The sequence below is a fragment of the Manis javanica genome, chromosome 9, assembly GCF_040802235.1.
Source record: "Manis javanica isolate MJ-LG chromosome 9, MJ_LKY, whole genome shotgun sequence".
NCBI lineage: Eukaryota > Metazoa > Chordata > Mammalia > Pholidota > Manidae > Manis > Manis javanica.
The window spans coordinates 25,489,976-25,634,154 of NC_133164.1; the positions used below are offsets into that span (position 1 = coordinate 25,489,976).

Below are 144,179 nucleotides of genomic sequence, written 5' to 3' on the forward strand. Positions count from 1 at the left end.
CAAAATAAAGTACTTGCTCTTCCAGCTCATGTCTGGTCTCCTCCTGGAGTGCCTCTGACTCTCAGACCAGCGCCATCAGTGTGGCTCCAGGATGAGGGACATCAACCTCACACTCAGGTCACCAGCAGGACTCATATTGAGGCTTGGCAGTGGCAGGAGACCTGCGTGGGTGCCAGCTCTCCTCGTAGGTACAAATTTGTCCATCCCTCACCAACCTCACGTCTTTCCTTCCCAGTGCTCCGCCCTGCTCACTTCAGGGCCAGCCTCCACTGTAGAAAAACAGGCTTATAGGAAGAGTTAACCAGCTCTTACAAATGTGTAAGGAAAATCCCTATGATAAACCTCCTACTCATTATCACTTCCAGTGGCTCTCTTTATCTAATCAACTTGACTAATAAAATATGCATATCTGCTCTACTCAGGAGCATAATATCTTCAACAACCTATTTGATGTAACTCATTACAGTTTGGAGTGGTAAAGGAGAAAGTTCTTCATTTGTTGTTTTGGGTGGATGTGTTGAAGCCTCTAACCTTTTCAAGAATTTTACTTTTAGAACAGTTTCATATTTAAAGATGAAAATAATATAAAATTATTGGAAATTTAAGATTATAAATAGACCATTCTGAAAGCCACATTCATGCAGAAATTAATTCAGTCATAAGAGAACAATGTTCTTAGGACATGGATGAGTTTTGTAATCCAAACCATTGAAATGATTTCCCGATATTGACATCGTGAAGAATTTATTCTTCTAACACTTGGGAAAATAAGAGAACTCATTAAAGTCATTTCAAGACATGGAAAACATCTTGTAGTGAAGACATGTCCTGTAGGTAAATGAAACCAGGAACTGAGCTAATAAAATTATTTATGAATATGAATTCCTTTCCCCTAATATATTTCCTCATACAAGCTATTAATTAAGTTTATATCACATACTTAGTTCCCTTCTGCAATGCCCTACCCCACAGAAGGAGCAATGTGCTGGTGTGAATTCACAGAAGGACATGCTCATAATTGCTAGACTACTTACAAGTTTCAAAGACAGAGCTGAAAGTTTGACATACGTTCTGTAATCCTCTAGTTTTGTTTCTGTCCCAAAATTACTTATGTGTATTGAAGCAATGGGGCACCTAATGTCTGAGTCACTCAGTGCTAATTAGCAGTTCAACTATATGTAAGTCATGGCTGCTGATGCTACAGAAGATAGAAGAATGATAAGACCCAGCCTCTGTCTGAAATTCAGTAAAATGTGTAAGAAGAATGTTGGCCTGTGCCAAGGCCTCAAAGGAGAGACCTTACTCTACAGAAGAAAGCAGGAGGGGTGGAGGGTATTACCTGTTTGCTCCTGTAAAAGAACTAAAGGAACAGGAAAGAAATGGATGTTAAAGTGAAGTCCACAGGATGGAGAAAGCTTGCCATGCTGAGAAAATAATACCTATGTGTGCATTTTTATGTAAGTCCCTCAACTGAAGTCAATATGCAATCTTCAATAGAGTTTGTATTTATGGGAAATGTTACATACAAGTGGATTCTACTAGAGAAAATATACAAAGATATTTATTTCCCATTGGATCACAAAGACTCTATGCAAGTCTGTTCCAAATAAGCCTAATTTTTTTTAATGGCTAAGAGGATTATTTCTATATAATGTCTGGATTAAAAATTTAGATTAACGGTGGACTAGCACAAGTATCCCAGTGATCACAATATGAGACAGATTACAAAGGATAATGACCTTCCTAAAAGAATGGGATTATTTTGGTAGAGGGATAAAAAAAACTTCATGAGAGGTGGTTATTCTTGAAAGGTGAGTGAGATTTCAAAACGAAAACAGAACTGCAAGTATTGGCAACACAAGGAGAAAGACACTGAAGTGAGAAAACTCAGTCTTTTAAAGAAACAAATGAAAGTATCTAAAGTATAGTATATATGGATAGGGAAGTAAAAAGAGATAAAAGCTGGGACATAGATCATGGCTTTTATAGATTAGAGAGACCTGTATGCCTAACTAAATAGTTTTTTTGAATCTTATTTTATTGTAATAAGGATCTTAAGGTGTCATCCCAAGAGAACATTAGAGAGAACTGTTGATTTGGAAGGGTTATCTGACAATAGTGGGTGGGTTGAACCAAATAGCATAAAGACAAGAATTATAGAGGCCATTCAGAGACAATATGACAGAGCATAAGTAGTGAGGACCTACAAATTCACTGTAATTATGAGATACATCTATTTTATTATAAAAGGGGCAGAGGGAGAAGAAAGAACAAAGTTTTAGTACATGTTCAGATAATTTTCATATAAGTAAGGTCATATTTGGAGAAGAATGTAAGGATTTTGAGGTTGCAGTTCAAGGAAAGAAGGAAAGGTTCATGAATCTTCTATGGTAGCATTTTTTATCACCTTCATACTTACAGTAACTATCCTGCCCATTCTGCTTCTTCCACATTATACCCACTGAAAATGCCCAACTATTCTATCACAAATATGCCTCTTTGGCTACATTTGATTAGCCAAGGATTAGGCACCAGACTCAAGTGTAACCAATCAGAGTGTTCACCTAGAACTTCTGGAATTATGCTGTAAAAGGCAATGTCTCTATAGTAATCTGGATTTTATAATGGAAAGTTGAATGTTATGTACTTTTTGTCCTTTTCTTGTGCTTCCCATGTTACCTATGAAATGCAACATGGTAGAGAAAATAGTGCCCACACAGGAAAAAAAAAGAAAAAGGGTTGCAGAAAAGATAACAAACACAAGATGGAGAGAGATGGAGTTTAATCTCCTGGTTCCAGTTGTTACTGAGGACCAGCCCTATTCCCTTTCTTTGATTCTATGAGACCTCCCAGAAAGATTTTAGTAAATTATCCCCATTGTTTAAGCTAGTTCAAGTTGGGTTTTCTGACACTTGCAATAAAAATGTTGTAATTAATTAAAATCGTTTCTGTGAAACATTATTAGTAATATTGCTAACTAGAAAGATATCAAAGCATTACCAGGCACCATTATGGGGTCCAAATGAAACTGGAGACAATAAATGATACTAGTACTAGTCCACTTGGTGCTTGAGGTTCTGCAGAAGTGTTCTGTAGCCCAGAGATAGAAGAGAAGGTAGGCAATTAAACTGATTAAAAATTGTGGTTTTAACTGTAAGAAAATTCACTAACATGAAGGTTAGTGATATTGACAAATGTGGGTTGCAGCTCAGGGTAGAGTCTCTGGAAGGGAATGATATAATCCATTAGTGACAATCCACCCTGACTAAAAAGATATTTTTGTACATATTGTAAAATAAAACTTACAGTAACTGAAAATACCAGAATTTTATAGTTTACATTTCTCTGCTTCATGTTCTATAAGATTTTTAGAGTGGGAAACAATCACTGTTGATGTTCCTTAATGTAAAAATCCCCTCACTCTTACCACTTATTTGCTGTCCTTATTTCCAGCTGCCTATCCCTGCATTTTGTTGCCTTTGTATTTTATGTGGCTACCAAAGCCACTGTGGACTAAGAATTATCACACCCACACCCCCAGGAGGCCTCTCTTGGGGTATCTCTCAACCATTGACAGAAGCGAATCTGGTATATAAATAATCCAGGTTGCTCTCCCCACCTGGTGGTAATTCTGAAATGTACCTGGATTTTCTCAGTGAGAGCAAAATCTGGTTATGCCCAGTAATAACCTACCTGCTAATGAGTTTGCTATTGCCTGCCTTTCCCTCCCTATTTCACTTTCCCACTCTGTACTGACTTTTCCTGAAATTATCTCAAATAAGTAACTTCAACTTGAATACTCCTTTCAGGATTTACCTCTGGGACTATGCAGACTACTAGAGAGATCTGAGGTAGAGTCAGGAGAATAGTGTTGAATTATTATCATTCTGGGACCTCTTTCCTGAGCGTTCAAGATTTAGAGAGTTTTATTCTCTGAGCTAAGAGAAGTGTCAGTACTTTAACTTTAGGTAATACAAAGATGTGTAAGATCTTATGGATATAACTAAGGAGTATGCCAAATTGAACAGGATGTGAGAGAAGAAGCTAGAAGTTAATATTTCATTAAGAAAGAATTTTTAAATCTTTAAATCCAGGCCCCTCATCACTGAAGTGAGATGACCTATGATAATGATAGGCTATTGTGTCATACTGAGGCTGAAACATTGCTTAAGAGCTATAAACGGTACACTATCATAACTTTGCATTACATTAATTTATAACAATTTAGGAAATAACTGAGAAAATTTACTAATGTAAGTTGCAGCAATACCTTCCACACTGAATGGTTTCACAGTTAGAACTTAATTTTATACTCCTAATATCCAATGTAGGTGTTCCAAGACCAGGCTGGCAAGAGAGCCTCTCCTATGCAGTCAGCCAGAAACTCAAGCTTCTAAGTGTCTAAGGTCACCCCAGGGATCTTCTCTAATCCAGCCAGTGGGAAATAAAAAATGGCAGAAGAAGTGAATCATGGGACAATCTTATGGGGCTGACCTGGAGGAGGAGCTCATTTCTCATTCCACTGGCTACAATTCAGTCACATGATTGTATTTAACTACAAGGGGCAGGGCTGGCTGGGAACTATTCCCACTTGGAAACTGAGCAGTTTTTTCTCAGTTATACCTCCCCACTTGGAAGAAAGAATACCCATTTTTGTGAAATAAACAGCCATCTCTTCCACAACAAATATTTCTTTTCCTTAGGCAAATTGAACATGCTCAATAAATTAATAATGTAAAGAAATTACAATTGACTTAAATAAATCAAACTTTTCAAGAGTTGGAGAAAGGCAGATGTATGAATATACCAGCAATTCATATACTTATTAAAATAACTCACTTATTAAAATCTATCTCCTTAATACTTTTGCCAAAATCTTATTTGAGTTCAAGTCTGAAATGGAGAGCACTAATATGTCAGTCACTCAAAAAATACCCATATTTGAAACATTTCATTTATTCACATTAATCTTCTCTTCTGCCACCTGAGTAAAACTCAGACACCCTCTGTACAAAGAAATGTGAGAAATTCTTACCTCATCTTTGCCACTTATTTATATTCTTCCAGGGAAATAGTAAGACCATTCCACAGCTTCCTTTTTTTTTATCTAAATAAAACTGTACCTCTTTTCTCCACCCCAAGGAGATAAATGCAAGGAGGCAGGAATTATAGAAAATTTAAAGATTAAAATTTAGAGTTGGGTAAGTACAGGGTCACACTGCCAGGAGCTGGAGCAAATGCTTTCCAAAATCAAGATTCGTTGTGATTCAGTTCACTGCTCTTTCCAGTGTAACAAGCTAGCCTGTTCATTATTTATTTAGCAATAATCACTTGCACTAACATATCTTCATTACAAATATCCACATGTGGTCAGTTAACAGAGAAACTCAATACAAAATATATGATATTTTCACTTATTTAAACAAAACCCAACATTTGTACTTTGAACTAAATGAGAAAATATACTAAGTTTATTTTATAAAGTGGGATTACACTGCATCCCTGGTAACACTAGACTACTATGTAGTATTGATTTTAAGGAATGAGAACAGCTACAGCACTCCATTCCTAGCTGATACTATGATGCTCATTAATGGAACTGTTGACTAGTAGCAGTAGAGGTAGTGGTGGTTTTGTGATCACTACCTTGACTGAATTTTAATGAACCACGTGCCAGTTCTTTAGACAGTAACACAAATCAACTTGACTAGACTCTGGGGTCTTAACTGCAATGCTCCGTGAGCTTCACCAAAGGTACATCACTTCTTCCTACTCAGTAAATATTGCCTTAAAAGCAAAGAACCAATTTAAAGAAAATGAGCACAGAGTAAGTAGTGTAAAGATATTGGACAGAAGATAATAAAAGAAAATTAGACACTTTCATATCAAAATCCTATTAGATTTTTTAACATTACAAGTCTTGGAAGTGGATAGCATTTTCCCTGTTAGTGAGACAATTAAGACTTAAAGAAGTTGGATACTATATCCAGCAATATAATACAGTAAGGAAGAGGCGGAGCCAAGACTCACACCCAGGCCTTTATGTCATTCCTTCTGCTATGCAACCAAACCTTTTAGAATACACAGTTTTCTCCTTGAACATTTTTGTTTTGTTCCTTAATACATAAATTTACCAGGACTTCAACTCTCACAATACATTAAATATGATTTTTCATTTCCTTCTAAAACAAATTAACCAATAAAGTATAATGTTACCTTCCTAGCAAATAATGAAGATGTCAAAATCCAAGTCTGTGTCTCTGGAGGGAAGAATTTTATTAATATGATTCTTTAAAAGGGAGGGGGGAGGAGGCATGTACAACCCTGGAGCTTCATTTCTCCTGCTGGGATATATGATAAAAATCACCATTCTGTTTTCAAAGAAAAGAATAAAAATATGAAAAATGAAACTTTGAGCAGGAAAGCAATGCAATGATCACAAAAATAGTAAGAGGATCAGAGTTATGTAACTGAACCTACGAGTGATTATATGCACTGTACTTCAAAAAAAGTTGCATTCAAAATGTAATTTGGGGTGGATTATAAGGAAACCATACATTCCCATAGGGTGAAAGCTGAGGAAAGAGTAGAGATATAGTATGGATTGACCAGTAGCAACAAGAAATATAACATTTGGGATGAGAGAAGAGATGGAGGGGAATCTGTAACCATGAGAAGAATTTTCAGAAAATGCACAACCCCAAATGACAGAACACTAGCAAAATAAAAACCTTCTTTAACTGATTGAGGAGGGAGCTTAAAAGCTGAGAATAAACACAATCATTTCAAGGAAACTTGCAAGAGAATTAGTGAAAACCTAACTAGATTCAATTTATATAAGAATGATAAAAAAAATCTCAGTACAGGATATAATGACATCAAAAAAAGTGAATGAGATAGAAGAGGTAGTTTTAGAAACTTTTAGTTTTATTCTGACATTCTAATTTGAAACTTGACATTTAAGAAAAACACCTATGTAAGAATATTGTTAGAAAGGAATAAACTGTAAAATGCAAACACATTTTTATCTTCTCTACTTTATCACTGTTGAATGTGATAAGCAAATATAGAGCCAGTAATGGACTCACATTATGACAGAAGCACAAATCATATACCAGGAATGATGCTCTAAAAGACAACATTTTTAAGGCTGCATCTAACATTTTCTGTCAATGAACAAACATAAAACTTGTAAAAATGTATCCCTGGTAATACTTGCATTGTCATTGTTCCAGACAATTAGACAACAGAAATGTCATTTGATCCAGGCCTAAGTTCTTGAGAGAACCAGAAACATAATGGGCTCCAAAATACCTTAAACTCCTGGCATCACAAACACTTCCTGCCTAATTCTGCTGGACAACAGAGACAAAGTAACCCCTGTAATTACATCCCAGCCTGATCTATGCTTGCAGTCATGTAATTAATACTTCCTCTGTAAGGCAATGGAATAATTTAAAGAGCAGGTATTTTTCAACCATGGTCTGAAAAATCTCTAAGAGGAGAATACATGTGCATATTGCTATGTGCAGACACTTCTGGGATTCCATTAGTTAAGAAAAATTCTAACTAGATTCTCAGAGCTTTCATTGTACCAAGAGGTGAAAATGATACTTCCTTCCTGCTAACGGCTATAGTTGTGGGTAGAAGATAGAGTGACTGGAGCCTATGTTTATTCCATGAGGGTTTATGAAAATGGTAAACATAATCTCAGTTCCTGGCTACCTGAGCCACCCTAGTATGGTGCCAGCCACATTTGCAGAGCCTCAGCCAGGAAATCGGTGCAGAAATCTGTCTCCAGGGGTTAGGCTAACTTACACTGTAGAAATAAAACACTGCACTCCAGCAAATCTATACTGAGTTCCCAAATAAAGTATCTCATGTCCATTTGGAGAGAGGTATTCACAGTCTCCAGTGTAGACCCTACAAAACTCAGGGGCAAATAAAATTGTTTTGTAGCACAAAAGTAGAGGACAGAGTAAGAGTGAGAATGTAAATTAACACCATGGATTTTACGAAGAAGCTCAAAAACAAAATTTTACCAATTTGAAACACTTTGATATTATTTTCTTCTCAAGAAGTTGCTTACATGCCCAGTAAACAGTCCATATTTTCAAAGTCCCTCTCTATCCCTAACTAAATCCAAACCAAACTTCCCTCTTGCGTTTTTTTTCAACTGTTTCTATTTAATATTTGGAATACACAAAGAGTGGTGTTAGGGCACACACAGGGCCAACTGAAATGACTGTCCGCTCCCTCCTCCTGGAAGGCTCTCTGCTTCTTACCCGTCCAAATGCTAATTAAACAACCTTATTCTTGACAACATGACATCCCCAAAAAGAGGCCTTCCCTGATTATTCTTCTACTTCCCTGCCACATACCCTGTTTATATCCTACACAAGACCTCACCATCTCCGAACATTTTGTTTTTCATTTGTCTGCATTTGAAATACAAAGGATGAGATAAAATTTTGAAAATGAACAAATAACTTGCTCAGGGACTACCATAACTGTCTTAACTGGCTTGGGCGTCTGAAAAAATATACCACAGACAAGGGTGACTTAAACAACAGAAATTTTTTTTCTCACAGTTCTTGATACTGAGAAGTTCAAGGCCAAGGTGCACACTTATTTTGTTTCTGACGAGAACTCCATTTTTGGCTTGCCTCTATCTGGTGTGTCCTCACAGGCAGAGAGAGAAAGAGATCTCTCTCTCCCCTTTCCTATAAAACCACGAATTCCATCATGAGGCTCTGCCTCTAACCCTCTAACTCCTCTAATCCTGATTTCCTGCCAAAGGCCCCGTCTCCCAGTACTTCACACTGCGGGTTAGGGCACCAACATAGGAATTTTGAGGGGATTCAAACATTCAGTTCAGAAAAATAGTATTCCAGCTTTGGGTGACCTCAACACAGTAGAAACAACAGCAAAAACAACTTGCTTGACTACTTGGCTGGATTACCTTATAACTCTCATCGAGGCGGTCTGATCTGTCCTAACAGAAGAATATAGTTCTCAATGACTAGTAACTAATATTCACTTCCACAGCAACTTGACTTATGCATATTTACTCTGATGGCCTGATTGGTTTCCTTTTATATTCATAAACTCAATTGATTGGCTCATAAATTATAAAGCTCTGAATTCTAATCTAAGAATTATGCCAAGAAAAACATGAAATTTTTAAGATAATACATTCCTCTGCATGAATATTTAAAGGCAATAAGCCAGATTTACATTCTGTGGAACACAAATAAAAATCTGAACAAAAGAACAAAATGATTGATATGATACATCAGACCACACCACCTTTTTGGCATGAGGACTCTGAGCGCACATATAAATACACCCTTGTTCTGCAGACAAGCTCTCAGAAGAGGAAGTCCCTCTCCATTGGAGATCATTTCATTTTTCCATTAGAAACAAGTAAATGGGGATCTTTAATATACTTTTGCCTTAGGAATTCTGAAACTTAATACATGTTCCAATTTTCAGAAACTGGAAATACAAAATAGGCCAATGGCTCAAGTCCAAGTAGACCCAGTTTTTCAGAGTCAAGAACTAAAACATAGAAATGGTAAAACTTTCACTAATATTACCAAGAGTAAGAGATATTTGAATTGAAAATTTTATTCATTAAACTTATCATTTTTTACTTCCATTAATTATCAGTCTCATCTCACAGACTGAATTCACTTTAAAATTATCAAAAATAGTTTTTTTAAATGTGTTAGATTGACTAGTGACTGTGGCCACATGCATATTATAAAAATGTTTATTGCAATCAGCTTCATGTGGGCATGTTACACAGATTGATAAACACAGGAATCGATGGCTACATCATTCATTCATTTGATATTTTCTTGGTGTACACAAGCTATGGACAAAGCAGTGTAGTACAAACTATGTTCAAATACTATTTAGAAAACAAATAACCACAGGCTGAAGTGGGACTGTTTAGCTAGGGATTATTTTGAGGACTCAAAAATTAAGTTCTTTGCCCTAAGTCAAAGACAGTCCTCTCAAGTGAACAAGCAAATGATCGTCAGTTAGAAAAAGAAACGTGAACGTTTTATCCACATCATGGCAAAAGCAGCAGTATGCAGTCCATTTGTGCAGAGAGAAGAAAGCGGTTAACACAGGCTGTCCTGTACACCTTCAGTAGCCTCTTCAACCAGCCCAGTGCAAAAGGGACTCAGATGGAAGGGCAGGGTGGTGAGATTCTCTACTGTGCATCTCATTCTGCATCTCCCATTTGGATAGGACAAAGCATAGGACTACCACATGAAGTATACTTATGCAGTCTCACTGCATTCAATATTCTCTCTTCTCTGCATTTCCATAGCATTATTCTTTTGTTTACTTTGCCTTCCTAGTTCTCAGATCAATCTTTTTCCATCCCCTCTATAGTGCATTTTTCAGTTCCCTCTTTGTATACTGAGTGAGGTTCCCCTCTCTAAGAATCCCACCATCTAATCCTCAATCTCCCCTTTGAGTTCCAGATCCAAATATCAAACTCCTTGCTGGACAGCTCCTTTGGATGTCCAATGGGGGCCAAAAATTAAATGTAACGTAAGCAAGGTCATCACCGGCACCTGCTAGCTCCTCTCTTTCCCCTGCTTTGCCAATAATACCACCAACCACTCAGAAACACTAACCTGAAATCTGAGAGAGCCTGAACCTCTTCCTTTCCTTCCTCCTCCAGAGAGGTCAGATTGACTATAGCTCCTCCTCCATCCCCCAGCAGTCTTGGTTTCAACTCTCATTATTATTTTTCATTTATTTGTTGAAAGAATATTTGTCATCATTTATTTGTCAGATATTATGCTCACTGAATAATTAAAACAACCTCAAAAAAGTATCTATACTGTGAGGGCAAGCAAACATGGAATCATACGATAACCTCACTTTTAAGTGTTATTTCTTTCTCAAACTCTTCCTACCCTTCCGTTTTATCCTTTACATTGTCACACTTTTCTCATCAAGACCCTCTCTATTATATTGAAAACCTCCCTGTCATTTTTTATCCTCTATAAACCAGCAACTGATTTCTGAAGGGGTCTTTAAATGAATGTAAATGAAATGAATTTAAATTTCCAAAAATGAGTTCAAATTTTTCTAAGAAAACTAAGGGACAGATGTATTGCAGTCCCTTTAAGATGTAAGCTCTGGAAACAAAACAGCAGGAATGTCAAAGCTCCGTGTGAACCAAGGTCAGAAAGTGGGGAGAATGGATGGTGTCATCACCTGGAAGCCTTGAGCATAGGTCAGAAGAGCAAGAGCCCAGTGAGAGCAGAAGGGACAAGCAAGCAGCAGGGCAGAGCTCCGGGGGCAGTGAGAGGCTCATAGATGTAGCATTTGATAAGGAAATAAGCAAGGAAACTAGGACATGATTATGGGGGACTGGAGTGATGTCATCAGTGCTCAGCAGCTGCTAACAGGTGTTCCTTTGGAAGGCTGGCAGTCTGCCCAGTATGCATATTCCTCACTATCTCCTCAGCCTATTGGCAAGAGGCAGAGCTCTGCCCCGATCTGTGCTCCTTACAAGGTATTCCTCACAGCCGTTATCCTAAAAAATGCCTCGAACTGTAGAATTGTAAACAGGGGTTGCTGAGCTACCAAAAAGGTTGTGTTTCCCAGTTTTCTGGATGGTGGCTGGAGCCAAAAGAATGGGATGATCTCCAAATGGTAGACACAGACCCTTTGCATTCTAAACATCCTTAGCCCTTTACAGTAAGTATCCATACCTTTTATATGTCAGTCAGTATTATAGTGACATACTTTGTTTTCCTCTTCCATTAAATATATGTTGCAGTATGTCAGGGACGATGTCTTCATACCAACACAGAACGGGAAACAATACTTTTTAGCTTTTTACAATGAAGGCTAAAAAAAGATGTTAAAGCTCATTTTACAGGCAGTAGTGAACTGGATTTATGTAGGGAAATGGGCAAAATTCATCTTTTACAACTTTGTGATTCTATTAAGATAACCGAAATCACTGAGATTATTTAGGTCTGTATGAGGTAAGCAAACCTCATATGCAAACATATTTTATCAACTGCCTTTCTAACTCATTAAAGCAAGTGTAAGTCTCAAAGCCTTAAAAACTTCTGAGTACCACTTTATAGATTCAAAAGTGTTAGTTTTGCTATTTGCTTTCTTTAAAAGCTAATCATAATTGATTTAATTAATTTTATGGGGATCTCTGCATTTGGACAAAGACAGTATTTGCAAGTCTGCCTTTCTCTGAATGGACATCTCTCTAAATGAGACCTATAAAATAAGATATAATTTATATTTAGTAGAAATATTGTGATGGTAATGATAGATACTCAGTGAGATCACACTTTCAAGGGGCTGTTTGATTGAAAAGATACTGAAATATCTTGCATAACAACCATGTTATAAGCAAAGCAGAGAAACAAGAATTCAAATAATTCAAATGCCATCACCACTAGCTATCTCTCTTCTCTCTTCCAACTTGTGGGTCACTTTAATCTCTCTCTTCTCCCTCCCTTTCATTATTCTCTCATTCACTCTCTCTCTCTCATTCTTTCTACTGTCCCTCTCCTGTGCCCCACTCCCTACCCCCACAGAGAACCCATCTTTATTCTTCTAGCCAATGAGACACGACGTTGTCCATTTGTACATGCTGATCTCTTTGTATTAAAACTTTAACCTGAATAAATGCATACAGTAACAAGAAAATACTAGAAAAGGAATGCTCTAGCCAACTCTGGCCATGTATCCATAACTAGACCAGTCAATCTGAGGCCAAAAGAATGGGTAATATAATTTTTCCAATTTGAAACTGACTATTGTGTAATAAAATGGCATATTTAGAACAATAAAGTGGAGTAAGGCATACTTTCCAGCAGAAAAGTTAGGTCCAAACAAAAGTTAGACAAACAGAAGTATATTTTCAGGAAGAAAATGTTTATCCAATATCTGTCCAATTTAATGTTTTTTAAAAAGCATATTTTTTAAGGAATTAAATGTGACACCAACATAGTCAGATAATTATATAAATTGATATTCAGTAGCTTGAGCATAAATTTCAACAGTCTCTTGCATAAATAAAGTCCAGGCTGCTTAACAGATCTTCTGCCCTGCTTTATTTCCATTGTTATTTATTTAATGTTCCCAGTGAGGTAATAAAATATTAAGCAGTGATATTTAGCTTCTTGTGTGAAGTAATTTTTTTGTCTAAATGTTTTTAATAAGTAGTAGTTTTCTTTAAGGTAAATGAGATATTTACACCATTAAATTTAAACTGACCTTTATTAGTTAGAATGATCTTTTTCCACTTACTGTTGAGAGCAGTGATTCAAAGAAGTGGTAATATAGCAGTTATGTGTTTAATATGATTATGGCCTCATTTAAGAACAATGTTAAAGTACAGTCATATTAAAATCTCATCTAAATTCTGCAGAATTTGTGCTAAACACTTCATAAGAATTTTAAATAAAATGATAATGTACTGAAATAAGGTTTTTAAAATCCATATGGAGAACATTACACTTCCTTGTCATATTAACATGGACTTTAGTATGATCCCAAAACATTCAAAAATTGAATAAATGATTACCATAAAAACAAGGGTTCTTTTTTAAAAATCAAATACTGAATTAATATTTCCATCTGTGGGTCTATAAAGCTCACACTCAAAAATTACAGGGCTTTTCATCTTTTTTCTTAATTATCCTGGACAAGGGAGAGGAAGCTGTTTGGTTTGATCACATGAGCTCATACATGGGCTTTTTGAAAAGAAATTATGAAGCCCTTTGAGGCTCTAGCAGAATATTTCATTCTACCCCAGTCTCCATCCCAAACTAGTCTACCTAAGAAGAGAAAAGGAGACTCAGAATTGCCCGTCTAGATCTGTGCATCACTGTCTTTCAAACAGAGCCCAGTTCAAGGGCTCAACACAGTGATGATACCCGACACAGCGCACTGGATGAAGGCCCCCGTGCAAGCTGCCCATCCCACCCTCTGTTAACAGCTGAACAGACCTGTGAACACTGGCAAACAAAGGGCTTTTTCCAAAAACTAAGCGATAGGGTCAATGAGTTTAAACCTCGCCATCTTCTTTATGAAACTCAGTAAGGAATAGGAAGTAGGAGGAAATGAACAGAATGTGCGAAGGGAAACATCACCATCGTCAAAGCTGTTAGTGGGTGTTACTGAAACACCTGAGATAGAGACAGAAAAGAAGGAAAATAAAAAATTAATAATAATTGAACACCATCCCCTGCAAAAAGGGAGGACAGATGAACTGTGGGGAAGAAAAGGAACAAAAACAGAACAGTTCATTCAAGGGAGATATACCAAGAAAAGAGGAGGCAGAATGCAGATTAAGGAGAATGGAGATTACTGCTATGCCAGGACAGGTCATGCCTCTCCAGGTCACGTGTGCCATGACGATACAGCAGGAGTGAATGGTGTATAAGCTTGTCGTTGGTTGGGTACAAAAAGTACTGGCTTTTTCAAATAAATTATTGTCCATCTTTAGTTGGGATATTTTAACATTTCTCTTTTCTTAAAAAAAAAATCTGCTTTCACTTTAGCTTTTAGTATCCAATGAACCCACTTTAGCTAGATCAACTTATGAAGTTTAATCCATTATCTTGTCAGTTATAGTTTCCGTCACTGTAATGCACAGACACAGAGGACTAGGGAATAAAAAGAAAGACTAAAATGAGTTAAGTTTAAAATGTGAGCATGAATTATCATTTTCTTTTTTCAAGAAAAACTTGATGAATAACTCATTGTCAAAACAATGCATTGAGACATGAGGAAAACTGTCAAATTAAAAGCAAATTAGTATAATAAATGGAGAAAAATAGACTATGATGTGAATAATACTGGGGAGAATAAAAGGCAATGAGGATAAGTTTCAGTACAGCATCCATTTAATTTTAACAGCAGAAAGAAAAACAGATCACAAAATGTATATAAGAATGAGATTCCTTTTAAGGCTTCCATAATAGCTCCCCTGAGAAATAGTTTTAAATTCTTACATATGATGAAAACGGGTGTAGGCCAGCCTCTAGGAAGCAACAGCCACATTCACAAAGGTAAATTATTATTACTAGGCAATTAAATCTTGCTGTTGTCACAAAAGACTATTTTCTAAATCAATTTGTGCAAATCTATTTGCCATATATGACTGTGGATCTGAACATAAGAAAGTATTTTTCATTGGCAAATTATCTTAAGAGTGAGGTAAAGTGTTCATTAGTTTTCAATTTTAAATATTTCTTCCTGTTGATATATTTTCTAGCCTCTGTGGCCTAGAATAATAATAAGGGAATGGAAAGAAATAGGATACCTTATTTTTTAGTTGTTTTATTATTTAATAAATATGTTCTTGAGATTTATAAATTGTTATTGTTAAAAACTAATAGAAATAATTTAATTTAATGGTGGTTCTCCACTTAACTGTAGGTCTCTGGATGTGCATGATAGTGAATATCTGCAAAGACATTTGGTGGGGAGTCTGGACTGAGATAGTCGTGAAAATTTCTGGATAAGCACAATTATCTAAATTAAATTAAGCCTTAAAAATACTAATTTCATTCAAAATGTCAGCTTGAAGAACATCAAATTCATACAGTTAATAGAAAATACACTTTAAATGAGTAATCATATAGCCGTTTACAAAAATAAGAAAAGACACCCTCTATAGATCAGAAATCATGTCAAATCCGTAAGTGATGGAATGATGACAGTGTTAGGAAGGAAAGGACTTGGCTCGGGGTCGCAGGGAAGTCAGATACAGTGAGACGAGAGACCAAAGTCAAGAAAGCAAAGTAAGGTTTAATACACTCTGCACAGAGTCACAGAGCGAGCCTGCCTAAGATAGGACAGGCAGGCATGGGTGCTTGTTCTGAGGCTTCTTCTATGTGGTTTTGGCAGGGTAGAGAGGTCCTTGATTGACAGCTGTCAGCTCTCTAGGCTTGTTCTGAATGGTGAAATGGAGACAGGGGTTGTGCTGTGCCTGTACCTCTGATGTTTCTTATCTGGGGGGACCCTGGACATTTCCTGAGTCACTCTTGGAACCTGTGGCTTCATCTTATTAACTCTCGAAGTCATTTCTGGCTTCTGGCTCCATTTGATCAACTCCCTGAGTCATCTCTGGGGGGCCCTTTCTCCTTTTCATACCTCTCTTTTATGTCTTTCTGCCTAACAATAGGAATAAAAGGCAAAGAGAAAATACACACAGAAAATACAAGGTAAAAGACCCCACTAAAGACTAGGTGCTCCACCATGGTCCTCCAAGCCAGGGAGCAAGGGGGCCGAGCATGGAAGGACATTCCAGGGACAACAGAGTTCTACCTTTGGGCAACTGCCTCCTTTCCAGGGAACAAGGATAGAAGATAAGTGCGGCAGCTTGTGTTAAAGAGGTAGCCGAGCCCTAGGTGTCTGTCAACCCCTGAGGACAATAGGAAATACCCATAGTAAGAAGGCTAGCCTCTAGAAAACAAGTATGTCTCCTTAAATTTAATGGAAGACACAGTAGGTAGCAGAAACTCACCACCCATTCACCAAGCAGGCTGTGCAAATGGATGCAGCAGACAATCGAACAATTAATCTTAGACGCTAACATATACAAGCATGAGTCATTTCAACAAAGAATTAGGAAAAGCACAAGTCAACCAACTCAAAGAGACACAAACTCAACCGACAAAATAGTTTACATCTGAGGAAACAGTTGATAAAACAATCAGAACAAGATTTAAAATAAGTATATTCCTAGGACAATAATGGAAATGATCTTATAAAACAAGAATAGACTGTTATAAATCTAAAATGAAAGAAGAATCAAGCAACCTCACATCCCAAAGGGAACAAATCTAAGAGCTGACTCCAAATCAACGAATGATTTATTTCTTAAAAATTACCTGTTAGTTCTACTCCGTAAAGTTCCTAAGTTTTCATGAGCTTAGAGTCTTCCTCACTGCTTTGTTCTCTTTTAATTCACCAGCCTCCCTCCCCAAAACAGAATAGAACCAAAATAGCAGACCACAGAGTTACCAACCATCACCCCCAATAATGTCATAATCTTATATCCTGGGGGTAGTACCCTCTTCTTTATTGCCAGCATACAAATGCTTAATAATTCAACTTTACATAGTTTGCATGATTGAGTGAGTCACTCAATTTGTAAAAGTCCAAAATCATATACACATAATACTACATCTTGATTGCCCATCATAGGCTGAATTTCATTTCACTTTTGTAGATGAGAGACTTACAAAATCCCTCCCAATAACTATTTCCTGAGAAAACCAGCCTTGCATATCCATGATTTAAGTGCTTAGCCAAATCATTTTCTCTAATGAAGATGAACTGCTGGAGGCCATACAATCCAGCTCAGCAATTTCACCTTTCAGAGGAGTCAACATTCTGAGTGTATTTGTGACGTTAAGGAAGGAAACACAGGCTATCCATCAGGCTTTCAGATCCTGTTTTAATCAGAACACATTCAGGAAACAGTCGAAATAGCCAGAACTTTCAATGCCCCTGTTCAAGAAGGTTTTTTCTAACTGATTTGCAGCCCACAGAGGAAGAACGAATACTGGCTATGCTTTCTGTTTAATTTGGTATAAGTTCATAAAACAAATTGCCCAGATAATTGGACATGTCTTCAGTTCTACACTGCATTTTCCGTAGATGTAAACCAGATTTATAACTTAGAACTGAAGCAATAAATGAGCATAGCTTGTAATAGACTTGTGCCAAGTCTTATGTCAAAATGAAATAAAAAATGAGACTGACCATTTTGGGTAATCAAATCTGTCAGCTCAGTTAACTCCTTCTAAAGTATTGATGGAAAATTCTGAGGCCTGCAAAAAAAAAAAAAAGTTTAATTATTTGCGCTAGTACAAATATACCCAAGCAAGAAATCGCTATTTTAAGTAGCTTCCCTAAAAATAAACTTATCATCCTAAATCCTGTAAATGATTTTTTCTGTTATTTCTTTTTTTCTTTTGGAGGATTTAAAACCCACTCACACATGGAAACTGCTATCTTGAGGTTAAATTCCCATTTTCCTTTGAGGAGTCTTTCCACTCCTCCCTAAATCAGAGTTGGCAACTATGTTTTTCTAGACTGGACTGTCTCGTCAGCATTTGTCTAGTCTCTGGTCCAAAATGGGGAGAAGAAAAAGAGAGATCAACAATATTATGTTGGGGAATATAAGGTAATTTTTAGGCACATCCTTTAGTATTGTGATGACTAAATAAATCCAGTAACTATAAGGCAACGCTCAAACCAAAAGTTGTCCTCTCATTGAATTCTTCCTCTTCATAGTCAAGAAAGGGGAAGAACATTAAATGGCAATAAAATGAGGAAAGCAGAATTTCCATCTGCAAAGACTTTCCTAAATTTATATACTTCTTCAGGCTATTTGCCAAAGACAAAGTTCCAGAGAAAGTAGATTTAAATAATATCTGAATCCCGGAATGGGGAAGGTAGATGTACAGATTCTGGAGATCAGTTGGGGTAACACATTTCCAGGGTTTTACAAAAGGACTAATTTAGAGGACTAAGCTATTTTTTTCCAAAAGTCTCTGCTGGTGTTTGTATTTCAGTAAATTATTGTACTCTATATTGTTAAAGTATCCAATTTGCACAAAACAAATTCAATATCTTCCCTCTGCTTCTCCTCATCTCCTTATCTGAGTAATAGAAACATCAGTCACCCTTTGGCCAAACTAAACCATGTAATCACTCTTGGTTCCTTTTTCTCTGAACCTAATTAATGATGAAGACCTGATAGCTTTAACTATTCAATATTTCTCAAAGCCATTCCTCTCTTATTATGATTCCTACTCACTTTTCTCTCTGCCTAAATGCTCAATCCTTTCCAGTTCTCCCTTCGAGGTGCTTCCCGATCTTTCCAAAGACAAAGTCAATCATTCCCACCTTTCTCTTAAAAATCTTTAGGTGACTCCTCAATACCTATACTAAAGCACAAATTCCTTGACCCTTCAAACACCTTTCTTGTATTTCATCTCCTAACACTTCCTGAAAATCTACAGTGATTGTGGCATGGTTTCCAAAAACTATCCATGCCCTTTCATGATCTCTGCTGTTGCACATTTTCTCCCACCTGTCATAGTTCCTCCACGGATTTATTGTTAAGAACTTAGTCACACTTAGATTGAAATCAAGCATGAGTCCTGAACCCTTCCCTAACCCTCCCCCACACACTTAACATCCCGTCCCTGGACCAACTTACCACCAGGCAGTTCTGCTGTTTTGTCTTTGCCTTGCCAACTGTCTGAGCTCCTGAAGAATAAAGGCCATGTGTTTTTCCTTTCCAATGTCCTGACACAAAACTGACAATAAACACTAAGTAATTGCTCTTAAAGTGAATTAATAAAACAATGGATGAAGGATAGATAACTGACCTATGTAGTGAAATCTGATTCAACTGTGGTCAACATTATGCAGTTTTTACCTTCTTAGATTAAATGGAATTGAAAAATTGCACCAATTTCGGCAAATTACTAAAGTTTATTATGTATCTCTCAAAGTTCATAAATCAACATATGAAAATAGTCCTACTGATTTTTAAATTAACATCTTTTTTCCCCTTATAGTTGGTTCTGCATTGCACTTTCTTTAGATTTTTTGTGTAATGCTTTTATTTTCTAATTTTAATTTGTTGCTTTGCTTTCTGTCTTGTCTTTAAAGTACAGAGTTGGATGTAACTAGAAATATTGCTTTCATTTTCTTTATAACTTACCTAATGGAATTGCATGCTATTAAGCACTTAATTAATATGTTTCTATGCTAATTTAAGAGTGCAAGTTTTGAATTAAAGCCAAGAGAAAAGAAAAAGGAATGGTTCTCAGTTTTGTTCTGACTTAATTTCGGAGCATCTCACCACTCTTCTCTCTCTTCCTACCAGTCTTTCTGTTGTGTTTAATTTTCTGTGCCATGCAGTAGAAATAACAAGGTGTTTTTTTCTTTAGGGAGGGACAAGTGGCAGTAAAACATATAAACTGTTTTGGGGAAAAATTCAAGTAAAATTTTTTTAAGAAATTAATGGAATCCTAGGTGCTCATTTAGGAGGAAGGCTATTTGGAAAAAATGTATGTTTTTTCTAACCTCAAATTTTGTTTTTGTGTTCATTTTTTTAACTGAGGCTTTATTCAGGCACATATCCCATTAATTGAAAAAGGGAGGTTAGCCCTCAAGGGAACTCTGTTTCCTTCTGCAGTTTCCTTTGCCATAGTGAGGTCTCCTATAAAAACCATTCACTGACGTGAATGATTTGAGCTCAGATAGAAATGATTCAAACCTCAGCATTGCATCTTATAAGAATGGAGGCAGTTCTTCAGTCCTAATCTACACGTTGTTCATTCTTTTCTCCTGGCATATTGGTTTGAAACCATACTGACATCACTAGACACAGGTATTTTCATCTTCTTTGCCTTGGTTTTCACATTTACTATTAGGTCTACTCCTTGGGCTCAACACTCGGCTTTTCTTTGAAGTTACTGAATATTTAATCAAGTTTTTGAAAATGAGGAGCAGTCATGTTTCAAAAGAGTTTTAGTCTAATTTACATTTTGTGTTAGTGCTTCAGTTATAGGATGAGCAACACACATCAACTGCTTCTCACAACTAGAGCGCTGTTTTCATCCGAATTCACATTAGACCTCTGAATCCACTTTTACAGATGGCAAGATTGATTTCTGCACTCTTTCACCTCACATATGTAGGTGGTTACAAAGTTGATGAGGATAATCAAGTCATACTGGAAAGAATGTTTTGGACTATGGATATGCAGCTGCAATGAGGAGATATTTAGGCACTTCCAGCATTATAAAAGCAAGAATGATTAATAAGAAGTATGGAATTGATCCACTGAGAATACTATAATCCCCTCATGGTTATTAAGAAATGTGTGAGGCACATAAAAATAGACATAGATTGCTTGTTACTAAAGAGATTCATGACTGAAATTTTATCACCTTTAGAAACTTATGTTGTTGGAGTTTTTTGCATTTTACAAAACATACAGAAGTTGTGACTTCCATGCTTAGAGCAGTGTTTCTAATAAATAATGCTGTATGTTAAGAGGTTGTATCCAAAAATTATATGTTCCAAATGCTCTAGATTATACAGCAGAACCAACACATGCTTACCTCTGTTTCCTCATGACATGCTTCTAAAATAACTAAGTGGATTTTAAAGCATTAAATGACAAATACAAATGTCATATAAGAAAAGGTAATAGCAACACAATTTTGAAAGCTAGGACACAAATAGACAATTAGTAACTGCCTTAGCCTAAGGAAAGGTGAATTCCAAGACTCCACAGAAAACATCAAGAAGCAGAGGCAAAATGATTCATACTGCAAAATTCAGAAATCCTCCAGCACCAGACAACCATGAACCTGAAGATAAAGGTGGGGATACAGGAGGACTGTTGAATGTCCGCAAGTAGAGAACCAGGTCCCTAACTCCATCCCAGATGGCCAGGTGACTTCCTCTTCCCCTCAAGAAGGCTGCGGTTTGCTTTTTGTCCAAGTGGAGCCACAGGGGTGCTGGAGTAGACATCACAGGGCCCAGCTCAGCCTTTAAGATTTCAGTGGGCTGCACGCTGAATCCTGGAATCACTCTGATCTCTCCCCTTCCCCAAGTCTAAGAAACTAGAAGGCAGTATTAGACCTTCCTGGTGGGAGGTTGGATAATTCTTCTCAGAGGACTCAAACCAGACTGAGAAAAGACCTGAAAATTATTAACTGATTTTCAGGAGTTCTCTGACCAAAGAGCAGGGCCAGATCACCCACCATGGAGGTGAACTAGGTGACAAGCCCATAAATAGCTACTCAGATGTTTAGTGACTCATTCTTACATATTCATGAGCAGCCAAAGATTCCTAGATACTTGAGGAAAGCCTCTATCGTGACAGACAGAGACCAAACAAATAGAAATAACAAATTTGAAGAAAACAGAGTGATGGAAGCAGAAGAAAACTTCAAATGTGTGTTTATGTGTGTGTAACATGTAGCTTCCCAGAGATAGAAAGGTTTACTTCCATGAAAAAAAAGGTCATGATGTTACAAAAATAAATACCCAGACAAATAAAGGAAAACTTCTGGAAATTAGAAATAGGATAGCAGCATTAAGAGAAAATTAACTAGAAAATGTTTAATTTTAACTTAAGGAAACTGCTAAGAAAATACAATAAAATATCTACATGTAGAAAATTTAACAGGAAGAAGAAAATTAGAACACCAATCTAAGAGGTTCATTATCTGAATAATAGGAAAATCAGCAAGAGAAGAAATTACAGTAAGAAGATTGTTTAGCAAAATGTTCTAAAACTGAATTTCAGAGGGAAAAGTCCATGGAATGCCTAACACAATGAAAAGAAAAAAAACAAAAAAGGCCCACAACAATATATATCACGTTAACATTTAGAATATGGACAAAACTTCCAGAGAGAACAAAATCAGAATGGCCTCAAACTTGTCAGCAACACTAAACATATAAGCAAGGAAAAAAGAACACCATAACTTTAAAATGATGAATATTATTGGTATCCTACATTTTTATAGCAGCACAACTGGGATGAAGTATGAAAGTGGAATAAAGACATTCCTACTTACAAGGTACCACAAACTTGATCCCCCATTAGCTCCTTCTCAGGAAATTAATGGAAGACATGTCACCAAAATAAGGATGTAAACCAAGGAAAAGAAAGACATGAATTTACACATAAGGTATTCAATGGGGGTGAAAAACAATGAGATTTCTAGGTGAAAGGCAATCCTAAAACAACAATAGCTAATCAAAGGGCAGAGAGAGCAGTAAGTCCAGAGGAAGCCAGGAGGAGAAAAATCCTCCTAGAAAGATAACTCTAAAAAAATTATTAGAAATGCAAGTATGTTTAAAATATTAGGAAGACATCTATACTTTGTACTGTTTGGGAATGAATTAGTGATAAGTATATAGAAAATAAAACAACTAAAACCGGACATCAATTTTCAACTCAAAGGCAAAACCAAAAAAAAAGAGTATCCAAGGATGGAAATATAAATATAACTTATACAGACTAGCTGTGAAAAATACACATTCACAATAATGTGAAACCTGATTATTGATAAAAACCAAAATAAACATGCTGAAAAAAATGGGAGAAAAAGTGAAGGAGCTTGGGAATGTAAAATGATTAGATATTCATCTTTCACTGTAGTGAGTACATAATGTCAAAAACTGGAAAAGTATAGCTATATTTAAAACTACTTTTTCAGAATTATATAGGTGAATACCAAAAAAATGAAGAAAAGATTTGAAATTGGTTGGGAGAGGTAGAAAAAAGGAGAGGGGAATAGACACTGTATTCATTAAAGGCCTTGTAGAAATACTGCAATGTAAATTTTGTCAAAATTATACACTTGCTTATTTTGCTTCCTTACTTGTTACCATATTTATTGATTTATTGGTTTTGGGGTTTGTTTTATTGCAGTATTGCTGATATACAATCTTATATTGGTTTCAACTATACAGCACAGTGGTTCAATAGTTACCCATATTATTAAATCCTCATCCCCACTAGTGAACTTACTATCTGTCAACAGAGGCAGATGTTACAGAATCGTCAGCTGTATTCTCCAGGCTGTACTGCCATCCCCTTATATTATGACAGAGGACGTTTTGTGCCTTTTCATCCCCCTTGCTCTCCCCACCCACCCACCACAACCCCTCCCCAACAGTAAACACCAGTCACTTCTCAGTGTCTAGTTACCATATCTATTTTTAAAGTATTTTAAGAAATAATTTTATTGGACTTCAAGCATTAACTTTTTTTTAAGAAATGGTATGCCATATTGGAACAGCATGGAACAAGTTCTGAGCTTAGAGAAAGAAACTCCAACTTAAAATTAACCAGGTCTATGGCTGTTGAACATTAAGGTGGATAAAGTAATGCAATGGTAGTAACTGAAACCAGAATCTATACTAATGGTTTAATCAGAGAGAATATTCTGGTACCAGGAAAAATTTGGGGAAATTCAATTATAAGATACAAGTATTAAAAAAAGAAAATTATAAGGTGTGGGGCAAATAAATAAATCAGCATTAATTATATCACATGTGTTGAGTACCTTTGCACATATCATTTTATGAAACACTCTCAGAAACTGCTATCTTCAGGTTTTAAATAAAAGAGTTTTCACTTATCCTATCACCTGTCTTTAATATTAAAGGAAGTTCCTTTTTTTTTCTTCCTCAAAGCTAAGTTTTACTCTTGTATATGAACTTAATCCAATGGTTGTATCCTCTTTCTGTATAATTTTTCTCTCCAAGTTTTGGCTCCTAATTCATGGGCAATAAACATGCTCAGAATGACTCTCCCATTTTATAGATTAAGTAATCAAGATAATCAGACCCGATCTCATCGTCTCCATTGATACCTACTGCAAAAATTATACAAGCTTGCCCCTTGACAGTCAAGCCTTCAAAAGAAAGATCTGAAACTGCTGACTCCACTCTCACATTTACTTCTTCAAGTTTTTAAAAATTAAAATAAATTTTTCTCCTCCCATGGCCCTGTAAGTGTTCCAGCAAATGTCACTATTTCCTAGTGGGTTGTTTTCAGTCCCTATTTCATTTGACCCATGCGCACTCCTTGGCATTGCTAACCCATCTGCTACTCTCTTAGTTTCCACCTACCTCTCTCAGTATGCCTCAGTCTCTTCTAATTGCCCATTTCTTAAAGCTTAGAGTCCTGCAACTTTGTCTTTGATCTTCTCCTCTTTTCTCTAGACATTCTCTGACATTCTCATCCACAACTTTAATTAAACAAATACCCAGATGCCTACTGTACCTCCTTGATTGGAGCTCTTGAAATGATGAGAATTGTGCACAGAATTTTCTTTGTCCTTTTGGCTTCCCATTTTTTCCTGAAAACCACCATGATTCATGTAGAGAGAGAGGACCAAACCTGCGAATAGTCTTAGACTACACCTTCCGCCTTAGCCTCACACCAGTCACCTACACTTGGATGTTGCTAATCCTCCTCCTTTTATATGCTGCATCCCTTTGTTCCATCCATTGCTGTCTTTTTTCAAAACCTCATTTCACAAGCGCTTTCACAAACAGTGGTTAATATGCCCCCCAGTATCATTTTTCAGGTTTCTTGAATGTCTAACTCATAATTTATCTTCTACACTGCTATCAGGGGTTATCTAATCTAAAATACAAATCTTATCATTTTACTCTATGGCTTGAAACCTTTTACTAGCTTCCCATTACCTATAGAATAAAGTCCAAACCTATTATCAGCACATGGCCTTCAATAATCAGGCCAGTAGCTACTTACCCCACCTTATCTCTTGTTGTACTACTTTTCATGCTACACTTCAGCCATAATCCACTTGTTCCAGCTCCCAGGTTGCACGTTTGCACTTCCATTCAGATTGCATCATCATTCTTGAGTTGCATTCCCCTTGCCTTCCCTATCTCCACACCCAACTAGCAGCATCTGCAATTAAGATGCTTCTTCAAAATCAATTTGTCTATGAAGCCTTCTTGGACTCTCCCAACTAAATTTAATCACTACTTCATAGCACTTCCACCTCTCTCTCTCTGCATAACTGTACTTTGAGCAAAGAAAATTTTTGCATTTCTATGTTGGGCTGTGACCTCCTTTAGTATAGAATCTGTGTCCTATTTTTTTTTATAACACCAGTGTTTCAGTGAGTTCCTAGAGGATAGTAGGTGCTTGCCCTTGAAAAGTCACAAAGCCGTAAGTGTCCTCTACATAACCATTGCACTGGGCAGAGCAGCTCTAGACAGTTTTTTGCATGAAGTCACTATGCTTTGAGTTATATGACAGTGAAACTCCTACCATAATTGAATGGACTAATGGATAAGCCACCCCTAGATTAGACATAAAGGAAGCTGTCTCCCTATGTAGAATTCTGGAGAACACCAAGTAGGAAAGTTGTTCCATATCAGATATGCGATAGAGTGGTTCCCCTTTATCCATGGGGAATATGTTCCAAGGCCCCTCCTGGATACCTGACACCACGAATAATAGCAAACTCCATATATACTATGTTTTTTCCTATACATACATACCTATGATAAACTTACATTTGTAAGTTAATCATAGTAAAAGATTAATAACTATAGCTAATAATAAAATAGAACTATAACAATATACTGTAATAAAGTTCTATAAACATGGTTTCTCTCAGAAAATATTTTATTATGCTGTACTCACCCTTCTTCTTGTGATGAGATGAAGTGAGGTGAATGACGCAGGCACTGTGATGTAGTGTCAGGCTGCAACTGATCTTCTGAGGATTCATCAGAAAGCAGATCATCAACTTCTGACCGAGGTTAATCATGAGTAACTGGAACCTCAGAAAGTGAAACCACCGATATGGGAGGACTCCTGTATATATAATTCAATTATCTCTGAATGTTAAACATAAGACAACAGCACCAACAGCAGATATAGTTACGGTAGTAGCCATGGAAGCATTAGAGAACACTAAATCATGAGCATTGCTGCCGTGCCTAGAATAGGAAGGGCCTTCTGAGGAATGATGAAATGATGGTACAGTGCTGGGTGGTAATAATGTCATTGATACTGAAAGGGCTGCTGTGTACTCTACACTGGACAGGGTGAATGATGTTCCAGTCCTTCATGGGACCTGGCTGTGCTGCAGTTGAGATGGCAATATATGGCGTATTTTGAAAATATTCCATGATCACAATGGCTGTACAAATTTCACAGACTAGACTTTATAATAGATTATAAAATTCAAACTTTACGCCATTTAAACTACTTCATTATCAGAGCATTTCATAATTTGAATCTTAGAAGTACAGAATCTATCTGATGATAAAAAAATACATCAAAGTTTTAATTCACGTATTTCTGCATTAGCTCTAGCTTCTTTGAGGACTTCTATATCAGGCCATTTACTGCTCATCGTCAGACTGATTTTAAACTTAAGGGTTGGGCTTCCAATTTTAATTCCCCAATGTCTAGTTTATATTCTTTCACATATACAACCTTAGGACATCTATTCTTTCTCTATCTCCATAAATTTGTAGTCAAAGCTTATGATGTGATACTTCCAACAAACTTAAACACTAGAGAGAGACAACATGAGCAATGGAATAACACCCACAAAAATTCTGGAGCAATGATTGGTGTCTAGAGACAGCTGATACATGATGGAAGAAGAACTGACGGAAATATATTAGATAGAAGACAGCCTTAAGGTACTCTGTACATAGAGAAATAATCCACTGTAATGGGAAAAATGGACACCGAGTGAGGCAGCCACTTTCACAGTGTTGAGTCTGAGTTGTTGATACGAAGAACCCTGGAGTCAAATAATAGTAAAGATTCAGAAGAGCTTTGAGAGCATCTGGTTAACATTTCTCTGTTTCACCCATTTCAATGCCGGGCCTCTGAGATTTTGATTTACAAAGTGTCAAATAGCTTCCTCAAAGAAATAGATTGGAATAGACGTTAGAAGTAAATGGAGTAATGTGTGAATTATCTACACACAGAGTTGCTAAATTCCTAAGTAAACACTGGGTAGCCTGGCTTATAAAGGGGTCATATAGACAGGAGGGTGGAGACTTCATATGTCTTCCCCAAAGTAGGCACAGAAGATTTACCAGAAAGATCGAAAAGTTGAAGATGTGATTCTAGAAACAAACTTGAGGGGGAAATAGTGTAGAAATTGAGTAAAGAAAACATAGAGCTGTGCTGTCCGGTATGGTAGCTGCTGGACATTTGTGGCTATTGAACACTGGAAAGATGACTAGTCTGAGTTGAAATATATGTAAAATCTGTATGTAGCAGATTTTGAAGACTCAGTATAAATATAGATATATAGATATATATATACATATAATGTCTCATAATATATGCATTGATTACATATTGAAATGATCGCCTTTGGATATTAGGTTAAAAAATGTATCACAGGTTTAGTTTTGCCTTTTTTTTTTAATGTGCCTACTGTAAAAATTAAAAATGACATAGGTGGCTCATATTTGTGGTTCACATTATATTCCTATTGGACAGTGTTGGTGTAAAGGATATGTGGGCAAGGGTACACAACACATAAAGTGAATATACTGTGGGCTGAGCGTTTTTTCATTTAAATTGTTCTACCTTAGATTCACAGAAGTTAGGGATAACTTCCATAGCTATTAATCTTATATTTGTTAATTCCAGGAAACTTCATGTTTTCTTTTCTTAAACAAATCCTAAAAAGTAGGGTAAAATGTTAGGAATTTTTTTTTCTAATGTTGTAACACCCATTCCAAGCATATAATACTAGTCTGAGACAGGGAAACAAAATTTAAGACCTTCTAAGTAATAAATATTGTACTATCGGTTGTTCCAGTATAGAAAATATGTTCAAGAAAAACCTGTCTTAAAAGCTGAATTATTTGAGTCATAAGGAGAAAACTAGTATTTTTACTCCACTCTGCTAATTTACACTGAGAAAACAAGTGGACAGGCTATGTTCCACCCTTCCTGGATGTTTTTACTTGGTATGTTCTCTGCCTTTCACTAATGTATCTTATTTCTTCCATTATCTGTAAAAGAAGCAAGTGTTCTTTCACCTTGAAAACTAAAATACCTCTTCCCGATATAATCAGATGCTTTCCAACCCCTTTTAAAGGAAAGGAAATTGCTTCTCTGGCTGCCAGCCATCATGAAGCTGAGAACATGTCTCTTGGTAAAGGCAAGGTAGTGTAATGAATAACTTTCTTTTGAAAGGAGGAGAGACAATCCCTACAGTAATTCAGTACAAGCTGCTGCTATTTAGACACTAATGGAAGAAATAAAAATAGATAAATAAAGACACAACTTCCCATGTGTAGCTGTCAGAGGTGATAGTAAGATAGGAAGTCATTTCTGACCAATCAAAACGTTGGATTTAGTTACTTAAAGGAACAGAACCAAAAATCATTTTGGTCTTTGGATCTTTTCTTTTATATATGATTAGTCCATCTATTAGAGGGAAGGAAGAAAAAAGAGAGAGAGGAAAGGAGGAAGGATGAGAAGGGAAAGAGGGAGGAGTACAAATAGTAAAATTTTCAATGATATCCACATCTGCTTTGAAATATTAGACTTTACTCAGATGTTAGCTTTTATTTTGTCCTCATGATAAAAGACAATATGTATAGTGTATTAATGTCACATTTCACTGCAGCTGTCATTTAATATTTGCTTCCTCAATCTGTGGGGGTTTTCTTAGTTACTGAAAATATGTAGTTATGCTGGAGTCACACTGACACTCCTCATTTTGCTTTATTGGATATTATTTATTTTACTGTAAAATAGAAGTCCAAGATATACAATTTACAACAAATAAACTGCCTTAAATTTGGCATGATTAAATTTATATTATCTTCTTTCCTTCACTGCTTTATACATACCTATTTTTATTCTCTATTTTATTAGTGGTTCTAGCTGGGGCTGATCACAGGATTATGGGGGTAAGGGGCTCAAGAGACCTTAATTAATAACATGAAGACCTCATATGGTCCATTGACTTACACAAGGTCATGCATTAAAATACCAAATTATAACAAAGCTGCTTTTCTAGAACACAGTCACTGAATTTTGTCAACTTAATATTGAGAAATTTTCTCCAGACATATGAAGTGAAATAAATTTAGTCAGTTATAGCCATTGTGCAATCAATACATTGTTCTGTGGACAGACACCAAAAAATGCACTGGGCATGGTTCCTGCCCTGAAAGGCAACATGTAATACTAAGAGAAAGAAAATATAGTAATTGATTGCTGTATAGCAATGCATTCCAAAACTTCCTGACTAAAAACACCAGCCACTCTACTCTCAACACTCTGAGAGTCATGAATTTGAGCAAGATTCATATTTTTCCTCCCACGAGGCAATGCAAAATGTCTTTGGAAGTGAATTGACATGTAACTGAGAATCAATATGTGATCTGTTACTCTACATTCTGAGTGTTAACTCATTTGGAAATAATTTAGTTATATTAACTAATTTAAACCTCACAGCAACTTTGTGAGGTCCTGTGGCAGAGGACTAAATGACCTAATTAGCCATTCTCATCTGCCCCAATCTTGAAGCCAGGCATGTGGTTGATCACCCAAAGAACGTATCTTTCAACATACCTTAAAATTAAGGTGATCTCTGTGCTGGCTAAAGATGTATGTGCAATTCCTGGGTATTTCCTATAAAACAATTGCCATAAAATCCCTTCATCCTTTTCTCCTTTTTGCAAGATGAAGATGGTGTGGGGTAAATTGCAGAATTTCCAGAATCTCCTGCCTTAGTTCATCTACCTATCAATATGTGTTTACCCCTGCAGAGCCTCCTATAGATCTAGGACAGGAGCTGGAGAGGGAACAGACATTCTTTCCTCCCCTCTGCTCCTGGTACATAATTGGTCTGGTGTCTGCCAGTCACCAAGGACCTGCCAATGGAGTTCCTCCTGGAAGGGGCAGGTGAGAAGTAGAGAGTGCACTGTGAGGGCAAAGCATGAGCTGCAGCCAGAGGAAACAGATGGGGCCGGGCCTAGCTAGCGAATTTGAACAAGCTGTGAGCAATAAAAATGGTTTCTCCCTATTGCTTTTCTTTGACTTATTTCAGTTTTCTGGGTTCATTGGAGATTCACCCTGGGCTGGGAACACCCTTCCCCCTCGAGCAACATATGGTAAAAATTGTAATAGCCACCTTGGACCCACATGTTGTAGCTAAGTGTAAGGATTATAGTACCACTTTCCAACTCAAATGCTCCTCTACATTTGCACTATTAGGTGAGGTAGAAATAAACTCCTATATTTTTTCATCCACTGTAGTTAGACTATTTGTTATTATAGTAGATTACTCACAGGTACTGTAATTATTACCATTTAAAATATGTAGATTGGAGATATTAAGGAACTTAACTGAAGCAACAACTATTAAGTTGTAAAGGCTGATGTCAAACCAAATGTGAGTCAGACCGCATGGTACAGACCACCATGCAGTGCTACCACAGAAGCTAGAGTTTGTAAAAATCATTATACTTCTAACAGCATGATTCCAAGGAACTCCTGAAAGATTTTCCACATGTTTTCCAAAGGAAATTGTCATTTATAAAAGGAGAGGGAGGGAGGTTAATTAATTAAATCTGAATGAAGCAACTGTCCCATTGCATTAAAAAGTCAAATTTGTGTTTTCTTCTAAAGGGAAAAATTGAAGATCTTGAAACATCTGATTAAACCATGGTGTCTTGAGTGAGTCTCACAGAATTGGTGGCTACAATGACTATGGGTACCAACACCAAATGGTGTCGTGGACATTGGTACACATCACTACTAGCTCAACAAGAAGATGAAGGGGCAGTCTAGGAAGAAGGGGTGGCACATGCAAAGCCAATAATTAAATGAAAAACAACACAAGTAACAAGAAAATCCCCATGCTATTTAAAGGAAATAATGTTGACCTCCTACTGCCAAAGCATAGAATTATTGGTGTTACACACAGGAAGGATCATAATATCTGTTTAAAGCAGGAAACATTTGGCTTCACAAATCACAGGAAAAAGAAAGTGGTAGGATGTAATATTTTCAGGATATATAAATATTCCAGAAATGTGAGAGCAGTGGTGCTGCATGGCCAGGCCTCACAAGAACTGTACCAGGAAAGCCATCAGAAACCAGTCTCCCTGTCTCGCCCTCGACATCACATTTTTATGCATTTCTGCTTTTTTATGCTAGACTACTTTATTTGTCTGCCTCTTTTCCAGGGGTCCTTTCCTACCTCGGCCCCTCTACACAATAACAACTCTTCATACATTATTGTGAGGCACGTCCCTAAGGTTAACTGCCTTAGGCAGGTCTGTTTCCCAATTCTAAATTCCTAAGAGATGGATCTGATTGGCTCTCTTCACATTTTTTTGAGGCAGGCTATGCAAGTCGTAAGTTTCTGCCCTACTGAAACATGGAATTGCTGCCTTGGGGTAGATGCCCATCCCTGGCCCAATAAGTATCAGCCAAATGGAAGGTCACACCATACATGCCCGTAGCACACCCACTCATTAAGCCACCCACTCGTTAAGGACCTCAGCAGCTTCCCTTAGAAGGGGCTGAGGAAACAGCAGGCCATCAAAAACAAGCCTAGTACAGTTTTGGTAACTTTGCCTAACTGAGGAACCATTTTCCACTCAGATGCTAATCACAAAATGATTCTTTCTGCCAAATGCAGTAAATGAAATATGCTTGCAGTTGCTGCAGTGGGAAAGAACACAGAGGCAGTAGGACAGAGCACACAGAATGCAAGAGCAGAACCCCGGGGAGGCACAACATGTGGGCAGAGAACAGAGATGCAGCAATAACAGGGAAAGAATCTGTATCAGATGGGATTCACCAGTTTTCAGTAAAAGAAATTTACTCTGGCCAGTTTATTAAAACAACGATGTATTGGATAGATAGAGGAGGAGCATTCAGGACTAAGAGGACAACTCAGGTAGCCGTCAGAGAGCTTTTAGGAAAACTGTTTCTTGAGCAATAAGCAATCCACAGAGGCAGTTAGCAGAATATAATACTGAAAACAGCCTTTTCAAGAATATTGTTGAAAACACTGATTAATGAAAATGAAATCTGAACAAATGCAGATAGAACAGAAGTGAATCTTCCACTGGAAAAAAAAGGTAGCAGCTAAAATGTGCACTTCCTATGTGGTTCAGACCTTTGTCAACACATTTCTTTTATTAACTCATTTAATTTACTTCAATTGCCTTAAATCGTCAGTTATGTCCCATTTAGAGAGAGAGAAGCGAGAAGACACTGACAGGTTAGGTGATTTAATGAAATGCCAGATAGGAAGTGGCTGAGCTGGAATCAGGTCCCGTGCATCTGGCTCCACGCCAAACTTTACCTACGAACCGGTGCAAGGTTCTCATGAAAGAAGGCAAGACAAGGCAACGTGCTATGGAAAGGCCAAGAAACAGAGAGAAAAGGAATGTGCAGAACTGATACAAAGCAAAAGGACAAATCTAAAATTAGATAAAACCACATCTCCTGACAATATGTCAAGCTAAGGATTTCACTGAGTTTTTAATCAAGAGAAAAACAGAAATTAAGAGAATCTACTGCATATGCTCATGGCTTCTTGAACCTGGAGGTATCAAAGTTCATTATACGTAGATTTCTTATTCCAAATTGTAAAGCCAGACATGCCCAGCTAATCTTGTCCTTATCTCTTCCCAGATTAATCTTTCTCCACCGACACTTCCAACAAGGGTTGTTACAGATCGTTGCAGCGGTGACTGAGACTTGGATATTTTCAGGTTATGCTGTTACATGAGGAAAATGTTTTGTCTAGTTTTCCCTCCTCCTTTTAAATAATCTTTAAACAAGAGAAATTCCTGCTAACCAGATTAATTTCATTCTTGTTTAATTCCAGGGAAAGAAGAGATTGAACTAAGGAGAGGGCCGGGAAGAACCCAGCAATACTCGCCTGTGTCCCTTCATCGGTCAGTTGTTTATATTGCAGAGTCTTAAGAATTTCATTTCTTCCCCTTCCTGTTTTCTTCATGAACAAATTAAGTGAGACTCCAAATTGCAATTGCTTGTAAACAACAGAAGATTATTTTCTTGGTAGGAAAGGCTTGTCTAGAATTTTAGATAAACTGAAATCCTCTGTACTAGAAATAGCCAAACATTAGTCCTGAACTAACAAACTGACCCGTCTTGTTGTCTCCACCTTAGGTTTGCTGCTTATAATATCGTTAATTGCCCATTGAGGGTAGACTAAACTGTAGAATTAGTGAATTCCACTAATAGTATGCATTTAACCATATGGCAAAAAAAAAAAAATTAGAGAATTTTAGTGTATTCTGTTTCCTGATGCCCCTTCTATATTCATACCTGAATTATGTCAAAAATATGAAAGGGAAGAGGTGGATCCATTCAAGAACAGAGAAAGATGGGTTTCCAATGTAGTTTATCCTTGCCTTTCTACTCTTTTTCACATTTCTTAAATAAAAGCAAAGAAACTTTTGCTTCTCTAGGAAGAGTACTGAACTGGAACAGGACAGAAAAAAATGAGAGGCCTGAGAAATGTCAGCCTATGAGTTGACACCAAATTTTAAAAGTCTTCTATTTCATATTTTTCTTTTAGTTGTCATTTTCTTTCCAGCTTTATAGAGATATAATTAACATATAACACTAAGTCGATTTGACACACTCATATATCGCTAAATGATTACCTCAGTAGGGATAGTTAACACCATCACCTCACATAATTACCATTTCTCTTTTGTGGTGAGAACATTTCAGATCTACTCTCTTGGCAGTTTTCAAGTGCATACAATATAGTATGGTTAACTACAGCCACAGGTTATGTGTTAGACCCCCAGAACTTACTCATCATATAACTGAAAGTGTATTTTTTGACGGACATCTCCCTTTCCCCCACCCTTGAGCCCCTGGCAATCACCATTTTACTCTGTTTCTATGAGTGGCTTTTCTAGAATCCATATATAAGTGAGATCATGCAGTATTTGTCTTTCTCCAACTGACTTATTTCACTTAGTGTAATGCCCTCAAGGTCCACCCATGTTGTTGTAAATGGCAGGATTTTCTTTTTTCTCATGGTTTAATAATATTTCATTATGTATATATTTTTATACCATATTTTCTTTATTCATTCGTATGTAGATGGATACTTAGGGCTGTTTCTAAATCTTGGTTATTGTAAATAATACTGCAATGAATATGGTAGTGCAGATACCTCTTTGAGGTCTTTATTTTATTTCCTTTAGGTATATACCCAGAATTGGGATTACTGGATCATACAGTAGTTCTATTTTGTAAGTTTTTGTGAAATCTCCATACTGTTTCCTATAATGGCTGCACCAACTTACATTCCCACCAAAAGTACACAGGGGCTCCCTTTTCTCCACATCTTCACCAACACTTGTTATCTTTTATATGTTTGATGATAGCCATTCTAACAGGTGTGAAGTGATAGCTCATTGTGGTTTTAATTGCATTTTCTTGATGATTAGTGATGTTAAGGATTTTTTTCATGTATCTGTTGGCCATTGGGATGTCTTCCTTAGAAATATATCCTCTTCAGTTCCTCTGCCAATTTTTTAATAGGATTTTTGGGGGTTTTACTTTTGAGTTGAATGATTTCCTTATATATTTTGGTTATTAACCCCTTATCAGATATATGATTTACAATTATTTTCTCCTACTTCATAGATTGCCTCTTTAATTTGTTGATTGTTTCTTCTGCTTTGCAGAAGCTTTTTAGTTTAATGTAGTCCCATTTATTTATTTTTATATTTGTTGCTTGTGTTTTTGGGGTCATATTCAAAAAAAATTGCTGATAAAATCAATGTCAAGGAGCTTTTCCCCTATGTTTTCTTCTAGGATTTTTATGGTTTCAGGGGTTATGTTTAAGTTTTTAATCCATTTCAAGTTAATTTTTGTGAGTGGTGTAAATAGGAGTTCAATTTCACTCTTCTGCATGTGATTATTCAGTTTACCAACACAATTTCTTAAAAAGACTGTCCTTTCCCCATTGAGTATTCTTGGCTCCCTTGTCAAATAGTAGTTGACCATACATGTGAGTCTATTTCTGGGCTCTCTATTCTGTACCGTTGTTTATATACCTGTTTTTATGCCAGAAATACATTGTTTTGATTTCTGTAGCTTTGTGCTACAATTTGAAATCAGGAAGTGTGACCCCTCCAACTTTGTTCTTCTTTTTCAAGATTGTTTTGGCTGTTTGTTTGGAGTCTTTTTCTGGTTCCATATGATTGTTTATTCTGTTTTTGTGAAAAGTGTCCTCAGAACTTTGATAGGTGTTGCACTGAGTGTATAAATGGCTTCAGTAGTATACACATTTTAATAATATTAATTCTTTCATTTCATGAACAGAGGATATCTTTCCATTTGTTTATGTCTTCTTCATTTTCTTTCATGACACTCTTATAATTTTCAGTTTACAGATCTTTCACCTCCTTGGTTAAATATATTCCTATTATTTTACTATTTTTGATGCTATTATAAGTGGGATTGTTTTCATTTTCAGAGATTTTATTGCCAGTGTATACAAATGCAACTGATTCTGCATGTTGACTTTGTATTTTGTAACTACTGAATTTGTTGATCAGTTCTAACAGTTCTGGTGATGTCTTTAGGATTTTCTATATATAAGATGATATCCATGAATATTTCTTCCTTTCAGATTGTATTACTTTTATTTCTTTTTCTTACCTTGCTGTGCTAGGACTTCCATGTTGCATAGCATTGTTGAGAGAGGCATCTTTATCTTTTCCTGGCCTTAGAGGAAAAGCTTTCAGACTTTTATTATTGAGTATGATGTTAGGTATGGACTTGTGTTAAAAGGCCTTTGTTATGTTGAAATACATTCCCTCTATGCCCAATTAATTAAGAGTTTTGACCATGAAAGGATGTTGTATTTTGTCAAATGCTTTTCCTATATTTGAGATGATCATATGGTTATCTTTTATTCTATTAATGTGGTATAGTATATTCATTGATTTGCATATGTTGAACCATCCTCACATCCCAGGGATAAATTCTACTTGATCATAGTTTATGAGGCTGTTTTAATGTACTGTTGAATAGAGTTTGCTAATAATTTGCTGAGAATTTTTGTATCTGTGTTCTAAGGGATATGTTCTGTAGTTTCTTTTTCTTGTATTGTCCTTATCTGGCTTTGGTACTGGAGTAATGCTGACCTTGTAAAATGAGTTTGGAAGTACTCCCTCCTCTTCAATTTTTTGGAAGAGTTTGAGAAGAGTTGGCATTAATTCCTCTTCAAATGTTGATAGAATTCACCAGGGAAGCCATCTGGTCTTGGACCTTTCTTTGTGGGGACATTTTTGATTACTGACTCAATCTCCTTACTAGTAACTGGTCTATTCAGATTTTCTATTTCTTCATGATTCAGTCTAGGTAAGTTGTATATTTCTAGGACTTATCCATTTCTTCTGTTATCTCATTTGTTGCTTTATAACTGGTCATAACAATTTCCTATGATGCTTTGTATTTCTATTGTACCAGTTATAAAATCTCCTCTTTCATTTCTGACTTTATTGATTAAGGCTGAGAAGTTTTCTCTTGATCTAAGCTGTGCCACCTTGGTGGGGGATGGGGAGTGATGCAGGTAAAATAAAACTGTCCCTTTTGCCCTCTCCATTGCCCTCTCCACTGCATGCAAACCTGTACTTTTTTTTGCTCCAGTGGTGTGCTGGAACTTCTCCAATGGAAACCTGGACTTCCACAAAGCCTGTCTCATTTGTGGGTGATTGTCTGAGACAGTGTTCTCCAGGGGGTCTGGGACAATAGCCAAGAGGACTGAAGTTAGTTCATGGGCCACTGCAAGGGCCACAGCTGGGACTGTGGTTTCTTTGCCCATCATCTGACATGTGAGTGGGTGAAATGTCCCTTAAGTTGCTGGGCATATGGTGCTTGATCCCACAGCTCCAATAAAGATATTTTTTCCCATAGATGGGTACCAAATTGTTGTTGGGGGATGGAGAACATGACCAAGGGACATCTTATTCAGATTAGTCATCATGCTAATGTCACAACCCTTTTAGCTGTCACTGAGCACATACTGTATGTCAGGCACAAAGCCAGTCCTTTTGCTGACATTATCCCAGTAAATATTCTGACAGCAATGTGATGAAGCAAGTTCTATTGTTAGCATTACTATTGTAAAAATGAGAAAATTTAAAAAAGTTAAGTAACTTACTCATTATATACAACTGTAAATAGAACTTGCCTCCAATTCTACTTAACTTTAAAAATCTTGGTATCAAACATGGTATAAACATGCTTTTTTTTTGCTTTCCAGTCTCCATTGCCCAACAATTAGTTATTATGGGCCAGCTAATATTCTAGGCACTGGAGATACAAATTAGTGAACAAGTCAGACAAAGGTCCTGCCCTTATGAAGCTTATATACTAGCAAGAAAGCAATAATCACGGTGGCTTTTTAAAAATGTGTAGTTATGTATAGTAGTAAGTGCTGTGAATATTCAAACAGGATAATTAGCTAGAGGATATCAGGTGGGACACTAAATGACAAAATAACCTGAGGAAAGGCCTCTCTGGAGAATTGATATTTGAGTTGAGATCTGAAAAATAAGAAGATACTGGCCATGGAAAGGTCTGAATTTAGATTATTCCAGGAAAAGAAAGGGGATCATGAACACACTCTGAGCGAGGACTGTGCAGGGCATATGAAAGAGCCAGGGAATGATCCAGTGTGCCTGGACCATAGCAAACAAGTGGAAAAGTGCAAAAAATGAGTCTAAAAGGGACAAGCAAGGACCATATCATGAAGGGTACTGTAGGCCAGGGGAAAGTGTGTGTATTGTATACTAAGTGAAATGGGAAGCCATTGGAGAATTTTAAGCAAAGAAGTGATGTTAAGTCATGTTAAATATAATAAAAAGATATAGATAGGCTAGATATATCTTAGCCTGGCTACCAGGGGGCAAATGGAATGGAAGGAAAAGGAAGAGAAGCAAAAAAGACTGAAAAGGCTCTTGCAGTAGTCCAAGTAGGAGATAATAGTGGCTTTGCCAGGGTAAATGGTATGAGGAACAGGGATTTTGAAAGTATGTTATATACACAGTTGACCAGATTAGCTGAAAGACTAGATATGGATAAGTAGAAGAGAAATCAAACATGATTTTTACATTTTGGGCCCATTTTTACATTTTGGACCCAAACAATTTTCTTCTTGGTAGTATCATTAACTGAAATGTGGAGAAATAGTTCCAGACATCTGGTATTAGCAATATGGATTATATTCTTATTTTATTGGGTATATGACCTAGTAGGAATGTGGAAAGAGAAATGAAAAGGGAAATCTGTAGCTTCTACCTTCTGTAGAAAACCTTCAGCTTTACCACCAAGGTATGACCTGAAAGCAAGTCATTTAACCTTTCTGAATCTTAAGTATAAAACAAGGTAAACAAACTAATAATTCCTAGTGTGCTTTCATACAGTAGGCCTGTATCTTAACTCACTTGTTTCTTCTATGCCTTTTGTGCATAGAACTTCTACACCAACTCATTATTTTCCATCTCAAACTACTTCTCATCCCTGTTACTATAATATCTCTTGAAAGGCAGAGTAATAGCAATTGCTTTTTTTTGATATTGTTAATATACAATCACATGAACAATATTGTGGTTACTAGATTCCCCCCATTCTCAAGTCCCCACCACGTACCCCATTATAGTCACTGTCCATCAGCGTAGCAAGATGCTATAGTCACTACTTGTCCTCTCTGTGCCATACTGCCTTCCCCGTGCCCCCACACACATTATGTGTACTAATTGTAATGCCTCTTATTCCCCTTCTCCCTCCCTTCCCACCCACCCTCCCCAGTCCCTTTCCCTTTGGCAACTGTTAGTCCATTCTTGGGTTCTGTGAGTCTGCTGCTGTTTTGTTCCTTTAGTTTTTAGCAATTGCTTTTTTAACAGAAGGAGGAAAGATTCTGGAAGGCAAAGAAGTAACATGGCAATTTTTCCATTAGCGATTTCAGTTCATCATGGCAGATCGTCTACAGTGCACTAGCACACAGAGATTCAATTGTGACATAGAGCTGTCTCCTGTCTCCTTCATGAATTAGAGCCATCAACTCTCTCCTTAAGTGTATAAGTGACCTGCTTCCATGTCATTTGCTCCTTGGGCATACCTATTCTTCAGCTGTCAGGACCTTGAAAGCCTCAAAAGCTGGTAAATTTTTCCACACCCTACAATACAACTTGATTTTTGTTCACAGGGCTAGATCCTAGACTATTAAAACTCTTTGAGATAAAATTGTTTTCATCTTTATTAAATTTCAAAAGTAAACTTCTACGGGTAATAAAATAAACATTTTGGTTCATACAAACAGATATTATTGAAAGATATCTAAATCTAGTTGACAAGGTTAGGAAAGCTTTAAGTTTACATATAATCTAAGTTGATAATTTTTTAAATCATGCTTAAACTGTAATAACATAACTGGTGATATCCTACTATGTTGTTCACATTTGCATTTCCACAAGTCTGTTAAAACATTATAAAGGGTACCTCATATTGTTAGGCAACATGACAGACGTAAGTGGGGTGGAGAGAGAATAAAACTAGTAAAACTCAGTACAAGGGACTCAAAGAATTAACTCGATAAAACCAGAGAGCCAGAAAGGACTCACAGAGTTAATTAGGCAATTAGTTGGAGTTTTGAAGGCCAGAGTGACTCAGAATGTCCGGATATTTCCCAGATTAAAAACAATTCACCAGATAAAGTATCAGATCACAGCCTATCTCTTCATTGTACCAATTAGATCAGGCCTCATGAGGTAGGACAGGGAAATGGGACAAGGGTCATGCCATTGTAGAATCTACTTAGCCTGTGAAAAAGGCCAAATTTATTCTTTAACTTAATCTATATAGTGTTATTCCTCTTCTTCTAGCCCCTTAATCAATTAAGTAACTGTGAACCCAAGATAGGAGATAGACCTCTGAAGTATTAATAAACCTACATGGATAAAGAATGCTGAGATCTAGACCAACACAGTCACCTACCCTATTCTTAAGATAAAACTTCAAGGGAATTATAAATTACCTGTATACATCATGCCTTATGCTGACCCTTACCCAAAAGGCCCTATACAACCCCAAGCCCTAAACCCTTAAGTGCGCCTCCTCTCCGAGATTGCCCACACTCCCCTTTCTTTGAGTCTGTCACTGTCTCTGTTCTACTTCAGATAAGTAGGGAGGGATTACTGAGAGCTCTGATTTGCACTTCCAAGTTCTGTCACCTGGGTGACCCAGACAGGACTGCAGCTGTATGATCATGCTCCTTAGTAGCCTGCCTAAAAATCTCCTTTCTTTGCTTTGGGAAGCTCCCAGAAGATAATCTCACTCCATCCAGTGCTCTGCAGCTCCCCCAAATCCTAGGGTGGTGGGGACTCAGCTCCCATGCTGTGCAGATTCAAGCAGACACTGGATGCCAAGTGACGGCTTTAAGAGATGACAAGGGATCTGCCCTATGCCAAGCAGGAGTTCAGTGAGCTTTCCTTTCCTCCCTCTGTTCCTTATTGCTCTCTGCTGCCTGCAAGGCAGCTGCCATTGCCTGCTATTCTCACCTTAATGAATTCCTTCCTTATCTTTCTAACTTCCCTGCATCTCCAAACTGAATTTCCCAACAATGTTATTCATGAAAATATATTCCTGATAAGTCATTGACAAAAAATAAAAAACAAAATTGTGACAGAAAAAGATGACATAGTTTAATATAATTATAACTTAAGAAAGGGGAGAACTACCTACTTAAAACACAAAACACAAAGCTACAAAGAAGAAATTGGTATGTGTTACCTCACTATCAAAACTTCTGCATAAAAACACAACAGAAGAAACTTTTTTTTAAAAAAAGGAAACAATGGGAAAAATATATTTGTAATACATATAGTATCCAAAATCACATCCATAATTCAATAAAAATGAAATTAACCCAGCCTAACAGAAAAATTGTGTGTGGAAATACATAGAAGAAGAAGTAAAAATACTGATAAACCCTCTAGACAATCCCCAAGGATTCTGAGAAACTTGACTGCAGAATTAGTCCTTGAAAGAAGCTTGTGATTCTGCAGCCAGAAGCTTGTGATAGCCACTGCCGTCTAGAAATCTGAGAGAAGTAGCTATAAACCAGAGGAGGAGAAGCATCATTGTCCCTGAGAACTCCACACAAGAACGACAGGGAGCTCAGAGAATGACGGAAAGCTCAAGGCAAGAGTATTTGTATCTCAATCTTTGCTAAATATTCCTAGGGAAAAAGAAGCTCTTCTCTATAAAAGCTCCTAAAAGATACTGCTGATTACCGACCTATACAGTTGTAATCCCAGAAATAATTCTGAATCAATATTTGAACCTGTGACAATTTGATGTAATCTCCTAAGTTTTAGTAACAAAATCACAAGAGTAAAAGTGAGATGTGATGTGAGCATCTATTTGATTTAGTCCGTGCAAAGAATCAGAATGAAATGCATGTGTAATAATATGTATTGCATAATAAACGCATACACACACACACAGAAATTCAGAAATTATTACTAGGATACATGTCTAGGTCTGTGTAGTATGTCTAAACTCTTTGGTTACATAACTCTTCCCCCACTTAAATATCTAGTTTGTTGGATGATAATTCTTTTTTCTAAGCTCCTCCTTAGAGATACATTTTAAAAGAAAATTCTTAAGCCTCTAGGAGTTATCTTTTGTCCTACAGTTAATCTCTTAATAAGACCAATTTAGCTGTAATATAAATGGTAATGCATAGCATTCTATGTACTGCACAACTCTGAACTTGCTCAGGGATTGCCTTTGAGTAGGTTGGCCTTACCCTTGGGCAGAGTTGGTTAGGATACACTTGGTATAGTTTCAGAACCATAGAGAAGACACAGGTTTTTGACCCTTGTTAAATGTTCTGGAAAGAACTAAGACATCATCTCAACCCTTTAGAGAGCCTATGCATATTAGAACTGCATTAGGCATTGTGTCTGATCTGTCTGAAAGATAAAGGATTCAAATGTGGGTAAAATGCATAACAATAACAAGGCTATATTTGCAAAAGAGCAAATCAGTTAGAACCACACAGAACAGTATGATTGACAATCACCAGAGTGAGTGAGACTGTCACCTGTGAATGACGTGTAGTAGCAGATGTGAAACAATAATAATATCCCATTTTAATTTCTTGAGTTTTATGCCAACCTTCTTTTCTTCTTTACAGATTCATACTACCATTACTGGCTCGATTTCATTTGCCACTGTGGAGTGGCCTGCCATTTGGAATGTCCTTGCATTCCATCTGTGGTAAATAAAGGATTTACAAGTAGTGTTATTCCATATGTCCTTAAGGATTTAAGGTGTCACTAGCTTTCAACTTATTTTACAAAGGATCCAACCTGATACCAACTTTTGTTCAGTCTCCATAAATGTTTAATACATAAATGTATTAATACAAAAGTTCACAAGTTCTTTAAGTATTGTACATGCTAAAAGAGGTACTTGTTTTTCTGCTTCTCTATGCCCATATTTAAGCATGTTACATAAATATGTCCACACCTAAATCTGTCCCATCTTGTTGATCCATTTTTAAAATTCACACCTTGTCTTGTATAATGCAACCTAACCATGAAACTAATTTGTTCATGAGTCATAACCTTACAAACAGTGAAGTAATTGTAAAAGCGTCTCCTGTTAGTTTGCAATTAGGGTATTAAGTTCGATATCATATTGTATAATATTTTAGAAAAAAAAGTTGTAAAGGCTTTTAGTTCTTAATGCTCAATAACATTTAATCATAAACACATTCAAAGACAAAGCTAAATATATATCCATTTCAACTCCTACAAAAATAATTCATTTGCCTTGGTGTATCATGGCAGATGGTACTGTTTTTTAAAGACTGTGTATGGAATATGTAAACTGAACAGGTACCCATTGGCACACCACAATATGCTGGAGTGGTCTGTTTACTTGATTAACATAATATTTTTAAATAAAGTTCTCACCTTTAATATCAGAAAAAAATTTACCTGTGTATAACAATGAAATTGCACCAAATTTGCTTTAGAGTTTATCAACAGTCTTTAAATCTAGCAGTGATTTAGAGAATCTGCAACTCAAAAGCAAAAAGATTACAAAGGCAAATATACCCCTATTCAGTAAGACCTGAGGAATCCAGATTAGTTAGGCCATGAACTGGATTTCTCCTAGAAATCTATGTAGTGGGCTACGTTCTAGAAAGCTGCATATCATCTGTCAAAACTCTCCTGATGAAGTAGGGTCTGAAGCCAGCTGGAGAATCTCTGCAAGCAGAAGCCACACCTCCTTCTGTGTTAATTACCTCATTTAATGACACTTTCTTCTCACTCACTTGCCCTACATTCCATGTCCCTAATATCTGTCAAAACTATTCTCTGCTCTCCAACATCACAAACATTTCCTGAATTGGATTCTTTACATTGTTTATCATTTATTGAAATATCTCCTAATTGATCTACTGGGGCCTTCCAATTCATTCACTACTTATTCAAACATAAATCTCATCATGTCATTCTTAACATATTCTAATGATCTCCTCAGTAACTCCAAGACTCTGGGGTAACATTTTATTTATTAGCTCAGGCACCTCAGGTTCCACTTTTGTCAAAGCTCATTTTCCATCGTCATGCCCACTTTGTGCCAACACTCAGACACCCTCTGCTCTAACGTCTCTGAACATGTGCTCTCCACTTCAGGGTCCTTTGCTAAGAATACCATTCAAAAGAAAACTTAAGTATCTCCTCTTTCCTGATGATTTCTCAGAAAGTATTTGCTATAGGGATGTGGGATGTGGGAAAATCTTGCTCTGCAGAGCAGCTGGTGTTTGGAAGTGCTGGAATCAAACTCTAATTCTCTGGCTAGCTGTGTGATCCAGAAAAAAATCCTGGTTGGTCTGTAATGTAACAGTCAGCCATCTCCATCCTCACTAAGTGGGTGTCTTCTCACCTAGTAGTTGATGTAACTACTAAGGAACAGGACAAGAAGTTGATGCTTAAGCACCCATGGCCCCTTTATACTCTGGCTGTGGTAATTTTTTTTAGATAAAATTGACATAAACATTGTGTAAATTTAACATGTACATGTTGATTTTATACATTTATATATTGCTGTATGATTACCACCATAGCATTGTCTAACAACCTCCAGAACTTATTCATCTTCTAACTGCAAGGTTGTATCCTTTGACCAACATCTCCCTGCACTTCCGAGAAGGAATGACGCTGGACTCATCACACTTTCAAACTGTTGTGCAAAGCTATAGCTTGAATCAAACCAGCATAGTACTGTATAAATACAGACACACAGACCAATGGTACAGAACAGAGAGCCCAGAAATAAAGCCTTGCATATACAATCAACTAATACTTGACAAAGAAGCCAAGAATACTCAATGGGAGAAGGATAGTCTCTTCAGTAAATGTGTTGGAAAAACTGGATAACCATATGCACAAAAATAAATGAGACCTCTGTCTCACACCATTCAAAAAAATTAAATAGATTAAAGACTTAAACAGAAGATCTGAAATGATAAAACTCCCAGAAAAAAAAAAAAGACAGGGAAAAATCTACACAATATTTTTGGCAATAATTTTTTGCATATGATATCAAAATCATAAGCATAAAGCAAAAACCAACAAGTTGTACCACATTAAATTAAAAAGCTTTTGCACAAGAGAAGAAAACAAAACAAAAAGGTAACCTATGGAATGGGAGAAAATGATTGCAAATCATGTATTTGATAAGGGGATAATGTCCAAAATATATAAGGAACCCATACAACACAACAGCAAGAAAACACAAACAATCCTATTTAGAAAGGGGAGAGGAAATGACATTTTTTCCAAAGAAGAATACAAATAACCAATAGGTACATGAAAAAGTACTCAGTGTCACTAAATCATCAGGGAAATGCCAATCAAAACCACAATAAGATATCGTTGCATACCTGGATAAGATAATTTGCAGGCTTGCCAGCCTGTCATCTTTCAGGTCTCTGCCCATGGCTCGACTTAATCCTGTAATAAATATCCAGCCAGTGGTTCTCTGCACTCCCCCTTAGCCATTCTGGATTCCCACACTTCTTGCTACTGAGTCTGGCCAAATAATCCAATACCTCACATTGGTTTGGTGTTTAACTATATAGATATATCAATACACACTTTTTGATACATGAAAATACCTCCTACTTTAACTGTAGTTTTTTCCAACATTAATTTGACAAGGCTGCATTGCCGTGTTTCTCCTTAATCTCTCCTCTGTTGCCTCAACCTGGTACTCATGCCTATTCTATCTGTTACATAATAGCAATAATTGTCATTTCTGGTACACCTACTATATATACCAGGCAGGTACAAGACACTTTGTATACATAGTGTTATTTAACTTTCCCTATAATCCCAGAAGTAGGTATTTTTAATACCACTTTAAAGTTGAGTAAATTAAAGCAGAGAGGTTAAGTACTTGCCCAATTATGGCTCATAAGCACAATTTATGTTTCTGTGTATGTACAAGTCAGAGTAAGTTGGGAGAACAGAAAATGATGTGTATGTCTGGGGGTATGATGGGAGTGTGGTCAAGAGAGGAGGAAAATTTACAGAGAAAAAGAGTACACCTCAGAGAAATTTATGGGGCATAACCCTCTACTTTGAGTATTTGACATGGTCCATCTGAACCCAAATCTCCCAGCCAACCAACATCTTCCAACCATATTCCTAGATTGTGATCACAAGCCTGAAAAGCCCAAATTCTCATGACAACTTCTGCTATCCAGGCCTAAGGAATGTGTGTCACATAGAGGTATAGTCAGGTGCCTCCTTCCTGGGTGGCAGGGTCAAAAGAGTTTGGAACTTGGGGACACAAAAAGTGGGGGTCAAGAGTATTGCCAATGGATCATTAGGTGCTTTGCTGAGTTTGAGATTTTGTAAGAAAGAATTTTGATCAGGAGTTTTGAAAGTGGCATCAGAATATATACAGTACTCTGCCAAAAAAACAAAAAGAAGTTGACTGCAAGTTGGAAAGAAGAAAAAATTGAACTAACTAGAACTATTTCCTTCAAGATTAGGACCTTAAGGAAGGTTCTTTGCTCTGAAAAATATTCATTATAATAAGAGCAATTACCATTAATAAACACCTACTTTGTGCACGGTCCTTTGCCTTCCTGATCTCATAAACCTTATAACAAACTGTAAAATGGGTAATATAATCCCTATTTCATATACAATGAAGTGAAGTTTGCAAAACACTGGGTAACTGCTATAGTAAATCAGAGTTTTCCAGAGAATCAGAACCAGTAAGATATGTATATCCTATATAAAATACACATAAGGAAAGAGATTTATAAGGAATTAGCTCACAAGATTATGGAGGCTGACAAGTCCCAAGATCTGCAGTCACCCTGCTGGAGACTCACAGGAGCCGATACTACAGTTCTAGTCCAAAGACCAGCAGGCTCAAGACCCAGGGAAAGTTAATGTTTCAGTTCAAGTCTGAATGCAGGAAAAAAACAATGTCCTAGGTCTAAGGCAGTCAGGCAGGAAGAATTTCCTCTTATTCAGTGAAGATCAGCCTTTTTGTTCTATTCGGGCTTTCAGCTGATTGGATGAGGCCCACCCACATTGGAGAGGGCAATCTGCTTTACTCAGTCTATTGATTTAAATGTTCAACTCATCTGAAAACACTCACAGAAAAACCCAGAATAATATTTAACTAAATATATTGGTACCCCATGACCCAGTTAAGTTGACACATAAAATTAACCATCACACTAAGTTATCTAACTTATAAGTTCTAGAGATGAAATTTAGACCCAGGTCATTCCTTTTCAAAATCCCATAGTTATTTCTCTATGCCAGAAACAGGGGACATGAATTAACTAGAAAGTATGATTTTGTTACTTGAAACTTGTGCCAAGATTACAGAAAAATTGGTCAATGAGTGGTTTTACACACACACACACACACACACACACAATTTTAGAATATTAGCTAGATTGGTACACCCATTTAAGTTGTATTTGACCCAGATGAAGTCTGCTGGAGCTGGAACAGCTAAGAAAAAGAGGAAGGAGCTAGTGCTGAAGGTGTGTGGGAGAGGGAGAGGCCAGCCACCCGGATTTCCTTCAATAATACAGGGAAGTTCTTTTTTTTCCAATGGCCACAAATTCCACAGCCTCAAATACATCACTTGTTAGTTTGATTATATGCAAATAAAGAACAAAAATTAGTTTGAAAATGTAATGATACCTTTCTTGCAATGTCTCAAAAGAAAAGGGAGAATCACCTTTTCTTTTAGTTAAAATAAGGATGTCAACCCCCCAAAATGCAGGTGATCAATAATTGTATTGTGTCCACACAGCTTAATGAGTTTCTGGAAATCAAACATCAGAAATATAGTGAGGAATTAACTGCTTAAAATTATGAATCAATCCTGGTTTGTTCCCTTGGTTTCATGTGACATTCTAGTCTACAGAGGGGAAACAAACTGAGCAAAATGAGGCTGGTTCAGGATGTTTCCACATGCAGAGGAATTACAACTTCTTGTTAAATGAAAAGTAATTATACATGAATGCTATCCATAGAACCCACTAATTAATATAACCATATGCCCTTTCCTCATGCAGTTTTATTAAACAAGTATGTACTATTTTTAAACTTCTCTGGGGCTTTATAAACAAACCAGTGGGCTTCTAATTCCATCAAAATACAATGATAACCTTTCAAGATTTCTTCAGCATCAGATGAATCCGAGGAAAAAGAAAACGCTCTGATCGGTGAAAGAATAAAATCCGTCAAATTGGGAACAATTTGATTCCTTGGACAATTGCACATCTGAGGACTACTGAACGGTTGGCGTAGGCTACTTTATCAAAAAGGTACTTTGAGGGTTCCCAAATTATACTAACTATAGATGTGGAAAGAAGGGAAAGCTAGAAGCCCCTAAAAGTAGAGAATTTAATGCTGAAAGAGGAAAATGCAGGAAAGAAAAAAGGGAAGGAATATCTCTATTTGGTGCTCTATTTGGTCCCAAAAGACCCTGAAGAGGAAAAGAAAGATCCTCAGGGCAGACAATGATCAAAATATCCTGTAGTGTATTTACATCTTTTACTGTAGAGCATGTTTACTTCTTTCTCTCATTTGGTATAAAACAACAGGCCAGAGAATGTTAAAATATTTTCTGTAGAGTTATAAACAAGAAAAGTTGCAAAGAAATCAGCTATTGCCCATGTAGGGATTAAGTTATGAAACTTTGACTAAAAAGACACTGGAAAGTTTTCCAAGAGCCATGTTTTGCAAGGATTTAAATGTTAGGGTTGTATGATGTCAGCTTGGGAAATAGCACACTGATTTATTTTCAAAGATTTATTTGGGGAAAAGAATCAAAAATACAAGCTGTGATTTGTAATAGCACTGTTAAAAAATAAGCCAAAAATAAAGATTGTTTACATATTATATTAGAAATGGAGTATCTGCTAGAGACAATGGATTTTTGTGTTCAAAGAGTACTGCTGTGCTAGGAGCTATCAAATAACTTAATCAACTAATATAAAGTCATCATAAAGCTATACCTAAGCTGAGGAAGAACTGAAAATGGATAAAATAAGCCACCCACACAGATATATTCTTGATCCTTTAACCACATGAATCTAGTAGGAAAATAGATGAATAGCAGCTAGCAAGATCAGATGCATAACTGGTTGGTTGATAGACTTCACTTCCAGGTTGCCTGCTTTGCTATATAGATTTTTTACTTGAAATTGAAAGAAATATGCATGGACTGTCAAGGAAAAGGATCTTCTGGAATGTATAACTATATTTGTTTCAAGTGGTGCTTTATAACCACCACACTGGCCAAAAATGCCTTATGCTCTCCAAGTCACTGTAGCTGAGAGACAGTGTACACTAACAGGGATACAGTGCATGTCAGCATGAGTGAAGAGGAGAAAACAGCGTATCCCCTGGAAATATCCAGCACTTCATTAATTCATGTCACGGACAGGTCCCTTTCCCTATCCCCTCATCTGACTTTATAAACTCAGTACCTAGCACTGCTTAGTACGTAAAAGGTAAACAATAAACAATTTTTGAAAAATGAATATCTCCAGTATACTGACATTACAATCTCAATAAAACCTTTCTGAAAAATGTTATGGGTCATCTTTGCCAGTACAATGGAGGACATAAGGTGTTTCTGGCCAGTGCAGTGACCATAAAGCATTATTTGGAATTAACATAATTATATATTCCAGCAGATCCTCCTCCCTGAAACTCCAGTTTTGGATTCTTTTTCCCTTTTAATAAGTCCATATGAAAAGATCAGCATATTTTCATTAGCTCAATTTTTAACATTTCAAATAAACATAGTATTATTCTTTCTTCGTGCAGGCTGCTTTAACAAAATACCATAGACTGGGTGGCTTATAAATAACAAACATTTATTTTTCATGATTCTGAATGCTAGGAAGTCCAAGAGCAAGACACAGGCAGATTCAGTGTCTAGTGAGAGCCAGTTTCTTAGTTCACAGATGGCCATCCTTTTGCTGTGTCCTCACATGGTGGAAGGGCAAGGGAACTCTCTGGAGCCTCTTTTACCAGAGCACTAATCCCATTCATGAGGGCTCCACCTTCATGAGCTAATCACCTCCTAAAGGCCCCACCTCCCAACACCATCACAGTAGGAATTAGGTTTCAACATAGGAATTTAGGGAGGACACATGAGTTTGGTCCATAGCACTCTGCCTCTGGCCCCCCAAAATTCTTTTCCTTCTTGCACGCACAGTACATTCACTCTATCTGAAGAGACCCAAAGTCTTAACTAGCTCCAGCATCAACTCTAAACTCTGTAAGTCCAAAGTCCCATCTAAACATCATCTAAATCAATATGGGTAAGACTCAAGATATGATTCATCCTGAAGCACATTCCTCTCTAGCAGTGAACCTGTGAAATCAAACAAGTTAAATGCTTCCAAAACATAATGATAGAACAGGCGTAGGACAGACATTCCCATTCCAAAAGGAAGAATTAGGAAAGCAGAAAAGAGTAACAGTACTGAACAAGTACAAACTCCCACGCATGAAGTTCCATTACATCTTAGGTCCCTTTGGCTTCATGCTTTGTCCTGCAGGAGGACCACCGCAGTTTTGGGCAACCCTGTCCCCATGGCTTGGCTGGAAGGCCCCACCTCAGCTCTGCTTTGACCATCACCCAAGGCCAGAACCCCATGCCCACAATTCTCCTGGGGTGAAGTCCAACGCCCACTGACACTGGCTTGCATCATTTGAAGTCTAGTTGAAGCAACCAAGCCCCCACAGCTGGTGCAGCCCACAGGCCTCAGAGACAGCAATGAGCCACCGCTAAGGTCTGCCCCCTGTGCTCTCTGGAAAGGCCACCTGGTGTGCCAGAGCTGCCCCTGAGATGGCCTAGGAAGGTGGCACAGGAGTGTGGGAGTAGAACCAGCAAAGTGAGGTGGGCAGCAAGCACTGAGGTCCCACATGCTCCAGCCGCCCCTGGCTTCTGTTGAGATGGCCAGCTAACCTCCTTATCACACAGTCCTTTGGCCACACCCTCTAGTTTAACAGGCTTTCTTTTTTATAAGATGGATAAGCTGAGAATTTTCCAGATCTTTAAGTTCTCTTTCACTTCTGATAAACAACACCATCTTTAAATCATTTCTCTCCTTAATTTTTACTGTAAGCAGTCAAGAGGACCTAGGCCACTGATTCAACACTTTGCCCCAAAGTAGTTTCAGCTAAATACCCGATTTCATCACTCACAAATTCTACCTTCTACAAAACACTAGGACAGGAACGCAATTAAGTCGAATTCTTTGTCACTTGATAATAAGGATAACCTTTCCTCCAGTTTCCAATATCATGGTTCTAATTTCTATCTAAGACATCTCAGAATGGCCTCCACCATCTATATTTGTACCGACATTCTGTTCAGGACTACTTAGCCATTATCAAAGAACATCAAAGCTCTATCTACAGCTCTCCTCTTTTCATTCTGAGTTCTTACCAGAATCACCTTTGTGATCTTTTCAAGGCAATGTGAGCTTTTTCTAGTATGCACCTCAAAAGCCTTCCAGCCCCTACCAATTACCAAATTCCAGAGCTGCTTCCACATTTTTGTGTATCTGTTATAACAGCACTCCACTTTCTCAGTATCAATTTCTGCTATAGAATTTTTGGAGAACATAAGCATTCAGTCTATAGCATACTCTTTTTCATGATAGCATATGCATAAATCTCTGGTTCTCTCAGGTTATCATCTGTTACCCCTGCAAATCTAAAAGAGGTAACTGCTTACCCACTCTGCTGAGAATAACCTGCAGTCAAATCTCATGTCCTTATGTCCAGGCTGGCCTGGATCATCCTAACTCAGAATCCCTTAGACTGATTTGTAAATACACAAAAGCTTAAGGATAGAGAATTCACTCCTTGGAGTTCAGGATTTTGTGGTGGAATTATTGTATTAATGGTCCAAATCATCACCTCTTTGTAACCTCTCCCATCAAAAGGAGAAGTCCATTTCCTCATTCATTGAATCTGAGCTACCTTTGTGACTTATTCTGGCCAGTAAATATAATAGAAGTGAACAGTGTGCTAATTCTGAGCCTTTGACCTCAAGAGACCATGTGCATTTACTTGATCTCATTCTCACTCTGTGCATTTGCCACAAGAACCTGCCCAGGCTGGCCTGCTACAGGACAATACATGAAGCCACCCAGCGGCTCCATCACTCCAGCTGATAGCCAGATATGTGAGCCCAGTCAAAACAGGGAAAACTGCCCAGCTGAGCCGAGGCTAAATTACTGACCTGCAGGCTTGTAAGCTAAGTAAATACTCATTATTTATATGTTGCATGATTGTGGTCATGGAAATATGATAGTTTTTTATTCAGGCCCTATGTAAATCACACCTGTATAAATTTAATGACATCACTGTTGATTATCCTATATATACCCAGTCAAGCTTTTATCCTGTTGTTTCCCGTATAACTTTTAATGCTCATTGAAATGTCTGCCAAGTATCTTGTGTTCTACAGCTGGTTGTTCTGGCCCCATTTGAGAATATGGTGCTAAGTACTGAAGCAAACACTTCGCCATGAGCAGCCGTATGTGCTCAGTGACTTGGCAGACCCCTAACAAACAATAAGCCTGGAATGTCGAAGAATTCTTAGAAACTTATCAACTTGACCAAACATGGGCAAAAACCAAATTCATAATAACCAGGAACTAACAAAATAAGACCATGTGTAATTTTTTAAAATAGTTACATAAATCATTCCAGACCCTTCACTAAGAGCTGTACTTTTTGATTAATAATTGAAATCCTTGTATTTCAACATCTTAGTGCTTATTTATGTTTGCACACAACACTGATGTCTCAAAAATGAATATTCCAAGTATCTTTAGTCAAAAAGCTTCAGAACTCACACACAATTCTCTGTCTATTCTATTCAAGTGAATCACATTTAAAACAAGATGAATAGCTTTCTCAATGCAAGCAAGGTAAATCTTTAAATAGAATTCAAGACTGTATTCAGAACGTACACTAGAGCCCTCAAGAGACTACACTCTGAAGTGGCCTTTAGACAAGGGCACTGCAAAAAGAATATGGTCATATAAAAAAGACTAAATGAAAGAGAAAATATGGCAATAAAATGATAAATTTTCCCATCTTTTTTCTCCAATTCTCCAAGACCTCCATTTAAGGGAGCAGATATCTGTTTGATTTAATGCTGAAATCAGTCAACTGATTATATATTTGCTAAAATAAGAAGAGCTAGCCCGAGAGGGGCAATGAAAAGATGGTGGAGAAGGATGGCAAGATGGAAGCCTCTCCCACTTACTTACACATAGTAGGAAGCAACTACACTGAATGTAACCAACCCTGAAACAAACTTAAGACTGTAGAACAGACCACCTACACCTAGCGAAGAAGACAAAAACATATTGAGAAGGGTAAAGGGACAGAGTGGAATCAATCAGGACCTAAGCCCTTCCCCTATCCCAACTCACAAGCAAGGGGGAGAGGAATGGAGTGGAGAAGGGGATAAATGCTCAGAAATCCAGCACACTGGACCCTGGAGATCTTCTCTGGGGATACAAGTCCACATTGCACTGGGCTTTGATGATTAACCAAACTGGACACTAGAGAGATTTGGAGCACTATGGGAGGCCAAAAATTCTATCACTTGTGGAAGACAGGCACATGCAGTTGGTCCTGTTGAGACTGAACACAGAAGAAGCAGTTTGAAAGATTTACCAGCAGCAAGAAATGTAACAGAGGAGTAGGGGTCAGAGGGAGCTCTTTCCAGAGGAGAAAGGCAGGCAGAGGACACTTTCCCAGCCCTCCCTCAACCCAGCTGATCAGGTACTTGTGGGAGCTAGCTCTAAACTCTCCATCTCCCCCACTGTTTCAACCCCCATGGCCCACAGTATACCCACTCTACCTGGCATTCTCAGCCCAGCAGTGGTGCACCATTGCTGATGAATACCAGCAGAAATGTGTCATGTCACACAAAGGGCACACAGAGACTAGCTGTGGGTGGGGGGTGGCAGGGTATCCATTACTGGCAGACAAAGAGAAAGGTGAGCCATACCCACAGTCTACCAACAGCAACTGTGGCTCAGCTGCAAAAGAGAACCAGGCACGTCTAAATAGATAGTCTTGATCTACTGGGCACCACAAGATGCCCACTTCATAAAGGCACTACTTTCAATACCAGGAGGCATCACTGATCTATCTAATACAAAGGAAGAAACCAGAATCCCAGACAAAATGAGAAGACAGAGGAATATGTTCCAAACAAAAGAACAAGATAAAACACCAGAAAAAGAGCTAAATAAAATAGACATTACCAATCTTCCAGATAAACAGTTTGAAGTAACAGTCATAAAGGTGCTCACTGAAATGAGGACATCAATTCAGAAGCCCAAAGAGAATTTCAACAAAGAGAAAATAGGAAGAAGAGCCATTCAGACCTGAAGAATACAATAGCTGAAATGAAAAATACAATAGAGGGAATGAGTGACAGATTGCTGGAGCTACAGGAAAGAATCACTGTGATGGAAGCTAGAGAACAGCAGAGTAACAAGCTGAGGAACAGAGAGAAAGGATTCTAAAAATGAGAAGATGCTAAGAGAGCTGGGTGACAATTCCAAATGAAACAATATTCACATAATAGGGGTCCCAGAAGGAGGAGAGACAAAGGGATAAAAAGTCTATTTGAAGAAATAATAGCTGGAAATTTCCCCAATCTGGGGAAAGAAATAGACAGCCAGGTCCTGGGAACACAGAGAGCCCCTAACAAGATAAACCCTAGAAAGACAACACCAAGACATAGTAATTAAAATGACAAAGATTAAAGATAAAGAGAGAATTTTAAAAGCAGCAAGAGAGAGGCAGTTACCTACAAGGGAAACTCCATAAGGCTATCAGCAGATTTCTGTATCAGCAGAAACTTTACAGTCCAGAAGGGGATAGCATGAACTATTTAATGTGTTGAAACAGAAGAACCTACAACCAAGAATTCTCTATCCAGAAAGGTTATCATTCAGAATTGAACAAGCAGTTAAGTTTCCCATATAAATGAAGGCTAAGAGAATTTACCACCACAAAACCAGTCTTACAGAATATGCTAAAAAGACTTCTTTAGATAGAAATGTTCTTAAGTTTAAATATTTTTAATCAGTGAAAATAAGCCTGCAATAAAGGTAGTAAACCAATTACTTACAAAGCAAGTATGAAGTCAATAAACAAAAGTAGTAAAATCAACTATACACAAAATTAGTCAAGGGATGCACAAGAGATGTAGATCATGATATGCATATAGTGTGGAGGTGGGAAAATTAAAATGTAGTACTTTTAGAATTTTTTCAAAATCAAGTAACCATCAACTTAAAATAAACATATTTTTAGGAAATTGCATGTGAACCTGATGATAATCACAAACCTAAAGCACATAGTAGATACACACATACACACACACACACACACACATAAAAGAAATCCAAGCATAATACTAAAGAAAAACATTAAGCCATTAAAGAATATAAGCAAGAAAGAAAGGAACAGAGAGGAACTACCAGAAAAACAACCAGAAAACAATTAAGAAAATGGCAGTAAGTGCATGCCTATCAATAATTACCTTAAATCTAAATGGACTAAATGCACCAATAAAAAGATATAGGGCAGCAGAATGGATAAAGAAACAAGACCCATCTATATACTGGATGTAAGAGACTCATTTCAGACTTTAAGGCATATATAGAATGGAAGAAAAGGGTTGGAAAAAGATATTTCGTGCAAATAAAAGAGAAAAATGCAGGAGTAGTAATACTTATATTAGAAAATACAGACTTCAAAGCAAAGAAAGTAACAAAAGACAATGAAGGACATTGCATAATGAGAAAGGAATCAGTCCAACAAGAGGATATAATAATTATAAGTATCTATGCACCCAGCATACGAGCACCTAAATATATAAAACAAATACTCACAGACCTAAAATAAGAAATACTCCACAGCACAAATATATTAGGGGATTTTAACACCCCACTTACATCAATGGATGGATCATCCATGCAGAAAATACATAAGGAAACAAACAATTTGAATGACAAATTACACCAGATGGACTTAACAGATATATGCAGAACATTCCACCCAAAGCAGCAGAATACACATTTTTCTCAAGTTCATATATTAAGACTCAAATAAAGCCTCAATAAATTAAAACAGATTGAAACTGTATCAAACATCTTTTCAGACCACAGTGGTATGAAACTAGAAATTAATTACATTAAGATAAAAAAAAACAGTAACACATGGATGCTAAACAACTTGCTTCTAAATAATAAATGGATCAATGAGCAGATCAAAGAGGAAATCAAACAATCCATGGAGACAGAAACATCCATGAACCACTATACCAGAAAATTCATGACCTTACCAATTTACCAAATTCAAAAATGTGGGATGCAGCAAAAGTGGTTCCAAGAGGGAAGTACATGGCCATATACGCCTACCTCAAGAAACAAGAAGAATCCCAAATAAGCAGTCTAACTTCACAATTAATGGAACTAAAAAAGAAGAACAAACAAAGACCAAAGGTAATAGAAGGAGGGACGTAATAAAGATAAGAGCAGAAATAAATAAAATAAAGAATAAGGAAACAGTAGAAAAAAATTGATACCAAGAGCTGGTTTTTTGAGAAGATAAACAAAATGGGCAAACCCCAAGCCAGACCTATCAAGAAAAAAGGAGACAAATAAAATCAGAAACAAAAATGAAATTACAAGTGACACCATGGAAATTCAAAGAATTGTGAGAATTCTACAAAAATTTATGTGCCAACAAACTGGAACCTAGAAGAAACGGACAAATTCCTAGAAACATACAATCTTCCAAGACTGACCCAGGAAGAAACAGAAAATCTGAATAGACTGATTACCAGTAATGAAATTGAGTTGGTAATCAAAAACTCCCAACAAACAAAAGTCCGTGACCATATAGCTTCACAGGTGAATTTTACTAAACTTTCAAAGGAGAGCTAATACCCATTCTTCTTGAACTATTCCAAAATAATAGAAGAGGAGGAAATACTTCCAAACTCATTCTATAAGGCCAGCATCACTCTAATACCAAAACCAAAGACATTACAAAAAAAAAAAATTTACAGACCAATATCCCTGATGAACATAGATGCAAAATCCTGAACAAAATATTAGCAAACCAATTTCAAAAATAGATCAAAAGGATCATCCATCAGGGCCAAGGGGGTTTATTCCAAGGATGCAAGGATGGTACAATATTCATTAGTCAATCAATGTGATACATGACATTAACAAAAGGAAGGATAAAAAAACATCTGATCATTTCTATAGATGTTGAAAAAGCATTTGACAAAATTCAACATCCGTTCATGATAAAAACTCTCAGTAAAATGGGTAAAGATGGAACATGCCTCACCATAATGAAAGCCACATGTGACAAACCTACAGCTAACATCATATTCAAAGGCAAAATGTGTAAAGCTTTTCCTCTAATATCAGGAACAAGACAAGGTTTCCCAGTCTCACCACTTTTATTCAATGTAGTACTGGAAGTTCTAGCCATGGCAATGAGACAAGAAAAGGAAATGAAAGGCATCCAAATTGGTAACGAAGAAGTACTGTTACTATTTGCATATGACATAATACTACATTATAGAAAATCCTGAAGACTTCACCAAGAAAACTATTAGAACTAATAACTGGATTCAGCAAAATTGCAGGATACAAAATCAATATGCAGAAATCTGTTGCATTTCTGTATACCAACAATAAACTAGCAGGAAGAGAAATCAAGAAAACAATTCAATTTACAATTGCATCGAAAAGAATAAAATGCTTAGGAATAAACTTAATCACAGAGGTGAAAGACCTGTACTATGAACACTGTAAGACACTGATGAAAGAAACTGAAGAAGACACAAAAAAATGGAAATCCAAGAACAGTCACATAGATCAATGGAACAGAATAGAGAGCTCAGTTATAAACCATTACATGTATGGTCAATTAATATATGACAAAGGACTTGTAATATACAATGGGGAAAAGACAGTCTCTTCAATACTTGTGTTGGGAAAACTGGACAGCTACATGCAATAGAATGAAACTGGATTAATTCCTACACAAAACTGGATTAATCCCATTTAGAAAAGTAAATTCAAAATGGATTAAAGACCTTATTATAAGATATGAAACCATAAAACCCTTAGACAAAAACATAGGCAAAAATCTCTTGAACATAAGCATAAGTAATTTTTTTCTGGATGTGTCTCCCCAGATAAGGGAAAAAAATTAAAAACAAGTGGAAGTAAATCACACTTTTAAAAAGCTTCTGTACAGCAAAGGAAACATCAACAAAACAAATAGGCAACCTACAGCATGGGAGAATATATTCATAAATGATCTATCTGATAAGGGGGAGTTAACATCCAAAATATATAAAAACACACACAAAAAAACAAATAAGCCAATTAAAAAATGGGCAGAGGACCTGAACAGACATTTCTCCAAAGAATACTTAAGATGTCCAATAGACACATGAAAAGATGCTCTCATTACTACTCATCAGCAAAATAAAAATGAAAAGCACAAGGAGATATTGCCTCACACCATTTAGACTGGCCGCATATCCAAAAGACAAGAAATAACAAGTGTTGGTGAAGATGTGGAGAAAAGGGAACCCTCCTGCACTGTTGGTGGGAATGTAAATTGGTGCAGCCACTATGGAAACCAGTATGGTGTATCCTCAAAAAACTAAAAATAGAAATACCAAATGACCCAATAATTCCACTTCTAGTAATTTACCCAAAGAAAACAAAATCTCTGATTCAAAAACATATATGCCTCCTTTGTTTATTGGCATCTTATTTACAGTAGCCAAGATATGGAAGCAACCAAAGTGACTGTTAATAGATTAACGGATAAAGAAGAAGTGATGCATATACACAATCTTATTCAGCCATAAAAATAAATCATTCCACTTGCAACAACATGGATGTAGCTGGAGAGTATTATGCTAAGTGAAATAAGCCAGGCAGAGAAAAACAAATACCATGTGATTTCACTTTTATGTGGTATCTAAAAATAAAACAAAACAAAATGAACAAATTAGCAGTAAACTCATAGACACTGAGAAGTGACTGGTGATTACCATGGGAGAGGAGTTGGGGTGGGGTGAGTGAAATAGGTGAAGGAGATAAAGAGGCACAAAATCTTGATCATTATATAAATTAGTCACAAGGATGAAAATACAGCATAAAGAATATAGTGAATAATTCTGTAACATCTTTTCAGGTTGACAGTAACTATATTAGTTGAGATGAACATTGAATAATGTAGGTAACTGTTGAATCACTATATTGTACACTTGAAACCTTTATAATATTGTGCATCAACTATGCTTCAGTAAAAAATGTTTTTAAAAAGTTGTAAGAATAACTCAAAAAAAAACCTGTTTGACAAGGCAATTTGGGGAAAGCAGAGTGGTAATCAGCTGGCTCTGGGCAATATTGAAGTAGTATGGTTGGCACCAGAAAAACAGTGTTTTAATTCCTCCACGCTAGCACCTCTTCTCATGTGTTTACCCACATGGAATTAGCAGAAGATTGAGCTGATACTAATGTTTCTATACCTCTCTCTCTTTGGCCCCTGCCTTCTCTTCCATGCCATCTAGTCTTACTCTTTGGAAAAGTTCTTAGAGAAAACACTCAACTAAGGTGGAAGAGCATATCTTTTAATTGATTGCCCTTCCTGAATACCTTTTTATTTTCATTTTAAAAAAGGAACCTCTGATTTTGGCCTTCCAAACATCCATGAACCACTATACCAGAAAATTCATGACCTTACCAATTTACCAATTCACACAGTAAGTGTACCCTACAGAAAACTGACTTTGGATGGTTTTATTAGAATGACAGGCCTTATGAGTTTAGTTGAGATGGAAGTTCCTCAGAAAGAAGCATCTTGAAGAATGATACATACCTGTCAGAAAGCTGGGAGAAGTTACCATTCTTTATTATCTTGTATTTTTATTTTTCTTCCATGTTTTTTATTTCTTCTAAATCAGATCCACAATCCTTCATTTCTGTACCTTAAATTAATCTGGGTCTTCAAGGTCTTTCATCTTTGACCTTAACAAACATCCCAAGTTCCTTGCCTTATTGCCAACTACTTCCTTTTATGATGTCACTGCTTTAAGCAATATTTTTGGATCCTTTACCATAAGTATCCCCAGAATCTTCTTGTTACACATGCCCAACATGCTCTGTGCATAGAAATCTTCCTTTCAACCCATCTAAATCCTCCCTCCTTCTAAATAGTCAGATCTCATCTTTCTTTGAATGATGGCAAGTAAAATCCTACTACTTTTAATGTCTGACTACCCATTTTACATTTCTAGTTAACAGTGATATTTTAAAAATTAAACTTTCTAAGCTATGCATATTTTTAATCAAGAAGTTTTAAGACTTAGCCCATGATGTTCTGCCCTTTTATCCATTCTATCCCAGGAAAGCACGTTGAGAAACCAGTTAGATTTCCTATTGAAAAGTAGCCCCATTGCAGATCAAGCCTGTCTGAAGGGATCTGTCCCTTCACTGAATTCCTATAGCAATTGTTATATGAGCAATTAATTTGACTTATACATGTACTATCTTTGCTATCCTCTCTACATTCTCTTAAATAACCATTTAAGTTCTATTTAGCTGTATGTATTTAAACCTCATTTATTCAGTTACCTCAAGTGTTGACAGCAGAAATTATGATTTCTGTTAGCCCTATTTGGAGACATTCACCTAGTAGACAATAATAAATATTGACTAGTTTCACTGTTTTTTAAAGCACTCCTAAGAATTTTTTCTATGTGTAACCAAAGCAGTGCTTATGTATTATATTTTATATCATTTAGAAGAAACTTAAACACCTCCCTTTTTAATCTATGGAATAAGTACAAGAAGAAGGACAATAGGAAAATTGTTCAGCAATTTAGAATTATAAATCATCATGATTCTACTCATATTAAAATTAACATTTTTCCTAAATTTATTTTTCATGCCTTTCTCATTAAGTGATTTATAATGTTTCTATTGTAAATCTCCTTCAATTAAAATAATTTTATTACAACCTTGATAAGAAATGTTTGTAATAACTTCTTGATGACTATATAATAATTATTTCTGATATTTAATCTCCATGAGGTCTTTCTGTTTATTAATTGAAAATTTGCCTACAGAAAAATGATTCAGCATGTGTTTCCAATAGACAAAAACTAGCAGTTTTTCTCCAACTAAAAGTGGGACAAGCCCTCTTTTGCAAGGATGTCTGCTAGCCCAAATCTCATTATCAGTAACAAGTGACATTCGCTTTGGAGTCATGCATCACTTTTTGAAAATCATAATTACTGAGAAAGTTAAAGTATACTGTTAATAAATGTACTTTGTGTTCAATGATAATACCAAATTCATCAAAAGCAATAGCTGTGTGTAATGAAACAACAAATAGCCATATGATTTCTAATTTATTTTTTCTTCTGAGTCATACAAATTATAATACATTATCTCTAAATTTAGGTCATTTTTTTCTTCTAATTGTCTTCATAACTCTGTTAACTGTGCTTTCCATGCCTTGATGTTTTTGGAATCACTTAAAGAAAATAAAACTGTACCCAGAAGGGAGGAAATTAATGTAATTATGGAAGCTCTATTAAGTCAAAACTAAGCTTTGAATTCTGGTGTAAGTCTGGGGAGAAGAAATCCCGGGGCAAAATACCTCTAAAAACCGAAATCAGTCAAAGGGAGAAATAAGGTTTAAAATCCGTTTATTGGTTACAAACTGCAGTCCAGGGCTGGTTCTCTCTCCTGCTCTGGCAGAAGCAAAAACCAGCCCTTGCCCTCACCTCTCAGGTGCAGATAAGCCCTCGGTTGCCCAGGTAATTACCCATTGATATGCAGATGAACTTCTCTCCACCTGTGAGGAATGATGCAAAAGCACTAAAGCCATACTTTTTTCCACCTCTGAACACCTATATGCAGATGGACTAAAGCCAGGAGAGATATTCTGGAAATATTACAATTTTACCCACATCTGGCTTAGCTTAATATTGTACCAAATCCTTTTCCTAGGAATGTATTTTAGAATACTCCTGAAAACAGTTCATCAGTTTGCCAGAGACAGGTTAGTATCTCCAGGATGTGCTAACATACAAGGGGCTCAAATTCTCTTGCTGCTTTTGCCAGGCTGGGCTTCAGCTGCAGTGGTGGTCAGAGCAGCTGCACTTGGGGGAATTGTATATTAATGAGTCCATGCCTGACCTCAGTATCTGTTGTTATGACTACTTCATAATGAGCCTATTAAACAAGCACTGGGTTGAATGAGAAAAGATGTGATCAACGTCCACAGGATAATCTAACAGATTATTGAAAGACCTCCACAGGGGCATCCTTCTGGTGAGTTTTAACCCAGGGCACAAATGTTCTCATACTTCGGACCGTTCCAAGAAGACCAGCTGTATTTCTCTTCCTCAAGCCAATTTGTCACCAGTCCTTCTGTCTTATTCTTTCTCCATCCCCTGATTAGCTGGTCTAGTCATCAGCAACTATGTAAGAATTGGTGTAGATCCCTAAGAAATTTTTATTTTCCCTTCAATGCTACCCCTCAGGTGGGCTGTCTAATAAACTATCCCTCTGCCATCTCATGCCAGCAATTTATTTCTCACCTTCAAAGCAAACTTGGATTTCCCCTACCATTAAATCAGATGTTCATAGGAACACCCCCTTCAGGCCTTTCTTGAGGGACAAAAGTAGAGCTCAAGGAGTAGCTGCATTAGGGATCAGTCCCTTACTTATGCAGCTTTCTTGTCTTTTCAGAAGCTGATCAGTCTCTATTTCATATTTGCCACTGCAATTTGTCGATGGAGAACTGTCTGCACACCTTTATGCTTGGAGAACAATACAAGAACAGTTCATTCTAGGAGCTAGGATTGTAGTCACCTGCTTGCAGTCTCCACCTTAGACCATTACCAAGCTCTGAAGGGTGAACTGAAGGAGACATGGCTTTGCAATAGACACTTTACTTAGTTGTCTTATGTGTCTTATGTGGGCTTGTACCAGCTTTGTACAACATATCAGTCTGCCAAAGTTATCACAAGCCCCATGAGAGCTGTTGCTTCCTAAGGGGCCAAGGGGAAGAACTGCTTGTATTGTAGCTTAAATCTGCTGGAATGCCTTCTTTTGCTCTGGCCCCACTATCTATAAATAGTTTTGTAAGTGGTTCACTTGATAAACATGTCAGAGTTACATATCCACATGTGTTATATATTAATCCAAAATCCAGATGAGTCCAGAAACTATTGCATCTCTCCCTTATTAGCGTAGGCTAAGGAGGACCCCTAGTAAACTTGCACTTTGGAGGAGCTATCACAACAAGCTTCAGACACCCAGAAATTTTAAAGAACAGATCCCTGAATTTTATGATGTATCTTTCATCCTCTTTCAAGTTCAGGTATGAGCAAAACATTTATTTTACTACTACTACATGGCCATAGCAGCATGGTTGATGTAATATGCAAGCATTGTGTTGTAAAAGATGATAAGATGATGAAAATAGACCAATGTGATATCCTACGGGATAATGAGATAATAAAAAATCTCTGAGAACTAAATTATGGCATAGAGCTAGTGAACTGACAAAGATAAAGGTAAAGGTTTACATTTATCTCTACCAAGTGAAAACAGATTTCTTCTGGTGATCTCTGCTTGTTGAAATAGAGACCACAAAATGTTATATTGTTAGCTACAGAGAAAACCATCTTCCAGGTATGTGTTTATTTGCCCCACTAAAGAGAACTTTATGAAATAGCAGCTAAAATGGAATCCTGAGATGCCTATAAATATTAGTTCATTATCATTCCCAAGTATCTGCCTGTCTGTCTTCTATACAAATCAAACAGGTAAGTTTAATGGAGATATCCTGGAAATCACCACTGTTGTGGCTAAGTTCCTGATGGTGGATCTCCTTTCTGAAAGTCCCCCAGTGATGTGCCATTGCTTCTGACTTACCATTTTGTCAGAAGCATGTTCCACAGGCTTCCACTTGGCCATTCCCACTGTAATAGTCTAATCAGCATGTGTCAGGGAAAGATTGGGGAATCTGCCATTTTCTGAATATATATATATATATATATATCATCAAATCAGCCAAACACAGGAACTAAGGAAATAATCATATAGGTTTGCAGACTCATTGGATCCAACCTGAAATGGCTTTTAAACAAAATTTCATTTATCCCCTGACATCCAACTGACCAGAAAATCTTAGTGACAGTTGTTCCCTAGAATTGGTCTGGGGTCAGTCTATGTCCAATATCTTCCAGAGGGCTGGATATTTCACTTTCCTTAGTGCGCTGTAGCCACTGATCTTTTTGTGAAAGGCTAGAAGGAAGATTTCAAAAAGCATTGTGATACTGACACAGTATACTTTTCAAGAGTCCCCATCTCCTTCATGCAAGGAGCTCTGCTTCTGTGACTCAAAGCTAAGAGTCATGCTTCCACCCAGAAAGCTAAGAGCTTTATATTGTTTTAATAGAGATTAAGTGGGATTTCAGTGCCCTGACTATTTTGATCCTAGGACTCCTCAATCATTTAGCCAACACCAAACACTGTAGGCCTAACCAGGTAATAGAGTGACTATATGCACCTTGCCTCTGGCATTAAGTAATGCTGCTTGGCCTCTATTTCCATGGATTTTCAACATGTACACTGAAATCAAGGCTCTCATTTGGGTGATAATGTCAAACATGCACATGCTCGGCTACAACACCAGAGAATACCATCTATAGTGCTTTTCAGACATTGTGGTGCTCTTCTCACTAGTTTATATCTAAAGCTGAAGGAAGGTAGTGTCATCTGGCCTCCTTGGGACAAGTGAACGTAAATGACTAACATTTTTGTCTTTCTATGATTCTGGGCTCCTTTTTCTATATGACAGAAAATAATTTATGTGATGTTAACTTAATTTAGCATAGCCTAGCACTAAACCCATTTCCTAAAGGGAAATTTTTTCCAATGTAAAATTCTTATCCTACAAACTCTTCAACTAATGTGAATGTGGAATACAAGACTCATCAGATATGTATGCATCCAGTCACCTCCATGAATCCATGCTTAGAAAATTACTGGAACGTATGCTTTACCTTCCAAAAGAAAACACAAACTCATGTGGTGCCGAAAACAGAGGATCAACACAGAAGAGGCAGAGAAAATATTTAGGATGGTGGTGGAGGTGGAGTTCAGAGAACAGGAGCTGTGCACCAGACCCAGAGGGCAGCATGCCCAGACTTCAGCAGGTCAGAAAGTTCCAAGAAGGATTTCATCAAATACATGAACACAGCACTTGGATATTTAATAGATATTTGAGGCTTGATCAATAATAAATAAGTATGTGTAAAACTAAATAAAAAAAGGTAGCAAGACATTTAACCACTCCTTCCTGGAAGGAAAAACAATTACAGTATATCTTAAGTCTCATCACCTGTGGTTAGTGATTACATAGTCATAAGAATGTAAATCCTAAATACCGATCTAACTAAAAGTATGATATATCCATTAGAACAGACTGGCTGTAGAGGAAGAGAGAGTGAGAGAGAAAGAATTAGGGATAATGAGGCACTATAAAGGCAAGCTTCACCCTCTTTCATGTCAATAGTTAATACTTAAAACCACAAGAATAATAGGTTGCAAAATAAGAATTTTAACTAGTTGGAAGTGGTTACCTGCAGCACTAGGAAGAACAAGAGTGGTAGAGGACCAGCGTAGGCCACAAGCAAACCTTGTACAATCATTTGGACATTTCAATCATGAGCATGAGTAAACTTGATACAAATAAATTCCCATTTGCTTAAAAAGAAAATTATCATAAAATGGTATAATTCAGGTATCTAAAATTTACGGAGTGCCAAGAAAACTTCATCCCATCTAATGTTTACAAAAACTGTTTGACATAGACCTTACTTATATGATAGAGATGAAAACATTGGGATTCAGAAAGATTAAGTAACTTTCTCAAAGGCTCTGATTTAGTCAGTGATGGATTCAGGAATCAAACATGGAACCATCTGGCACCAACATCCTTGTTCTTTCTATTATAAATGCACAGTCCTCAGTAAAACAGCCTTACAGAAGTCTTGGGGTAGGTCTGTAATGAATGGACTTCAAGTGTTTGGCAAGGAAAAGAAACGTATCCCTAGCTTGGGGAACAATGGAATGTGTGCCGAGGAAAGCTAAGCACAACTGGTCTGATCGTCAGGAGGTCATATTATAAAAACTGGTGACTGGTATTTGTTAGCACCCATGTAGAGACAGCATTCATTCCAAGGACTTTCCTCATTAATATCAGGTGTAGAGAGCCATTATGCTACTTTATTTATAAAATCAGATTTTTCTGACAGTGTGACAAACACGCATCCATCTGGACAACTCCTGTGTCATAAGAATGCATGTTTAAATTACCTACGACAAGAAGAAAAGTAAATACAGAATAAGAGCTCTTGCCAAAGCAAATTTTTATAACAGAAACATCAATCTCTGCTTGCACAGTCAAGAAACTGTCTGCTTTGCTAGGGTACAGGCATGGATAGAGGTCTCTTTTGCCAAAGCAAGCCCGTTTCCGTGCAGTAGATCCATCTTTCAAATGAAACCACAAATAAAAAGAAACACTTTTGTCTTCTTCTGCAGAAATTCTACTCTTAACAGTAATCTCAAATAGTTCAGAAAAAGAATTGATCAAATTTTGATCAAAATATTCTTGTCAGGTTTATCTTGAGGTTTTTGGAATAATAAAACTATTTGAGTTCTTTCCAATAAACACTTGTAGTCTAAGAACTCTTTAAAAGGCTATTTCCCAAGTCTCTTTGACCTTCTTTGGACTCTGTGACATCATCTTCATGAAGATGAATATTGCTTAATTGTGGGCTTAGCCTATATTGTTTTTGGAGAATATTCTCTATGGACATACATTATGAAAACTCTACTTATATTTGCTTATATAATTATCACATAAAGCGTTCAGCTGTTAACATAGTGGTGTTGAAGCAAATTGCATGGATGGGAAAGAACTGCAGATGTCCTACTAATTATTCTAGGTACTATTATAATAAAAATCTAATGACTTGGATAGTTAGGTTAGTAAAACACTAAGGAAAAGCATTTTACTTTCAAAAGGAGTTAGCTTGAAGTTATATTACACTTTTGTGCAATACTGTGATAATCTAACAAAGACTCTGTCTTATATTCTCAGATCCTAACTTGGCATGCTGAATGAAAATGTATTATTCCAAGTTTTTGCCTATGGCCAAGTTTTCAAGAAGGCAGTTATGATTCCAGGTATTTGAGCAGTTTACACATTAGGCAGAATAGGTGAGCTGCTACCTAGGTTTGAAATAGAAATCTCAAATGGAAAAGAAAATGAGATGCTCTGTCTCTCTCAAGGTATATGAAGAATCATAATTTATCCTAAAATACCTACATGATAGAAGCATACTTATAAATTATCTGTTTCTAATAAAGGCTTCCTAAGCATGAGCTTCTGCTCTTCTACAAAAATATGTGTGCCTTAAGAGACCTTTTGCAGCCCTGTAGCAGAACTGGGTCAAGAACTCACACCCTCCCTTTTGCTATTTCAGGTACCAGTACAAATAAGTCAAAGATGATGGTTAGAGTCTTGCATTCGTGTCTCCAGGCTAATAAAATTGTCTCTGACTCATGCAGAGATGTTCAGGACTAAATTTTTAATTTTCCACACCCATATGTACATAATTCTCATTGGATTCTCCTGAGATTATATTAGTCAGGCTCTTTGAGATGACAAAGAACAGAGCTACAACAAGCTTATACTGACCGATGGGAGTTCTTATAAGAAAACACCCAGAAGTAGGTAAACAAAGAAAACCCTCAGCAACAGTCAGATGGATCTCTGCTTCTCTGCTTCTCTTCAAGTTCCGGGGCATTCTTCTGTCTGGTTAATATGTTTCAAAATTCTTTGAAAGAAACCATTCAGTTGGGTCAATTAGACAGACCTTCATGAAGAACATCTCTAAAAGACAGAGTTCTCCACCCAGGCCACCTCCTAGATCACCAAATTCCCAGCTGACCAGCCTGCAGTTGGCTGCCATTGGCAATCCGTAAGAAAGAACAACCAAGCAGAGGCTTTGCTGAAAAGGGGCCGTGGATGTTCAGATACTCAGCGACATGGAGTCCAAAGCACTTTAAAGCCAGGTGTTGTTTTCAGACTACCTGAATTAAAACTACTATGTCCAAGCCCACAAAGCATGTGGAAATTACTTGATCTTCCTAAGCCTCAGTTTCCTTATCTGTAAAATAAGTAGAATAGTAGTACTTACAGCAGGCTACAGATTAATGAGCACAGATTAAATGAGACAATCCATATAAAGATCCCAAGAGATCAAATAATATATATTTGCTTAGAAATAATAATTGCTTAGATAATATATATGATAGATTAGAGAAAAACATTGAATCATGCATAGCTGTTAATCATTAGAAAATTCATTTGTATACCACTAAAAATCTCAAGGCCACAAGTGGTACACATGTATATTTGGTTAAACACTACATGTGACAACCTTGAAACCCTGCCATAAATTATTTTATAAAGTGAAACTATTGTGCTGTCTGAGGATGTTACTATTATTCAGTTCTGTATGGAAATTTTACATATTGGATTTGCTGAAAATAGGGGTGTACTGTAAGTCTAGATGATACATGGATTTATAAACAAATTTTTTTCAAGTAACATAAAACAAACATAGCTAAGGTATGCTCATATCTCAACATACAAAGTCATATTTACAGGCATGATTATTGTTTAAGGACTCTTTCCTTCGAGGGAACAGAAAAAAACAATGAGCAATGAGGCCTTTTATAGTGAGCCCAGGTGCCCACAAGACAGGCTGTTCAGCCTCTGCTGTCACACAGCTTGACAGGTGTAAATAAGCATCAGAAGGGATAAATGTGGACCTTGATTGCAGCCTGACCTAGGCATAAATTCTTACCTACTAGGTATGTGACCTTAGACAAATTTGCCAAACTTTTGGAGTCTCAATCCCTTAGGACCAAATAAATCATATTCTCTGAGCTGAGGCACAGGCACCATATTTTTAAACTCCCAGATGGTTCTGAGGCTAAGTTGAAAAGCCCTGCTCTATCTAAAGCTAGTGGTTCTCAAATTACAGCACGCCTAACAGCCGGCTGGGCCCCACCTCCAGAGTTCCTGATTCTGCAGACCTGGGGTGGGGCATGATATTTGCATTTCTGACAAGTTCCATGTGACGCTAGCTGCTTAAGTCCAGGGTCTACACTTTGAGAACTGCCTCTGTATAAACTCATCAGATTCCTGCTTGGTCCCTTGGCGTGGTTTCTAGTCTAAGAAACCACGAGTCTAAGAATTCAAGTCTAAGAATGCCCAGCAACACACTGCCTCAAGTCATCAAAACCCTTCCTCTCCTCATCTCCCATCCCACCAGCCCTGACTAATGTTCCCTGTCTTCACTCATTAGATACCATTTATAATTATTGTTAGCAAAGCTCCAAAACCAGGATGTTCCATAGTATTTGTTTGTAACTGTTATTCTTCCAATCTCTAAATTGCCCCAGAGGCAAAAAACATACTCTTTTCTTTTTTGTATTCCTGGCTTTAAGCAAAATGGCTACACATAATAGAGACATAACAAATGTTTTGTTGAATGCAAATAGCCCATAAGCCAAAAATACTCTCTAACACCTAGTGACCCATTTCTCTAAAAAAGATCAAGTTGAATTAATGATGTGATCCTCATCAGGACTTATCAGGACCTTTCTGTTCTTTTAAGAAACATAAGCATGTGCTGCTTGGTAAGAAAAGCCATGTGTTTTTATAGCCTCATTCTTGTTAACATCTTTTCACACCTCTGTTCCTGAGTCTGACCATACTCCCCTCCAGCAGCCTACACATGCTAACCTTGCTGCCCACACACCCCTACCACTTGCTGCACTGTGACAAAAATATACCTCATTTTCCAAACAGGGGTGTCTTACTTTTTTAAACAATATTAAACAAAAATAGAAACATCAAGGTGAAGGTTGTCCCTGTTGAGAGCTGCAGCGCAGGTAAAAGAATGGGAAGCATAACAGGAGATTGTGAAGTGCCTCCCCCCCACCAAGTTCCACGGGTGCCTTAGGCCCAGTGCCTGTGGAGCATACCTGTGTCACGCTTTAACCACAGGGCCTGTTTATAGTTTGTTATTCATTAAACAGCTAACTCTTTCCCAGGAGCCAAAAGCTGCCTCTCTTTGCCGTGGTAGGAGCCCCGAGCCCTGCCGCTGCTTCGCCGTCCCTTCAGCCGACCTTACTGCAAGCAAGCCCGGAGCCAAAGCGCTGAAGGCCGCGCAGAGGGAGGGAGCCGGGAGAAGATCTTGACACCACCTGCGCCGAAGGTGAGCGCTGGGAAACGGTCTGCCCTAGACGGGTATCTTGGCCATTGGGTTCCAAAGGTCTGTTGGCAGAAGACTGCTTGGCGTTTTATTTTGTTGCTGTTTTGGTTTGTTTTTCTGTCGTTCTTTATTCTTTTTTTTTTTTTTTTTTTATGATGGTGGTGGTTAGGCAGGATGAAAGGCCTGAGTTGGCTGGTGGAAAATGCTGGTATCTTTCACTACAGAACTCAAGAAATTCAGAAAAATGTCAGAAAGGAGAAAGTGTCTGAAACGAAGTGCTAAGAAAACCACCACCAAAAACCCTGTGAGGCATGGTAACTACACCTATCGTGATGAGCATTTAGCAGTGTTTGTAATTATGAGATCGCTAAGTGGCACAGCGGAAACCGGTATAACATTGTTCATCAACTATACTGCAAATTTTTAAAACGTGTTAGCATAGTGGTCTGGCCTTAAGAATTAAGAAGAGTCCTACTTCCTTTTAAATTTAAGGAAAAAAGATGAGTTTGCCTATTTAATGAAACTGAAACCCTGCATGTTAAAATTTCCTGGAAGAGTTATACATTCATAATTTTTTAAACAGTTTTTAATCATCTTCTTAACAAGTTATATCACTGAATCCCTAGCCATGTTCCCCTAAACCTAGTGATCTCCCCCAGCTGTAGCCTCAGGCACATGACAGATATTTTTCTGCCTGCCTACTGGGTTTAAAACTCTATAGTGATTAAACACACACACACACACACACACACACACACACACTCACTCACTCACTCACTCACTCACTCACTCACTCACTCACTGGGTTCAGGCTTTGTCCTCCCACTGCTTTCAGGCTCCAGAGGGCCTGATTTTAAAAATACGGCCTACTATACTGACAGGATAGCAGAGATGCTAAAAGACAGTTCCTGTGGGGTGAGTACCTGCTATTCCACAAAGGAGCATACCGGATTCCTCACCACCATATGATCTCCTTTGAAAGGAAGTCACTAACATCAGCGAAACCAGTAAGAGCAAAAAACTTAAATTATTACTTTAGAGTCATAAGGAAATAAGTTTAAAAGTCTATCCATGTATGTTTTATTTTCATAATATGGATCAAGATAAGACATTGGAGAATTAATTAAGAATTTTTTAAGAATACACTATCCAGACTTCATTACTGTGTAGAAAAAAGGAGTAATGTTCCATTTTCACATAAAATAATCACTGATCATCACAAATCTGCATCACCAAAAAAAGTTTCCATAAAAGCAATTTTCTGCTCATCAGAAATCATCTGCCACGTGTTGTCCTCTTAAAGCCATTTAATTCGCCTTTCCATTCACCTCAGAAAACGGGTTCAGCACCTTTCTGTTTCATTTTCAGGGAACCTACATGCCTAACCTTGATTATCAAGCTACACCTTGAGTCCAGAAAAAAATGTTTAATGTAACCAAAAAACTTAGTTTATGATAATCTAGCACAGTGCATGTTGAAATATATAATACTGTACATAGCAAGTAGTTAGGGGTGGTTTTATCAAAACAGAGCAAAAATTTTCCCCTTGTTATTTTGGGATATTTCAAAAACATGCCTCTGAGCTCTAGTGCAGGGCTTGATTAATGCATGATTTCCTCTTTAAAATTAGAAACAGGAATCAAGAATGAAGCTTAATAATTTTCATTTGCTCTTCTTTCCCAAGTATTCTAATTAAGGCCTGGCTCCCAGACCTGATTAAGCAGCCCCCGCATCTGACTCCAGTCTGCAGTCATCCCCGCAAGGCAGGAACTCAAGCTTATTTTGAGTGAATGGGAACAATCTGGAAGGAACAATGAGGTAGGACACACTGTGAGGGGGGGTTAGACGGTTTTGGTTTTGCTCTTATAATTTGCCCTGTCCATTGTAGAGCGCAACAACACAATTTAATAACAAATGCCAAAAACATCATTCTAGGGGAAACACCATTGGTCTGACTTTTAGAGTACTCGATCAGGAATATCCCAGTTTCCATTGCCTTACTCTTTGATTTTCTCGAGCTAAATGTTACAAAAGCAACATGTACTTTATATTTTATATTAAGCAACCATAAACATGTATGTGCTATTACTAACCAATGCCCTTAATCTCTTGGATTCAGTGAAATCATAAAATGAATTGGAAGTGTTTTTTTGATGGCTGTCATGGAGAAAAATATGAAGGAAAAAAACTGGAATTGTCAACCATGAGTTTTCTCAAAACTATTTCTCTATTTGAAGATAACAGTCCTGAATTATTTCAGGACATTCATTCTTAAAATATTGAAAAGTTGCACTGTAATATAGTTCGGTGCTCATTAAATGTTTCTGGCCAGTATTAAGAAAATAGATACTTAGGGTGTCCTTCGTACAAAGGAGTAAGTCAAAATATCTCTTATGCAAATTACATAATTACAAATGGGTAAGGTCAATTTCTTGGAAGCTATATAGATGCCCTCCCTGCCCTCACTTTTTTAAATACATATTTCAGCTACCATGGTAATGCCAGACCCAGGGGATATCGTATATTTAATTGAGGTACAAACCTGAAAGACAGCTACACCTCGCTCACTTATCCATCCTCAGTCCTTCACCATTGTGCTTATGCCCCCTGCGTTCTACCTCCCTAACTCCTACCGCAGAGAATACTTTCATCTTGCTACAGTAATGCGAACCCATCCCAACCAGTCACTTAAATAGTTCACTAAGTAAACTAATTCAAAGTGTCTCACAGAGTCCCTCCCCTGCCATCCCCTTTGTCAAAAGCCCATATCAGACCAATATCCCTTTCTTCAGTATTGAGCAATATTTTCCTAGTTGTCCTCAGTGTTTCCATTCTTTCTCATCCTGGCCACATGCAAATTGGAGTCACATTTGTTCTCCCTTCAACACCATTTGCCTTGTTCTCCAGTTTAAAAATCTCAGCCAGACCCAAACCAATCAGCAGGGACTTTAAATCCTGCATGCCCTCTGAGCCCTTCTTCCACAGGGGCCTGCAATATTTGCTTATCCAAATCCCAGGACTATTTGAGTCACTCGTGGATCTTATCAAAATATCAATTTCAATTCACTAAGTCTGAAGTGAAGAGAAAGATCTGCTGTGATGTTGTTCATGGTGGAATGGACTACATTTTGAAAAACAAAGATTTAAACAACTATTCTCTTTTATTGGGGAAACACTGGTCTCTATCAAGGGCTTAATGGAAGGGTAAGAATAAAGAGCTATATACAATAAAATATTCCATACCTGACTGAACTAAGGACTAGACAAACTTTGAGTTCTCATCAAAAGTTATAGAGTAGTGCATGATTGGTTGATACTGTGTACATATAAACCATAGATATATTTATAGTATGATGAAAGGAAGGAAGGGAGGGTGAGGGAGGGAGAGAGAAGGAAAGGGGAAGGGAAGGGGTAGGAAAAGGGATGGGAAGGAGAAGGGAAGGGAGGGGAAAGGAAAGGAAAGGAAAGGAGAAGGGAAAGAAAAAGGAAAAGAAAGGAAGAAGGGAGGCAGGGAGGGAAAAAGCAAGATTGGAAGGAAAACAGCAATTCCAATATAACAATTATTATTGAGACTTATGAAACAATTGTGCAAAGTGTTTACAAGCTACAGAAAACTCAAATACTAACACAAATAACATGACCAGACTTTGTCTGAATACTGTACTTCTGTCCTCCAGTCCTGTGCATCATGCATTTATTTGCTTTTGCTCAGCCACAGCCCTCCCACCTTCAGTGATCCATGAGCTGGATTCTCTCCATCTGTTCCACTACCCGGAGTCCAGCGCCCTGCAGGGAATGGTACTTCTTGCCTCTTTAATCTCTGTACCACTGGGAGAAGTAAAGTAATGTACTTCAAAAAATCCTGCTGGGCTGCTGTTACAGGGTTTATATACTTTTATTTAAAGCACTCTCTTATTTTAAGAAGGCCATGATTTCTACTTTGTTTCTTATGTGTTACAGTGACAGGATCAAAACCCAGTAGAACAGTCGTTGAAGTGGACCTGGTAACATCTCTTAATCACACTGGCTAGAAAAGAGGTGGGAAGTAGAACTAATCAAATTTGCACATTGCTTCAAATACAAAATTACTAAATATATAGCTCCAGTGTTTTTATTGAGGTCATATTTATGATGAAAGCTTGAATCCTCTGAACTCAGAGGATTCTGAGTGCATAGGAAAAATTTGAATCTGAACTCAGAAGATTTGGAGAGGAGAGGAGAAATTTGCCAGTACTGAATTTTAGTCCCAACCGGTAAGGTCCTAATCCCTGAAACTTTTGTTTGATCTCCAGAACTACCCCTGGCATCCTTTCCAAACTTAAAAGACAATGACTGCCTTATTTTGGCTAATCTAGTTTGAATCAAAAAGATATGATCAATTCACTACATCCATATAGGATATATTTGATCAATTGTGGCTTTTTTTTAGGGGGAAAGGGGGAAGTTCTTTACTGAATTGTTATTTTATCACCTGCTCCAAGCACTTGTGTGTTTGGGTAGCCATTCTCTATAGTGTTTCTCCATAGGATAACAAGTACCCAATTTTATGAATATATTATGTTCCCGTTGAGAAAAATAAAACTGGAATATCTTCAAAACATGTAACAAAGATATAATTTTTTATTCACTCTTCCATATTGAATCCTAAAGTCAAGAGAAGAAAAGATATCTTCCTTGTCCTTTCCCAGATACTCTAAGTGCCAATAAGATGTTGCCTGTGTGGGAGAATAGTCGACAAGTCAATATACTTGTGAGCCAAAAAACACACACTGATAACGTCCTACCCAGAATTTCACAGAGCCCAACAAATTTATCCTAAAGACAACCGGGGAAATAAACTTGCCAATTTTTCTGAGTCTTCCTAATGAAACTTAAAAGTAAATGAGAATTCCCAAAATTACTACTTGTGAAGTGGCTGAAAAATTTAAGACTTTCCTTTCTGAAGAAGGTCATCTAACATAGAGTCTGGGAGCAAAATCAGACTTCATAAATAAATAGGAGAGAAGCAGTAAGAGTGGTGGGATCCTGAGCCCAAGAAATTGATGCCATAATTCATCTGGATCTAAGTAGTGAAGCCCTAGTTGGAACAGAAAGTTTTCTCTATGGAGAAAGTTTTTTTCAAAGAAAGCACTGTAGTTGACCTTAAAACATGTCTCCGAAATCTGAATCAGTTTATTGCTATCTCATTCTTCCTTGAGAAGCACAGGCTGCTAAATTAAAATAATCATCTTCCCACGGCAGCTCTCTTCCCAACAATTCTACAAATGAGCCATTTTCAACAAACGGAGTCTTGTCCTCCCTTCTCAATCCTCATTCTCCCCTAGAGAAACTCTTCAATAAATTGGTCACGGAGAGGAGAGTTGAGGCAGCGGGCACACACGTCACAGTGTCTGTCCTCAGAGCGGAGCCCACTCTCATCACAGCCCCCAAGGCTGCACTGCAGCCTGCAAGCACGCCGGCTTCTCTCTGTGCCCCCCACTACCGTTCTCCATCACACCATCCAGCTACCTCCTCAAGTACACCATATTCCTGCCTGCTGGAGTTCTCCCTGGCTGTGGTGAGAAGAACTTTCTAAAATCCTTTTGGGGGTCCCTCAAAAGAAGACAGTAAAAGACTGTTCTAATGTTTGACAAAAGACTCTCTCCTCCATGATGCTGCAGATTTATTCTTGAACTTCAGTTCAGAGAACAAGCATCATGTAATCCTTTAGTGTGTGGACCCTTTGCCTGTACCAGTTAGTAGCTGTAAGGCCTTAATATTTCTATGCCTCAGTTTTCTCACATGTAAAATGGAGAAAGCAATAATATCTCCAGCATGTAGTTATTTAGGATGACAGTGAACTAAAGTCATATATGTAGAGTTAAAACACTGCCTGTCACATAAGAAGTGATATATATATATGTCCTCTTATTATTGCCTCCTGAACTTTCTCCTTTCGTTTTCCCTCTACTTTGAAAGGCTTCTTGGTTCACTCCTTTTACGCAGATACCAACAGAAGGTAAAATTCTTTAGGCAGTTTACCTTTTTCACACAACAACAATAGAAGTTAAAATACTTAGCTTGTCACCTCAATGGAATTTGCTGTTTAACAGTTTAATGCCACTTTGAGAATTTGTGTTATTTAGAAATAAGTAAATAAAACTTGGCATATTAAAAACTTTGTCTTATCACAGATTTCAGTCCAGATTTCAAAGCAAAGCTATAGGAGTTATTTCATGTTGATACAATTAATGTCATGTCAAAGCTAGCTGAATTTTTCTGAGTAAAATGAGAGGAAGGAGAGAGAGAAGGGGGAGAGAAAGCAGAAAGGAAGAAGGGAGGGAGGGAGAGAGGGTGGGTGGCACCCTATTCTCAGGAAATCATGAAACTACACTGAAATGCACCGTATAACATCCCATTTCATATCCTATTAAACACCATAGGAAATGACATTTTCTACAGTAAGACAAGCAGATGGTAGAAGGAGAGAGCAAAATAAAGCTCTTTGAAAACTGAGAATGAAAATGCCACTGCTAACATCTTGGGTCCCTCTGACGTGTTCATATATCAAGTTATAGCCTCCAAGACAGCCGCTTTCTTTATTATATGCGTGTTTTGCCGCATAAAATAGTTCCACGGGGCTTCTGAAGGAAGACTCATGTGGTGCTGGAGATGTGTGTTTGTGTGAGTTTGTGAGTGGGGCCAGGACAGGGAACAGTGGGGGCCATTCAAAACCCGGAGACAGGCAGCCCTGACTAGGATGCTCGGCCAGCCGGGCCGTGATTCATCCGCCTCTCGGGCCCAAGGACATCAAGTCCTCTGTTTTGCTCTTAGTTCACATTTATCCTCTAAACCAATGAGTCATACATTGGAAATATGTATGAAATAAGCAAGAAGAAGACTATGTCACTGAGTTATTTCTGGTTGTTCAATATACACATCTTAGGACATCATGTGTTTGAAAGGCAAATTTTTAAATATGAGAGGTCTATACAAAACAGATAGAATTGGTTCTGTAAAGAAAACAGCAAAGTCAGATGCAAGAAGAAATGGAGCCCGGTAAAACAACTGTTTGGGTGAGGAGAATAAAAGGATGTTCTCAAAAGGATAATTTTCTTCAGAGGAAATGGCACAAATTCTTGGTCATTCAAATTAACAGAGAACTATTCCTGCCAAAGTTTAGTGCTGGGAAACAAGTGACATCTGGTCCATTGCAAAGCTGTCCCACCTCTCCATGGCAAATATGAGCATGATACCTTAATGCAAACAGAATTGTTCTTTGAACACCTTCCCAGCCAAACCTAACTGCCTGAGAAATCAGAGGATTGAATAGTTGAGTGTTATCATGAGAAAATAGAAACCTGAAAACATCCATGTGTAATGCGTGGCCTGACAGTTGCCCGTGTAGGACCTTTTCATTAATCCATTGGCTCAACAGATACCTGTTGAGCACCTGCCATGTGCCTGGTTATAAGTATCCTAGGCCCTGAGGACACAGGCATGCACAGGCTGACACTGCCCATGTCCTCATGGACCTTCAGTTTTATGGATCAATCAGGTGTTTAGCAAGTAATAATAGAGGTAATATTCATGACAATTAGTGGTATGAAGAGCAGTAGAGGTGAGGGACTGGTTTGTCTGGGTACAGGGGGCAAACGTGTGATGGAGACAGGAAGATTTGACATTGAGCTGAGACCTAAGAACTCGAAGGATGAGATGTTGGCAAGAACATTGCAAGCAAAGGGAATATCACCGCCCGGCCCTGAGGCTGGAAAGAGAGCAGGGTTTCTGAGAAACTGATGGTAAAGAGCTTAACTAGAGCACAAGGACAGACAGAGACAAAGAGAGCCAGGAGAGGACAGAGATCACACAGGGAGAACCTTCTAGGCCATGCTGAGAACTGTGAACTTTCTCCAAAGAAAATTACAAGTCACTGGACACAGGGGAGTGACATGATCAGATGTGCAGTATTAAAGATAATTAGCTTGTATGGCAACAGTTTGGTGAGGAGAAAGGGAGGGAAAAGAGAAAATGGTCAGAAGTCATTCAAGTATGCCAGCCAACATCTTGATTCAAGATGATGGTCATGGCGAAGAGGAAGTAGAAAAGATTATGATGAATTGAGAAGGTGTTATCAGTAAGACAGTGATTGTTCTCATGCCTGCATCAGACAGAGTTGTATGCAAGGAGAGGAGGGAGAAGAGGAGGGAGAGATGGTATCTGTGAGGCCCCATCTGTGAACTGTGAGAAGACTTCCTCCCTTGTCACATACGAACATAGACACTTGAACTAGTTTTCCTATCTTATTCCCTTTCCGCCACTATTTTATATAAAGTTGTTAACTTCACAACAGAACCTGCAGTGGAAAGAATCTCTGGTCGGGGGAGGAAGGGTTGTTACCCAGAGAGCATGCCCTGGGCTGGGAGCAATAACTGGGAAGGTCTGAGTTATTTCCCTTTTGGAAAGCAGTGGGTGCATCTTCAGTTTTACGTGGAATGATTTTATTATGTTACAGGGAAGCAATTTTCCCCTTTTAGAAGTGTAAGGGTAGAAGAAAGTGCATACTGATTTGTAACTGTCAAGGGGAAAATACCACTGCAGACGTTTGTCGCTTGTCTGGCTGCCCAGCATCTGACCGTTCATACACTTAGGGAATGTCACATCTTACAAATCTTGATGGAAAGCATATCCTAGTACAGAAGCAGAAGGTGCCAGATACTCACCAACCCAGATTTTCTGGCATGGACACATTTCCTGAGCCAATCAGAGGTACTTGCCATGTATTATAAATCAGAGATTAACTAGGAACAGAAGGGACAGCTGAGAATGTGCTCAGATGCTGGTGGTGGTGGCAGCATCAGTAACTGCTTTTCAGGGCTGCAGAACTAGAGAATCACCCGGAGCAGGGTAGGTGGGATGCACGTCAAGGTATGCTTCTCAGCAGTAGGGGCAGTTGTGTTTTCTCCAGGCCAGTTATGTAATGTTTGAGGTGTGGTTCCTGCATTGATTCCAAACCCCTTTGTTCTGCTTTCCCAGTGATTCTGTGAGACTCTCAATATCCTTTCAGTTAATTTCTTTCCTTAATTTATAACTGGCCTTTGAATCAAAACCCTTTGGTAATACAGTAATAGTTAACATTCTGCTCATTGGACAGTGTAACAAACTGAAGAATATTCCCCAAAACTGTTTTATCACTTGCTTAAATTTATAGAAACATATCCTTTCTCCCAAAATACAGATGTGCTATTACCATGTTCGGGAAGATGAAGGGTGGAGATTTGACTTTACACTCCGAGGCAATGAGCATAGCTCTTTCAGCTGGCACCTCCTTGATTCTCATGCCAACAGGCACGCTCTCACTGACTATGCTGACATAGAGACTGGCCCCCTGCACCACCTGCCAGAACCCGAAGGCACATGACCTCAGAAAGGATGCCAGCCAAAGTCAACACAGGCACAGCAATGAAGAGAGAAGATTTAATGTTACCACAAGCCCAAGTGGAGAAGACCCAAAGTACATAATTCCAGGCTCCAATTCCCACACATTCCTCCAGGGAACCTCTTTTGGTATAACAAAAAGATCCACCAGGGAGCTGGATATGCCCCTCCACTAGGAGTCTAGCCTAGCCTGATAATCCTGCAAGCAGTATCACCAAGGGGTCAGCGTCCGAGGGACCCCTCCAACGTGACATCACGTTAGCAGCAGGACCCCCTTCTCAGCCGCACAGCCTCTGAGAGGATGTGGCAATGGTCTTTGACAAAGCTCTGGCCCTACATTTAAAAAAGCAGCCTGTTTTTTCTTTGCAGTCAAATCTATTTCATTCTGCCCTGAACTAGAAAGCCCCCGATATTCCATTAGTTTCAGCTCCATTGCCTACTCAGTGTCAGAGGCATTTGAGGACCGCACACTGATGTCACAGTTAATGGCACTGATATGGCTGGGGCCCCAGACAGCTACAAGAATGAATCGAGAATGAAGACTGCTGGCTAAGTGCTGGGAGAAGCCTGTGCAGGAACAGAGGCCCTGACTTTTAATTCTATATGGGTCACTCATCCTAGGTGATTTCTGCTTCTTCTCCAGATCTGTGGCTTCAGCTATTATCTGGCAATAACCAACCAAATGTGCATTTCCAGCATGGATTTCTCCCTTACACTCCAGAATCATATACCCGCTTGCTTATTTGACATGTCCACTTCGCTACCTAACAGGTAGGTCAAACTTAAAATCCACAAAAACTTGATTACCCCAACACCTTCCCCCAACCTGTGTATCCCCTGGTCACTCCATTTCAGTTTCTGGCAGCTCCATTCCACCAGTTGCTCAGTGCACAAATTTACACTTCTTGTCTTCTTTCTTATTCTCCAACTTTACATCCAAATCATCAAGAACTTTTGTCAACTCTAGCATTAAAATATACACAGGATTTTATCAGTGTTCATCACCCCCTCCATCCCAACCGTAGTACAAACTGTCAATCACTTCTCATAGGACCTCTTACCTGGTCTCTCGGATTCAATTTCCACATCCCTGCCCCAGCCTTTGTTAAAGTCATCGAGTCTTCCCTTAACAAAGCTAAGCTTTAAGACATAGGTTCTTGCTGATCCAATCTGTCTTGTGGTTTTGCATCGCACTCAGAGTAAAAGCAGAAGTTTTTATCCTGATTCACAAAGCCTTCCTTGCCACGGGACTCTCTTTCCTCACTCCATACCACACCCTGCCCGTCTCTCTCTTTCCTCTCCAGATACTCCAGCCTCCTGGCTTTTCCATACCAGGCACCCTTCTGCTTGAGTTTCTTTGTGCATTGCTGCTTCACCTTCCTGAAATGTCCATTTCCAAACTGTAACCTGTAATTTCCCTCCCTTCTTTTCAGAACCTTCCCTGACCTATACATAAAAATGCCTCTTCTGTGAGTAATGTCGTGCCCTCTCATACTTTATTTTCCTTTATTCCTGTGTTTTTGCGTATGTGTTTTTTTGTCTTGTTGCCTCCCACCAGGTCATACTTCATGTAAACAAAGGCTTCTTATATCATTTACTGCACATCTCAGCACTTAGGATAACGTCCATCCATCCATAATAAACCCATACTCCAGATCTGTTGAATAAATAAATGAAAGAATGGAGAAGATCTACAAAGGGATTACTGAAAGAACCTTGGCATTTGAGGATTTAGGAAACAATAAGGGAAGCTTATGCAGAAGACTGAGTAGTCTCCAAAGAGGGGGCTAATAAACCAGAAGAGCTGGTGTCACTGAAACCATGGGAAGTGACTGTTTCTAGCTGGAGGAAGTGGTTAACGCTGTAAACTGCTACAGAGGAGTGGCCAGTGAAGTGTGAGAGAAACAGAGGGAGAGAGTGGTAAATAATCAGTCAGGCAAGGAAAGGAGATGATGACCAACAGTGTTGAACATTATTTGCAAACCAAGTTAGATTATATAGTCATTGGGTTTGCAAAACAAAGAACTCTGTAACTTTATTAAGAGCAGTAAGTTTTAGTGGAATGGTAAAAATGAGAATCTGACAGCAAAGGGCAGACTAAGCTTCAAGGAAAGAGAGAAAGGAAATAATCAGTACCAAAAAACAATTGTGTAGAGAAAATTTTCTGTAAAAAGAAAAAGAAATGAAGGACTTGCAGTCGAGTATACAGTTCCTTAGGGCATTTTTTTTTCTCCCCATCTTCCAGTTTCTAAGGCACGGGTACGCAGTTCAGGGTTGCCCAATTTGATATTTGCACTGAGGCTATCAATATGGAGTAAATACTGGGACAGGCGAGTTAGCTGTGGCGTTCGACAACAGCACGGTGTAGGGGCTGGAGTGTCAGTGGTGCCAGCGATGAGAATGATACTGTTTTCAAGGGGGCCAGTGCCAGTGGTGACATCCTGAACAGATCGTTCTGACACATCGCCTTGGCTGTGGCTCCAGCTGACTAGACTCCGTTGGTTCCCACACATTTTCTCAATCTTGTTCTCCAATTATCCTGTTGATTCTGTATGTTTTCCCAAGCCTGATGGAAATATTCTCTTCTGTTTGAGCTAGCCAAGCTCATTTTCTATTGCTTGCAATGAAAATCCTTACTGACAGAGTAGTTCAGAGGTTGTTGCAATTATTTAGGATAAAAGAAGATAGTAGCCTTACTTAAAGCAAGGATATTATGATGAAAAGGAAGGGAGAGGTGGGAAATAAGAGTTAAAATTCATGGGAACGTATTGGGCATTGGCATAAAGAGAAGAAAGCATCACGGAAGATGGTTTGTAGGCTGGGTAAATGAGGTGTTGTCAGTACTTCCAAACACAAAGAATCAAAAACTAATAATAATAGTAAAGGTGTTGGGCAGATGGGGAAGGGAGTGGATTTGTGGTGGTGAGAGTAATTACCATTTCACAGAAGTTGAGTTTGAGACTAAGATGATGTTATGGGAGATGTAGAGTAGACAGATGGATGGAAGTATGAATCTGTGGGAAAATGTCATGGATAAAGATAGAAAATTGAAGTCATCAGGAACTGAAATCATGAGAGGAAATGAGATCACTCTGGAAGAGTTCACAGCATAAGAACTTGGGTTGAGGATGGACAGCTGGAGAATACCATACTTTAAGAGATGAGCTTAGGAAGAGAATCCGAAAAAATTAATCACATCATTCTGTACCACTGCTCCTTTCTTGATTAGATGGTATGACTAATTACTCTTTCTAGTTTCCTTGGACATGAAGAGTCCTTGAAAGCATTTTCTTGTCTTTGGCAGCTCTTTCTCAATGAGCAATGATTTCAAGTAATTATTACCTGCCTCAAATTTTAACCCAAGATCAGGACCCGACATTCTTTGTTAACAGCCTGTGCCTGCAAGATTTGAAGAATAAGCCCCTTTACATTTTAGACAATTCTTTCAGAGGGCAAATCTCTAAAAATAATACAGTGAAGGAACTAGCTATCTGACACTAACACTGCCACATAGATCTCTTACGTATATAAGGATTCTCTATTTCCCCCCAGAACCACCCTAAATGTATGGGTTCTAAAGAAGCAGTGCCCTATTCCCACCATCCATTTAGAATCTACTTGACCAGTAAGGGTCTCTACCAACTCCTACCTCCCCTTTTAACCTTATTCTGAATTTTTGCTGCCTTATGTCAAATCAATACCACTGGTTAAAGATGCAGACTCTGTGGACATAAAAATTCACCTACAGTTATGAAGCCACCTTTCTATCATCTTCATGGTTTCCAATGGCTTCCTAGGATTTAACTGTTGCTGTAACACAGCCAGCTTTAATTGATGTAAAAGAGGTGGTAAGAAGGAAAATGAATCTATGTTTCCCTTGTCTCGGGGGTGGAGGGACGATGGAGAGGGGATGATGTGGTTCTATAGAGCTGTGATGGTTAATATTATGTGTTAGAATGACTGAGCTAAGAAACACCCAGGTAGCTGGTGAAACATTATTTCTGGGTCTATCTGTGAAGGTGTTTCCAGAAGAGATTAACATTTGAGTCAGCAAATGTGCTTTCTGCTTGAGCTGGGATACCCAGCTTCTCCTGCTGTGGCACACCAGTGTTCCTGGTCCTCGGGCATTCAGGCTCATGTTGTGACATTTACCGTGGCTCCCTTGATTCTCAGGTCTTCAAGTTGGGATGGAAACTGCACCACTGGCTTTCCTAGGCCTCCAGTTAGCAGGTGACAGACTGTGTGACCTCACCTCTGTATTTGGTTCATTGACATGTGAGCCAATCCTTCATAATAAGTATTTATTTCAATATATTTATACATATCCTGTTGGTTCTGTTTTCCTAGAGAATCCTGACTAATGCAAGGCCCAAGAGAAGACAGGGAATTCTTAACCAAAGCAACAGAGGAAACCAAGACAGAAAATGATAAGACAAGCATAAATTCATGGACTATTCTGAGATTCAGATAATGCAAACACACGTAAGACTATCAAGTTCAGAGTATTCAGAGATTTAAACAAAGGTTTATGTCACAGAGGCAAGAGTTTAGTCAGAAGCAGGAAGATTGGGAAGTAAAGGAGTCCTGGGGATTGTGAGAAAGCTAGGAAAATGTTTATGATTATATAAAGATGTATAGTAAGGCTTGATTAACTTTAAAGTCAAGGGAATGGGAAATAGTTTCAGTGAAACTCTGGAAAACATAGTCAGAAGAAGACAAAGCAAAAATGATTGAACAGAAGCTGTTTGAAAGTTATATTCAAAATTAAGTAATAAGACAGAGGCTTTAAGAAGGCCAAGAAAGAAAAGAAGACATTTTTATCAGCTGTAATCAATGGAAAGAGACTAAGTTAAGAACTGAAATAAATCCACTGATTTAACTATTTGCAGGCCATGTCCTTGTCAATGGCTTTCTGTAGACTGATGAGGATGGAAAGCAGAAATCAGTTAGTTGTCAAATAAATGACAGAAGAGGACCTGCAGAGATTAAGCAAACACTACATTTTCAAACTCAAGTGTAGTTGTAAAGAGAAAAATAATAACAGGATAGCTAGAGGAAGATAGGCACTAAGGGTGGTTTGTTTTGCTTTCAGAAAGATATTTGAGCATTGAATATGTTTTTCTGTTATGTGACAAACATGAAATCTAGATTGAACTGCTTAAACAACAGGGAATTTATTGATTCTTTAAAGTAAAATGATCCAGAGTAGATCAGCTTTAGGAATGGTTTGGTAAGAGTTTCTGCTTCTCTAGTAAGAACTGATCACTGGATTCAGCAGTGGGGTCAGCTTCTTTGGGATCTCTGGTTTCCCCAGTTAGAGACTGTTGGTGAGATGAAGGAAAAGGAGATGATGGGTGCTGGGAGAAAACCAGAAGGTGGTTCCCCTATAGTCTACATCTTTGGTATAAACATACCTTTCATCTCAGATTCACACTTTCAGAAATGCCTGTGCCATGTGAAATATACTTCCTCCCTTCCCAAATGGAGCAAACTCAAAATCCCTTCCAGTTACTGCATCTAGGACAAGCCCAGGGTCTCTGTGTCAGGTGCAGTCTTCTCCAAGAAGAATGGTTCAGGTACCTGTAGCTATGTGAGAAGTTGTCCACCACACAACATCTAGCATTTATTAGTGGAGGGAGAACAGGATCATCACAGTAAAACTTCCCACTTGGAGAAAAGGATAACTGAAGTCAACAGTGGGTGCTCTCAGTCATGCCTAAATGGAACAGTTCCTAGGGGAGCTTTCTGGAGAAGCTGCATTGTCCACTCCCTCCTGCCCGTTACAGCATCAGAAATGAGTGGATGGTACTGCTGCCTTGTCTGGAAACTGACTACTTTTAGCAGCCAACTTTCTGCTAATGTGAATTTGGGGTCTAGGAAAAGATCAAAGGGTTGAGCAGATAGGCTATTTTAGCTAGGCTTGGTTGAGTTTTATTAGCAATACTGCTGTCATAGGAAATAAAGATTCTTATCTATTTGTTTCCAGCCCATATAAAGGGCAAGCAGTTAAAGCCATAGATATTATCTGCTAAGAGTTGTTAAACCCAGACCTGGGCCTAAAATATCTGTTTCCTAGTAGCCCAGTTTTGGTTTCCCTCAACTCCTAGACCTCAGTAAATAGTTTCCACCCCAAATCATCTGACTGACAAGACAAATATAATATGCTTCTTGCCCCCTGCCTGCATCCCAGGTGTTTCCCCTAAACAGGAGTGATGTTTTATCTTTCGACAGGCAGAGAATTTGTAATTGAGGAAGTGGGAATAAGATTGGGAAATCAGGCCCCTCCTGTACCTTAAATTTATCTCTCTCTCTCTCTGCTTCTGCTTATATTAACCTCCACTTAGGGCCAGGAATATGGTCTTCCAACCCTACAAGAAACCAGATAATCCAAGTCATTTTTTGGTAACAGTCTGCAGGCAGAAGATATTCCTTAACAAAACATATTTTTTCTCCTTCCAACTTTCAGGAGACCTAATTTCAAATGAAGCATATCTCTTTATCACAAGACATTACTGAACATTAAAAGAAGACTTCAACACATTTAAGCATTCTGACCTTTCTTACATGATCCTTATCCAAGGGTTCAATAGGCCATAGTTTAAAAAATTCTTTTGTAACTACAAATTAGGAAGGCCAACTTCACAGGGCAAGACAGAACAATTCTCTACCTACTCTTTTCTTGGTTCCACCAGTTCCACAATTTCACTCACAACATCCTATTTTCTTTCGCTGAAGTCATTATCAGTGTAGCTCAGGAAGACTCATTGTGCTGCAACAATAAATGTGGCTGGTCAGTCAGTAGTTTGGCTTCGGTTTGTTTATCTCATGCATTTGAACAAGTCCAGAGACAGTAGAGTCTTCAGTTAATTTTTTATCAAGGCTCCGTTTCTCCGGCTGTCTCTCAGGTCTGCTAATATTTGAGCAGGAAATTCATCCCCAGGCTGGCTTCTCTTACAGTAATAAGGTTATGCTGACTTCACATCTGCAAACCACAGAAACCTTGAATTCCCACAGTATTCTCTAGAATTTGATTGGATTTGTGATTGACACATATCTGCTACTGAACTAATCTACAGGTCCAGGCAGATCACATGAGCTGAGTGATCAAGTCTTAGCAAGATTCTTCAGAACTGAATTCATCCACTCAAGAGCCATATGGATTCTCAAAACTAGAAACCAGCAGCTGTGGAAGTTGCAGTAAAACCATAAATTTGAGAAACATTTAATTAATGCCACTATAATATTAAGAAGAGAAATTGAAGACATAGTAAAGTAGGAATTTTTCAAAGGAGGAAGATCCTTTGAAGAGATGAAAGTAAAGTGGGAAGGGATCATGTTCAAGTAGGACAAAAATATGTCATATTGCCATATATTAATTACTTAATAATCCAAATTGTATTTTACAATAGTCATCACCACTGCCTGCATTTCCAAAGTCAACCTGTCTAACCTGGAAACAGACTACTCTTGGTTTTATTTCCAGTGAAATTTTTGTTGAGATAATTATAGATTCACATGCAGTTGTAAAAAAAATAGTAACAGAGAAATGCAGTATATACTTCACCCAGTTTGCCCACCAGTGACATTAAAAAAGAAAAAAAAGACACAGGAGATTATAGTAGCCAGGATATTTTTTTTTTCAGATTTACATTGATACAATGCACCACCTCTCTTGGATTTTGAAACAAATTTGAAGACAGTGTAATTGATTCATAAAAGGGGAAAAAGCAGTTCAGCTGAGCAAGTTTTTGTCTGAAAACTTATATTGCTTCTGAGGAAAAACAGTTATCTTCAATAATGAGATGTATGGGAAAAACTGGGGAGGAAGGTGGTCATGGTGAATCATACTGAAAATACCAGCATTTTTCGAGAAAACTTTGCATACATTGTAGTCCATATTAAGACGCTAGTGATCTTCTATTTGTCATTAGCTGTTATATGGTAAGAGCTGTTGTTTTAACATTGTTCTGCTTTTCTAGTAAAAAGCTTGAGAAGATGTGATAAAAGCAGTTATAAAACATTTCAGAGCAGACTGGTTTTAAATCAAGGTGATTAAAACTAATTATTTCTAAGTTTCTATTATTTATAGTTAATTAGTTACTTTGCCTGCTTAAAATTTCTTTAACCATGCATTCCAAATTCATTAAAAATAGCATTGTATTTTAGTATCAAAATAAACACAAAGCATGAGAAACAAAAACTCTACCATGAATGAGGTTTGATAAAACTATCTTTTTTGTTAATGTGACAACTGACAATGGACACTTTTCATCCGATGCAGTGCAGAAGAGCAGCTGATAGTGAGACTCATGTCAAGTTGGGGTTGGGTTTGGTTGCAAATAAAGGAAAACTCAACCACGACCTAAGGAGGGGTTGAATGTCTCGGATAACAAGAATCCTTCTGCTATGGAAGTCAGGATGGTGTTAGCTTTCTGCCATTTTTTAACACACAACTCATCCTTACAGTGACAAGACAGGTGCTAAATATCTGATATTGGAAACAAGGAAAAGGAAGAGTTTGAGGGGAAGGACTGCATGGCTCTGCCTTTTTGTTTGGCTGGGAAAGGAGAGAAAGTGACCTTCAGAATTTCCTCCCCCATCTCCTTGCCCAGACACGTCATCATTCTCGCTTGCAGGAGGTGGGGTCTTTGGTTTATTTTTTCCGCTAGATTTTATAGGAAAAGAAGTCAAGGGATAAAGAGTTTGGGATGGGTATCGAGAGTCAACTTATTTGCACAACTAGAATGAAGATAAATAAGAATTCCTCACTGCTTCCAAGATATAAGGAAAGAGGAGCACAGTGAAATGGTAAGATGCTCCTCAGGAAAAACACATTCCCCTCAAGGATTCACAGGCTTACTTAGGAGCCATCATTTTAACATACCAGTGATATCAAGTGAGATGAGAATTTTTACTGCAGAAGTTACTTGAGAAGTTACCAGTATTAATATGCATCTGTCCAAATATTGATATATATGTATTGTGTGTGTGTGTGTGTGTGTGTGTGTGTGTGTGTGTGTGTGTGTGTGTATGTGTGTGCACAGAAGGAAGAGAGGGAAGAAAGAAGAAGGGGGCAGAAAAAAGAAGAGAAAGAGAAGGAAAGAAGGGGAAGGAAGAGGAGGAGAAGCAGTTGTCACACAGAAGTGGCAAACTCTAACGCTGCTCAGTGACAAGAGAACCTGAAACTGTATTTCAAATACTTCCAGGAGTATTAGGAAAAAGCATGAAACTGGGATATGCCTTACAAGTTTATCTGGAGATCATAAAAGAATTAATGAATTATGGCTTTACATAATCACATTGGCTCTGACATACAGCAGATTTGGTCAAACATTTGTTGGTTAAGTTCTTAATTTATTAAGTAAATTCACTGATTTTTTTTTTAAGACAGGTTCTCACAACTTTTGTAGAAATTTTCAGATAAATACAGCAGAATACTGATGGGCGTGGGCAGCTAGGCATATATCAGCAAGCAATGTACTACTTAGTTTGAAAGGTGTCCCTTTTTCAAATATTAAATTTTTTATATTTAGATTGTATGAATCTAATGCCAGGACAAAATTAACCCAAGTGGAAATAAATTGCATTAAAATATAAGATTTCTGAAATTCATTTCTGCTTTTGGAAAAACACTGAAAATATTCCTGTCACTCTAAAAATATAATTTTACAAGAGGGATTGTTCCAATTTTTCTTAGGTCCCAGTATTTCAAAGGCTTTAGATTTTATCTTGAATATTGGTATTTCTATAATGCTAACACTTTTTTAAATATAGATATACATGCGATAGTGGGTTAGAGCACATTAACAATGAGGTTTCATATGTGTATTTTGGAGATTCATTACTTGCAGCAAGAGAATTATAGAAGAAAACAGTTACAGATAGAATTAATTGGTTTTTTTAAACTCCTCTATCATATAAAGGGAGGAATTGATTTGGGGTATTACCTGAATTATTCTAGATATTCCAAAAGCAAAAATTCCCTTGAAGGCAGAAGAGACAGACATGCATACATAATATGTAAATACATGTATACATACATACATACATTAAATGTGTTCGATGGTAATAGAAACTATGGGGAAGAATAATAGAAAATAAATAAAGCTGGGTAGTCATGGAGATTCTGTAAGTGGGTGGAAATATTAGTGTTGACAGAAAAAAAAGGTGCAAAGGTGTAGTTCAAGTAGAGGCTTAAGGAGATGATGTAACCAGCCATGAAGTTTTCCAAAGGAGAGCATTCCTGGCAGAGGGCATGCTGGGAATGCCCAAGATGCAGCTAGATTGGCAGGCTCAACAACCAGGGAAGAGGCCAGTGGGGCCAGAGCTGAATGAAGAGAGGCAGAGTAGTAGGAGGTGAACCCAGAGAGGTAAACGAGCACCAGGAGATACAGGGCCTTGTGACCCATCATTGAAACGTGAACTTTTAATTGTAAATTTGGTCATAATAAGCTCTTCAAATGAAATGAAGAATATATTAAAGAAGAGTTAATATTTCTTCAGGATGCTCGGTGGTAATACAGATATTAAAAATGTGTGTGAATATTTCCTAATAACATTGGAAAACTGTGATAGAACGTTAAGTGAAGGAAGCTGCATACAACATTGTAAAAGTAGTGTTCAAATATCTTTAAAAAGGCTAGAGAAAATCATAGAAGGAAATGTATTAAATGTAAAATAGCAAGTAGCAAGATTATGGATGTTATCTTTTCATTAGTTTATTTTTCCCTCCAACTTTAACAGGCACACGGAACTTTCAAAACCACAAAATAATTACAGTTAACATTTTTAAATTATATGAATATAAACAAGGAGTGAGACCCTGAGATAACCAATCTACACAATCATGTCTCAAGGAAAGCTATAGCTATGGAACTCCTGGTTTTGACAGGTCTGGCCTCATGCTTCTTGTATCCTATGAGTTGGCATACTGTTCTTAGTGACTATCTATGCTACTGCTTTGAGTATGTGGAGAAATAGCTGAGAAAAATTTTGGAACCAAGTTTGTGGCAAATACTAACTATTTAGTGCAGGAGGCTAGCACAGCCTCAATTCTAAGGCTGGATCTGGGATAACTTTCCACATACTTTTGGAAAATGCAAGATTCCTGGCATAGAGCTGCTTATTTTTCTAAATCCAGTGAATTTGCTATGAGAGACAGTATAAAATTTGTCATAAACCCAAGGAGGAGGCTTTAAACGAGATCTTTACCTACTGATTTGCTAGATACTCTTGTATAATGTATCGAACTTTTCAGTGCTTCTTCAACTCTGCAATGAGAAGGTAAGAAAATGGGCACCAAGAGAGGGGAAAGCATTAAGCAATACACACACAGACACTGCTCAAATCCAGATTATATTCCTCTCCCCTCACATTCCGTTTGTTAATAGATCTCATTAGCAACCTTATCAAAGGATAGGAAGGAGTGGGGTTGAAGAAAAGTAAAGCATTTTTTCAAACAAAATAAGGTTTGAAGGAGGCTAAGGAGGAAAAGAAATCATAAACCTAGTATATGAAGGCATAGGTTTATATGATATTATGTCATCAGCATGTACATTATGATAAACATAATGATCTATGGGTGTCTTGGATGAAAGAAGAGCAGAAATAGCCAGGGACACAGCATGATGGCAGTTCCCCAATTCTTACTGTCTTTCCAGGGGAATACCCATACACAAATAATCTGTCATAAAGTCATATTTCACTTTGTGTGAATCAGTGTAACTTTAAAGTTTGTTGATCTCCTTCCATTTTCCTGGCAGCCACACATTTAGAGCTACAGTATATGCAAAATTCTAGACCATAAAGAATCCAAGTAGAGGGATCCCTCTTCTAAAGTAGACAAAGCTAGTATTGGCTTACAGAACTGAAGGAAATAAATGAGTTCTTAACATACTATCAGTAAGTCTAGTCATCCAACTTGCAAGGTAATAAGTGAACTTTCACAAACCCAGAAAACAGCATCTTGATATGTCTCAGTAAAGCAGAAGTGCTTCCTTCTTTATGCAACAGTGAATGAACTAGCACTCAGTAGCTGAAAATCATATACATACATACACACATATATGTATGCACTATTTTCCCAGCCATCAGCATAGCCAAAATACCAGTAACTTCTCTGAAAATTGAATGATGCCCAATCATAAACCAAGTTGTCACACAAAATTCTTTTCCAACTCTGAAGATGGAAAGACAGATGGGATGGATGGATGAACGGATGTATAGATACATACGTATATATACACATACATTCATAGAGATGTTATAGCTATTTCAATTATAGCAAACTAGTAACCTTGAATCTTTTGTGTACAGTGCTATATTCTCATCAAAGGCTCAACTGAGAAAGAAACCACTTCCAAGCTCCCTCAGATTGTTGGCAGTTTGTGGCTAGAATACTCATGGAGGCTTGCCTCCTCAAAGCTGGTAACAGAGAGAAAGGAACTACAGTGACAGGTGATATGTTCCTGCCACTATGTTCAAGTCACCCTGTACATCTCATCACCTTTGATGCTTTCCAGTGGTTAAAAGCGAATTCAGGTGTTGTCCACACTGAAGTATAGAGGATTAAACAAGGACACGAATATCAGGAGGTGGAGATCACGGGGGGGGGGTACCTTAAATTCTGTCACCACAGTCTGACCTGTGACGTCTAATGCTTCAAATCTCTCCCACATAAAAAAAACATATTCACCCCTTCCAAGGTGTTTAAGAATCTCATCCCATTATAAATTCAGTTCAATGCCTAAAATCTTATCATTTAAATCAGATCAAGGTACAGATAAGGTTTCTGGGTCTAATCCTTTAAGTAAATCTTTCATGGCACAATTTCTCTCCATTTTTTGAACCTATGAAACTAAAAAGACAAGTTAACTGCCCTCAACATACCCAAAATTCCAAGGTATGATAGGCATAAGATAGCAGGGATAGATATTCATGGGGGAAAATGAAAGGAAAAAGGAGTCACTAACCCATAGCAGTTCTGAAATCCAGTTAGACAAATGTTGGGAGTCTTTACTATGTTTCAAGGCCTAGAAATAACTCTAGTATGAAGTACCTCTTGCTTTCTATTTTCTATATAATGTAACAAAACTCTACCCTCTGGACTCCTGGTTCCTTTCCTTTTTCAAGTAAAGTAACATGTCACAGCTAAGTAGTCCTATCAGTCTGCTTCTCATTGTAGAATTTGGGGGAATCTCACAATCAGCTTTCATTTTGTATTCTCTCTGTCCATTTTTATCCAAGTTGGCAATGTTCTACTGAAATAATTTTCTCAAGAATTTTGTAGGTCCCCTGTGGATTTTAATGGGGTATGCTCTGTAGCTCTGGACTGGAGGAGGTTCCCAGCCGTTGGCAAGTTCACCCTGGATTCAATGAGGCTGAAAAATGACAGTGAAATAGTTGGGGGTAAAGGGCCTTATACAAAGCTTTATTCTCCCAGTGGCAGGTCAGGCACTAGAATCATGTCCACATCTGGCAAGTCTATAATTCCCCTCAGCCTCCGTCTCTGCCAGCTGGGTCTCTCTGCTACCAGGAAGAGCACTGGGTAGAGCTCTTTATATAGCAAATCCATCTTCATCTCTACTTCTGCCCCAGGCTTTGCCCTGAGCACTGGGTGGAGCTTTTTATATAACAACACAGGCAATAATGGCTTACTGCCAACATGCGTGCAAGCATGCACCTGCACAGTAGGCCAAGTTTTACACCATTGCACGGGCACAGTGGGTGAGTAGGTTAGAATCAGGTGAGGATCCTGGCTGCAGAACTTCCATTTTCTCTACACATTCCATTAAAGAAAAGCTACCCCTACGGATCTGTATGAGATAAACTCTTTTCTACTTTATCCACCTGCTGATATGGTTGAGGGACATCACTCTAAACCTCCTACAGGCCCTGTGGTTTGAGAGACAGAATATGTGAGCCACACCCTTAATCTCCTGAAAGGTCTCTGTGTGTGATTGAATACTCCATGTTTTCTGTCTTTCTGAATTTTAGTAAGAGGTTTACTATCACACCCACAGCCTTTTCTCTAAAATGCATTCCTGACACTGCCAGAAAGCCATACCTTAATTTAGCCACTTGACATGGGAGAAGCTGAGAATTTTCAAGATTGTCAAGTCCTGTTTCCTTTGTTTCACAATTCTTCCCTCAATTTGTCTCTCTCCTCTCACCTTTTACTATAAACAGGAAGAAGAAAACAGGTGGCTCCTTCAACACTTTAGTTAGAAATGTTACCAGGGAAAGAAAGCATAGTAAACAGGGCTATGGTTGTCACTGAGATGTCACTTCTTTCCTTAGCCAGTGGTAAGAATTTTTGGAGACTGAGTCTTCCTCTTCCTGGTACTGAGCGGGAAACAACCTGACAAAGGAGATTTCCCTTGCAAATGTCTCTCACCAAACGGTGACTTTTACTGTTTTCAGAGCTTCTCCTGCATCTGCAGTTTCTGAAAAATAATCAGCTCAAGATAATCCTTATGCCATGTTTTAGGGTGTCATATTCTGCTCCCCCACACAAACAACCCAAAATCTAAGCTGTAAATGCCGCAAAGTTACAAAATTGAAACCTAAGGACAACAAGTCACAACCAAACTACAGCCAATTAGTGTCCTGCCTCCGCTCCTACCTTTTCTATTTAAAGTCTCTCCAGAACTCCTGCTGGAGGAATGCTTCTAACCACTTCCAGTTTGGTGCTGCCTGATTTGAACTGATTTTTGCTTAATTAAACTTTTAAAATGCATAATGTGCCTCAGTAACAGAGGGTAACAGAAGTGAGGAGGAGGTGAGAATCAAGCCAGAGAAGCAGAGAAAACAGAGAAGGGGCAGGAAAAAGACAAGGCCTTTGGTTCCTGATTCCAGTTACCCTGAAGACACCCCACTCCTGCCCATCTGTAGTTTAGACAGAGTCCTCCAAAAAATGTCCCTCTTTTCCTTCATGCAGCTCAACCTGAAACAAAACCAAGACACCTGAGTGACAGGGCCAGACAATCCCCAGGGAAGGTAGCCAGCACCCATTCTGTGGACATTGACAGCACTACAAATTCAAGGCAGTAATGGCAACAGAACAGAAGCAGCCTGCCTATTCGCATGAAGAAGCTTTCCCACCCTGTCTGTCTAGTGGTTTAGATAACCAAAAATAAAATAAAATAAAAATAATTGAAAACAAGGAAGTGTTAGCACAATTCTCAACGCGTTACTGCGCAGGAACGAAAGTGGCTCTCGCTCTTCAGAGCAGGTGAACTAAGCACGCAGCCTTCCTCCCCATTTATTTTTCCTATCTTTCTGTCTTTGCTTCACCTCGCATAAAATGTTTATGTCTGAAAGTTTAAAAACTCATTGATATAAGAGCTGCTATAAGTATGTAGCTTGGGTATCAAATTCATTTGTGGACTGTTCGAAGAAAGGAGAACCCTCTTCAGTCTTGAGTGAGGCAAAACTGTAAAGTGAAGCGAAAGTAATGAACAGAAGAGCCCAACTTTTTTTTTCCGTAACTGGGCTGATCCCCCCTGCTGTGTGCATCTAATGTTTTGCCTCTGAGAATAGAACTTATTAGCAACCCTACAGTAAAAAAAGACAGGATATTTTTCAACAAGGGCCTCCGCTCTGCCAAACATCCCAGAGTTTGTCTCCAAGGACTTGAAAAGAAAGGAAAGAATGAGGAACGGAAACCAGAAAGCATGCAGCGCAGCTGTCATCTAATTACCGAATGAATGGCACAGTTGTTTTGTCTGATTGCACTAAGCTAGTTATCCACTGCTAGCTTCATTGACAAAAAGGGAATCTACACAAATTATAGGGAAATTCAAGCACTGAAGGAATGTTTTGGTTCAGAGGTTTGCAGTGACTATTGGCTTCGGTTTTTGGCAAAGACTGTCTTTGCAGTATGAACTCCGCTGTGCTGGGTCAGCCTGAAGCATTCCCAAAAGCCTAGAAGAGGACAGACTTCCTGGTCATCTGTATCCCATCAATAAATTAAAGTGATGTTCTCCAGCTCATGTTTGTTTCTTGGCAGGCTAATCTACAATCAGAAAAAGAAAAGCCTTTCATTTGGGGACTCCAGCTAAAGGAAGAAAGCTTTTGTATGTGGATTCACCAGAGACCAAAATATTAAAAAGTGGAAGAGGAAAACCATATGTTACAAATCTCCTAAGCAACAGCTCAAAGTTCTGGTTACAGAAATGCTTGAGTTCATTATACAGAAAAGTAAATCTTTTACTTTAAGGAGAGAGTGTGCTAATAACAATACTGAAACCGCTGGATGTTACAAATATTGACATTTGAAGTAATGTTCCATTTCTCCTGTTTTTTATATCAGAAAACCCGAAAAGTTAGGTATTTCAAAGAAACCTGAATTGATGATACATTTTAGCATAATACTTTAAGATTTGCACTCCATTTAAGAAGTGAGGAATGCATTAGAATTGAAATAGAAGATAATATTCATAAGCTCACCGCTCCCTCCAATACCGATAGTTGCAGCAAACTAGTTGATAGTTGCAGCAATCGAATCCAGGCTAAAGAAGTGGGAATGATCACTGTACTGATTATCTGAACCCTACTGCATCATCTATTAAATAATGTAGTAATAAGGACTCTCCTTCTCTCTTGGTTCTCCAGGGGTTAACTTGGCCCTAGTATCATTTGTGAACAAGTACATGGATGAGAATTGACTGGTGGGGTCCTTCAGCTGCCTGTAGGAGAGAAAAGCCCAGGTTATCTTCTGATCCCCGTTAGCCTGACCACATTTGCATTGGGTTCCCTTTTATTATGTGCTTCAAGCAGCCAGGCAAGAAACCCTACTTTAACACCTGTATCCTTTAAAGAATATGACTTCCACACAAATTGTTGGTACTTGATTATTTCATGTGCCAATAGTTGAGCTTCTTACAGAAGGGAGTTGATTTTGGTTTTGCTTTTGTGGTGGAGTCAGTTATGAAGACTAGCAGCAGATCAAGGGCAAAGAGGTATGACTAGTAACAATGCTGATGACAACTCGATAGAGGAGGTTCATTGGACAGAAATGGGGTTCTAGCTTTGGTTACTTAGCAGATGACTTGAATGTGCACTTACCTAGTTCACTGGAAAGAGGAGTAAATCATAAGTCGTCTGGAGATTTTGTTTCTAGCTGTGGCCTTGCCAAGGCTCTAACCTCTAGAGCCAGACAGCCTGGCTCTGAATCCTGGCTCTGCCGCTTACCACCTATGTGACTCAGGCTAGTTAACTTACCATGTCTGAGCCTCAGTTTCCTCACCTTAAAATTAGAATAAAAATAACACTCACCTCATAGGGTTATAATATATCTGATACATAATAACCACTCTATGTTTGTTCAGTAAAATAAGTTATTCCGCTACTATAACACAGATCAGGTCTTAACCTTTCAAGGCTGTTTTTGTTTATAAATAGAAATAACTAGTGCTTCTTACATCACAGAAATCTCCAATGGGTAAATTATCTTATCTTTTGCCCCATCCTTATTCCAGATACAGAAAACATGGGCAGGCAGCAACTGCAGTCAATGGAATTTAAAGTGGTTGTAACAAAATTCTATCAGAAACTGCTTCAGACTGTGAACAACTGAGTACTATTTTCCACTAACAAGAGGTTTGTACCTAACTAAGAGAAAGAATTCATTACAGGGCCAAAGAAGCTTTCTCTCTAAATGCTCAGGAGATACATCATTAACCTCTTGTCTGTGGCCAATCAAGCAATAGGGAATAATGAGCATTTTAAAGACAGTCCCTTCTAAAGACCAATATGTATGATCAAGTATGAGGAGTTTGATTTGTGACTTTAGGCAGATTACTTCTTTCTGAAAGAAAATTGCTTTCTGATAAAAAAAAAATCATTCATTTACTTTGTTTAATTACCTTTCATCACAGTCCTTTACTATTAGTCATTTGGACAGCAAGGAAGAGTTTATTCTTCTTATGAAACCTCCCATAAATAAGAAATAGACACATTTAATTTCCTTTCTAAACTCATCTTTTTCTTGAACCTCAAGGTCAAAAGAGTTCTTAAAACATTTTTCAATACAACCTGTTTGAAACTTGACACTCACAGTAGGGCAAGCACCCAGATTGTGGTCCCGCATCTAGAAACAGCCAACCACTCCATTTCTAGACAACTCTGATATTATAAAAATATTTCGTAATATTAATGGTTAAAAATTTGGCAGATGTGGGGATATATACTTCACATTATGCACCAAAACATCTGCTGGATCACCAGATGAAGAGGGACATAAGCATGATCTGGAAGGGTCCCAAGCACAGAGGGTTCCATCCCCTCCCACCTCCCAGCACATGATGCATTCACCATACTTTTGAGACCAGACTGTCTGAAGAGTCAAAGAAAAGTCTCCTGGATATAAATAAGTGTCCAACACAAGATATGCAATAAAATAAGTAGCCTTTAAAAAAAAATCTCCTGGATCAATGAGCCTTTTAGAAATCCAATAAGATTATAAAAACTAAAAGAGAATTAATATTTATCAGATCTTTAGAAAAGAGTTGACTTTTTAAGATTAAAATATAATAGAAACAACAAAAGAAAATAACAGATGTAGCTACACAAACACTTAAACTTTTTAGGGAACAACCATACTAAAATGATAAGGCAGTTAATTGACCAAAAATATGGGTGATCAATTAGCATAAGAGAAAATACAATGAATAAATAAATAAAATATTAAAGGTCTCACCAGTAATGAAAATCATGCAATATTTTAAAACAATTAGATATTATATACCTAACAATAATTATTGCCTTTAAAATTATATAATAGTTTTGCCTGGTAGTAATTATTAGTTACTATCTTTAAGGTAATGCAGTGTTGACAAAATACACACACACATCATTGCTGGCAACATAAATTACAAAATCCTCTGGAGAGCAATTTGCCTATATACAGTAAAAAGATTTATATTCATTGATCTACCAAGTAACCCCTTCTTGTGGAATTTTATTCTATATAAAGATCTAAGAGAAAAAGGGACCTACCTGTATACTTATAACAGTGTTATTTAAGATGACAAAATACTAAAATCCACTTAGTGCTCAACCATATATCCCCTCCAAAGAATATTCAAAAGCCATTTAAAAAAGTACAGGAATGATGTAGTAATAAAAAAATGGCATGTGTTACTGATGAAGTGATAAATAACTCATTGGAAATTGCAGCCACATAAAAAATAAAAATCTACAAAAAATTATAAGAAGGAAATAAGTAAAAGTTCCAGTAGGTGATAGGACTTCTGGCAATTACTTATTTTCCCTTCAAATTTCCTTTAATATTGTTATTTTTTAGAATACTGAGTAGAAAGCCATCCTGATCCTGCTAGCCAGTGCTGGCGAGGTTGTCCACCTTATGGAGACAATCTTAGTGTGGGAAGGTGCAGAGATGAGAGACAGAGAACTGCCCCATGTTTTAACTATTCCCAAAGCACAGGCTCAATACTCTACCCCCAGTTTGCACATACAAGCCAGTAAAGTGTTGTCATTTTTCCATAAGCTACTTTCTGTGCCTTGCCTGCCCTACTAAGTACTAGACCCCTAAATGCCAGGTTCCTGATTCTCTGTTTATAACGTCTCTGGTCTTCATCCTATCCCCCCAACTTCTACACTTTTTCTAGGTTCTTGGCTCTTTCCCTGGAATTATTATAGTTGCCTCTACACCTATCTTCGTCTGCCAGTATTTCCCCATCTTCAGTCTGCTCTACACATTGCTCCTCTGGTTTAATTGTTCAAAGGAATCCTTCATTATTACTCTCCTGCTAAAACACTCTAAAATGTCTCCCTTTTACCCATGAAGTTAGATCTGAACTTTTCCGCCAAGTCTTTATCCCATAATGCCTATCATTTTCCAATGATGCCCATGAAATCTTCGCTCTAGTCAGGCTCCTCCCCTCACTGCACTCTACTTTGTCTTGGTGTCCTCTCTATGCACACACACACAGCCTCAAACTCAATTTTTATGCTTCCCTTTTTACTCTTGTACCTGCCCGGAGTGCCCTCTTCTCTCCTCTTCATTTGCCTTCATCTTGTTTTTCCTTTTTACCTTGGTCTGAACCATTCCTGAATTCGTATGTCATTTCTCATTACAACTTATTTAGCTCTTTCTTAAACATTAACTTCTTTTTGGGAACTGAAATTCATTTCCCTATTTTACAAACAGCTCCTAGAATCTAATATTAGCCCACAAATGTATTTATAAATTATAGCATTATAAATACTGTGAATAAATTATAATTTTATGGAGAGTACTAGATTCTGGAAGTTTGGAGTCATATTCCACAAGAAAAAGAGAAAGGGTTTCCTTTTTACTGAAATTCAGGATTCTAAAGACTGAGGTAAATTTCCAAAACTTAGTCTTTCTCAGTTTTCCAACCCTTTTTTAACACTCCTTCCTAACATTCCGGAGACCCTCTCCTTAGAAACTCAGTGCTTCCGTATCTCTCAAGTCCACCTCCATCTTACTGAAGTAACCCTAGCAGGTCTGCCCTGTGGAAATTCTTAATTCTTCAGGTCTGAGGTGTTACTAGGAAAACAATCATGTCCAATGTGCAAAAGACATTTATTTCTGTAATCAAAATATTTTCTTCCTGTGGACAACTCCATAGCACACCTAATTATTGATGCCAGAGATCTAAAAATTATCTTTACTCTTCCATTTCCCTTATATCCCTTTCTTAATTGGTCAAGATCTACAGAAATTAACTGATCTGCCTCCTATATCTGGACTATACTCAATTGTCAGCCAAATTACATAAAAGAGGAGAGTGAAGAAAAATTTAGTGCTAAAATAACTAATAACATAATATTGAACTTAAAAAATGAGACACAAGTAGAATAAATATGCTAAAAATATAATTTCCAACATAAAGGAAAATCCTGAAAAAATACTCATGAATGAATAGAATAAAACAAACAGATCAAAGCAGTTAAAAGAAAAGAACATAAATACTGAGATAAAGACATTCCAATGTAAGGCTAACTGGAATTTCTGAAATAGAAAACTGTTGAATTCTCGGAGAGAAACCTGTTTAATCATTCCCATCTGAAAAAAATTGAGAAATAAAGTTGGTCATTCCTAAAGAATAAAATATCTACATTATTGTTGATACAGATAAGTATGTAACTTAGCCGTGGAGCTATGCAGACCTGCTCGGTAAATCAGTGTTTGCATGCTTACCTTGGCCATTCCACTTGGCAGTGCTGAATCAGAACACGCTGTTTCACCCAAAGACGTGGGAGGATAGGGTACCTGGTCAGGTGGAGAAAGTCCAGCTCCTAAGGCTGCTCATTCCCATGAGGAGGTAGGTAGAATTGACTTCAGCTTCCCTATTTATTTTTCCAAAATGATCAATGATAAGTCACTCTAACTTCTTGGGATCGAGTGAGAAAAGAGGTGGACAGAGGCTGGGAGTCACACCAACTGAACACACACGACAGTGCTCGCTGTCAGTATAAGGGCTTCCAAAATGTCTACCTAGTGGGATTTTAGAAGTGCTCGGCTGTGTGTCTCCCAACTGTCCCCTTCTGAGTGGGAAAGTCTGTTGCAGTTACTTACCCCAATACCATCATTGTATATTAGGTATGTAAAGGAGAGAAAACTTACCAGATTAGCCCTAAAGTCTCTGGACCAAAAAGCACCATTTCTAGATCTGCCATGGAGACTAGAGCACTCCATCAGATATGCTGGACATTGTGTTTGGTGTCATAACTCTATGGGACTTTTGGAGTTTTTTTCCTTGGGATACAAATAAGTGTACTGTGCACATAAAAAGAAGACTGAACCAAGTGTTTTGCTGCATAGAATAACTGTGGAAGATATTAGAATGTGTCTGCTTCCTCTCCCCTTCCAGGCAAACAGACAGATTGTATTTCCCTCTCCTATGTGACTTGCTTAGATAGGTAAAATGTGAGTGGAAGTACCATATGTTTCTTCTATGTTGTAGCGTTAAGAGCCAGCATGCAATTTACCACATTCTCCCTTTTATTTTTTGCCTTGGTGTCTATGGAAGTGTGTGCTGAGATGGAGCATCTGTCAGCTTTTGTCCCTGAAAGATTGCAGTGAGTAGAGACCCTCCAATCCAGGTAGAACACAGGGCAAGTGAAAGACACAGAGTTGTGTTGTGTTGTGAGAACCCCTGAGATTTGGGGATAACTCGTTACTGCAGCATAACTTAGTACATTCTGACATGTATGCTGTGTTCTCATAAAGATTAGAAATTTGCAGTGTAGGCAGCCCCAGTCACCTGGTCTTATTCAAGGGACCTTTATTTTTCCCTTCAAAAATCTCTTCATTTTTGTTTACTCCAGTGTTGAACTTAATAGGAATTCTATCTGTTAAGATAGCAAATTCTCATGACAAGGCATTTTCAGCACTATACCTCAGTGGTATTTGTTATAGAATGGCTAAGGCATTATTTTTTTAAAAGCCTCTTAATTAAGTTTTCATCTTGTCTCCACATTTAACTGGAAAACTCATCCTTAACAGATTCCTAATCTGAAGCAGTTATTGATACTTCTGAGGACTGAGCTCTTAGAAACCTAACAAAGAATAGTATCCAATGTTCCAGAATCCAAGAAACATTTCTTTTTCCAACGTCCTTTTCTTTAGCACATTTTCAGGAAGATTCAGCTGAATTTGTGTCCGTCTACTCAGCACTGACTCCTCGCCTGCAAGTAAGAATATAAATCCAAAATCTCAGCTGCTTTGAGGTTCAAGGGAAGCTCTTACAAAGATAGATGTCAAAAATGCTTAAAAGGCCTCTAAAGAATCTCTTTTCTCTATTTTTGGAAGTTTGATTCTTGTATTAGTTAGTTATTCCTGTGTAACAAATCATCTTAAAACTTCAAGGCTTAAGACATCAACTATTTATTATTTCTTCTGAGTCTAACACCAGCTGGCCTGTTACGTTGACCTGGCTGGGTTTAGCTGCCCTTCTTTGGGTTCCTTTGTATGCTTGTGGTAGTTGAAGGAGTGGGCCAGGGGCCAGCGATCTAGGCCAGCACCACTGGGGTGACTCATTTCTGTTCCATGTGGCCTCTGATCCTTCAGCAAACTGTCCAGGCTTGCTTCCTCTTCCAAGAGAGGAAGTAGAACCACTCAAGTACTCTTTCAGACCTCTGCTTACGTCACGCCTGCTACTGTTCAGTTGGCCAAGAATGTGAGCAAGCCCAGTGTCAGTACAGGATAGCCCTATCAAAGGGTGTGGATACAGATGGCATGAAGAATAGGGACCATTAGTGCACTTCATGCATTAATTATTATTAATACTAATGTATTAAAAAGTAACAGTGTTACTTTTCATCCACTAATGTGCTTAGGAAAAGCTAAATTTGCAAAAAAAACTGTGTAAGTCTGTACTCTATAGCCTTTCCTGAAACCTGCTCACAGGTGTGGTTCTGGCCACCTATGTGTGGTTCTCACTTGATGATGGCAGTTCACAGCCTCCCTGCTAGGATCTGGGTACTTTTGTCAAGGACCTGTTAGCCTCGCTTCTCTCTTGCCAAGAAGCTCTGACTCCTACAGCTCTTTTTAGTGGTCTCATGGCCTTGTACTCCCTCGCCATCTAAGATGTCTGTACACTCTTGACAAGGAAGCAAACAGCCCATGGGCAGGTTTTGTAAAATCTTGAAATGTTCTCTTAAATCTACAGAAACTGTCACTTACTTATGCCTCAAGCCCCCATAAACTACTGTTACAGATTGAGGTTTGTGTCGCCTGCAAATTTGTATGTTGAAGCCCTAACCCTTGATGTGATGGGATTAGGAGGTGAGACCTTCAGGAGGTAATTCGATTCAGGTGAAGTCATGAGGGTGGTGTGCTTATGAGGGGATCAGTGCCCTTATAAGAAAGGAAGAGACACCAGAGCTGCCTCTCTGAACCAGGTGAGGATCCACCAAGGCGGCTGCAGTCTGCAAGCCAGCAGCAGGGCCCTCACCAAGAACCGAATCTGCGGACCCCTTGACCTTGGACTTCCTGCCCTCCAGAACTGTGAAAAATAAAAGTATGCTGTTGAAGTCCCCCTGGTCTGTGGTATTTTGTTGTAGCAGCCTGAGCTTACTGAGTTGGAAGCCAAAATCAATCATCTGCACCTAAAAACAGTAGCAACACAAAGTTAGAACAATATAAACATCTACAAAGTGCCACAATCATAACACACATTAAAATCAAATGCCCAGAGTCATAACAAAAGCTTTCTCATATATAGTTTTTATCTACAAATTCTATTCTCTGTTATATCTACCACTACTTCTGACCTCTGCACCAAATGCAAAATTCACTGAACTCTAATGTGACTTTCAGAAGCTCTTAGTAAATAGCACCCCCTCTCCCTCTGAGATTATTCAAAGATTGAAAACAAAGACAGCAGCTGGCCAAACATCATCTTTATGGTTGATAAAGGCAAAGCCAGAAGACTCAATTTAGTGCAACAGGCAAATGTGCCTGCTAACTGAACCCTAGAATTAGGCCAACTTATTTATTCAGGCATTGGCAGTACTGCTGAAAGCTATACTCTTCGTGATGGGAGCTGGGTGGTCCGATCCAGTAAGAATTACTACATGGAAAGCATAAGTTCTCTTGCTTCCCGATTCTGACTTCCCTCAGGCTTTTATTCCCCCCAAGAAAAAGAGTGGAAACCAAGCCAAGCAGGTTTAATTTATTTATGCAAATGTTAGCATGCGGAAGCATCACCGGTTGCTTTCTGGGGTAGATTAAGTGGAGGAGTGAAGTTACACTAATCAAGCTACCTCTATCTTGAAGAATCTATCAGAAATTGTTAATATGTATTTCTCCCTAAAATCAACAGATGGCATAAGAAAAATATTCAAAAGCATAATGGAATAAAATGTCTTGCACTGAAGGAAAAAGAAAGTCTGTGCATTAAAATGGAGCACTATGAATTCCACCACTACCCCTTAAAAGCACAATGAAGGATATGTAGACTTTTCAACAAATGATACAAGGAACAACTGGATATAGATAGGTTTAAAAAAAAATGTTAATCTCAACTTCACACCTTATACAAAAATTTCCTCAAAATGGGTCACGTACTTAAATTTAAAAGTTAAAGTGCCATTACCAAGAGACAGGTCAATGGCTGTTAAGGAAGCTTCATGGCTCAAGAAGTGTCCTTAATTAGTGACTGACTTGGAAGAATCTTCCCAGAAGTATTGTGCTGGCAGTGACTGTTACTGATTCATATAATAATATTATATATTCATTCATTCATGTTAGCCTTTTGGGGGAAACTCAAACTGTCGCTCTTCTTGGGGGAGCTCAAACACCGGAAGTGAAGGGTTTGTTCTTCTCCAGGTGTGACAGCCGCTGATCTGTGATCAGGTTAATCTGCCACAAGAAGTAACACAAAACGTCAGATGGGTCACCCTTCCGCTGGGCACTTTGCAAGTGCACCAGGAACACTTCACTGGAGTATTACGGCAAACGAGTAGGGAAAGTTTCTCTGACTAGCTCCCCAGACACCTCACATCCTCTTCTGCACTGAGTTTCAGAGATAGGACTTCTTTGAGTCTCTTAGGGTCTTGGTAATTCTGCTCTTATTTTAGTAACTTTTACTGGAAACAGCAGAGACAGAAAATGGAAAAAAAAAGACAATAGCAGTAGTATTTTCACAACCATAAAAGGCTATCTGGTGGAAGGCTTTCTATTGCCAAACAGCACATTTATTAAAACATGCCAAAAGCCAAATGGGCTGGTTGCTGGCAGCAAAGTTAATTTAAAGAGCTGAAGTAGGAAGATTACAGAACTGAAGAGCTATGAGAACTGCTTTCTGAGGAAAACTAAACAGCCAGGAAAGCACTGGAGCTTTATAACTCTTTGAAATCAGCACGAATGTGGGCAGCTGCTCCAGTTGATCTGACACACATTCCCTTTGCAGGTTGCCATATCAAAAACAATACTATCAATAATTTACTAGTGTCAAAAATCAACGTGTGATATTAGCAATGATACAATTAGATTTGAAATTGCTGTGTTGATTTTTATTATCAACAAACACATATTCTATTTCCTACAAGTCACTTTTATTCAAGTTCTTAAAGTCTGTTTTGCTGGAAAAAGGTTAAAGATTTTCACTTCTATGTTTTGGGTTTTCTAATTATCTCTTAGTGAACTAGATTTGACACTTTCACACAGAGAAAGCCTAGATCCTTCTGCCTGGTTTCAATAGAGGGTCCCAGCAGCAGCACCAAAGGGACTGGTGACTCCCAGTTAGGAGGCATCTCCCTCCTGTCCCTGGGGAAGGACTACGGACTTGTGCTTACTTTCAGGTGAAGTCTTATGCCAGTGCTCTTTGAAGTCCTGTCTCACAGGGCTATTTCAGGACTGAAATAGAAGAATTCAGTCATTATCATTAACATTTGCAAGGAGTTTTACAGTTTAGAAACACTTTCCTTTAACTATTTTTTCCTGTTTAAAAAATACTAACAACTTGCATGTTCCCTCTTCCACAAGTTCTTGCTTTATCTAATTGCATGTAACAATGTGGCAATCTTTCTTTACATAAAGAAAACTGGACTACTCTGGATTTTATTTACACAGCCTTTCTATCTCATATATGTGAAGCTGGTAGTTTTACCCATTTTAGAGGTATGGAAAAGGTCCACTAATATGGTTTAGTCCTCTGAGCTAATAAGTGGAAAAACGTGAACTTGAACTCAGGATTTCTAAGCAAGTCCACCAAGGTTTTCACCTCTACTCAAAAAATAATGACAGCCACTTATATTTCAGAACATTTGAAAATATTGAAGGCATCGACCATGCACGGTCTTACCTGATTCTAGAAGTATGCTATTAAGCAAACAGAACAAAGTACTAAGTCTTCATTTTACAGATGTAAAAACCAAGGTCCTGGAGTAGGGATGGGGGTGAAATGAGGTTAAATGATTTATCAAAGATCAACTTTCAAGTGGTAAAAATCAGGTCTAAAAGCTAGGCATTGGGGCTCTGTACTCACATCATATTCTAGTTCTGCTGTATAAGCTGGTATTCTGTCTCTCATTCAAATTCTTTTTCAGTTTCTCTAACTAAATTTGTGATGAACAGTTTTGGCTCCATGCATGAAGAAAACTGGAGCACTTTGGACTTTATGAGGATTCGGGGAAATTTTTATAGGGAGAGTTTCTGTTGAAAGGTTTCTGCTCAACAGGACCTAGAATGATTGAGGATGGTAATGATGATGGAGATAAAAATAACTTCCAATTATTTCCAATGTGTTTGTAAATGTTTCTAAACCATTCAATTATTTAAAAGCTTATATATATGTTCTCTATAGTTCTTCACAAATTCTCTCATAAATCATGGGAAGTTATGCCCAGTCTGTTTAAACTACTGTTAGTGCAGTGTTTTGTTTTTTTTAATTTTTTTTTTCACAGAATTGATCATTGCATTGTAAGCATTATGGATCAACATTTGAGGGGTATCTTTTAAGAACCCACTAAGCTTTTATGTTTTTAATTAATTCTTAAAAAATTCTAATAAAATACTTTGTAGCATAGAAAAACTGTCAACTGGTTTATGTGAACTAGGATCATTCAGCATATACATTCATCTCTTTTTGATGAGGTGAAATTACAATTACTTAAAAACTGTACTGTTAAAGCATGTGTCAGAAAGGCTTCCTCCCATCTGATTTTCCACTATAACAAAAAAATTGTGTACTTGAGCTCCATGTGGTATCACATGGAAATCTAAACGTCCTTGGGATTATCTTGACCTAGGAGGAACAGGGCAGATAGCATGCCTTCATTGAATAAGAATGAGTCTGACTCAAAGGGCTTAAAAAATTTTCTCCAAACATTAGTATCAGTGAATATGGGGATATTTATAGGAATATAATGAAGGGATAGCATTCTCCTTTTTTGTAGGAAGATGACCTTTATTCCTGCTAAAATGAACTACTGTTTCTACCCAAAAGATATTTTGTGTGTATGTGTGAATGGAAATATTTTGCTAACTACAGGGCATTATCCACATACATTTTCGTCACTACCCTCTTAATGAGTTAAAAGTATCTCATTTGTTTGTTTTCCTTTAGCCTCTAGAGGCTAATTTTACTAGCTGAGCTTCTGAGAATTCCATGGAGTTACTGGGAGCCCCAATGCCTTAGAATTCCATGTTGTACAAGAGAGACACCAGGGGTGTATATGTGCACACGCACAAGAGAAAGACCACAGGAGAATAGAGCAAAAAGGAGGTCATCTGCAAGCCATAAAGAGGGGCCTCAGAGAAAATCAGCCTTGCCAAACCTGATCTTGGACTTCCAGCCTTCAGAGCTAGGGGAAATAAATTTACTGTGTGAGCCACCCAGTCTGTGGTGTTTTGCTGTGGTGGTCCTAGCAAACTAATTCACTTTTCTTACCCATTAAAATGAAATGAGTTATTGTGAGGCCATCATTCAATGATGCAATTCATTTTTTCTAGGCTTGAGGTCTGTTTTCTATAGAACTTTCTATTTGAACCAAGTCAGTGTAATTTCTATTAAGTCTTCAAGTATTCTTTTTAGGCAAAGGGGACCACATCAATGTGTGAGACGGAACATAGACAGAGATGTAAAATAAACATGACAGAAATGTCTACTGCATACCTCATACAACGGACACCCTCCTGATCTGTGGAACAACTCGGCTTCACACTCCGAAAGTGGGAATGGCGTAGGCTGGAGATTCAGAGCTACTAAAATTCTTGAACAACATGATTTGATATGTTTCTGGATTAACAGACCCATGGATGTATTGGGAAGGTGGCATGCTGTATGAGGATATCGAAGCTCCACTTCCCTTCCATCTGGTTGCTCCTGAGTTGTATCCTTTTATGGTAAATCAGTAAATGTAAGTAATTATTTCCACAGCTTCTGGAAGCCATTCGAGCAAATTAACAGTCCTGAAGGGGGGGTCTGTGAGAGCCCTGGTAGATCAGAAGTACAGGTGGCAGCCTGCCATGTGATTGACAACTGAAGTGGGGGCCATTGTGCGGGACTGAGCCCTTGATTTGTGGGATCTGGTGCTCTCTCCAGGTAGATAGTGTCAGAATTGAGTGAAATTTATAGGATACTCAGTCTCTCCACTCGACTGAGCATTGGAGAACTACTTGGTAATTAAAAATTGGGTACAAAAGAACCCACACATCTAGTATCAGAAAGAGACACCAGATGAGAGGAGAGGAGAAAAATTCAATTTCTTCTTAGACTACCCTTAAAAGTCCCTAAACTGTGGGTTGGTTCCCACTGCTCTTTAGGAAGGGAATGACCTACAGCGGGGTAAGGTCCCCTGACATTCTCCCAAGACACACTCATGCTCTCAGAGAGGAGGTTCTCCCCAGGGGCAGGGAACTGTTATGGGGTGCACTTGCCCCATGGAAAACCTCTCAACATAGTCTCCGAGCTTACGTTCTTCTGCCTCCTCTGTGAGCTTTGTCTAATAGTTTAAGATGTAGGGTGAAATATTTAATAATTCATTGCCTTCTTCTACATCACATATCCTGATATGTCTGATGACTCTAAACTAGTGCATCAGCTTTTCGTTTTCTCTGTGCACACAGAATGTTGGTCTGGAAAACCATTCCTCCCTCCTCATCCATCCATTCCCATCCTCTTGAATGATTGGAGGAGGGTGCCAGAATTATTATTACGGTTTTAACATTTATTTCCAAAAGATGGGGGAGGGGTTAAATCATTATTTAGATATTGAAGAAACTGTAAGCCTCAGTCCCCTCCCCAGCCAGTTGATACGGGGGTGGGTTGACTTGTAAGGACACACGCTGGGGTTCCAGGGGCTTCACCCTGCCACACAATGAGTTGCCCCTGTCTGCCTATGGCCTGGGGCACTCACACTCAATGTGATCATGGACTAGAGACTGTGGGAAAGACAGAAAGGACAGGAGGGGGTGAGGAGGGAGGTCAGAGGTGAAAAATCAGTCCTCCAGTTCAATTATCAGTTTGTTTTCCCTTGTCAAGGTTAGAGTTTGGTAATGCACCATTTTCCTAGTCCCCTGGACTTCAATTCATGATCAAGACTGGAAAGACAACAACCCACTGACAGAAATGTTAGCACTTTCCCAGACGCAAAGGGCAACTGCCAGCCTAATGCTCACTGTGCCTGCCTGACATCACACATACATGGACATCAGCTTTATTTCACTAGGACTCAAGTCTTGATCACCAATTATCAGTATCATATTTTTCAGAAAAGCATGTTCCTTTTATGAAATATCAGCTCCCACCTGCCACTCTCATTTTTCATCCATAACACCGTGGTAAGAACCAAGTTCCCTGTAGGTCCTCAGGGCAGGACCTGGTATCTCTGGGATGGTTGGTGAAGGAGACTCCCTGCTCCTTTCTCTCCCTTGGCAGAGGCTGCTGGCAGAGGCACACAGTTACACCACTTGAGAAGCCATGTACAAATATTCCCTGCAGGGGAGCTGAGCGGGGGCCAGGACCAGAGGGGAGAGCAGCTGCACCTAGCAGCTTCCCTGAGCAGTCCCAGACACACCATCTTTCTGGAAAATGCAGCCAGGAATGTCTGGGGAGCCAGTCCAGGCGATGCGGCAATTCAGAAAGCACCCCAGGTACTCGGCTCTTCTCTGGGGAAATCTGAAGAGGAATCTGAAGAACAGAGTGCCTCAAGGGGTATTTATCATCCAAAAAGAGGAGAAAATGTGCTCCTCCTGGGATTCTAAAAAAACAAGTTCTTTAAGGAAATCTCATTTGCCAATATATATTCCTATTTCCTCGCACACAACAGAGAACAGAGAGAAAAAGGTTATGAAATGACATGCCCAAGTCAGGTAATACCTGAAACTAGGAATTAAAATGAGGGGAAACGAGGGATGCTCCTCTCTCTCATCTCTAAACCAAGTATCTGGAAAAACAAAAGATGTATAAACCAAAGGGAATAAAATAAGGTATCATCCATTGTCACTTTCATTTTAAAATTCATTTAAAAATAGATTTAGCTGAAATATGCTATTCCTTACTACTTCTTACAAGTTAGGATCTAGAGCAAAGATAATCAAATGGAAAATAATTGTAGCAAACATGGAACTTGGGGTTTAGAAAATGAATTATCTTTGGCAACAAATAACATTTTATCAGACACACAAGAAATTTTAACTGCACATATGAAAGAGTGATTAATTTAACCCACTTCTGAAAAATAATGAATGGCATTTGTTAATATTTTAATAGTCTAATATTAAATATTCTTCTGTAAAACTGAACAGCAATTTAAAACTGATTATATTGCCCACTGTTACTATAATTTACAGTTGGCAATCCTGGATCTGTTTGATGGCAAAGGGAACTTCCAGGTGAGACCAGACATGGATAGACAGGCCCCTCTACGTGTGCATAAAATAAAAATACTTTCAAGTCATGCTACCAAAATACTTGTATTGTAAAATGCTGGATGTAGAATTTTAAAATTTATTTTCACTTTTTAAAATCATTATATTTATTTTTTTGTAAGTTTCCTCTTTTAAATCCTTTTTTTGTTTTGTTTTGTTTTGGTATATTTTTCTCCTGTTTTAAACATAAGTGATAGAATTTCACTGCACAAATTTAAACAGACCATAATATGCACAGTTGATTATGAAAGGCCCCAGCAATACCACTCCCAAGGCTAAAGAATCTGCTGGTTTCCATGCAAACTGATTTTAGACTGCCTCCATTCAAGTCTCAACTCAGCTACTTGCTACCAGTGTGAACTTGGCTGAGTTATTTCTATCCATAAAAAGAGATAACAATAAAACCTATCTCAAAATGTTGAAGATATTAAATTTTAATATCCACATAGAACACGTACACAGTTCTCAGCATATTCTAAGAGCATGATAAATATTAGCTTATCATCATCATTATGTTTAATGGGCAACCACTTTCAATGGCTTGATTTAATTTCTTAAGTTACTTCGCTATTCTTAATGACTTAAGGATCCTCTCAATTTACTTCCCTTTGACAGATGTTTAGGCCTACTTCTATGGGTTCACAGGAACTATATTCTGTGAATTGTGACTAAATCCCACAATAAGTAGGAACAGAAAATTTAGACAGTGTCTCTCTGCTCCTTTTCTCTGCTACCTATTGGAATTTCCTCCTCTCCAAGCAGACCTTGACTATCACTGGGAACAGTTTTGAGAGCCCTATTCACAAATTCATTGCCCTGGACAATTTAAGCATAGATTAGAAAAAGGCTTTTGTAGATAGATTATTCATTATTGGTTGGTATCTAAAGGGAATCTACCTTCTCTGCCCACAAATTCAACATGCAACCTCTGCCCCCAATGGGTTCACCCTAAATGACACATTTACTCATTACATTCCACTCTACAGATTGCTCCTCAGGCTCCCCTTTTCATAATTCCTTGTTACAATAACACCTTGAAAAAACCTAATGCTCACATTCCAGCTTTGATTCCGAAGTTGGCATGCTCTGACACTCGAGTCTGGAGGTTGCCAGTGTGGGCTATGCACAAAAATTTCTTATGGTGGGTATATCTGCAGTCAGTTCTGCCATAATTTTTGTTTTGAAAACATGAATTTGTTCCAATGTGACTAATAAATTAGGGAAGATTTTAGCACAACACTGATTTCACCTTTGCTTGGCCAATTTCACCACCCAGGCCAACACCAAGTACCACAGCCACTTGAACATGCTGTGCCTGAATCGACAAAACCCATGCGCACACTTGCACACCTCTCAAGGATGATGAGCTCTACATTTGCTGTTCCATTTTCTGTTCCAGCATTCTACATGTACTGTTCCAACTTCCTGTCCACTTCCAGGTAACCTCCTTCCAATAACTCACAAGCTGCAACCCTGCCAACTGGCCACTCGGCCCCACACCCTCCCTTCTCTTTCATTTTTTCTTCTCTTTCTTTCAGCCTATTTCATATTTTTCTTATCTGTTCTCTGTTCATTTTCTCTATTTCTCTTTCCATCATTCTTTTCATATCTCCCTCTTGTTCCTTTCCTCTGACACACAGGGTGGCAGCCATAGGAACATGCTTCAAGAGTGATGGCAGGAGACAAATGAGACATTTTTCAAGACATAGTGCCATTTTTATTGCAATACTGATATATTTCTTTGCCATTTGCTCAGGATAAAACTTTGCTACTGTTTTTATTATGTTCCTCTTTTTCATGTTTCACTGATGACCTTCTTCAATGTTTATCCCAATCCCCAGCCCTGTCATTTCTGTTACCTAATTTTGCATAGCATGGTGAGTCTTAGGAATATATGTTTTAGGTATGGGAGGACTGACAGTATCTATCATTAATGATTTATTGAGCTTTTAGCAGATTCTCAAAGAAATCTGTTGTTATTTTTTAAAGTTTAAGAACTATTGGTCTTGGGAAGTTCCCTCCAGTTAGAATTTTGAGCCATTTATGTAACTTAGCATTCTGAGTAGCGAAAAGGTAAAAAGAAACAGGTGAAATTAATTTTAATAATGTTTTGTTTAACTCAACTCCTTTCACTTAAACATATAATCAGTATAAAATATATAAATGACATTTATTTATATACATAAATATATAAATCTCACTTTTTTTATACTAAATCTTTGTAATCTGGTATATATTAAAGCACATTTCAAGTGCACAATAGCTACACGTGGCTGATGGCTACTGTCAACAGTGTAGGTCTAAAGGATTTCTGTCCCTTTAGCCAGAAGAGGATAGGGAAAAAAGATACCTAACTCACTTTGTTTTTCCCCTCAGATAATATATAAAAGCTGAAAGGTAACTTTGATTAAAGAGAGCCTGAAATAAATCTACTAGCCCTTATATGCTTCCTTAACTGATTGACGCCTGCCTTAGTGTCAGATTTGATGTGGTCCCAGAAAGGGAAAAACACCCATCCATCTAACCATAGAATCTATTCTATGTGGAACATCTAGGAAATATAGAGGCAATCTTCTCTTTCCAAACAGTTTCTCCTGGACTATAAAGCTTATGAACACATGAGCACTATTTTGACAAATAGTTCTTCTAACAATAAGAAACATAGTTTTAAAAACAACTTTCAGGAACAAAACAAGATAAAGAAACCCGTCTCACGTTAAATTGATACATATAGGACCGAAAATTCCTGAGGAATTTACTTCTAAAGAAATCAATTCATAAAACCCCATCTTAGAAAGGTAGACCTTCTGTGAAAAGTTCTCTACATTCAGTTGCTTCTAAGTATCAATTTGATCATTTGCAAAACACCCTCATATTTTTCTGAAAATTTTTGAGCAATTCTTTCTTCCAGGGTTATAATATACAAAAGCAAAGTATGCAAAATCAGAGCTCCCTTCCCTCCCTTCCCTTGTGGCAACTCAGTGCCTTTGCTACAGCTCTAGAGAGCATCATTGGAAGAAAACGTGCCCTAACAGCTCTGCCACGTAGAATAATCTGGGTAGAAAATTAAGTTAAGCATTTAGGAAACACAAAAAATCTGAAAAAACAGTTCTGCACTTAAGAAACTTTAAATATATCATCCAAAGAGACAGAACTAAAAACAAATACATAAAAAATTAGAGAACAATTATGTAGGACTGATGGTAAATGTAAAAGTTATTTGAAGAAAGAGTGTTCTGGTCTCTTTAATCCCTAACCTCTAATGCAGAGTGACTTTATAAGTACGTTAAGTGAGCATTAGCCCATATATCATGGTTTGAAAGGCAAGCGGCACTACCCCTTCCAATAATGTCTCCTACAGTTCTCACTTGGGGGCAGTTATCTATGTGGCTTGTAGGTCCTAACTGAACACACATTTGTGTGCAAAACCTCTGGAGACTCAGGATGAAGGAATGGAGCTAAACATTGGGCACAGTATCAAATCAGCCTTGACCTTGACCGCTCATAACCCCTAATCCAGGACAGGGATCCTGCAGTGAACCCTCCTCAGCTCAGAGCCTACCTGCAGGACTGGAGTCCTAGAATTCCTGTACCCTTAATACACCCACACCCCCAATACTCATCACTCTACCCACTCTTCTCAGAGCCTAGAAACCCCATACCTAAACTCCAGTAGCTGTGGCTGGATCCCTGCTGTTTGAAACTGCCTCTCCCTAATGTCACTTGCCTAAATCTCTATCTGTTTTTGCAGGGTGTTAGGATGATCTGACTGTGGCATCTGGCTCATAATTGATGGGTAAAGTTGATCTATGAGATGTGGCTTTCTACTCTGTTATTTCCTTGCTCCTTCACAAAGATGATTTTCTGAGAGGAGAGCAGTTCTCTGTCAAGGATACACAGCTCCTGTTGGTCCCGCTGTATGGCTTCTCCCGCATTCTGTACTGCCTATTGCTTAGAGCTTGCTTAGTTCTCTGCCCCATTCCCATGGGCCTGTCCACATTCTAGAGATGACCCTTCTCCAATCTATTTTATTCTACATATTACTGTTATCCTACTACTCTCCCTGAAACCTGCCATTAAAAATGTGTTCGTTGAACGCTTATAGATTCTGCAGGGCTCCCTATTAAGTGTGTATATTTCTAGGAGAAATAGTTTCATATATACCATCAGCTAATACCGTAACTGACATCTACCTAAAGGCAAACGCTATTCGAAAGAATTGAATATGTACAGACAGGATCTTCATGTTAAATACCTTTAGGGCACAGATTATGATACTATAATACAGAATATAATGAAGATTTAGGAATGATTTAATGCAAGTATTTGATAAGTGACTGTAAATGGCTCAACAATTCTGATCTATGAAAGTCAGGATTCAGAGAAAACAAACTGATAAATTTGATGAATTCCAAGAATCTTTATTTATAGTTTAGATATCAATATTAATTAGGCAATTTCCAAGTATCTTCCATATAGGAATATACAGATTATGGTCATGATGAAACAACAGGTTTAATAAAAATGTATTTGTTTAGTGATGTCACTCCCCATAAATTTTGCTTGCTAGTTTGAAGACGTTCAAATAGCCAACTGACTACTAGAGTTACCAAGAGTTAGTTATGTGAGTAAGATTAATGCCCACCCAAATACTCCCCATATATTAAGAATAGTTGTATTTTATGTCCCACTTTATGATATGAGAAAGGAGAAATTCATTTTAAAATGAATTATAATTATCTAGCTCAACTTCAGTATTACTATTAACTCTTAGGAAAGAATCCATTTTCACAAGCTACATTGACCCTTGGCTGCCAGTCAAGGATAAACTTGTATATAGAAAGCATGTTTGAAGCACAAAGAATCATCTTTGCTGTCATGCCACCCTCCCAAGTTGGCCAACTCATTGTTGCCAGAAACCAGCAGAGGGAGCTCCAACCATTGTTTTTTTTTTTTTGTATGTGTGCTCTAAAGACAAAAGGACTCTAGAATTTTTAGACACTTTGTCAAGACTGGCAAAACTCCTGTAAAATAAAAATAGGATTTGTGTCTGCTAAGTTTTCTCTTTAACTGTTTTAAGAAGATAATATATGTTTATTGTACAAGGGGAAACAAATCAGAAAAAAAAGTTTAAAAAGTTAGTAATTTCCTACCTCCCCTTCAGATCCTCTGTATTATAAACAGATTGGTATGTGTCTTTTCATATTCTTCTCAATAAAACAAGTAAAAAAAAATTATCTAACTTGATATACCCATCCTCATGCAGTTTCTCACTTGCTTGTTACTTTATTTCTTTTTTTAAAAAAATGAGGTCCTACTTTAAAAAGCCTATCTATACGTAGCAAAATAACATGAAATATCCATGAATATACAGTGGATTCAATAGGAAATATCAAATAAACACAATGTCAGCTCATATAGAAACCATGTGTGTAAGAGGGTCAAAAACATCCAACACTGAATTGTTATCACTGCCTTCTGAATGAAAAAAATCTAAACATAGGAATGGAGGTGTGGATCTGGAAAAACAAGTAAGAAGGGAAGATACAAAGTCTTTCTTAAAATGCCATGAGAAATACTAAGTAAATTCATTTCTGGTTTGCAATTTATATTCCCAACCTCTTCACAAAACAAAACAAAACAAAAGCGAGAAACAACAGCAGTAAAATTCAACCAACTCAGGTTTTTTAAAGTGAAATGTATTAAAATGCATTCTTTAAATTTTCAGTATTTCACATTTCGAATTGAGGTAGGGGGCCCTTTCCATTCAAAACTATGCTTCGTTCAGTTGGATAACTGAACTGAAAAAGAAAAAGGATGCAGATACAGATGTAGCCAGACAAGGCTCTCCATCTCATCCCATTGAGAGAATCCCTAATATTCACTATAGAGTCCTACCTTTATCCAAACCCATCTCTTTACAATGAGAACCTTCTCAGTAAGTGGTCCCAGGGCCCAGTGCCCCAGCAAGCCATCTGGTAGCTATCTCTGAAGGTTTATCTTTCTGAGCCCAGTAAATTTGCCAAAGTTTCCATAGCCTTTACAGTCCCTCCCCATCAAGTCAGCTCAGAGTACCCTCTTTGGTTTCCTGTGGCTGCCAACCCACTTTGGACTTAACCTACTAGAGGTGTCTTCATCTGCACCAGTTTCTATGCACCTTGATCTCACAGCATGTTGCTATGCAGAAAACATTGCAGGGGTAGAGGGAAAGGGAAGTGCAGAGAGAGAGAGAGAAAGAGGAAAACAGCAAAAGACAAGGATGAGGAAAAAACTGACAAAGGAAGGCGGGGAGGTTCCCTACTTACAGGATTATAGAATTCTTTCTCTGAGTGGGAATTAATTAGTCAGCTGTGGTTTCCTTTCTGTCACCCAAAGGCAGAAGGTTGTTTTATCTGATTTTTTAGTTAGTTATTTTGTACTTTTGCTAAGGGCTTTAAGCATATAGAAAATGTTGCAATAACCACACCTTTGTGAGAAAATAAGGGGACACAACATACTGATCCTCATTTGATAGAAGAGGAAAACTGAGGAACGGAGAGGTCAAAAGCCTGGCTCAATGTCACAGGAAAGGCAGTTACACAGTTAGGATAAGACTCAGGGTTCTTGACTGCAGCCCTTCACTTTATCCACAAAGTCAACACAAGCAGTCTAGATTTGTTATCTTGCCCCCTTCTGTCTCAAAGGCTGAGTGACAAAGAGTGCTTATTGTGACACTGAGCGTAAATGACAGCACAGGAAGTCCATTCTCAGGGCAAGCTGTGAGACTGGCAGCTAAACAGGAGGCCAGAAAGCAAGTCTGTACAGAGCACTTTAGTCTACACTCGCTGTCTCACCCTTACTGTGGGCAGAGTCCACAGGGCCAAGGGAGGGAGGGAGCTGTGAGGCTGCAGGAAGACACCCGCAGGTTCCAAATCCACTGAAGTCATCAATTCCTGAGCATCTTAGCAAAACAAAAGGCTGTGCCATAAGGAAGAACTGAGTCCTCTACAGACCTGGTATTTTATATATTCTAAATATATTTGCATTTAAACAGTTCACATATATTCACATGTGAATTATGAATTGTATTATATAATCACGTATGAACTGTATACAGAATTACTGCAAATTTTCAGGGAACACTGTTTTCTGACATGGTACTAACCTCAAAATTCAAGTCTTTCAAACATGTTAATACAGTTCTGAAGGAATTCCATCCAGTCACGTACCACATGCAATGCTGGAAGTAAAGAAATGTTACATCCAAACAGGTTCAGTACGAACATCAACCATATATGGAAGAAACATTTATATGGAAACCACACCCACTGCTGGATTCACAGTTGTTTCAGCTGAGACACTGTATATATACTGTGTTAGTCTAGCCATATAGCACAAGGATGGATTTATTTGGGCTATTATGGCACTGTCATTTACTGCAAATACAAAGGAAAAGAAACAGAGAAAGAAAAGATTCGAACTAGAAAAGAACTCCATAACGGCCTAATTCTGCTGTAAATTGAATTTTCTTAGTATCTTTCTGTAAACATACCTTTCATTACAACTCGTTTATTACAAATAATCTCCATAAAAAAGTGAAAGAGAAAAATAAATTTATCATACATATAGGATAATACCCCAAATATAATTTATGATTTTTTCATCTAATGCTGAATTGTGATAAGCAATTTTTTTAAATTTATTAAGTAGTGGTCAAGATATCCTATGAAAGAGATGCTTTACATAACCTAAATGGGTAATCTTAAAACTGGCTGTTTAAGTATATTTAAATGGTTGGAACAGAGGTAGCACCTTAAAATCTGACAGATTCTCAATTTCTGTTACAAATACCCACAAGTTTTGAAAAGCTGATCTCTGAGAAGTACACTCTGAGCACAAGATATTTTCACGGAGAATGGATTTCTGTTCAAACTATCAGTCACCTATAGAATGAAGACAGATGTAATCAGCACAAAAGATAGTTGTTTTATGTTACCTATTTATACATTTATTTTTAACTATCAGTAAGGTCAAAAGAGGTTGGCAGATTTTTTCCAGAATCCTGGAAGACAGACATATTCAAGGATGGAAAGATACACACAAAGAAAGACGCAAAGACAGGCACAGGGAGAGAGAAAAAGCCCAAAATGTATTTTCTTAAAATACCAGACTACTTCAGTTATGACATATGTACTAACTCAGGGCTCCTAAATCAACTGCCTGAAGAAAACCTGCGTTGTCATCAGAACTCCGAAACACATGGATCTCACAGGAAACAAGTATGTGGGGCTGGCTGTAGGTCTAAATTCAAATTCTCTGTGAAAGAAAACAAATTTTAGCTGTATGATAATTTGAGCGACTTGACCGACACATTAGAAACTACACCAAAACTACCCTCAACACAGGATATTAAACGTAACTTTCCTTTCAAAAGTTAGGAGAGAACAGATAAGGGAGACTTATGGCACCAAACAGAAAACAAACATGAAAAGCCCAAATAAAAAGACTGATGAAAGCATAACATTAAAAAAGAGAAGTGTTTAGCTGTTATATCATCCAAATTGCTTTGCCAAATTTTGACATGCTTGATTTCCGGTAGTAAAAATCTCTTCTCTCTCTTTTTTTGTCTTTGGGGAAAAAAAAAAGTGAGGAAAAATAACCAGCTGTTCCTTGTATAGTTCAGGAAACAAGTTTGATTTATTACTTTAAGGTTTTTTTTGAATGAGCTGCTTGTGGCAGCCAGAGTGCAAGAAAAGTCACTGAGGCCTGTCCACTTGAAGGGCTCAAACTGTTTCCTGCACAGTCCTTCTTCACTCCGCACCTCCAACCGCTATTATTGACAACGTGTGACTGGGGCCTTCCAGGATTTTAAAACAGTAGGGGTCCTGGCCAAACAATGGGGCTGTCAATTACCTTTTCCCCTGTTGTGAAAAGGGAGCCCCGGACAAAGCACCGTCCCAGCAGGGAGCTGTGCAGCTTCTAGTCTGTAACCCACTCTCGCCCGGCTCAGCATTCAAAACCAAGGAAACGGTTGGTGCCTTCACTTTTGTCTGTGTGTGTCAGCTCAAACCAGAAGGATTGCAAGGTAGATAGATGCCTCCATGGAAGGACTTTTAAGTTCTTGCTAGGACAAAATTGACTCCATACATTGTTATCTCTGGGCTTTATAGACATTTTTCCTAAGAACCAAAGGGACGCAAAGCACTCCACTCCCAGCTGCCTTCTGCAGGCTCGTCCTCCGGGAACGCCCAGCCCTCTCTACCTATATTGTGGCTCAAAAAACTTCCTGTGGGCATTGACGACTTGCTGTGAGGACTGTCCATCATCCCGCCCTTTTGTCTGGCAGTCACTTCCATTCGAATTTGACTGACTGAGGAAGCCCGAGTTATTTGTAAAGAACAACAAGGCTTTTCATTCATAATTTTAGTAGGGGGACAGGGTACTAATGACTGAGCTTGAATAACTAGGGAATGTGGTATTCAAGGCAGGAAGAAGCCCAACCAACTGTCAAATGAGAGAAGGAGACGATGTAGGTGAAAAATGCCTGGGTAAAAAGCCAAACAATGACAGGAGGATCACACGTGTATACAAATACAAAATTAGTTTTTAAAAGGTGAGACAATCAAAAAATATGGAAGCAGGAAGGAGGGCAGGGAAAGTCTAACAGGATTTCATTAGCTTTGGGGTCAAGTTACATGGCAGAGTTTACAGAATCCAAAACCCATAAAGTGTCTACAGAGGAAGTGATCTTTTCTTCCACTGCTGGTTCTCCTACAAAAACAAAAAAGTAAAACTGGTTTTCACTCTCTTTTGGTATCTTTCAGATGTTCATACAAAGAGAGTTTGTTTTTCCAGGCGTACCCAGTTTGGCAATCAAATCTTGGTTCCAAAGAGCTTAGTTTTGGGGTCTCTACTCAATTTAATATGCATGAAGCACAAACACAATTTATAATAATTTGACATACCTGCTGCTTCCAAGGAAGCAGAAAGGAAGAGAAATTGTAAAAATTGAAATTTCTAGTTGAATTTAACTGTGTAGCTAAGAATTATGAAATTCATTTTTCTTGCTAAAAAAATTAAATTATAGTTTGGGGTTTTTTTTAATAAATAGAAAGTATCATGTTGAAGTTTGTTTAAATGCATGATTTTATATAGAGTTTCATAGAAAACAATCCAAAAAACAATGTTGCACATTTTTTAATCTATTACAAATTAGCAGAATGATACAAACACTGCTTTTTTCAGAAACAATGTAATTTTCTAAGTGGAAAATGTTTCAATCATTACTAGAAAAGTTTACTATGTCTTTTTTGTAAAAGCAAGTAAAATAAGCATGAAATTAAACAGTAACAAAGGCTGATTTACCTAGAGATCAGCGAAAATAGGCAAGGAGCTCTTCAACTTTATCTCAGGTGAGTGTATTATTATGACTAGTGGTCTTAGGGGGCAGTTAGGGCTACTGAGGCCAGAGGTCAAAGTTCAAACTGGACTGGGTTCTTACCTGGCTCCAAATTCCTAGTTCAGCTATCGACCCAACAAACATTCTTAAAAGCTGAGAAGCGAACTATAACACTGCACAGTTAGAAATCCATTATCTCACTTTATTCTGACAAGCATCCTGCTCTGACCAGTAAGGAAACAAAACCGAGGCATGGAGACACTCTGGCACTTTGCATCTATTACCACCTGAGTATTCGACAAAGGCAAAGGATGGTGAAGACATGTTTGGAGCCTACCAAAACTGACCAAAATGAGGCCTCCAGTAGGATTTCCTTATCACCATCTTTATAATCAGCTGGTATTTTAAGAATGCATATGAACTGAAATAGTGAGGTGGACTAAGTTTATCTCATGGCTTTCTGTGCCCCCCTTGTAGTATCTCACAAATCCTTAATTTTTTTTATTTCCAGCTTTTTTTTGAGGTATAACTGAAAAAATCATAATATATTAAAAGTGCACATGTGATGTGATATATACACATTGTGAAATGATTTCCAACAACCAAGTTAATTAGCATTTAAGATTTATTCTCAGCAAGTTTCAAGTATATGATATCCCATTATTAACAAGAGTCACCAAATGTCAGGATTCACTCATCCTGTAACTGAGTTTGTGCTCTTTGACCAAACCCTCCCCTTCTCCCCCATCCCCGAGCCTCTGGCAACCCCCTTCTCTAGTCACTGTTTCTATGAAGGAAATCTTTGGGTTTTTGAAAACAAGATTAAATCATTGGCTCCAGAACTTAGAACTGATGATTGATTGAGAGTACAGTCACATTCTGCTGATTCTACATTCAAAACTAGGTAAGGATGGCCAGGCTCTTCCATTTACCAGCCCTTGGGACTCGAAGCTTGGGCCCTGGGTCCATGCATGGCAGGTGCCATGACTTAGCCAGGCCTGTAGCAGGCCAAACCACCAAGTATGTAAGTGTTGCTTTTTACCCCAGACTTCCCTGTCAACTTCCCTAATCCTCTCAAATGGTGGTAAATGTTAATAACTGGATCTTCACGATACAAAAAAAATGCCCCAAAGCCCTAGATTTCAGCATTTGGTGATTTCTGTGTTGTAAATGTACTCGTCATACATGGTTTTCAAACCTAATATGACTAACTGTGAAAATGAAATATCTATAATCATCTATTGGAAGCATGAGCCAATTCTAGCATCTTCACCAACCCATACTTTGTTTTACATCTATTCCATTTTCCATTCTTGCTTTCAGTGTGCTATGAGTCTCTATTATGGCTTCATTATAATAATGTAGTTACTTTCATTTATTGCAGAGTTATTACAAATTAGACTTCTTCTAAAGCCCCACATGCATTATGTATTTAATCCTCATAATGATGCTTGCGCTGGCAATATTTTTATCCCCACTTTATGGGTACAAAAGTCAAGGCAGTGGGAAATTGAGAAATTTATATGAGCTCCCTCCCAGATCAACCTAAATCAGACTTTATGTAAAGAACCTTGTCATCTGATTTTTTAAAACCTCCCCATGTAATTCTAATATGCAGCCAGGATTGAGAACCAGTGATCTAGAAAACAAAGCAAGAAGCCTTGCTATTTGAAAAAATATATAATAACTTTTCCATTGAATGTGGCTAACTATGTTAAGTCTTGGATAAAGCTAATTCACACTTCCATTTGGTCATGTAGACACCGCCATACATTAAAAAACATCTGTAGAAATGAATAAAGTAAGAATGTGGGTCATCTTGGGGATGCAAAACCATATTTTTCCTAAACAAATATTCTGTATAAATTAAATATCTCAATAAGAGAGGAAGCAAAGATCATGAAATGACTAGCTTTTATTTCAATGATTGCTATTATACTTATTAACTTATTTTGGGGTCATCAGAGAAAATGTTATATGGGACGTACTTATATTAAAAAACTATTTGTTGTTTACCTGAAATACAAATGTAACTGAGTGTCCTATATTTTTAACTTGTTAAGTTTGGCAACTCTAGCTTCATTTGGGGCCAGAATTTTTATGCTTTGAATTAAAATTTCACACAGGATCATCTTCCTTCATTACCTCTTATCATCCAAACTCATTCATCCCCCAGACTTAGCCTAATGAGTATGCCAAGAAGCAGCATGGCTTTACTGTTTATACCAAGTTAATTACCAATGACTTTGGTCCTTAATATTAAATTATAAAGTTGCTAAAGAGTCCATATTTTAATAATCTGGATGCTAGGAAGCTGTTAGAAGCAACTAAACCCAGATAGAAATTGTAAACCAAAAGACTGATCAACATGAGTTTACATACAAATTGAAAATGCCTTATGTGGCCAAAACCAAAACTAAACTAAAAAATCTAAAAGTTTGAAAGACAAATGAAAAATAGGAGCAATATTTGCTTTTTAGAAGATAGACCAAAATAAACAATAGGCAAGCACTCCAGTTAAAACATGGACAAAGGGTAGGAAATTGGATTCTCAGGAAAAAAATACAAATGTCAAGTAAAAAAAAGCATTTAACACCAGAAGTAAATAAAGAAACACAAAAGGAAACAATGAGGTATCATGATTCACTTATCAGATGAGCACAGACTAAAAATTCTGACAAAACTCACCATTGATGAGGGTTTTAGAGAAACCATCCTTCTCATAAACGGGATTAGAAATGTGAACTGGAGGAAGCTTTTAAGAAACTTAGTAGCAATATGGTCAGCAATTTTAATATGCATAAATTTGACTCAAAGTCTTTCTCCATAAATGTATTCTAAGAAAGTAAGACAAATGTGTAAACATATATGAACAAAATTGCTTATCACATCATCATTGATTGAGCAGAACAACCTGTTCCCAAACCCTCAAAAATGGGGAATCTTTTGACTAGCATTAAAGGATTTTTTTCAATAAATTTTCACCAAGGATTAGCCATGAATGGGATTATTACTTCCTTATAGTTTTCTGGATTGTGTGTTTTTCTTTTCTTACAGGGAGCATGTAATTCAAAAAAAAATTAAATTAACCTACTTGTCATTTGGGTGTCATTGACAGAGGAAAAAAGAAAGTCAGTTATCTCTACATAATTCTGGAACATAAAGCACTCAGTATAAACTGATGGGAAGTGGTCATCAAAATATACCAGAGATTGTTGGAAAAAACCCTATTCAATTACTGAAAGTATGCTAAATCTTTCCCATTCCCAGTTGATTTGATTTATATAATACCTGCTGAGACACAATGCTAAGACCACCACATGGAAATCGCCTTTTGTGCTTTAGGTACCATGGGCCCATTATATATTTGGTATTATCTTAGATTTCAGAGGTATCATCCACTAGTAACTTAAGAAGCAGTCAAAAGGTAGGGCATAAAAAACAACTTATTTTATCAATTACATGAAGTTCTTGGGAAAACCATGCCAAGTACGTGAAGAAAATTGTTGCCATAAACTCTGGCTCTGCCTGAGGTTGAAATGCCCCATAATGTCTTGAATATACTCACAGGATTCTTCAGTGAAATTCAAATACTTCCATTTCTGTCTAGATCTGTCCTAGCCGATTCCCTTATAGAGTTGCAGGACTACAAACATGTGCTTTCTCACCCACACTCTCTGTATGTATTCAGAAAATTTTAGCTTCTTAATAAACCACTTAAAATTTGTACGGTCAAAATAAGAGAATGACAGACCTATAAACTGGGACCCAAAGAGATAAAAAAAAAAAAAAAAAAACCAACAAAAAACCAGGCCCATTGCCCTGTTTGGAGGATATTTCCTCCATGAGCCTTCTTAACTCTGCTGGACCAACAAACCCTCAACCATTAGTGGCGCTCAATTGAAAGCAGGCTTCATGGATTCCCTCAAATGATTTTCAAGTATTTTCATGGCTGTTTGCTTCATCTCCCCAATTTAAATTGTCAGCTCTTTGCAGTCCAAAAGTAGCTCTTTCTCGTCTTAAACCCACTGAGCCAGCAGCTCCCAGGCCAAGGCCATGAAGACAGGAATTCTGCACCCAGAAAGTCACGCCATGTTGATGTTAAATAATAGAGAGTACTTGATATGTGTTTTCCCCAGAAAGCTGGGTGAGACTCTGCACATAAACATAAGAATTGAGTTTGATTCCGAGTCACATGCAAATTTACCATTACATGATCATAAAAACCTAAAGAATTTAGAACAATGAAATACTATAGTATTCTAGTGTATGCCAAATGCCTCTGTATACATCATGTAATGTCAGTGAATACACATCTTCCTCCCAGCAAGGGACAGAGCTTCAACACCATTTCAGACACAAATGTTTCATCCCAAAAATATACAGTTAAATTAGGTGTTGGATAAAAACCCAAATGTTCAAGCCACTCTCCAATAAGAAGGAATTCACATTTCTCAAGCATCCAGATTTGCTGAATAAGTAATTCAACAAGTCAACATTTCCAGTCAGAAACAACCACCTCAGGTAAATAGGTCCCTTCTTCCCTAAAGTGCTTTTGCCACTTTGAGAAGGTCACACATGAAAACAAAAATCAATGTAAGGTTAAAGTTTCTATAGAAATACTGACTATTAATAGCTGAATATAGCTAATAAGTCATTGAAACTTGTTCTAAATCTGGATTTTTATTCCCACATTAGTGCAAATAAGATAGGTAAAATAAATCAAATTGTGCTTACTAACAAGTTTGAAGACTTTTTGAAAATATGGAGGCAGAATAGCTGATTTTGTCATATAAATTACCAAACCTAATTTGATTGAAATTATCACTGCCACTTACTGAGAGCTTCCCTTATGCTAGCTAGGCTTTGGAGATACTTCATTGTCTTCCAATCATCACAGCAGCCTTTCTACAGATGATGAACTACAGTCAATTACTTCATTCATTCATTTATCCCATTTAAAAACAATGTTCGAATTCCTAGTACATGCCAGGCCCTTTAGTGCTGGGGATAAAATGGCAGGCAAAATCTGAGTTGGATTCCAGACCTCATGGAGCTTAGAATACAGTGAAGGAGACTGTTATTAACCAATCAATCACTTAATTCCATGTATGTGTGTAGCAGAGAAGGTCAGGAGAGGAAAGAGGGAGATTTGACCTAGTCAGAAGGGTCAGAAAAAGCTTTCCTGAGAAAAGGACAACAGATACTTGAAAGATAAATAGGGGTGAATATGGCAAAAGACCAGTGAAGTGAATGGGGGAATAGCATATACAAAGGTCTTGCAGGAGAGAGGGGCTTTTGAGCAACGAAAAGGTAATAGCCAAAGCTGCAGGGCGGAAACAGAGGTTACTACACAAATGGGGCTGGACTATAGGACCTAGAAGTTGGGTTAAAGACTTAGATCTTTATTCTAGGAATAATGAGAATTCAGAGGGAATATAAGCATCAAGTGCTGGTGGTAGGATTTGCCCAAGTGGCTTAGACTGAATCCAAATCCAGATCTCTTGAATTCCCAAAGCCTCCAGAACCTATTAGGATATTTAAGAATTCAACCATGAATATCATTTTCTTTTAGGAATTACAGTTAAAAAAAAAAAAAGAACAATATTGTTGAAGATCTAATTTTGCAAGTGCATTAATTTTAACATTTTTTAGGGTATAATGCATGTCTCTGTGCTGTCAAACCAGGTTGGGGAGAATATTTCTCAGAATGGGAAGGAGGTTTTCACATAGACAGTAAAGGCAAAATCATTCACTGTTTAGCAGCATTCTTGCAGCTATGCTTAAAATGCGTATTGAAAGTTAGGAAAGTGCTAGCTTTTAAATTTGAAATTAAAGACTAGTATTTAATTTAAATTAGGAATACAGTTATACTTTTGCCAAATGCAGTTTTTCGTAACAGTTCACTTTTACCCATATTCTCCAGCCAGCCATCATCAGCCTGTTTGTTAATTGCCTTATATCATTTAAAAATAGGTGTTCCCTACATGCTTCCTTTTTTTTACATAAGATTTCCATAAAGATTTATTTTTTAAATTTACAATATTTACTATTTCAGTGATGAAACATCACAGCCTTGTAACAAACTTGTTTCAATCACATCCTAACAATTATGCAAAACACATGGTAATTTCTGGGTTAGCAGAATGATGCTTAAATTCTGTTAATAATAAAATTCAAAAACTCCCAATTTGCTGTTACAAAAGTAAGATAAGAAATATTTAATTACATTCATTAATTGCATTCATTCATTGAAAAGTACTTTTTGAGTCTCTAATGTTTATGGCAATCGAATGAGTGTTTTCTTTTTTAAAGAATGAGATGGTGAAAATCTTTTTCAGTTCTAGGCCCCTAACAAAGAAGTAAAGGCAGCCCAGATATAGAGGCCCCTGATCCTTGGAATAGTCTATCTTTTGAATAGTCACACCCAACAGAGACTATATATAGAAAAGCTGCTGTTTTACATAACCACACAATGTTCTCAAATAATTTGCAATTCACTGTAACCTCAAAACACTTCCTGTCCAATGGTACCAAATTAAATCTGCATGCACTCTTACTCCATTTACCAAATTGAACATTTTTAGATTTGACCTATTAACTGAGATTAATTCAGGGCTGCCTGGCAGCATCAATATTGTAGCATCTGGACCATTAAAATGGCTTGAGTGGAATCTGTTGGACTCCTTCTTCTTTGGAGAATGGGTTGAACTTCCTATGCCCCTTTGAACAAGTGTCCACATAATGACAAGTATAAAACCAAAATCTTCAGAGGCTAATCTTCCTACTGCTACTAAGCTTGGCCAATAATATCCAAATACTCATTTCAATTTATTCTTAACTGATTTTCACTTATATAAAGCTTTAGCATCTGGATTAAAAAAGATTCTGGAACAAAGGATATCAGATACTAAATACACACTGAAAAACAAACCTAGGGCTGTTGGGGGCTGGAGCTGGAGAGAAAAGCAACAATGTAGTGTTTGTACTGATTAGGTTTTTCTCTGCATGCCTCAATTCTATCAAGGAAAAAGCTAAAGATCATGTTGGTCAGCACAGAAATTCTGTTTTGCCTTGTTGTACGTACACTATAGTCATAAAATGCATGGACCTAGCAGGAAGATGGTTTAACAAGTAGAAACCACCATGTTGATTCAAGTAGAAAATAAGATTTCTGAGAAAAGACCAGACCCACAGGATCCTGCATGCACAATGTTCAAGGTCAACTCACCAGGAACACAGTCTTAACCCTGGGAGAACTCCAGATCTTTTTCCCCAGTTTAGGTAGGGATAAAGCACATCACCAAAGAAGGTTAGCTGCAGAGAGAAACTATTCCCAGGTCTCTAAGATATACAACTAAGAATTCTAATGGTCTATTTTGAATCCTTTGCATCTTTTAATGCAGCCACTCCCAATCCCCTCCTAGAACCAGCATCAACAGAATTTGCACAAACAAAGCAATTCAAAAAGTGAAATGACTACCTCCTGGCTTCCAAGTGGAAAGGTCCATTATTGCAAAGCCCTTTAATTTAGGAAGGTCCCTCCTGGAAGAGTTCATGCGTAAATAAAGCTTACAATTGCAATTGAATGTGAGGAGAAACAATGGCTGAAAGATCTAAATTGTTACTCTTTGAAGCAGTATACATTGTTGAAACAGTGTGTTCTGGGCCAGTTTTAAATACACATAAATAAATTGCCTTGGTTATAAAACCAACAAAATAACCAAATAATCAATAGCGTTTAATTCTTTGTCTCAAGAATGTATCATATTACTGCAAGATTCTCTTTAGTTAGCAAAACTGGGCCTGAACCCAGTAAGGGAAAGTGGTTTGGTCAGACTCACAAAGAAACAAACTGGGAGTTGTTTAAAGCTGCAATTCTCCCTTTACTACACCAGCATTAGTCAGAAATCACATAGGTTCATACATAGTTTAATTTTAAAAAGGCATTTGAAGATGATTATAATTATAAAAGGAAGTAAATGCAAAAAAGAAAAACAAAAGGAAGTAAATCCAAATAAATGAACACAGAAAACAAAATGCAGGCAGAAGAGATGAGATCCCAAATATACCATGCAGAGCCTTGTTCAGTGGCTGCGACCAAGAAGGTGCAGTCCGAGAACTAGCGGTGTGTAATTGGTACAATACACCTTTACATGGATTTGGTATTTTTCAGCAGTGGGCAAAAGGCAACACCTGTTCATGCATCAGGATTGCCTCTCTAGAACTCTCCACCACACGTTTGAAAATAGGCTTCATTGTGAAGTTTTACGTAACATACTTTCATAGTGTTATAAAATGTTTTCCCAGCCAGCTGGAGGTGGTAGGGAAAGAAGAGGCGGGGAGAGCTAGATTTATACGGGATTCCTTCTAACTCATGAAAGATACAAGTTTCTAGATTCTTCCCTTTTGGCTCAATAAAACATAAGATGTTCTAACCATCCGGAAGCTCCTAATCTAAATTCCATTTTATGCTTTGATCCAGAACAGCGTGTCTTCTCAGAGTTCCTGCATCACTGAGAAAAGCATGGACACAAGTTTCTCCTAAGAAGCAGGCATCGGGTGCAGGGGTTTGTGGGGGCGAAGAGAAGGCCTTTCACCCGTTCTGCCTGAGACTTGCCACAGGCAGCATGTTCTCAACCAGCCGTGAACAACATGGCTTTGGCCCCTAAAAAAAAAGAGTTCTTTCGAACCTCGGTACCTCATCTCGCATCCCAAGAGGAATCTGTCCGAGCAGATGGTAGGGAAAGTTACTTGTTATGACATCACGTCATAAGTTCCTTTTTATTCATTTAAAACAACCGACCTAAAGGGCATTAGGAAATTTGGAAAGAAAGCAACCTCGCCTGCCCTCGTGGAGTACTGGGAAATGAACTGACCAAGCCCCGCGCCGAGGAGGCGCCCCCTGGTGGCCGGACGGGCTGTAAGCGCGCGGCGCCTGCGTTCACCCGGAGGCTCCAAAGCGTTAGGCGAGTGGCCCTGGCTGGGGAGGCCCGGTTGTCCCGTAACCGCAACCATGGCGACGCGGCTGAGTAGGCCTCCGTGGCCTCGTCCACATCTACCCGGGGGTAGGGGGACGTGGGCCAGCGCCTGGAAATAACGCATGCCGCTTCCCCTGCCACCTCTGGTTTCAAACCTGAGGCCAGCGGAGAGAGCCCTAGAGAAACATGGAGAAGGCAGGGCGAGAGCGCCGCGCGGCAAGGAAAGCGCCAGGGAAATTCTAGAGCGAGAGCTCGGGAGAGGGCAGCGAGGGCCAGGGTAGCTGCGAACGGATGTGGGCTTAAGCTGCACCCAGGAATCAAGCACCACGTTTTCCTAACGCTATTTCAACACTCTAAACCCCGCACGGAAGCAAGATCGCAGGTGCTATTCGGGAGTTTTGACCGTACTTCCCTGTAAAGTAAAAACATTCTGTAAATAATTAGAATCCAATAGAATCGTTATAATCCAAGGAGGGAGTGGGGATGTGTGGATTCCACGTGCTGCTTAGTAAATACGTCAGTTAGAGCAGTGAGTGCGTATGTATGCATTATATATATATATATATATTTTTTTTTAAGTGGGAAAATACACACCACCTTCAACATGGAAACAGGATCTTCTTGAGAAATGTTCTTGGTGACAAAAGTGGAGGAGGAAATCGGTGAAACAGTGAGCCCCACCACCACCACCCCCATTTCAGCAGCCCGTGATATAGACCTGAGCAACCATGTATACACTACTGAATTAGCTAATTTAAAAAAGACTTACATGGTAGAATTTCCTTCAGCTATTGCGTCAAACAGAGCAGTAAGGAAGATCCTCAAAAAGCCTCTATCTATACAGCTAACTCGCCTTTAAAAAATTAAATCCAATACTAAACCCCCGAACTACAAATCGACACAATCAAAAGGAAATCTCAGCCAGAGCAGAAGGTCCTTGAAACCCGAATCTACATTCCGTTCCTCTAGTACTGGGATCTGGGGTGGGGGAGACGGTTTGTGCTGGTGCCTGGTGTATAATCGGGTTAATCCAGTAGACAAAGAATAAACCAATAGCCCTCCCACCTCACTTCCCGCTCCCCTTCCCCTCCCCCGTCTTTCCCCGTCGCCCCCTCGAGCGGTAACAGAAAAGGGGAGAGGTGGGCTTGCAGGGGATTTCGAATCAAGTCCTAAAACCTGCAACTTATTTTTAATGCTAACTCTGCGTGGCCAGGATTAGTTTTTAATGTTCATTCTCTTTTTCCTAGTGGCGAGGAGAAAGTTCTTAAAGTGAGCCCGAGATCTTGGCTCGTCCTCATGGCCTCTGGGGAAACCTTAAGGTCAGAGTTTCCTTGAAACTAGATAAACTGACCCCGCCGTGCCCATCCGGCCCCGCGGACACCCCGCGTGACGGCGCCCGGGCGGCAGGACTAGCCTGGGGACTCGCGGGGCGGCGCGGTTGCCCTTTTGAATGCCTCCTGTGGCTCGGAGCGCTGGCGGGCGCTGAAGTGTGAGTGAATGTAGCCCCGCGGAGCCAATGAGCTGGGACCGGATGCGATATATCCTCTGGGACAACAACTGCTCTGTTCCGCCTCGGATCCACATGACGCCATTTACTGCTGCCGCGGCCGCCGCAGAGCTCCCTGCCTCCTCCGGAAAGGAGAGGGCGCAGGCCAACGGCGAGCCCCCCCAGCCGGGCCCCAGACCCTCCTCCTTCGCCCCCTCCCCCGCCCCCTCCTCCGCAACCACCGCCCCCGCGCCGCCGCGCCTCCCCAAAGCCCAGTCTGCACCGCTGAGAGCCGCGCGCCGTAGCGCGAGCGGAGGAGAGGGGCCGGCGGAGCGCGCAGCGCCCAGGCCCCCGCGCCCGCCCGGCCCGGCCCTGCGCCCTCGCGCTGCCGCGCTGCCTCCGCTCCTGCGCGGCCGCACGGCTTGGCCATCTGGCTTTAGGTTCTCCGTGAGGCCGTTTTCTTTGCTCGTTCGCTCATCCGCCAGGAAAAGAGACTCGCGGTTGGCGCTTCGGCCTCCAGTTCATTGAGAAAAAAGGGGAAATACTCCGCGTGCGCTTCCAGAAGGGGGGTCGCCCCCAGCTCCAACCCCGGAGTGTTCATCGGCTAGGGACTTGGTTCCGGATTTTACTCTCCTTTTTTTCTCCTATCGCTTGCTCGGAAGTTGGGCTGAAGCAGAGTTTGGAAAGGAGGGAAAAGTTTGCATCGGTGGATTTATTTGCACATCGCAGGAAAAAAGAGAATCCAACGGAGAGGGGTTGGTGCAAAGCCGCGATTACGGTGAGGCGCTTTGGGTCTACTGCTCCTGGCGCGGTGGCTGGCGCGCTGTGGGCAACATGGAGTAGGTGCAGCCAGACCGGGAGTGGGGTCTGTCTCTCCCCGGGCCTCCCTTTCTCTAACCTCGCAGGTTTCCCGCGGGAATCCCGGGAGCTGCCTGTGTATCTACCCGATCCCGGGCTCGGCCCGCCTCGGCGGGGGCTCCGGTGCATGCCCAGCACGGTGTCCCCGGCCTGAGGTCCCCACGCGCCCGCGCTCTGGGGGGTTGGGGTGACGGACGGCTGGCCGCGAGTCTGCTCCCCGCCCTGCATTGGCCGTGAATTGGGCGCTGAGAGAGGGGGAGGGAGGGAAAACACTTTGTGTTTTCCAGATCGCCGTTGTAGGCGCTTGCATTTCTAACCTGCTCTCCAGAGAAGGCCATCCCAGGGTGAGGCTGTCCCGAGGCAGGGGCAACGGAGGGACAGAGGGCGCGCGGGTCACTCGCCTCTCAGGGGGCAGCGAGCCCCTGCGGGTGGAAAAAGCAGGGTGCAGGGCGAGGGAGACCCACCTCTGCCCCGTGTGGACCGAGGCGAGCCGGGTGCGGGTTGCGGGTGCGAGCGGCGCCCTGCCTGGCGCCGGGTCTCTGTGGTTCGGAAGCGCAGCTTTCTCGTCTTTCCGTTCTCCGTGGCCGATCTGGCTCAAGCTTTTTTTTTTTTTTTTTTTTTTTTTTACTTTTGGAAGATAGAGGTGACCTAGCACAGGAAGAAAGTCGTCAAGCGGTCGCGATTGTTTTCCATTACCCGAAAACGGGTGGTAAAAGAAGCTAGTTTCTTATTTCCTTTGCTGGACTGATCTTTTTTGTTTCTGCCGTTTTTAATTCGGGATCTTGTGCGTTTTTACAAAACGGTTTCTGTGTCGGTTTGCCCCACCCTTGTGCTGAAGTCCTTTCCCTCTAATCCTTAGTCTGATCACAAACTGTTCTTAGAGGTGTTTCAAAGCACTGGGGGGAGGGGGTGCTGAGGGGGCGCGCGCTGTGAGGGGGTGCTGCAAAGGCCAGGAATCGCCACAAATCACTTTTGTAAACAGCCCCACGCCCCTCCACCCCCAAGATGCTACTTTACACTGCAAGCAAATCTGTGCGGAGTTTCCAGCCCAGGGATCTGAATCCTGCACGTACGGCGTGTGCATTGGAGCTCTGGAAAATACACTTTCTCTGAAAAGTAATTTTTCTTTCACTTAAAGGAATACATGTATATATATTTTAAGTTTCTCTCCACTCAAAAGGAGATACGCTCGTGCAGTTTGCAAACAGTGCCGCTCGGGTCGGTGCACGGTGGAGTCACCCCGCGTGCGTGGGTTGGACCTCCGCGTCCCGGCTGTGTGTCTCGGCCAGGGCTTTCCTCCTCGGGGCGCCGGGGCTGGAAACCGGTGGCCCACGTTCGAGAGCCTTTGCCGGGTCGCCCTGCGGTGGGCTGCGTGGCCTCTACCTGAGGGTGGAGTGGCTCCCCTTCGGGCTGGGAAGCAGTTCTTTGGTCGGAGGGTGTTTTAGCTGAGGAGGGAGAAAGGGGGAGTGTGCTGTAGTGTTTCCAGGCACGTCCCCTTCGGTGGCGCCCGCGCTCGCCGCCCTTCTCTTGGTCTCGGGATTGTGCGATTGTGCGTAGCGGCCACACTGACCGCTGAGCTGTGTCAGTCCGCCCGGAGAAAAGTCCCCCGGGGCTCCGACTGTGTCCCACCTGCTGGGAACGGTGTTGGGGCGCAGATAGAGCCGATACACGGAGTAAAAGCAAAGAGCGACGTTGTCTTGTCTGCCTTTCCGTTGCAAGTGAGATCTGGTTTCCAGCTCTGTCTTGTTACTAATTGAGAGGCGTGTGTCACCTGCCTATGTTTCTCTTCTAAAAAGCGAAGATTAGATAAAAGTCCATTTTTATTAATTGTAGACTTGGCAAGGGAGATGATAGTTTTGAAACTTGCGGAGGGATTGCAGTTTAAGCGATTACTTGTCAGAATGATTGATTTGAGATGTGACACTTGGATTTTTAAAACACTTCCTGTTATCACCAATCGGTTTATGTTCTGAGCCATTAAGTTTTTGGAAACGGGTAAAGCAGTTAAGATTTTGACATAACTTATTTCTAAAGGAGGGAGAACAATCTTTTAGCCATAGCATTTAAGGTGTTCTGGGCTATCAGGCTGTAAAATACTTGATTCTTCTCAGTTGTTGAGAAGTTGAAAACAAGCGCCTGTCTTGTGGTTTGTGTGAGTTTGTTTTATTGAAGTGTTTCTGGCACCTAGTAACATTTGAATTGTTCTAAATTGTTTTAAGTAACTTTGTGCTTCTATAAAGATGGTAATGTATTTAAAAAAAAGTTACAGTCTGGATCAAAGGTATGCAATGTAAAAGCAGACTTAAAATATTGAAAAAGTATTCAACTTTTGAAAATATGGGCAGCAATGTTATGTTCTACCATTACTTCCTTGCAGTTTTTACAATTAACCTGAACAGTGCAAATTTTACCTTTTTGCATGAGGACTTACTACTTATGTAATTGAAACAGAGATCAGCTTTGTGCCACTCCACATCACATGATTGAAGAATTGTCTGTGCCAGGCCATATTTTTAACTTGTTGGTACCGGCGTTGATCGTATGGCCACTCTGATAATCCCCCACAGCCACTCCATTTCAGATCCTGTCTGGTTCTCCAGGGAAGTGGGAAGTGAAGAGTTAACTCAGGTGGGTGGAGAGTGGGAAGTATCCTGGAGTGTAAGCCCTCTCTTTCCTCTTGGTTTCCCCAGGAATTCAGATGTGTTCTATGCCTGCTGGAGTGACCACATTTTCAAGACCTGATGGAGGCCAGAGCTCAGAGTGGCAGTGGGTCACAGCCCTTGCTGCAGGCACCGCGTGACGGTGGCAGACAGCGTGGGGAGTCCGACCCCAGAGATGCCCTCACCCAGCAGGTACACGTGTTGTCTCTGGATCAGATCAGAGCCATCCGAAACACCAATGAGTACACAGAGGGGCCTACCGTGGTCCCAAGATCTGGGCTCAAGCCGGCTCCTCGCCCCTCCACTCAGCACAAACAGGAGAGACTCCACGGTCTGCCTGAGCATCGCCAGCCTCCCAGGCTCCAGCACTCCCAGGTCCATTCTTCTGCACGAGCCCCTCTGTCCAGGTCCATCAGCACAGTCAGCTCGGGGTCTCGGAGCAGTACGAGGACAAGTACCAGCAGCAGTTCCTCTGAACATAGACTGTTGGGACCGTCCTTGTCCTCGGGACCCGTTGCTGATGGGATCATCCGCGTGCAGCCCAAATCTGAGCTCAAGCCAGGTGAGCTGAAGCCCCTGAGCAAGGACGACTTGGGCCTGCACGCCTACAGGTGCGAGGACTGTGGCAAGTGCAAGTGCAAGGAGTGCACCTACCCTCGGCCCCTGCCCTCCGACTGGATCTGCGACAAGCAGTTCCTTTGCTCTGCTCAGAACGTGATTGACTATGGGACTTGCGTGTGCTGTGTGAAAGGGCTTTTCTATCACTGTTCTAATGATGACGAGGACAACTGTGCTGACAACCCATGTTCTTGCAGCCAGTCTCACTGTTGCACACGTTGGTCGGCCATGGGCGTCATGTCCCTCTTTTTGCCTTGTTTATGGTGTTACCTTCCAGCCAAGGGTTGCCTTAAATTGTGCCAGGGGTGTTATGACCGAGTTAACAGGCCTGGATGCCGTTGTAAAAACTCAAACACAGTTTGCTGCAAAGTTCCCACTGTCCCACCCAGGAACTTTGACAAACCAACATAGCATCACTAATCAGGAATATTACAGTAATAAAGATTGTTCCCCTTTGTTTTTAACACACATATGCAACCAACTAAACAGTTATAATCTTCGCACTGTTAAAATAGAGGGTTGGGATATTCTTTGCTGTTTGCAGTAAAATGCTTGTTGTCCATGTGCCATTTTAACTGATATGCTTGTTAGAACTCAGTTAATAGAACCCAAAGGGAACTTGGGGACCCATGTGTTGCATAAACTAAAGCAGCAGACACTCCTAGGCAAAGGTTTTGTTTGTGAATAGTACTTGCAAAATTTGTAAATTAGCAAATGACTTTTTTTCCCATTGTTTTCTCCAGAGATAATGTGCTATATTTTTGTACATACAATAATATTTGCAACTGTGAAAAACAAGTTGTGCCGTACTATATGGCACAGTCACAAAATATTATACTAATATGTTGTACATTCGGAAGAATGTGAATCAATCAGTATGTTCTTAGATTGTATTTTGCCTTACAGAAAGCCTTTATTGTAAGACTCTGATTTCCCTTTGGACTTCATGTATATTGTACAGTTACAGTAAAATCCAACCTTTATTTTCTAATTTTTTCAACATATTGTTTAGTGTAAAGAATATTTATTTGAAGTTTTATTATTTTATAAAAAAGAATATTTATTTTAAGAGGCATCTTACAAATTTTGCCCCTTTTATGAGGATGGGATAGTTGCTGCAAATGAGGGGTTTACAGATGCATATGTTCAATATAAAATAGAAAATATATTAACGTTTGAAATTAAACCGAGCTCTTTTGTCTTACTTTACCTTTGTTATTTTTTGAAGTGAAAGAAACCACACTTCATGTTAAGGCTAGTATTTCCATGAAATAATTCCCTCATTCAGATTTTTTTTATCTTACCAGCATTGCTGCTTTAAAGTGGAGATTTGGTGGATTCCAGAGATAATTCCAGCAATCAGGAGAGAAATAATTGAGCATTTGACTTCCTTGTCTGTTAGTCATATGAGAGCTTATTTTGGCCCATTGCTGCTGCTCCTCCTTTCTGCAGATTTTATTTGCTGTTGTTTCACAGGTTAAAAAAAAATCATTCATTCAGGAGACTGCCCTAAAAGATTAACAATTAGACTTTTTCTTTATAAACAGTATTAAGAATGAATGCCATGAGGCTAATTCAAGACCAGAGAAACGAGTTTAGTTCAGCAAACATTTATTGAAAGTCCTCTGTGTGTCAGGTATGCAGTATGTATGCACAGATCAGTGCTTGTAACTGAGGCAAAAATGTTTACTTGACTAAACTGATCATGGCTGTATTTTTTTCCAGTCTATTTAATTTTAGACAAGCTTATCACCATGATATCAAATTCCTTATGTCAGAAAAGACATAGAAAATACAGCTTGTTTAGATTCAGGTATAGGGTATCATGAAATTTCATCTTCCAGTGGCCTAATAACTGAAGCTTAAGCAGAACAGCCTGAGAGGTCCGGTCTTAATCTAATCAAATTATCCAGGAAATTGTTATATTTTACTCTGGGAAAAAGGTGCAGGATGGCAAAAAGTCTGTTGCAGTTGTCTTGTGGAAGCAAGCTGCTACAAGCCCTGCTTGACAAATAGTAGGTTTTCTTATTTGTAATAAGTCACTTGGTTAATTAGTCACTTTGTGGCTGATGATTTTTTTTTTTTTCCAAAAGCACAACCTTTTGCTGCCAAGAATCACCGGAAGTCTAGGAAATGATTTACCTGTCATTGTTTAATCTCCCATTTCCTGTTCTTAGGCTCCTCTTAGCTTAAGAGGTCTTAGCAGAGTTGTCTTATGTTTTGCTTTGTTTTTTAAAATTGGCTTTCAAGGAATTATATAACCTCCTAAACCAAGACATTGATACAAGAACCTTCAGTTACTTCTAAAAAAACCTTTCTCCAAAAACCACAGGTTAAATTAATTTAGAAATTATGTACTCTTAAGTTTCAACTTTGGGAAAATGAATGCTGAAATTCTAATACTCTTAAGTTTAACCCTGATGGTCTATGAAGAATTAGAATGCTGAAAAATAGGGCAGGATTTGTTACTGTGCAGTTTCAGGATTTGTAAAGCATAAACATTTTGACTAATTAGGTTTATTTATCAAAAGCTGCTGTATGCACTGATAGAACTTACTTGGTGTAGAAATTGTGAGAGTCACATTCTTTTTCACCAGTCCTCTAGACAAATTGCATCAGATGCAATTTTTATTGAAGACGTAGATCAAGACCCCCATCCCTGTAGTTACTAAATCTGATGGTGTGGCCTAGGAATTTGCATTTTTAATCATTCCTCTAGTGATCATGTACTATTTGAGAAGTACTGACCTAGTAATGGCTTTCTAATTTAGCTTTCTTTTTTTCAACAGTCTGATGTAAATCATAATTCTAGTTTGAATGTGGAGCACAGTGATATAACCAGTTGAAATTAGATGAGGATTTGGTGTAAGTACATAGGAAGTCCTGATGAAAAATGAAAAATAGGAAAACGAAAACTGGGTCTTTCAAGAAGCTTTCAACCTATTAAATGTCGAGTTTATCTATAAACCAGTATAGAATTCATTTTCACAACATGGAAAACTAAATGTTTATATTTAAACAGATTAAAAGCAGCTGGTGCTCTTCAGTCTGTTAGAGTTTATAAATGTTGCAATACAAGTCATCTCACTGAGATGTAGATGAATAATCACCTCAACTTCTTAATCTCTGAAGTTCATGAAAATCTCTCTTATAAATACAATGAGTTTATAATCCAGTGGGCATGATTTTGATACTGTGATAGCTTATGATACAGCAAACATGTCATTTGACAGCTAAAGGATTTAGGGAAAGCATAACTGTTTTTTGCTGGCTTCTTGCCTTTCAATTTGTCCAGAAGTCTGTTCATTCTCTAGATTGATATTCATTTAAGAATGACAACTTGATGGTTTTTATTTAAAACATACATATGTGTGTTTTGAGGAGATTTTTCAGGCTCTGTCAAACTTCCACCCTGTTGGAGCATGCTCAGGGGATTGAAAGAAGCAAGCCAAGCCACCCACCCAGCCAAACTTTTGCATAACTTTCTCCACTGCACCTTTATTGCAAGGATTGCTTGCCTCTAGGATATATATGTTAAGATATTGATGATGTTGGATAAGTGAATTTGTTCTTTGTACAGTGCTGTGAAGGATTTGACAGGTAGTTGATGGGTCTGATGTAAATTACTAACTTGTGAGCATAGAGGTAAAACTTTTCAAAGGTTTAATGGGTTTAGAGTTTTTACTTGCAGTTATATTCCCAACTGGCCATTTGCCTTCTTAAATATGCAAAAGTATCAGGATATAGGTGCAGAAGTCTCAAGTTTGTATGCTGGTTAAACTGTGTAAGTCAAGAACAATGTCATCTTGTGCAGAATTATACTTTGGTAAAGAACAAAAAATAGGGCATTGGCTATTTTCATCAATGCCAGTATCCATTCTTTGGTTTTTCAGTATTAAGCAAAAGTTGTTACTTTCACTTATAGTTAGGACAATTGCCCCATTTCTCTACTACATACCAAGGGAGGGTCTCCACTGATTGAAGACTAAAGCAGAATTTTCAAATAAGCTCTGATTTGGCCTAACTAGTGATCAGAGTGCAGCCATACATCTGCAGTATTTACTCATTGCTCTGCTGTTTGTGGGAGGAGGAAGCTGCAGACCATATATATATCCTATACTTGGATCTTATTTGCATGCCACACCACCACTCTTCTTACATCATGAGGGACAACCATGTGAATAATGAGAGAAAATATGAATACCACTACTAATAGTGCACCTCTGGTCAAAATTAAAATATTCTTGTACAGTCAAACAATAAAAAGGAAATAGAAATACAGAAAATAAAAAAAGATGGCCACTGAAACTTTTATCCATGGCTAGCAAATGTTCCACATTTTTATTTGAAATACATTTTGGTTGACCTAAAGAATTTTTAAAAGCCGATCTTATTTGGCAAGTAACTCCTGTTTTTAAAGTAAACTACTAAAGGAGATGAGAGTGAAGCCTGGTGCCTTGGCCTCTGGCTTGCCCAGATGAGGCACAGAGGCTCCAGCGCACCTTAAGCGAGGGAGTTCGTGTCTCAAAACAGTTCTAATACACAGAGAAGAATAAATAATTTGGCTTTTATTCCAAGGGACTCACTTGGAATGAATTTCGGCACCAAAATAATTTGGCATTTCAATTGAACCAATTTATTTTGAAGGCCTACTCCTTAGGAATCACAGGGCTAGTTGGTGTAATGCAAAAGGAAAGGGGAATACTAATGCAAGACAGGGCCTTCATAGCAAAGGGATAAGCATAGGGCTGTGAGAGTGCAGAAATTGGGAGAAGCACTGATCCATCCTTAATGTGGGTCTCCAGGTCTTCACAATGTTTACAGCTATTTAAATAGAATTTTGGCTAAGGGAGATACAATGAAATGAGGGTTACTCATTAAATAAAACTATATTCCCCACGTTCACATCCTAAATCCTCAATGAAATGCAGAGCTGTTAGATTAATATTGGAACAGTTCTATTTTGCTGTTTATTCTTAAATTTAAGGTTCATGATTCACTAAAACCTTCCCCTAAAAGAATTTTAAAATACATTTTAAAGATACACAGCTAAGAAATAAGTTGGAAAGATTCATCTATTCTTGCTCTTCCAGGTTTTGCTACAATCTACCTCTTGTCATTAACCCATAGCTTTAGCTTGCCTCTGCTGTTAGAAGGATAAACGCCTGTGAAGAATGAATTGGGCATCATAAAGCTGAGGAAAAAAAAAAGGTCTGTGATAGTATGACAGGAAGTGGTTGAGCTTTGGACCGATTCTGCCCTTGCCAATAAACTGCCTCAGACCTGGCTGGTCAAGTCCACATGGCACTCAAAGCCTTGATGACCACCTCTAGCACCTAAGTTAATACAAGTTCCATTTTTGAAGTGGTTTTGTGCTCCAAATTACATTTGGTTTGTTGACTTGCTTCAGTAGGGGTTAGAGTCAGACAGGGTTCTGGAATACACATGTTTATGTCATCTTTCATTTCTCCAAGTTCTAAATAGGCACAATGCTCCCCTCTTAGTCTTAAACCTGGTTTTCCTGCTTGCAAGTAGGCAAAAAGTAGCCCTAATATCTGACTGGTCATACAAGAAATGGTTCCCAGGATTCCTTTTAGAGTCGTCTTTATAAGTTCAGAACAGCATTTAAGGATGAATGTCTAATGACCACCATGAATATTATGAAGCCTAATGACCAAGTGGCCTAGCATCAAGAACTAGCACGTACAGAGAGCCTTGGGGTATACATTTAGTACCTGCTGTGTTGGCAAGCTCATAGCTAGGATGTCTGTGACCCATCACTCCGCTAGTAAGGAACCTCCTTGGGTAGCATGAGCAACCACACAAGCAACATTTGCGTTCAGGTCTGGATGTCACATGGATTCTGACCTATACAGTTAGGATAGAGCCCAGTTGATTTTGTTCCAAACGTTAACACTATACCTTTAAACTTGAACTTTGAAACGGATTCTTTTATAGACTGCTGGTCTGATTCTAATCATCTGTGAGAAGTCACAAGATAGGAAGCCACTGATGTGTCTTCTGGATCTTTGCTCTGCCACACGAACAATCAACACTGCAGGCCCAGGTTATAATTACTTGTCCCTGATTTAGTATGTATTGTGTATTTTTGGTGTAGAAGATGTTACAGTAAGTGGTGGGGGGGAAGCATTCACTAGATCTGTAATTGTACACTGACAAATTAAAGAATGATGCTCACAGCTCTTTGGAAGCTAATATCTAGGACTTACATTCTAAGTCACAGAAAATGACTTCTAGCTATTAGCTACTTCCTGCTCTGGGCAATTTGACCTCCCAAGGGAACACTGGGTAAGGTCTGAAGACATTATGGGTTTTCACTGCTGGGAATGGGTGGGAGGAGCTATTGGCTTATGTAGGTAAAGGCCAGGGATGATGCAAAGCACCCAGCAATTCCCAGGACAGTCTCCCATAACAAAGAATTTTATTCAGCCCGAAATGCCAATAGTGCTGAGCTAGAACCCTGGCTACAAAGGAAGCTGGGGGGGTGGCAGGGATATGTAATATATCCTTTTGACCCATGGCAAGGAAAGCTATCAGCTATATGAGGAGGGTAAAGTCAAAGGACATGGGAGATGGCTGTGACTATAACTTTGGACTTTCCACTCACAGGGCTAAGCCTCTAAAATTCTTTCAGCAGAAAAATGCCCGACACCTGTATATCTCTCTACATGTCTAATACTCCTCTAGATGTCTAGTACTTTAAATTCATGAGCTTTGGAGAGAAGCCTCTGTGTAAATGACTTGCTCTTACTTAATAGCTGTGTAGCCAGCCACAAGCAAGCTATTTAGCTTCTCTAAACTTAATGTCCTCAACTGAGAGATAATAATTCTTGACCCAAAGGTTGTTGTGAAGGTTGAAGAGATAGGATACCTATGAAATATTAACCTTTGTGATTGGTAGAAAGTAAATACTAAAGAAATATTTACTATTACTTTGCATTTCAGTTGAAAAAAAATTTTTTTTAACCTTGGGCACAGTGTTAAATGCCGGAGATATAAGAGAATATCTCCTGCCGTCCTAGAACTTGTCTGTGGGACAACTAAACAAATATATATTTACTATAGAGCATAATACATGTGATAACAGACTTAAAATGCACATGAAGAGGAAGTGATTAACTCTATCTTGGGTGTGGTATGTGGAACCAGGAAACTTTCTCAGAAGGCACTTGAATGATTCTCTAAAAATCTTCTGCAGTAGTGGATAGGAGTCTAAAGACAGCCAGGTGTGAGAAAGAAAGGGATTCATTCTTGAATGTCAAAGAAGAAAAAATAATTGACATGAAGGCAAAATAAATTAATTTCATATATATATTTCTCTATAAGAGATTTTAGTTCCTGAAAACTGTCTTCTAATATGTGTGTATATATGTTCATGTGTGTGTATATATATATATGTGTATGTATATATATATATATACACACACACACACACAAACACAGGCATATATACAAACATACACTGAAAGAGATATGCATCTTTAGAGTTTATTGATGTTGGAATTGTTTCTGACATTTCTTAATGGACATAAATTTGTTTCAAATAGCAAAACTTAAGTCAACTCTCCAATAAAATTCACAGATCCCTTTGTCATCAAAAAAAAATACTCCAAATGAAAACAGTATTTAGGATGATTCTGTAAGTGAAATTATTAACTAGCTTACCTAGTTTTAATTAATATGTGGTATGTATACTATCTTTTACATTAA

General features: G+C 38.5%; 1 protein-coding gene and 2 long non-coding RNA genes across 4 annotated transcripts; 2 read left to right on the top strand and 1 right to left on the bottom strand.

The window, feature by feature from the left end:
* Window positions 1–17,499: 17,499 nt before the first annotated feature.
* Window positions 17,500–81,839, bottom strand: LOC140843360 (uncharacterized). Its single transcript, XR_012121034.1, has 3 exons — window positions 81,160–81,839; window positions 26,258–26,431; window positions 17,500–17,852 (listed from the first exon to the last, which is right to left on the bottom strand). It is a non-coding gene; the product is annotated as an uncharacterized lncRNA (long non-coding RNA).
* Window positions 70,462–88,297, top strand: LOC108390172 (uncharacterized). 2 transcript variants are annotated; one of them, XR_001851452.3, is made up of 5 exons: window positions 70,462–70,684; window positions 72,366–72,499; window positions 79,899–80,174; window positions 80,742–80,869; window positions 84,446–88,297. It is a non-coding gene; the product is annotated as an uncharacterized lncRNA (long non-coding RNA). The 2 variants fall into 2 exon arrangements; XR_005059104.2 differs by having other exon boundaries at window positions 79,899–80,869; window positions 84,446–84,581.
* A 44,293-nt stretch (window positions 88,298–132,590) lies between these two features.
* Window positions 132,591–137,649, top strand: SPRY2 (sprouty RTK signaling antagonist 2). Its single transcript, XM_017648903.3, has 2 exons — window positions 132,591–133,090; window positions 135,861–137,649. Exon 2 carries the CDS (start codon window positions 135,912–135,914, stop codon window positions 136,857–136,859), a length of 948 nt encoding a protein of 315 aa, XP_017504392.1. The 5' UTR covers window positions 132,591–133,090; window positions 135,861–135,911; the 3' UTR covers window positions 136,860–137,649.
* Window positions 137,650–144,179: the final 6,530 nt, after the last annotated feature.

Coding starts and splice junctions, on each gene's coding strand:
- SPRY2 (XM_017648903.3), top strand. CDS start 135,912: ATGGAGGCCAGAGCTCAGAGTGGCAGTGGGTCACAGCCCTTGCTGCAG.